Genomic DNA, 137,088 nt, shown 5'->3' with positions numbered 1-137,088 from the left:
GTGTTGGCTGATTGACAGCAATCTCGTCACAAAGTTTTCACGGGAGACCAAGCCTGAAATCTCTGGCTATTAGAAATAAGTTAACTAAACATGATCACAGTCTTCAATACTCTCTTTCTTTTCCACTCTCTCTCCCCCCCACCCTCTCTCCCCCCCCACTTCTCTCTCTCTCTCTCTCTCACACACACACACACACACACACAAATACCATGCCTGTGACCCTGCACCCACACACTAGTATGTACCCAGTGTAAACAACACACTTATGTGCCCACACACAAACACAAAAGGGCATTCACTCACGACCATATTGTGTAATATAATGCTGGCTCCCATTCAATCACATACAAACTGCTGGCTGCCTGTATTGCGTTTCACGTATTGAACCCAAGGTTAACATGGAGAGGAGCTACGCCAATCCTATGGCTTTACACACACACGTCTTTGTCAGTGTGTATGTGAAGGTGAGTAAGTGCTATATTAATGGTTAACATGAGCAAATGTAGCATCAAAATCCAAGTCAAGTCCATTTTTTTGTCTTGGCCCATGAGGAGATGAACAACCACCAGAAACTCCATCCCCCCTATTCACCTCTCTGTTCCTCCATTGCCTTTCTCCAACTCTGTATTGCTCCATTCCCTCTCTCTACCTGTCTCTTCAGTCCCACCCTCCACTTCTTCTTCTTCTCTCGTTTCTCTTTACCCATTTATTCTGCTACCATTTGCCCATGTCTTTCTGGTAAGCTGGATTTCAGCCAAATGGGGTTTGTATTGGTTCCACACACATGCAAAGACACCCACACACACATTTCATAAGTCTGAACTAACAAATGCAATCACAGACAACAGCACACACAGAGACACACACACACGTCGCCTGATCAATATTCAGGACAGGACAGATAGAAGTGTGCATTTGTTAGTGGTGTCTTCTCATCAGATGAACACACAGTATATTCTCCCTTAGCAGGACTGCAGCATGTTCACGCTTACTCACCCCATAAATAAAGCTTTACATCAAAACTGACAACCAGTTTAGGGCCTCGCATCATGAGTCTCAGCTCAGGGGGAAAGAAACCCAAAATCTAATTTGACCGCTGATATTTGTAACACACCCACCTCCCTCTTCAAAGCAACATAATTACTGAATATAATGGATGCCTAAAAGTAGTGATGGAATTTGATTACTGATTGACTAATGCAGTGTTGCTGATGGACAGTTGTGTGTGGTGAGGGAAGGGGCGGAGGTTTTCCCAGCCTCGAGTGTGAGTTTGTGTGTGTGTGTGTGTGTGTGTGGGGGGGGGGGGGGGGGAACGCGGGGGTTAGTTAATAAAGTCTTTGCCCTGTGGCTACTAAAGACAACAAAATACTATCTTAAACAGTTACTCTCTGCTCATCAAAGAGTTGCTCATCAAGGACGGTGAGCATGTGTGTGTGTGTATGTGTGTGTGTGTGTGTGTGTGTGTGCCTATATATTTGAAGGTTGGCAGTGGATCTGTTAATCATAGTTAGATGTAGCACTCTTACAGTTGTGAGAGCTACGCTAATTGGATCTGATTGGCGAGCAGCCTTATCTGCCGTAGGTAAGAGGCCATTCATTTGTGTGCGTGCATGAGAGTGAAAGGAGTAAAGAGAGGGGGAGAGAGAGAGACCCTTACCCCCAGTCCAACTGGGATCCTCTCTGTATCTTGCAGGCTAAGATAAACATTCCTTTTATTCCTTTGTCCTATGAGACAACAGAATTTCCTCAACTTATGTGTGCGTGTCCAAAACACCAATCGTTATTTGACTCATTAATTTATTCCATGTATGTATTCAATACTCAAATAACAGTGAAAGTGCTGACACACACAACAGGAATACAATGCTAAGATTGACACAAAGCTTTGTGCAAAAAACTCTACAAAACTGATATGTCTGTTAAACAACTGAAAAATCTATACTCTTTTCCAGGGGAAAAATGTTCTATGCAGAGAGAATAGAGAAAGATAAAAGGCAGTTACTATTATTACCCACACACCTTTGATTAGCTTCATCGCATCAACTTAGTATCTTTGATAGTAGTATAGTTATATATTCTATATTCATAACAAAATGTGCTATTACATAAATCTGATACGTTTTGACACGATAAACATTGACTCTAAATTAGTGTGTCTCCGACTCTCAAAACACTAATACTGATTATAATCTATACTAATCTGATATCATTATATATTTTCTGTAAAATTATGTTATGTGTTTACTGTAAAGGAGTTTAATGTAACTTCAAAGGGAATCCCAGAGTGCTTATGTAAAGCATAATGAAACTGTGGGGTTAAGTATCGATTGAACTGGAGGGTTTGAAATACAGGTCCCATCAGTGGATTCATCAAACACTTTGAGAAGCAATTTAGCTTTTAAACCGTTAATTATTTATAACTGTCGAGAAACCAAAGAACCACATAGCACTGACTGTACAAATGAGGGTGTTTACAACTGAGAAGAAAGATTGGAAGATCTAAGTTGATTTCAGTGCCCTTCAGGTTACGGTTTGTTGGGAGATCAACAATATTTCAAACGTTGCTTACTGGCAAACATTGCTTCGACCAAAAAGCTTGACAATGAACCAAAAAAGGCAACACAAATATCATGGATTTGTACTTAATTATTTTGACACTTACTGCCAAGATGTGCGCTTTAAAGTCAAGAACGATTAATGTTGTAATAAATTGGGGAAGAAGCAAACATTGATTTTTCCTCTCTAAAGTTGCACAGTGACTTGATTAATACCTGATTTCAGCACGAGGTGTGTTTCCCAGTAGGTGCCAAGCGGTAGTGTTTGTGTTCAAAGGGGAGAGAGGGATGTGTCCCTGTAGGTGTAAAGGATGTGTATGCTGCATCCCATATAACCTACCGTGGCCTCTGTTTAATGTACTTTGTACTTTGCAGCAGACATCTATCCTCCCACATTCTATGTATAGTTGCAAAACCATCAATTTAGCTGGTGTCCAATTTGAAGACTCTATTTTTTGGTTGCAGCTAAAGCAACTTTTAAAAAGGAATTGTACTAGATTGTAGGTAGATGGTAGATAGTTGCTTCCCTGGGGCGTCAAGCTCACATGCTACAGTACGTTTTCCTCTCCAGAAGTCTAGTCCCTAAAGTGGAATAAAAGATGTGTTGAATGCGAAGCTTTTTGAACGCGAGGCTGTGAACAAAACGAACACCAAATGAGCACCCAGAGATGAACACAGCAGCTCCTCTGCCACAGCCACGGACTGTACCTCAGGCTCTATTTGTTCCAACACACTCACACACGTTCCCCTCTCAACAAATTAGACTCATATTTTAAAGAGAAGCCCAGTTAAGTAGCTAAGCTGGAGGGGTTTGGATATTTGAATAGGAGGAGAAGCAAGAGGAGAAAAAAGGAGTAGGGGGAGAAACAGGAGGAGGAGATATAAAGGATTCCCTCCCAGATAAAATAGGAAACCAACACAGACCAGGCTAGCGACATGAATTCTATTCCTTTGAGATGAAAGGAGGATGACAGTGTTAGTAATTTGACACGCACTGTGTGGCCTGCATCTCCTATAAGACAGACAGTTGAGCGAGAGAGAGAGACAGAGACAGACAGAGAGAGAGAGGGGGGGGGGGGAGAGAGAGATACAGAGAATGAAGAAATAAAGGCTGCTCTTTGTTAACTGTCTCTCAGATTGTCCCCTCACTAATTCATGATGGCAATTTATCCAAGGGAACACACATTTACAGGAAACCCAGGGGGGAGGGAGGGAGGGAGGGAGGGAGGGAGGGAGGGAGGGAGGGAGGGAGGGAGGGAGGGAGGGAGGGAGGGAGGGAGGGAGGGAGGGAGGGAGGGAGGGAGGGAGGGAGGAGAGTGCATGGAGGAAGAAAGCAAGGGAAGAGAGGTAGAAAGAGAGAAAGAAAGAGGGAGCCAGGGGCTTCTGCATTCCAGGAATGAAAAATTATAAATAATGCACGACTGATAACAAAAAGAATACCGTACCATCAGTGCCAGCAACCCCCCCCCCCCCCTTCCCCCCCCCTTCCTTGTCCCTCCAGCCTCCCTCCTCGCTGCTGTTCAGCACTGTGAGCACTGAGTCCAAGGATGGAATATCGCAATATGAGTGGATACCTCCAAGCAAGCAATTTTTTGTTTTGTTTCTCATTTCAGGGACAGTGAAATGTATTGGTACTGAATGTCCAACTAAGGGGTCAACAGTACAGTGTATACTGTAACATTTGATAAAGTCAAAGTGGAGCTGCTTCATTGCCGTCCACTTTTGTGTGCTTTTCCACTAGTGAGCAAATGGCTGGGCCCAGTGGCTGGGCCACTTCCTGCATTCACCAGTGTCATATGCACCACTCTGTGGACAATTAGAAACTGGGAGCGAGACAGCTGAGATACATCATGAGTCCAAGTCCAATTAAAAAAAATATTGATGGAAGGAAATGGACAACTATCACTGGTATTCTGATGCTAACAGTTAATGGGGTCAGTGAATCTGATAAGACTGATGGAAGAATTTGTCTGAAATGCCAGTGTATGCAGTGTTTCCCACAGATTAGAAAACTATATGTGGCGGGGGGGGGGGGGGGGGGGGGGGGTTCGAAATAATTCACAAAATCAACAACAACAAACAAATAATTTCTGCATATGCAGGTAGCGACGCTGCATACAGGGTGCTAAATAACTATTTAACTGGTCGGCTCCATGACGCCGGGTAAGTAGCTAGCTCTTGAAACTTCTCACCAAAAGAACGAAGGGGAACCTTCGATTAAGACATGTCCGTCGGTACCTAGCGAAAAGTAGCCTCAACTTTCCTAGACCTTTAGCTACGGCACTAATGCTGAAGGCTCGCTGATGTAGCTGTCGGTCTCACTAGAACGGCGTATGCATTGTTGCTAACGTGTGCTGACGTAGTGACTGTGTGTGTATGTGAGAAAGACGCGTGCGTGAAAGAGACGGAGGGAGAGCAGGGAAAGGAAATGCAGCTGAACGAATACGCTGCGTGTTTTTACCTAAATAGCGATAAAAAAAATGTTTTACGAAACGCAATGTGTGGCGGCCGGTGTTGATTCTGTGGCGCACCGCCACAAATTAGTCTATGTGTGGGAAACACTGGTATGATCAAGGGCGGTTGTCCATCACATAAATTGGGAGAATTCCATTTAATCTCATAGCTATGACACATCTGTGTGCTGGTAGCTGTGATGACTGTACAATTTGAACTGTTCCAAGAATCAATGTTCATCGCATCATCTCTGCATCAGTATTACAGGCCCTCTACAGGCCTCCTACACACACACACACACTGTATTACCCACTGTGCGAATGGTACAGCAGTCGCCCTCCAGCTATATGATCCACAACACACATCAACACTTTCCTGGGAAAAATGAAGGTGGAATTACAATCAACCGCTCCACCTCCCATACATCATCCTCTCTCAGCCCAAGCCTCCTCTCAACGCCAGTCTGTCTGTGTGTGTGTGTGTGTGTGTGTGTGTGTGTGTGTGTGTGTGTGTGTGTGTGTTGTTCCCTTACCTCCATGCACAGATGCTCTCTATTAATCATAAACACTGGCGACAGATTGCCTCCTTTTTATCATCACTATCAATAATGTGGAAGCAGAGGAAAAATTAAGCACGAGCCCCAAGCATCATTCTATCATTCTCACGGAACAGACAATATATGTCTGAGACATACCGAGAAACACAAACAGTATAGGCCTACTATTTAAACGTACAGGAATGGAGATGCATAGAACTCTTCGATATCGGTGAGAAGTGGAAAACACGTAGACAGCTTGTAAAGTAGCACTAGTGCGCTATTCACTTTGAGGTCTCAGAGTAAAACCAAATTAATCATAATAGTCTACGTCTTACTCCTAGCAAGCCTTAATAAGAATGTGAAAAATATGATTTTATAAAAAGGGGGGGGGGGGCAATAAACGTCTGTGAACAGCAGTTGTTAAAAAGAGATTAACAAACTATATCGGTGTATGGAGGCAAGACTTCATTTGGTGACATTTACAAATTGCCCGATATTTTCAGATAATTTATCAGTGAATTACATTTGTTGTAATTTAGCCATGAGCTGTTTACATCAAATATTGATTAATAGGTTTGTGGAGATGTCGCAAAATTCAAGGATTTTTCAGTTTCAAAGAATTTAGCAATTTGCTTGCCTTCGCCTTAATTATGATTTATCCAAATTGAGTCTCCAATGCTTGTTATACCTATTTGGCTTACTGAATGTAAAACCTGACATATTTTGAAATTAGATTTTTATCTTGCAATGATCAGGAGAAGGCCTTCCCATCGACCCAATTCATTATCCAACAGGTTAAGTGAAAGTGAAATTACAAAACATTATTTCAGATCCACTGTTCCGTAAAGTTAGATGTGCTTGCCCTTTTGAGATCATATCAGCACTCTGTCTCACAAAAAGTGTTCTTACAGCACCGTAACCAGAAATATCTATCTAAAACGGCCCTAAATCTTAACGATGGTAGTGGCGTTCGGTGAAAGAATATGCCTTGTAGAAACTCATACACGACATTGTACAACAGCTATATACTTTAAAACAATAACATACGTTCAGACGTGACCACAGCACATGTAGATACACACACACTTCTCTCACCCTCTGACTCTCCCTCTCTCCCGCACTCTTTCTCCCTCACCAATGCATTGAATCACATCTCACTGATAAGGCGAAGCTGATATTGCGTTTCCAGTGTTCATTTAACAGGAGCACATACTAGTCTACTTTACAATCTGACATTCAAGAAACCTTCTACAAATTTGAAGAAGAAAACGCACACTAATGAATGTGGCTTTGGGCTACCTTTCCAATTTGAAGCCATCCCTGGTTAGTCAAATTCCATCGCGGTAGGAACGTGTGAATTCGGAAGACCAAGCAAATTCCTTGTTGATATAGTTCGGTTTATTCCTCCTGGACGCGACAAGTCTTCTCAGCCTTTGAGGTTGTGAAGGGTTGCTAATAAGCTTGAACGCAGTTTTTAAACCGAGTGCTTGAGGGTGGTGGGAGGGGGGGTATTGGGGGTGCATGTAAGCATGGGTCCGCTGTGTCAGTGGTGAGAAGCTGCACGGTGGCTGCCGAGAAGACGCGGCGCGTTTAGCCGCAGTTGAACCCAGCGAGACTGTTGGGCTGTTGCTGGTGCGGTTCAGTCTCGCTTTATCAGCATCTGTGGAATATACCACCGCGCGGACGGCAAAGGGGGAGTGGCACAAAGCATAGGGGCTACAGAAACAACGCTACTAGACACCTTCAACACGAGCGCTTTACATTAAAGAATTAGATGGATGTATCATCATGCAACTTTTAGGCTCTGGTTATGACGTGGCTTGTCGAGGCGGTCTCCAATAAAGCATCTCTTCCTAATGCACCATAAACTTTTATAATTATTAAGGAATATACAATAACATTGTGTTTGTCCATCCTTTTCTACAAGCAGTGTCACAGACGGCTTCACAAATCCTCATGTTGCTGTGATTTTAGAGTAGTAGATTTATCCAAAGACAAAATGAGCACAGTGGACAAAAAATTATCTCATGGATCAGAAACATCAGTGCTTCAAGGATACCTGAAGGCTGTAATTTTATATCAGCGCCATCATGTTGCCTGCTTGAAGGTAAACGTAACTGTGCCTGCAGTTTCAGCCCAACTCTTGACTCAAGCACTACAAGCTGCTGGAGGGCAAAAGGCAGGCACCTGTGGAGAGTTTGCAATGTGCTCAGTGATGTTAAGTTCACAAGTGCAATTCCCCACACCTACAAAAACTAAACTTGCTTTTTGTCAGAAAAAAAGGATGGTACACCCAAAAAGGTCAACTTGTTGTAACAAAAGTACTATGTGTGCATGTGTATTTAGTTTGAGTTGAGATAATTACCCCTTACAGAGACACTTAACTGGAGCTTGTTATAACTTTAGCTCATTAAATTGTATGAATCCTGTCTCAGTTCCTTTTCGTTTTTTCCATTGTGGTGTGCGTATGGGTGTATCAAGTCGTTTTTCGGTGTGTTTGTGTGTTATTGCAGGTGCCAATCTCTACTTTAGTCAGCGGTGAAGCCAGCTTGAGAGAGAAAGAGGTTTTAATGATAGAGTTTATTATTTCCCCAACGCAGGGCACATGTGGGGCTGCAAACAACCACGGTGACAGCTGCTCCTCTCCACTGTGCCTGTCTCTCAGCCTGTGTCCCACCCCCACCCCCCATCACCGCTCCTCTGGTCCCCCAGCCACCCACACAGCGCAGCAACACAAGCCTCACACCGACAATAAAGTCTGGCTTCAACAACAGTCCCATCTCAAAGCCAATCCATCTTTCCAGGAGCTTTATCCAGTGTTAGTAGTCAGTCCGAGGGTTAAGTATAGGAAGCTCTGGTTATGTGGCTTCTAGCTTCTGATTAAACATGCTCACTTCAAATCGGATGTATGGGATTGTAATGTGGCTCAGTCAGGTGACTGCATTTCCCCTGGGACTGATCCAGAGGAGCACTGCCTAATTGGGTTTGATTGTGGGGTTAGCCCATGAACCTATAATTAAGTAGACCAAGCATCAAAGCTGTTAAAGATGGTATTCAGTTGATTTCTATGGCAAGTGCTCTGGGACACATTGAGGCTTGCCAAACCGAGACATGGGTAAACTTCCAGCTTGCACACCGTAGAGTTGCTTGGTGTGCTTCTGGCTTCATAATAGGTCTATGCAGTCATTGATGATGGGGTGCAAGTTTCCCCATTTTGGATTTCTTTAAAATGAATGACTATAAGAAAATTATTATCTGAAAAAGATATTATTTTGAATTATGTTTGAGAATAGAAAAATATATAAATATATTGAGGAAGATAGTTTAGGAGTTAATAGAAACAAATGGCCGGAACAAACTAGGTTCCAAAACAGAAATGCAACACCACCAAGATCCATCTGGGCCTTTGCTTCAAACTGAGGAGTTAGAAGTGGGTCTACATCCAGAGTGTAGACTTTGTTTACTGCAAGCTGGGAAAAAGGACATGATGGTGGGCTTCTGTCCTGTCTGCCCAAAGCCCATGCTACCTTGTGCACAGTCACTGTGATATCAGGAAAATAAGAACACAGGGGTGTTTAAAATAGCACTCTCTCTCCTGGCAAACATTTCTTATTGTATGTCTCCTTGAAAACCAACTCGATGATTCAGATCTGAAAATGTCACAGTGGTTTGTTTTGATGGGTTCTGTCATTAAGGGGAAGGAAAGCTGGAGAGAACATAGATAATTGAACAACAATGAGTACAGTGTGCATCTCCTATGGTGTGAAACCAGCTGGACATCCTTTAGAGAATTTGCAGTTTATTTAATGTCATCTAAACTAGAATAGTAGCGCTATTTTATGTCATTTTGAAAAAGTATCTGAGCTCAATTTATTTTACCCGGTACAATGGAACCAATACGCCAATCACTTCATGTTAAACCACCTGACACTCCAAGACAATAGAACCTTTAGGATACTATTTGAGCTATCTATGTCTGAAAAGCACCCATTGATGCTGGCCTCTGTATCACATGTGTGTGTGCTGTTCAGAGCGGCCTATGGCAACAATATGTTTAGGTGGGCTCAACTATGCATGAACACACCATTAAAACACATCATTTAAACCGCCAATTTCAAGTACCAAGTCTGCACAACCTACATGTCTGAAAATGGCTGACATTTCTCTCCATGTCTTTTGTTGAATCAGCAATGCACATGTTGCAAATTGAAAATGCAAATTGAATCCCCCTCTTTAATTTGATTAAGAAGGTGCTGAGGAGGGAAACAAGTGCATGAAGGTAGACAGACATGGGAGTCATGATTGCAGCATGGGCACCCCTGGGTTCCATTCCCTCCCCTAAATGTGGCAGTTCTAAGTTAAGGTGTGTGGGGGGGGGAGGGGTGGTGTGTGTGTGTGTGTGTTTAGGTTGGTCTATTTTAAGACAGGAAAATGCAGAGAAAGGATCTGCATGCAACTGTAGTTTTCTACAGCCAGCGCGGCGCTGTCCATGGTACTGAACCTGTAAGTGTAGGCGTGTGTGTGTGTCACAGTTTCAGCACAGCAAACCTTTGTCTGGTCTGCACTGACTCACAGCCTCCCTGCACTGCAAGAGACAGCTTGCAGGAGCATTGTTCAGCTTCCCATTCAAACCGCAACGCAAACTCTGCGAAAAGGGTCTTTTCTCTAAGGGACTCTGTGTTCCAACTAAGCACAGGACCAATTGGCTGGGGATCAATCTGTCCTGTTCTGACTGTGAACGAAGGTGACGTGATGTTTCTAAGCTGGAGCTACAATCCTAGACTCCTCATGAGAGACCTGCATTCCTCACCTCCTCCATCTCCGGGTTTCTCATTTCCTCTTTTATCCCGGTCCATATTAACAACCCCCCCCTTTTCCCTGTCCTTCCCCACCCTTTCTCCCTCTCTCCCTCCCCCTCTCCCTTTCTTTCTCTCCCTCCAGGAGATGTGGCTCAAGTCGTCCCTCATTATGAGCGCTTCAGAGTCAAAGCAGACAACACTGGTACAGTCCCACTACAGAATGACCCCTGCCATCTTACCAGCATGTCCAGCTCTATGTCTCTCATAGAAATTCTCTCTTCAACAGGAGTGTCAGGGGCATGATGCTCCAGTTTATATTCTCTGACATGCATCCATGTTTTTTCTAGTGCTTGAGGTAATCTCTGATCTAACATGAATGGAAGGGTGTAACATGTACTTCTCTACACAGCTGTCACCTATCCAGACTTGTTAGATAGGTGATTTCCAAATAGCCTTGCCCACCAGGGGCAGGTAGGAACATATCAGTGGGATCAGATTTTTCTGTAGGGTATTACAGCCAACGTTCTCATAGATAACTAAATATAATAAAATAATTCCACTTTTCTATCTTTCATATCTGTATTGAATGATGTTCTAGCCAGTAAGTCAGTCAGTCGGACTGTCACTCAATGAGTTAGACTGCTACAAGTAACTCACCCAGACAACCAGTCATCCAGCCAACTAGTCACCCAAATCACCCAGCCAACCAGCCAACCATTCACCCATCTGACCAAACCAAACAAATTCTAAACAACCTCCCAGCTTGCCTGCGAAACATCGGGAGGCCAGCTAGCCAGCCAGCCAACCATCTTGCCAATCTCCAAACAAACCAGCCAGCCATTCAGCCATCCGTGCCATTCAGTCATCCACGCCAGACTGCCAGCCATCCATGCCAGTCAGCCATCCAAGTCGGCCAAGAGCTTCAGCATGGACAGAACCTGCCATTTATTGAAATCAAATGATTGAGCTCTGACCTTTCTGAGACACATACTCCATGGTCATAAATCCACATAGATTTAATTTTAAATTTCCTCTGTGCATTCACAACTAAATTATACCGGCACGGCTCCCACCCTAGCCCACCTGGCCCCGAATCCATTATTTTCCTCTTCAATTATTACTTTTTGTTTTATAGAAGGTACTTCAAGAGTTCAGAGAAATGATAGACTGTACAAGCCGCTCTGTGAAAAAGCTAGGTGTATTTTCCACGGACAATGCTGCTCATGTTGGCAGTGGCTTCAAAGAAAGTCGGGGTCTTTTAAGCTCCACACCAGCTTCAGACCTGGAACGAAGGAGAAAAGGGACACAGCAAAAATATCCACTCACCAGTCTCTGAGCCCAATAGTTGGTTCAGACTTAAAAGAAACATGGCTGTGATGAGAAATTGGTTCAAAGCGAAGGTCTGATGAAACAGTTTCATTTCAGCTCTCCTATTAGACATCCGGATTTCTATCTCCTTCAAGCCCTCTTTTAATAATGAGCAATATCGCAGAAAGGGCATGACATTCATAAATTCCATATCAAATGCACGTGTTTAAATTGTGGGGAATTTAAAAGAAAGCAATATTTTTTACCATCCCCATGACATTCAGTGGCTTGTAAAGAAAGACTGGAGGGTGGCATTGGGAGGACAAGGGTACAGGAGAGGGTACCGCTCTGAGATGGAAGACCCACAAAGGGAAAAAGATGGTGGGTTATTGATTTCTAAAGTATTTCTTTATTCCAGTACAGTTTACATGGACATGAAAGAGGAGAGGAGAACAAAAGGACAGATGAGAGCAACATCTATCAATCACACTCTACGTCTTCTGTTGACATCAGTCAGGTGTGTTGGCACTGAGAATGACTGGTTGCACGCTCGCTGTTGCACACACACACACACACACACACACACACACACACATACAGTTCAATCCCAGGACCGTGGGTTGAAAAACACCATCCCTTTAGAAGGGTGGACTATTTCCTCCCAAAAAGATCAAAGTGGGGATGTGTGTGTTTTTGGGGTCCTATGAGTGTGTACGTCTGTGTGTGTGTATGTTGAGTGCTTTTTAACATCGGTGCAAAAAGCCCTCAGATACAGTACACCGGCTTACAGCACGGGCACTTCTCCTTTTATCCCCCTTCCTCCCTACTACCTCGGCTGTGCTTACCAGTGACAGGACCCGCTTTCAAACACACCTCATTGCATTTCAAACGCCAGACTTCTACTCTCTTTGCCAAAACTTCTTAACACACACAAATACACACTCACACACACACACACAGGGACAGCTGTCAGCTGCCCAAATACTGTACATCCCCATAGTAGTGCTCTCCCAGCCCTGCCTGCTCCTTCACTCCTCCAGTCTCTAGCTGTTGAGAAAATCATATTTTATGCATGCCACAGCAGCCCACACACAGATTCATCTTATGAAAGACATGCCCATCTTCCTGCCAACGTTAATGTGTTTGGGTGTGTGCATGCCTGTGTGTTTGTTTGTGTGTGTGTGTGTCTTTGTTTGTGTGTGTGTCACTGTTTATGGGCTACATTGAGCTACACTGAACCATCTGCTACTCCATTGCCGGTATTTCTAATGCAGGGACATCTGACCACAGCAGGTCATTTCATTTGCAATGTCACAGGGATGTATGTGCTTTATGGAAATGATGCTGGCACGGTGTGTCAAGAGGAAGAAGCCGAGCAGAGCGGAGAGAGGAGAAGGCGAAAACAGACAAGCCGGGGAAAATAAGACTTGCGTTGTTTAAAGACACAATCGGTTATAAACATGGAGAGAAAACAACCTTTATATGGTACATGAAACTGGTGTGTTATACTGAGACATAACTGATGGGTGTGGAGCGTTTGGTAGGATGGATGGATGGATGGGAGGATGGATGGAGGCGGGTGATATATCTCTGGGTAGTCATAGTTGACGCTTGTTGGTATTAGTGCATGTATGTGTGTGTGTGTGTGTGTATGTGTGTGTGTTTGTGAATGGTACAGCAGGAACTTTGTCTCGGCGTCTATTCATGTCAAAGAGCAGTTATTGACAGTAGCCATGGCAGCCCAGGGATGGCAGATATCTTATTTAATCAGCATGCGCACGGCTAAATGAAGGCCCATTATCAATGACCACCCATTGACTGCTGCTTGGCTTCTCAAACAGGCAAAGTTAAAGGTCAAATACTGATAATGTGGGCCAGGCAAGAGCTCCTACTGACATTCACAGGCGTGAATGCTAATGTTGATGCGATCAGACTTGTTGATCTCATGGGGTAAGATGGGGGGGGAGCCAAAATCAGATCACAATCTGAACCAGAATCACTGAATATCTGGCTTTTAATGTACAATCTGTTTTGAAACATTACACCAAAATGTGTGTGCGTGTGTGTGTGTGCACATTACCATCAGCACAAACACAAAGTGGGGGGGTGAAGATGGGAGGATGGATGGATGGATGGTAATCCTGGTGTGTCCCTGCAGACAGCCGTTACAGTTGCAGTGTGTTTCAGATAGACTACTCAGTCCCGGAGGTAAACCATTACACTCAGAGAGAGCGGAAATAGCTCACTACAGAGACAAAGATCCTGTCATATTTTGCAAATCCATAAAAACGAGACTATACTAAACTAAAACTATGTCCCAAATACTATACTAAAGGGGAAAACACCTCCAAAGAATTTAGAAGCATCATTGCTAGCTGTTTTTGCACCACATATGCATTACGCTTGCGGTCTAAAATCTAGATGATAGCCTCTCTAGGGAAATGAAGCCAAATAAATAGTCTGGTGGCTGAGAATCAACTAAACTGCTACGAGGTAGCATTGGAGCTCATTTGGAAAGGGAAGTGCATTTTAGTCAAATTAGACCGATTGTGCAAATTGTTGCACCAGTCTATTAAAGCAGCTACCTTGGCTTTTGGAAGGTTGGAATAAAACCATTATCTTTTATTCTATGTGATGGTGCCAGATAGTGAGAAACTGATCACACATTCCACCTCGGTTTCATTTGAGGCTCGAAAATATCAAACACGTGCCAAGCCCCTGAACTTCAACCAGGGTGACCTTCAGCCTCTCACGGCCGTATCTGTGTCCTCCTCATTGATCTCGGGTTTCGGATTCGAGCTGCCAGCTTCACAAACGGATATAGCCTCTGACAAACACCCGTGCTGTCTGAAAGGGCTAATAAAGGTGTGAAGAGTGTGTCTGTAGAGTAATGACAGGCTTGGGGCTCATGCTAATAGGCTGTGAAGGCTACTAATGAGAAGAGTCACCCAGGTGGGACCCTCCTGGTCCCCTGACCCTGAGCAGAGCGACGGGAGCTGGGGCAGACCGCTCCATCGATGGGGTGTCAGCTGACCAGGTGTGAAACTGGCATTAGCGCCTCGCACACACGCACACACACACACACAAACACACGCGCATGCACAGGCTGTCAGTTTTATGAAAACGCCCACCCTCAGACATTGATACACACATACACAAACATACTCGCCATTTCAAACACAAGTGGGGAGCCACACACACACACCACTCAATCTTTGTCACTCCATTGTTTGTGCTATGGTATAATTATAATTTAACACTCTCTGATCTCAGGGTTGGGCTTTAACTTGGCCCAAGTGTGCAAAGAATAGCAGACTTTAGGTCGTAACAGCTTTTCCATCACATAGGCAGATCTTGACATATTTATTGAAGAAAATCTCAAACTTTAGTTGTTGTCGCCTTTTTAACCAGCAACTACAAACCTATCTGTGTTTAAAATGGACTGCTTTTAATAAACATGTTTTCTACTGGATCAAACTGTGACTGATTGGAGCCACGCAGTTTGAAGTGGCTTTTCAGTGTGATATAAGTGAAGCACAGTGTGTTGGATTTCAGAACCTCTCCTTTCTGCCAGACTGCCATGTTGAGTGTGTTTCACTTTCAATAGAAGGTTGTCTGATCCAGCTGAGCCCTTTTCACCAGAACATGGGAAGGTGGGAGGGGCTGTTCTGATCTGCTAGTGGCCACACAAACAAATTTGCACACACACACACACACGCACACACTCACACAGAGCGATACACCCGTCCACATAGGCGCGCGCACACACACAGGCATCCACACACACACACACACACACACACACTCAAAGACAACCTCAAATAAGAGGTACTGTCAGATCTGCCTCCCAGAGAGGAGGGCCGCAGCTGTTGACGAGTCCAGGAGATCTAGCAGACGACAAGCACACCACACCAAAGGTCCCTGACCTCTGGAGACGACCAGCCAGGGCAGCATCTCTGCCTAACAAAACAGAAATAACCCCAGGCAGCAACTTGTACTCCACGGCCTCCTTCCACGGAGCTGGGGGCACCGTGTCTCTACAGCCTACCACAAAGCCAAGCAGACCCACTTCCCTGTGGATCTCATTCTCCATTCTGCTCTGTTGCAGAGAAAGCTAGCTTGTTACACTGCATAGCTACCGACCGTACTGTACTGAGGGAAAAGCCAGCTGCTGTCTTTTAATCTGGGTTAATTTATTCAGAGCAGAACAGCGTCTCTCCAATGACCAATGGCTGGATTCAAATTGATATTTTGACCACTGTTAAAGTAGCATCAGGCTTTCTTCAAACCCAGTAGTACCAGTCATGGATGCCTAGTCCTGAATTATGCTGAACCCCTCCATACCAGACATGGTAATGTCTGGGATGATAACATCCTAATGTATGTTAATTAGATTCCTCATTAAAAAAGGGACTCGTGGGGTTTGGATTCACAATCGTTTAGGTGTAAGCCCTGTGAGGACTGATGTGTAGAGTCATTCTTTTTACAGTAGCCCCAAGTGGTTACAGACGTGGTTGGTCTTACCTGGGTGGTCTCAGCGAAAAATTCCCCCACCGGTACACAGCCATGTGCAGAATCAGCCAGGAAGAACGTCAACAACGCCGCTGTAATCACCCGAACAGGATAGTGCGAATGTAATGAGAATGGGTGTTCCATATCACACTGAGAGCTGTGATTAGACCTATCAGACCGGTTTTAATGTAGCATAACTAATTCACGGCAGCACACGCTGAAACGGGCCTCTGATCAAGCAGATTAACCGTAAATGAGCTATGAAAACAAAATCATACTTACGGAACCTAAGGTCTTTGTCTACGGACTGGAACTACATTTCAACGCAGAATGAATATTAAAAAAGCTAACATACAGCCTACATAGCCTCAGGCTAGCTTAGTCTGCTCGTATGTGTCTACACCCATCGGGAGAGTTTTAGTCAGCATTCAAACCGTGGCACAACTAAATCGCTCAATACTCTAATCCAGAGGGTATAGGCAGCATCAAAGTTAAAGAACAAACGGTATGAAACAGATTAGGCGAATAAAAAAGCGGCATGCAAGGCAGTAGCATGGAGTCAACATTGGGGGGGACGAATTACATTTTTAATGATAATTTCGGACAGCGTGCGTGGTTGCCTGTCGTAGCACATTTATATTATTTTATATCAATATATCAGGGGGGATTTTTACCAGATTTGAATATTGGGGGGGATGTGGTTCTCATTGTGTTTCATTTTTAAATGAACAGGTGGAATTGTAGTCTAAATCAGGTTGCAGTTAATAAGACCAAGCAGATTTCGGACAAATATTACGTTTTTTTTGTTTACAAACAGGAGGGAACTTTATTCGCATTGAACACAGACGTCCACTTCTGATGCCAACAACATGATTTAACGATTAAGGCTACAGACGTGAATGTTGGGAGTTTTGCATGGACAACGCTGTGAAACACCCACGTTGAACTGTGCTCCAGCTTCTCACTCTACTGGCCAAAGTCACTTAATCCATCTACTAATGAGCCCTGCTATGTTCTTCTATCATTGATCTCCTCACTGATCAATCTGTGGTGATCCATACCAGCTCAAGCAGGAATTCCAGGTGAAAACTGAGTTGAGAACAGTTGCAGAGGGATGTCTGACAACAAGGAACAACACACAGAAGAAGGTGCCTCAAGTACAGATCTAGGACATTTTCATGTTCATCTTTCCCATTGGGTAAAGTATGAACGTCAGCCGAGCCTGTAGAATATGCTTTCACACACACACCACACACACTTGGGGGTTGAGTGTCGAAGCCTGTCTTTTCGTCATCGTCTGATTGACAGGTCTCCTTTCTTCCAGGTAACAGTTTGTGTGCGTGTGTGTTTGTGTGGCAGAGTAGGCTGCCGTGCCTCCCTGTAATTGAGTTGAATAAACTCCCGTGCTCACCACTCCCGCGTCCCGGCCTCCACAGCTTTCTGCCTGGCTAGAGCCGAGGCCCATTTAATTAATTTTTAATTAGGAGGGAAAATTGCAGAGCTATCCCTCCGGGACCTTTAAGACATCTGTGCATTAGAGATAACATTCTTAAATACTTTGAGCCTCAGAATAGTGGGAGGGGGAGAAGGCGGGGGGGAGCTCAAGAGGGTAGAGCGGTTCACTTCTAGGTTTCAGGGGTGAAGTGGATGAAGGTTTGGGAGGACCAGTACCTGGGCTTGGCAGGGTGTGGGACATGGTGCAGGGTGGGAGTGGTGGGTGGGCTGGGGCTGGATAGATGAGGTGGGGGACCTCTGGGTGGGGACCGGGTCAGGGTCATAGAGGTGGGGACTGAAGCAGGGTGGTTGAGGTGGGGACTGAAACAGGGTGGTAGGGGTGGGGACTGAAGCAGGGTGGTAGGGGTGGGGACTGAAGCAGGGTGGTAGGGGTGGGGACTGAAGCAGGGTGGTAGGAGTGGGGACTGAAGCAGGGTGGTAGGGCTGGGGACTGAAGCAGGGTGGTAGGGGTGGGGACTGAAGCAGGGTGGTAGGGGTGGGGACTGAAGCAGGGTGGTAGGGGTGGGGACTGAAGCAGGGTGGTAGGGGTGGGGACTGAAGCAGGGTGGTAGGGGTGGGGACTGAAGCAGGGTGGTAGGGGTGGGGACTGAAGCAGGGTGGTAGGGGTGGGGACTGAAGCAGGGTGGTAGGGGTGGGGACTGTAGCAGGGTGGTAGGGGTGGGGATTGGGGCTGGGTTGGAAAACTGGGATGGAGTGGGGCTGGGTGGGAGAGGTGGGGACCGAGGGCTGGGGGGGAGAAGTGGAGAAGTGGGGGAACTGGGTTAGGTTTGTTAGGGAGGGTGAAGGTGGGGGTTTGGTGGAAGGCTGCTGTACAGGACGGCATCAGACACAAGCTTTGTTGCATTAAAACATGGATACATACTATTGCACATCTGTAAGTGATCATTAATTTATGTATTTAACTATTATAAGTCCATCTAATGGCAATTACACTATGCATAAGCCACCTTATCTCAGTATCTGATTGCACTATGTTGACCACTCATGCTGCTTATTCTTATTTTTATGTGTATTTTTATTTTATGTTTAAATTGTTGGATTGTTTGGTTCTTTACTTAAGTTTAGATTTGTTGATCATGCTCTGATCTGAGCATGTAGATCTCTCTAGACTCTAGAGTCAAGAGACACACACACACACCTGGACTGAGGCATACACTAAACTGATACAAACACGCACACACACACAGGATTCCTTCCATCTCATTAGCATCCCAGTCTAACCTGCTCTTGAAAAATGTGGCAGACTGTCGCAAACAAGGTTCCCCCTCAGCCAAAAACAAACCCCCTCAACCAAATTCCACACACACACACAGGTATGCACACACACACACACACACACAGGCATGCACACATAGGCATGCACACAGGCATGCACACACACACAGGCATGCACACATAGGCATGCACACAGGCATGCACACACACACAGGCATGCACACACTCACACACAATCTGCCCCTGCCCCATCCCTGACAAACACACACTTACCAGACATGATGCAGTTTCCGTTTCTCCCAGTGTTCAACGCGGCCCAGCCTTGACGGATGATGACACGTTGGTCCTGAAGCGGGGCTCACCACAGTGCACGTCCAACCGCCTGTTAAAGAATGCTTTACTGCCCTGGCACGCCGCATGTTGTCACAATGTGTTCAATATCACCTCCTATCAAAATTTACTACAGCGCTTCCAGCACTTTCCATTCATTGTGTTTTATTGCTTTGGTGACACACATTGATCCTGGCAAATAATGCTTTTTATTATTGAATATTACCCCGTGCGTCCTGTTGCTGAATTTATTTCCTGTGCTGAGCGTCAGAGTGGAGATGTATGAGCAGCAAGCTTCAGAGATCAGAGCAGATATACAGGACATGATTCTGGCCTGTTAGCCCAAGGGTTGTTATTGTACTGTACATGAGTTTAACTGTAACTGTGTGTTTGTGTGCATCCAACCACTAAACTTGACCTTCTCATCATGTTGGGTGGGGGACATACTAGTATTTTTTTTTTTAAGTTAAATGTCATCAATCTCATAAATTTCAGTACACGCACACATTCCTTTACTCTGTAGCAAAATATAAATCATATTCCTGGAATGCTATTTGCAAATGGAAGATCATTGTTTACCCACAAATTAGATTTAATCAAATGTTGCAGTATCTGCAGGGGGTTCAACCTATCATACGGCAGCATGTTTGCGTTCTCCAGTATTTCATGCTGTTGCCTCCAGTGTATTGTGTCACACTCTAGATGAGAAAATATCTGCTTATATTTTTGGGGGGCAGAAGAGTTCTCTACTATAGGAGATTGAGGCAGACTGTGGAACTGTCTAATTAGAACCCTGTCCAAGATGCTGTAGAGTGTGTGAGATACGCCCGGCTCCTGGCATTTAATCTGAAGCTGTCACATGTACTGCCTCCCCCATCCCTAACTCCATCCCCCCAGCACCACCAGAGCTGAGCGCATGGATGAGTGAGGGGACTTTTGAAGGTGGAGCGCTCTGTAATCTCCCCACCTTGTGAATCAATACTATGCTTATCATGACAAAGGAATTTGGATGGCTTTGGGCTAGTTGGGGACATTGATGAAGGATCTGAAACCGCTCTTTCCTCTCTCCCTCATATCTTAACCCGATACACGCACTGCATGAAGCTATGCTTCATAGTATCCACTCTGATGTGTGTTTCAACATCTCTTAAGTGTTGGCTTAGAGTCTCAATGTTGCACCGTCACACAGTCACTACCCACGCTAGCACCTACCGGTGTCACTTCAGTGTCAATGACAACAGTGTCAAAACACAGAGGCTGGAGGGAAGGAGGAAGCCAGGCTAATGAAGTATTTACACTGCGGTTAGCCCTGCAGCAGTGAGAGTGCTGGTGTGGAACCAGACCGGGGGTCTGTGTGTGCAGCTGAGTCTTAATGGGTGATAATGTGAGCTGGACCCACTGGGGCGGAGGGACAGGGCTTTAAATGTGCTGAGATGGATGTGTCCCTACTGCAGAGTGACAAGGAGCGGTTCAGCTGTCATCTTCCTCCCTCTCTCTCTCTTTCTGTCTGTTTCTCTCTATCCCTCTCTTTATCTGTCCTTTTAAATCGCTCTTCTTCTCTGTTTCCCCTCTTTTTCTCTCCTTCTCCTTGTATTGCTCTATCCTTCTTTCTTTTTTCTTTATTTTTTCCTTCCTTCCTTCCTTCTCTCTCTCTCTCTCTCTCTCTCTCTCTCTCTCTCTCTCTTTCTTTCTCTCTCGCTCTCTCTTGCCCTCTCTCTCAACCTCCACGACCTCCCTACACATGGAGCGGGAAATGTCATCTCAATTAGACCAATCACAGCCTTATTCTCTGTCACTTCTGGCCAAAAGGGACACACTGAGGAGTTTTGACAGCTGGATGCTAAGAGCTAAAATTGCTCCATTAAAACGTTTTGCATTTTGAATTTAAATGAAGCGCAGGCCTGCAGGCTGTCTACTCGAAAAGATACCAAGAGCAAAAAGAGACGTGTTCAACACATCTCCCTTTGGAGCATCTCCCTTCTCAGAAAAAGACTCATCCTGTGAGCATTAGTCAAAGACGCATGTGCTTTAAGTGCTGGTAACACCGACATTGATTAGACTCGACAAAGACAAGTGGCTAGCCGGCTACAGCCTCTTCATTCGCACTGGTCTCTTAATGGATAAGACTTTCATTCCTTTAAGTGTGTTGAGGAATGTCCTTATGCTGCATCAAGATAAAAGACAGAGAGCCATCTCCCAACCGCCAAAAGGTTTAGAAAATGACAAATCTATCTGGAAAAATGGGTGGCATCAAATCTATCGCTGTATTCTTTTATGGAATTATTTCATCATTCTTTAAAAACATGTTTTCTTGGTTTTCAATAGGGGAAGTTATCGGTTTATGTGAACAATGCATTGCCATCATTTTTTTCTTAGGTAAATTCCTCTCTTTTCTAGGCAGAAGGATCAGGTCGTAAGGTCATAAGGTAAGACTTTTCCATGCTGTGCCTGATAACCAGACATTAATATACAACCTATGGGTAGGTTAGTTTACAACTTGTCTTTGAATTGCAAATTTGAATTTTAATCATAAGCCTGATATTCCTGAGACGTTACCTCATTAGTCAACCATAATCTACAGAATATCATTTTTTTCTTGCTGACAGACGCCCCTCCCAGTACAACAGCCTACTGGCACCCGTACACATCACACAGGACATGTGTAAAAGTACTGACACACATGCTAACACACACACAGCACTATTAGCACCACATTGTATGACTTTGATTTCATACAGAATATGAAATAAGCTTGACCTATTATTTCCCTGATACAGAGCACAGAGAAACACTTCAAGCAGTTTAGTTCCCACCTTAACTCTCCTTTATTGCCTGCTGACTAGGCTCAAGGCTGCAAGGTCAATTACAGCGGATTAAGGATTTCCCTACCTCCTTGGCTCACTGCCCCTCCAAAATGACAACGTGATGATGTGTGTCACAGTCGTTGGTCTGGTTGACTGTGAATACGCTGAGGAAGCATTGTGAAATGTCCTTTCCTCCAAAAGCGCTTTGTCGTTTCTTGTCATTGTTGATAAAGAGAGGTTGAAAGATAAAACCAAGATTCAAGCATCCAAATGTCTTTGTCTGAATTAAGTGGCCTTTATGATATTTGGTGATGAAATAGGATCCCAACAATAGTTTCTAAGTATTTGTTCGCCATGTTAATAAACATGGCAAAGGGTGTCAAATGGTCAGATGTGCCATATTCTGTTTTGCTACATAGAATGAATAGCTTTTTCATCTGCTTGCACTTCAGTTAATGCTGTAAAAAACTGGAGCCAGTTCTTTCATACACATACCAATGTTTTTCAGAGCACAAGAAAGATTGTAAACAATAAACCCCATGAAACCATCTGTGTGGAATTGGCCTTAACGAGATGGAGCATGGTTTTAATTCAGACAATCATAAACACAAACAAATACATTTGGCCACACAAAACACACGCACACACACATATAGCCTATGTTAAGCGGTCCAGCACCCAAGAAAATAAGTTACTATAGATAAAATACTCCTACATTGAGCTACAATCAGTGTAATTGTTACAGGGCTAATTTAGTTTAATGTTACACATGCTCTGTTGATTCTAACTGATTTATGTCATTGTACCTTTATTGCACTTCATCTCCACACGGTTCATTTACTAAATTATTCTTTCCTTAAATTAACCACACATACAGGTTACGACACTCTGAATATGGCCAAGTGTACGTGACAGTACACAGAACTGTTATTGCTTTTATTGTTGCTACAATATAATTTTATATTTACTCATATACCCATCTCCTCCTTCATATTATGCAGCACAAACTGAGATAAAAAACACTTTCATCTGTAATGTTAGAAAACGTTTGTGCCCTCCCATATGCATTAAATAGGAAACATGAAATATGGACTGGTGTGTCACTAAACAAATATTATAAGAAAAAAAAATATTATAAAAAAAAATATATATATATATGTTCATACACAGTGAAAACTAATTAATCTGGCATTTGTATCTGTCACTCGCATGGCAAATACCCAAGTTCAGCTTCTAAATGTTTGAAAATAAATTATTCTTAGACTGCAGTTCAAACAAATGTCAGTTTAGACAAGAACTACTTTAATGTGCAGTGCAAAAAAATAATGTCCCAGAAAGATAGGAATTTTATATAATTTCCTGTCTGTGCTGTATCTGAATGTCTTCTGCTTACTTGCTGTGTTTTTCATTTTTATAACAGCTTGAATGGACTTTTAACTGAAAGCTTTATCAATAGCTTTGAAAATAACTGAATAAAAGGCCCCTTTTGTAGATATCCTACATTTATTTCTCAGCAAAATGTCAAATCACTTACCTCTACCTTTTTTTGACACAGTATCCAGCTGATGGTTGTTCTTTCTTCATTGATGTCCGATGAAAAAATATGGTTTTCATTTCCCCCTTTCTTTCTGTCTATCCATTGCACTCGGGGGAGTATTGGCTGAATACGTCTCCTGTGCTTGTTGAAAATGAACTTGTAGAATACTGCATGGAAGACAAGGCCTGGCTCTCAGTTAAGATACAACTGACACAAGAGTTTAGTGTTCCCAACTTTTTGTCTGAAAGTGGCCAATTCATTAGTTAGTCAAAGATGTCAGATGTACAGTAATATAATTTGAATATGCAAATTTACTGACTGTTTCGTAAAGCAGGAAATTGCCCTCTGTGTCTTCAAATGGTTCCTACTGACAGGAATGCCTGTTGTTTGTGTATAAAAACAACTGGAAGGTCTCATTTCAAGGTGTAGGAGTCTGGAAAATGTATCTGTTTTTTCTGTGTCAAATAACTTTTAAAAAAGAAGGAAAAAAATGCTCACGAGTGGCAAGGTTTAGCAAAATGTTTTGAAAAACTTGTTTCACTAGAAGAATAGATATTACCAACACAAAAGGTTGTCTCTGCCTGAAACCTGCTACTAACACCTGCTAAAACCAAGGCTGCCAAGTTAGCATTCACACATTCACTGAGACATCTGACTGACAGACAGCAGTTAGTTCCATCCTGTCATACTAGCCCACCTGCTCCTCCAACAGTATTCCCTCTTTATTTAAACTTTATTTAAACTTTATTTAAACCGTACTTATATTGGTTATTCTCAAGAGAGATAGTAATCTTATTGACCTTATTGAATCTTATTTATCTTTTTGACCTGTCCAAGATGGCAGCCATCTCTATCTCAAAGTGTCATATTAGGCATATTACTGTAGTTGAAGCTGGGAGAGCCCCTAACTGCAAACACGCTCTTTTCCTGCTGTAGCTCACTTTCATAAACACAGGTGTGAGCTAATGTGTCGATAAATTTGTCTGACAATCTGTCAATCTCTCACAGAATCTCCAAAATATCATAGAAGCTCTATTTTCTCTTCTCTTTGCAAGGTTTGTTGTTCTAATAAAATGTGCCCCGTGTCAACTTCCCTTGTGGTATGAGGTATGATTTGACACAAATAAGAGACTGGCACTCTATAAAGAGCTCTTTACCTGAGGGCCTCAGAGGTCTCTCTCTCTTTCTCACTCTCTCACTTCTGTGCTCTCTGTGAGATATGAAGGCCGCGTTACAGCTCTGTATCCCGGGGCTCAGACACAGCACAGCCTCTCCTCCTCAGTCTTCCTCCACAGGAGAGATAGAAACAACAAGCCATTTGAGAAAGTGCTCTCTAAATCAGTGCGCAGCTACGTGTGTAAGAATAATTACTATTCGGCTGTAATTCCCAAAACCCAATTTTCCCCCTGCCTTGGGTGCCTTTATATGGGCTCATTTGAATGGGAAACAAAAGCAAGTTTCCTTAAAATATGGGTTGTTGTCTTGTTTGGACACTGTTATGGCATCGTTACAGGAGGACTGTAGGTATAAAAACGTCGGCAGTCATAAACCTCTGACAGAGATGTCACATATGCAAATTAGTAAATGAGTACGCTCACACAGCATCATTATGTGCTTGTCATCGGGGGGGAGGGTCTTATTTTACTTGGTGACTTGGAAGACAATCGTAAAGCTTTCTTGTGGAGGAGTCCATACAGACACATAAGATGTTTTGCTCGTCTTCAGCGGGCTGCACTGTTGAAGCTGTCATTGTAGATGAGCGCAAATCGTCAACCCCATGCCCCCCCTCACCACAAACACACACACACACACACCATGCCAATGTGTCACTGTGGCAGCTATATTTTATTTTAACACTATGGGACCTGGTGAATTCAAAACCACAATTTCAGAAATTGATATTAAAGTTTATCTAATCGAATCTGATAAAACACAGATGACTCCTTTAAAAAAAAATGGGAAAATATTTTTTCTGGTCACTATGTGCTAAGGTTGCTATTAAGAGAGTGAGAGGGGTAGTCCTGCAAAGAGAGTGTAAAATAATCCTTAATCATGTGTTGGTTTACAGACGCATAATCAACAAATGAGATAAGCCGGGGAGAGCCTGTTTATAATTCACCACCTACAGATTTATGCAAAGTCTGCTCTGTGCTTTTCAGGGTCAGCAGAGAGAAACAGAACATGCCAATTAAAAATGATCATGTTCCATTCGGTATCTGGCTCTCTCTTTCTTTCACCCTCTTTTTCTTCTATCTATCTCTATCTCTATCTTTCTCTCGCTCCTCTTCTGCCTTCCTTCTTCTCCCTCGATTATTTCTAGCCCTGCAATCTGTGCATCCTTCCCATTCACTGTCAGCTTCTCAACCTGATAATTAGCCAGCATTAATTAGATGCACTGGCATAATTGTTAATCATTGGTTCCACTGGAAACATCCCTGGAAACGAGCAGAATAGCAAGCAAAAGAAAAAACAATAAAAGCTTGATGGCAGGAAGGGCGGGAGAGGGAAAGAGAGAGAGTTACAAAGAAAGAGTAAGAGAGAAAGAAGAGACACAGAAAGGAGAGGCAAAGAGAGAAAGAGAGATAAATAGAGAGAGAGAGAGTACAGTTATTATAATATACATCTGAATGGGTTAGAAGACAATGCAGTACATTAGGAGCAATTATGAAAACCCTCCACATTAATGGTTTTGTTCTAAAGATCACATTGTTGGGCTGGGTATACCTACTGCCCACACACTGCATCAAGTCCTTCAGTCTCCAGTATTATAAGAACACATTTCTTCACATAACATTTTCTCTTGTGGACTTAAGTTTGATTAAGGCCAAAATATATTTCTGCAACAGACAGATTTTCCAATTGGAAATGTTGGTTACACTGTACCTTAAGTTAATATTAGTTACTTACATTACATTTACATTTACATTTAGTCATTTAGCAGACGCTCTTATCCAGAGCGACTTACAGTAAGTACAGGGACATTCCCCCCGAGGCAAGTAGGGTGAAGTGCCTTGCCCAAGGACACAACGTCCTTTGGCACGGCGGGGAATCGATCCGGCAACCTTCTGATTACTAGCCCGACTCCCTCACCGCTCAGCCATCTGACTCCACACTTACTTTAACACGGTAATACATTTAGTTACAACACTAATCCTTTTATAAAGTATTAAAATCTAGCAGGTTTTACACTAATGAGAGAGTGCTATGAGGAGGTTTTCTAGGGTTGAGGTGATTTTTGTAACACGGTTTTTAACTGCCATTTTCCCACAAACACCCTTGAAGATACCCATACAAACTTTCCAAGAGACCACTGAAACATAAACAATTAGTGGCAGAGCAGGTGTAGTATTAACATTCAGAGTGATTAAACTAGTTTTACCCCCACTATGTCCCCTTGTACTCAGACATAATACCATACCTGTAATTACTTTACAGGTCCTATCAATATGTTGATTCCAAAAACATAGTTCCAACGTATTGTCCACTTTGAATGAGCACTACCTTCTATACTGCTTGAATTGAGACATCACACACAAACCATAGAACACAATCCATAGAACATGGGCAGGAAAGAAACACTCCACATGCAGTACAGAGGTCTCCTAGCTACCTACCCTGTCCAGCTCATAAGGCTGTCTAATGGCATTCAGCCTCATGTCTGCCTGGTCTAGTGGGCCCGCTTCAGCACACGGCTCCTGTGATAAAACATCAAAATAAGACACGGCCATTTCATTGTGGAACAGCTCAAAGGGGACATCAAAGAGCTGGATCTCTGCTCTCTCTCTTTTCTCTCCCCCTTCCTCTTTACGCTTATGTTCCCTCTGTTGTTCTCTCCATCATGTCCATCTCATTATCTGCCTTCTTTCCTTTTTACCCTTTCCCCATCCTTGTCCATCTCTCCCACCTCTCTCTTTCCGCATCTCCTCTCTTTTTCTCCATCTCTGTGTTTCTCTGAGTTAGCTGTAATCTGCTTTGGGTTTCCTGTCATTATCTGGAGTCGGGAGGCATCACACAGAGGTCACATGCCTCATTCTCCATTCCCTGTGTCAACCCTCTAGTAAATGTTTATGGCTTCGCAGTGAGACCCTATAGCTATTCAAATGATCTTGTCGCAGCGTTTCCCCTGGCAGGAATAAAGCCATCCTTTATGTGGAACTTTAAACAGTTGCAGTGTGCTTTACTGGGAAACAATGCCCATTTATAAGAGTCCTGCAGAGGCCAGGTCCAGAGGGGGAGGTAAAAGCTTCCACACTTGTTTGCCTTTCTCTCTCTATCTCCCTTTCACCTTTCTGTTTTCTACTGTAGCTTTCCTTCACTTTCTCATTTTTTCTCGCTCTGCTTCTTTCACCCCTCTTTCCCCCGGCCGAGAAGCTGGCATGGGACTAAGCAGAGGATAGAGGCAGGATCGAGGCTAAGGTTGAGGCAGGGTTAAGGCAGGACTGAGGCTGAGGCAGGGCTGAGGCTGAGGCAGGATTGAGGCTGAGGCGGGGTTGAGTCTGAGGGAGCGTTGAGTCTGAGGGAGGGTTGAGATTGAGTGTGAGGCAGGGCTGAGGTTGAGGGATGAGGCAGGACTGAGGCAGAGATCAGGACGAGGTTTAACGAGGGCATCAGGCCCAGTCTGAGCTTTCCTCTCTATGCAGCTCCATGAGCCTGGTAATCCTCCATCGATCCCTCCATGAGTTGTTGCTGTCAGCTTTTAGAAATAGCAGAAAGAAAAACAAAGAGCCATTCCAATTAGCCGGCAGTATAATTGGGTATTATTACAGCGTCTGGGGATGGTGGAGGAGTGGGGTGCAAGGAGCTCCACGTGTCACTGAGCACTGTCACAGCAAAGCTCCCGCAGAGGTCAGCTGTTCAACTTCCCCCTCTATCTTTCTCTCACTCTCTATTAGCCAGCCTACTGCTAGCCCGCATCTCACACCATGCCCACACACCATGCCCACACACCATGCCCTCTGTTCCAGCTCATTGTCACAGGCAGATGCCCGCTCCCCACATTCTTGACAGACTACACACACACCCACACACCCACCAACACAAAACAAACAAACAAGACATTTAGAATCCCACAATAGTGCTAATTACATAATGACAGAGAACGAGGAGAATTGGACAATTGTACAAAGCACACCAAAGAGCAACAAGAACGAAGTTCCTGCTGCATTGCCGGCTTGTTTTGGTTACCAAATGTGATCTATTTTGGCGTCAGTCGTTAAGACTACCGACTAAGGTAGCTTGACACAGTTAGAACTCATTATATCTCCCGCGTTTGTTGTGACAATTGTTTTATTCTTATTTAATTTTTCGTCCGACTTTCTCTCAGACATACCTTGATGCTGCGTGTAACCGTGGACGCTCCTGACTCCTTTGCGCGCTCCTTCAATCAGAGCTGCTGAGAAAGTACAATAGCGCTGATTTGAATAACAAAGCCTGCGGTTTATGAAAACTAACATCGACTGCTTGTCTCCTGATAATACCCAGACAGCCTGATAGTGTTACTCTTACTCATCAATTATTCATGATTTGTCTACTAAAAATATTCTGTAATGTTGGTTTTTCAGAGCTACGCACATTTAAATGTAAATTGATGTTATTATCGGAGCACTTCAAGGACTAGTCATTGTCTAGGGCAATATGTACAATAGATTGGGGAGAGAGGGCAACTCAACTTTGTGGTCAATAGATGTGCCTGACAGAATGTGTTGGTCTTACAAAACATTTATTTCTCCAAAGGAAACTTTTGAAAGCACGAGTGCTGTACTTGGGTGGAATTGGCTTCAAAACTCTTACTCTAAGGATTATTGAACCTGTAGGGAGAAACAGAAAATAAATGCCAGGTTGTAATGGAAATGTGTGCGTGTAAAGTGTTGTAGTGGGTACAACACAGGCCTAAACCCAATCCTGGATGAAAATGACAGAGAAACAGAAACAAGAGGAGCCTACAGAGAGAAAGAGCGAAGGAAAGAGACGCAGTGCTGACTGTTTGTTCCGAGGTTAAGAAGGCAGCGTAGGCGTCTCTTGGCATTGGCAGCACAAATATCAGAATATCATCTCTCCCCGTCTCCGACAGACGCGGGCTGAGGTTGGCGCCAGAAGCAGAGTGTCGTTGCCATGGTAACTGTAACTCTTAACAAACATGTTTTACTGGAGCCGCGGTGACCACAACCTGACATATCCGCCGATAAAAACGAGTGCTTCTCAGTTCTTGACACCGTAGAGGTCAAGGCAACTTTTTTTTTGGTCAGGTTTGTGTAACCTCTCTGAAATGTCATAAAATATGTATTCAAGTCAGTCAGTTGTTCTTTTCAACACACCCCTCTCAATCACACAAGTATCCTACCCTGTAGACACATGTGCTGTGAAGACAGTGACCTGTCTGTAGCAGACTAGGCATTAAAGTGCATTTGTATGAGCTGCTGTCCATTTAGCAGCTGTATGCTGCTGCTGTCTTGTAGGATAATTCATTAATTCCTCCGTTCATTAGCAAGGGTTGCCAGATAGAGTAAGGGGGTGTTTCAAGGAGCATGGCTACTGAGGATGCTGGGATCTACTGTCTCTGGAGGGTGGAGAGGATGGGCAGCCACCACCTGCCATGGGGAGCCCAGCCCTTTACTGGTGCCCATGAAAAGACAGAGGCAGCTCTCCACAGACCCATCAAACTATACCAACAGCTGCTCAGCTGGCCTCTACCGCAGTGCCCTCTTACACACGCACAAACACACACACAACTGGCACAGACAGGCCAAGTCAAACACACACACACACATCTCCCATCATGAAGCTGCACTATGGTACTGCTGAGACCATCTCTGTCCCCTCACTGTCCCCCAGGTGACAAATATTTACTGTGCTGTCCTGATTTATTCTGGGTTAATTAGCGAATGTTAAATAGCTATCATAGCCTTAGTTCACACACGCATGCAAGCACAGCCGCACGCACACACACTCACACACTAAGTCACCAGAAAATCATCCAGCTGTCTGTAAGACAACCCTACTCCAGGGTCAGAGTGTCTTCTCCTACCCCAGTGTTCATTATAGACATGTGAAGACTTAATTAGAAGAGTAAAATGCACGTTGTCCAGGGACACACATCACTGCTGCTTCATAAGTCTGATCTGGCTTCCTCTACCTGTTTCAGAGCCTGCGTTAGTACATCGTTTGGTTTTCTTTTGATGGTGTTGGGTGGTAGTACATTATAGTAAAACTCATGAAACATCCTCTATAGACATGATTCATTAGGCAAAAGGTGGGTGACAGGGAAAGCAACACATTTCACACATATGTCCTTGATGAGTAATTGACACTTGCAGTGCTCAAGTACTATAGGAACAAGTCAGCTGTGGAGCATTGAAGAGTTGGTAGCATAATTATTATGTAACACTGCCTTCACAACTGATGGTGCTAGTTGGTGTGTCAGAAGATAGGTAGGGTTCTCTTCAAATTTAACAAGCTCTCAGACAGGGCTGAGGAGACCAGTCTGCAATTTATTTTCGTAGTCCTTCCCATAGTCCTTCAATGGAGAGGGCTTGGGAGATAGGCCTTCAGATTGAGATCTTCAAAAAAACAGAAAGTCCGGCAGACGACGAGGAACGAGGCTGAAAGAGGGAGATGTTAAGATAGAGAGATAAACGGGTATGACAAAACAACTGGACTCCCTGCTCTGAAAAGGAAGAAGAGGATTCACATAAAGACAGGAGAGAAATGAAGGTGTGAGCCAGTGGAGGACATTAAGCTTAGAAAAGTGCCCAGGTGAACAAAAAGGCGGAAAGAAAGAAGAAATCAATAAATCCATAGAGGTTCAAGCCAAAAAGAGAAACTCTGACATTTGTCACATACGTTATTGGCCTTTCAGAAAGAATTGTGACCCTGGCTGACATTGGCAACAGTGTTTGTCACATATCATTCAACCTCAATGCACTGTGGATATCATCTAACTTCTCTTTAATGAAGGCAAGAACTCTATTCAAGCTTCATATTATACAGTAACCAAGAACTTTATAAACAACTACTGTGGATCTGCAATGTTTCAATTCAGAGTTGCAGATGGAATAAAATAAACATCCACCATCCTTTTATAAGATCTGAATGACTTGATTAGAATGTGGAGCTTCTCTGAAGGTCGAGCCACAGCAGAATGCTCTTTACAGAGTGAGATCTTTGTCTGGATGAACCCTTAGAGACTCTTACGTGGCCATTTGGTTTGAGACAATCGGCTGGGTTTGACAAGCTCAAGTTTGACAAGCTCAAGGTCTGATTTGAGCAAAGCTCAGTCTACCGTCCATACAGACAGCAAGCTAAGATTTCCACACAATAAATACAGCCTTCTTTTTAAGACTGAATATCTGCTGCAATTTAAAGGCCTTTCTCACACCACGGATCCAAGCTCAAAACCCCCCAAAATGGCGAATGTACAGTATTAACCCTGAATACTGACCCTAACTATTCCCCTTAACCTAACCCCTAAAAACAAAAAACCCTACTGCATCACTGTACTCATGTCACTTTCAGTATCACAGTAACTCCCTGATTGGGTGTTCTCTGAGGTGCTATAAATGAGATGGTGATTGGCTTAATAAGGGAGCAGATTGAACAAGGCCGTGTGTTTATCTAACGGGAGACTCACGTCCCGTTGGCCTCTGAAGCGAAGGGCTGGCCACTGAAAGCTATTTGTTGCCCGCTGCAGACATTGATGGGGCCCAGGGGGGCTGCTGCGGTTGGGTTATTGGTCTGGTGGGCTGGGGGGGGTTGTGTAGGGATAGGGTTGCAAACTGGCTTCAGTTGCCTCTCCTACATGCTGCAGAAACACACACATATACAAACACACACACACACAGACACACACTCACACTTGCAGACACACTCTAAACACTAAACACACACACCAGACTTTGCATGTGATTAGCTGCTCCAAATCACTTGCAAATTACATTTGCGCACAACCACAAGACCTTAGGGAGGGATCATGGTGCTTCTTCAGCCACACAACACAACCACATCACTCACAGCTTAGCCTCCCCTCCTCCTCCACCTCCTCCTCCTCCTCCTCCTCCTTCTCCTCGCATCCTCACAAACTCCTCTGCCCAATTGGTTTTCATCATATCTGCAGATTTTTATGCAAGTATATTAGTGAGGTTCACTGCAGTAAAAACAGGGGCAGTGGAGTGGGTTGTGTCTTAATAGTGTAAATGAGTGTCCTTGCCTTTTGGGATGTACTCATAATCCTGATATGTAAAGGATTTGCCACCTAGAAATTAACTTGTTTTATTTCCCTTTGGTCAAAGGGAAAGATCTAGAGAAATAAAGAAAGAAAGAAAGAAAGAAAGAAAGGAAGGAATAAGATCACAAATCACTTAGACCTCCCCTGGTTAACTAATCTATATTCTCTCTGTCCTGTGGGAGGGGTCAAACTGACAGAACCTGTCAATCAACCAGGGAGTGTTCCAGTTGCCCCTATGATGTGTAACAGCTTCATTCCGCTCCCCAGAGATAAGGCTTTCCTGAGACTGTACTGGGGAATCCTTCGCTTTCATTTAGCCTCTAAAGACCACAAATTAAACCCAAAGTTTAATTAATCTGGAATGAAACGTGGACGTAGAGCAGTGGAACCCTCCGTAAGCCTCAGCTTCATTAAAAATAAGTCATTAAGAGTATTCTCTCTGCTATCATTTCATGCGTGGCACGGGGTGTGCTTTGAAATGCCAGCCGGCACAGAAACATCCAGAATTTCTCTATGTATAGTTGGTCTCATGATGTGTTGGTCTTGCACGTCATGGCATAGTTCTTCCGCCCCAACCTCAATACTAAGATATATAGTACATAGAGGGTCTTGTAGAACATCATCTATGGTTGCAATTTAGTTTTGGCTGACAGAGAATGCATCCTGGACTGTTCCCATGAATATGCATTGGAGCGTTCCATGTCAAACACGTGCATCAAGGTCAGAGAGAACAACGTAAGGGATCCCAATCAGTCTTCTTCTTCCACAGTAGCAATACTTGGCAATAATATTGACACCTTAAACAACCGACAAATTCATTGAGGGGTAGAAAAGGAATCCATCTCCAATGATTTTCCCATCAGTACAAAAAAGTGGAATGTGGGCATTAATAATTCAGGTGGTTTCTGAGCCGATTGATCTGGGGAAATGGTGCGGTCTTGACGGATCTGAGGGCGGGGGAATTACCGTGGTGCTCAGGAGAGGATCCATCCACTGGAACAGAATCCTCAGTCCCGCGTCTGTAAACAAGCGGCCACACGCGTCACACACACATCCCACCCACATGTACACATGCATACTGTCTTTGCAAAGGTCAAAACCTGCACAGGAGATCTATCACCCCCCAATCCACACACACAGACACACTAAAATTCTATCCATTCTTTCCACAAATCTACAGTCCCAGGGTGGCTAATTGTGTTGAGGTGCTTTATGCCAAACACACAAAACACTTGTTGGAACCAGATCATTCATTAAGCCATTGATCATTCAGTAAACATTACTTATATGGTCCCTGGAAAGAGGCTTTGGAAGAAGTTGACAGAAATATTGAGTCCCTTCCAGGTGTGACACCAACAACAAAACAATGCCTAGGAGCCAGAGGAAATGATGCCAGAATGAAAACCATGCAAATCTGAAATATGCAAATACACTTGTGAGACTTATTTAAACTTTTTTAATGTCAAAGCTAATTGGTCGCTGGAGAGAAGATGCTGAGACAGAAGTTTTACTTCCTGAGTCAACATCCACATGAACACGCACACATTCTCACATACACAAGCATTCAAATTCGATAGGGCACAGAAGAGTTGTACATGCATGCATGCACACACACACACACACACACACATAGACACACACACACACACACACACACAAAACACACACACACAGGCATACTCACACACTTTCCAAACCCACCTGTCTCTTTCTCTGACTAAAACATCATACTGTTCCACATGAACTCCAGCACGACACATTAGACATCATTTTGTTCTTCATCTCCATTATCCTTTCTCCTCGTATCTCTTCTGTTCTCCCTGCTGTTAAAAGCCAGCATTAGCTCAAAAAAGCAGCACTGGTTTGTCCTTTTCACAAAGCGTTTCTATCTCTCACCTGCTATTAACTGTGAAGCTCTGTCAGGCTCAGTCACATTCACATTCAGACAGGGAATGTATGTATACTCTGCACAGCCCATTAGAGCCCAAGGGAGAGCACCCATCTGTCCCCCACTGGACTGAAAGGACTCTTACACACTGAGATACACAGACGGGCACACACTCAACAGACACTGTTGTTAGATGTGCACACTGATCTTTGCAGACACACACATCCACAGACATACACACACACACTCACTGGTTTGCATGGTCACGCACGCACGCACACACCGCCACACCCCCACACCCCCACACACTTATCCAAAATACACAGAGGGGTGCACCAACATTTGTTTATTCATCCTCATTCAGCTTAGCATTTTATCCAGCCCAGAATGGTGAAATCCAATCTGAGAAAAAAAATTATTAAAACTCCAAAGCAGAGACCAAACCCAAACTGTACATCAGCAGGTAATGAGGTGAGTAGGGAGCGGATCACACACCTGTTTACTGTAAACACCACAGTATGGGTTTAATCACCCGTGGTACCACTGGGCCCCTCCTGTACTTTGCAGTCACAATGGACGGACTGCGGCACATTGAACACACAGATGTTGTGCTGCTGAAAGCCTGGGTTTCTGAGGGGAGGTGGAGCCCCGCAGATGGTCCAGGATGCACCTGCCATTCACACTGACTGCAAACTGCTACAACTAGAAACACATGCACACGTGCACAAACACACAGTAACACACACACACCCACACAGTAACACACAAACACATGCACGGACACACAGTGACACATGCACACACAGTAACACACACTTGTGTAAAGCACAGGGGCCCTGAGATAAATAAAAAAAACACAGTGTATTTATCCAAACAGAAGAAGAGAGAACGACACCTCTATTTCACACAATTTTCGCTCGATAGTCGGCTGTAAACTGGTTTTCTTTTTCTCCATCTGGGATAAAGAGAAGGCTATTACTTTTTTTTCTTCATTTTTACAAGCCGACCAGGCTCGGTGGGGCCTTTCGGCTGCTGTAGTTACAACTTTATTTGCCACCTCCATAAAGATGACTTATTAGGAATGATCGCAAGGTCGGCCCTGGACGTCAATAGGAGATTAAAAGGAAAGCACGGTGGAAAAGACAGACTTCATTAAAACTGATAGGGGTATGCCATCACCCATTAATACGGAAAGAGACACAACCTGGTTGGTTGGCGTTTAGGACCAGTATTGACATTGTGACTTGATTTGCAGTGAGGAGTTTTACGTAAGGCAGCGAGGGTATACATTGTGGTCGACGTCCAATACATTCCAGATGGGGGTGGACATCAGGAGCATGTGGGAGGAGCGTGTGGGAGGGGCGTGTGGGAGGGGCGTGTGGGAGGGGCGTGTGGGAGGGGCGTGTGGGAGGGGCGTGTGGGAGGAGCGTGTGGGAGGGGCGTGTTGGAGGGGCGTGTTGGAGGGGCATGTGGGAGGGGCGTGTGGGAGGGGCGTGTGGGAGGGGCGTGTTGGAGGGGCGTGTTGGAGGGGCGTGTTGGAGGAGCGTGTGGGAGGGGCGTGTTGGAGGGGCGTGTTGGAGGGGCGTGTGGGAGGGGCGTGTGGGAGGGGCGTGTTGGAGGGGCGTGTGGGAGGGGCGTGTGGGAGGGGCGTGTGGGAAGAGCGTGTTGGAGGAGCGTGTTGGAGGAGCGTGTTGGAGGAGCGTGTTGGAGGAGCGTGTTGGAGGGGCGTGTTGGAGGAGCGTGTGGGAGGGGCGTGTTGGAGGGGCGTGTGGGAGGGGCGTGTTGGAGGGGCGTGTTGGAGGAGTGTGTTCGAGGAGCGTGTTGGAGGAGCGTGTTGGAGGAGCGTGTTGGAGGGGCGTGTTGGAGGAGCGTGTGGGAGGGGCGTGTTGGAGGGGCGTGTGGGAGGGGCGTGTGGGAGGGGCGTGTGGGAGGGGCGTGTGGGAGGGGCGTGTTGGAGGGGCGTGTGGGAGGGGCGTGTGGGAGGGGCGTGTGGGAGGGGCGTGTTGGAGGGGCGTGTGGGAGGAGCGTGTGGGAGGGGCGTGTGGGAGGGGCGTGTGGGAGGGGCGTGTTGGAGGGGCGTGTGGGAGGGGCGTGTGGGAGGGGCGTGTTGGAGGGGCGTGTGGGAGGAGCGAGATCCGTATTGTTTTCGTGGTGCAATGGTTGGGGAACGTAACTTTGGAACTCTCTTTGAAACATGACAAAGAAAGAAAATGTGCACCTGCCGACCTCATTCAAGCGGCACACATTTTGACTGTGTTGTGAATATGTTCCAAAATCTTCTGGGACGCTAATATCTCCCATTTGTCAACTGCCCAAATGTCCAATTTCCAGCCTAATGTTAAAAAGCACAAGTGATCTGATAGAACATGATGTTCTGTTTCTACTACTACAAGTGTACAGACAGAGAGAGAGAGAGAGAGAGAGAGAGAGAGAGAGAGAGAGAGAGAGAGAGAGAGAGAGAGAGAGAGAGAGAGAGAGAGAGAGAGTAAGAGGGCTCTGGAAGGTGAGAGGGCTCATTAAAGAAGGAAGCCCGGGGACGGGGACAACAACAAGATGCCACTTCACATGGAATAGTGTATGCTAGCCTGCAGCTGAGACCTCTTCTCCTCTCCTCTTCTTTTCTCCTTCTCTTCCCCACCTCTCTCCTCCTTTCTCCTCCTCCTCCTCTCTGCTCCTCCTCTCTTCTCCACCTCTCTCCTTCTCCTTTCTCCCTCTCTCCTTCTCCTTTCTCCTCCTCCTCTCTGCTCCTCCTTTCTTCTCCTCCCCTCTTCTTCTCCATACAGAGGTAATACACAGCCACAGAGAGAGTCAAGGCCAGCAGCTTTTACACATGCATCACTCCCTGTACCAGTTAAACAACGACCTGAGGTTGTGCAGCATTATCATAGAAATCAGACCGGCCTGAGCACAAGCAAAGCCATAGTGTGTTACTGTAAGTGCAGATATGTGAATCTAAAATAATTTGCTCCATTCATTCACTTGACGCTTTCACTATCTGGTAACAGCTGTTAGTATCCTAACTAGTTGATCCCAAATGTTTCTACTTTGAACAATGTAATGGTAATGACGTTCTGACTTAAAGACATACGATTGGTTGTCCTGTGTCAATGTTTGTTTCTCCTCCACTGGCTTGCTGTATTCGTACCAGAAATCATCTTAGTGTCCAGATGCCATTGGTCATTCTGCATGTCACTCATCATCATCCTGATGTCTCCCAGAAGAGAATCCACCACATTCAAAAACCCTTCAGTTCTACTACTCCAAAGTTTAACCTGTTGTTTTGTCTGTGACTGTGCTGTTTGGTCAATATTTACCTCAGTGTCATCACCTTGACACAGCATATTGATTAACCATTAGTTTGTTACCTTTCAGTTTCAGGAGAAAAGGTGTAAAGAAACAAAAAGTCTGTGATTCACCGGTTCATCTGTTTCATGTCAAATACTATTGTCACCACAACAGTTCAGACCATAAATGGTGAAGAATCTCAGTCTTCCAACCCACACTGGTGCTGTGAAGATGTGTTTACTTTCCTTTAAGTAAAGCCACACTGTCTCCATAAATAATCTTCACTTGTGTAAGTAGCTGTGTCTTTTCAACTTTTTCAACTCAAAGTTAGCGAGGCCTTCGAAGACATAAACGAATGTTCTGAAGTTTCCGCCACATTTCTGATACAACCCTTAGGCTAAAATGCACAATGCTACATCACAAAAGCTCCTTTCACTGCAGGAATTTCTCTCCCGACTGGAGAAAAAAATATCCACTCCCTTTTCGATCGAAGACCAGCAAAAGTAAAGTGCATCTGAACCACCATAGCCACAAGGCTGAACTCTCCTGGTTCCCCCCAGATCTCTTTAACCCATGATTACGGACCTAACCAATCTTAAACATCACCCACCATCAGTTTGATTGTGTGAGAGCAGAGAGCTATGTACTGGAAGGGAGAACAATGTTAGGTCAAACTCAACCAAGCAGCCCTTCGTTTGGAGCTGGCTAATTGGCCCTGATGAGGCTATGCCCACCCTGACGGTGTAATGAGCTGACGGAGCGGCAAACGGGCGGGGCGCCAACTCGGTGCTCACACGCTCGCTTTAGTTAATGGGCGGGATTAAAGGAGAGATCCGTGAGATTACCATACATTTACGGGTAATCCCAGAGATTGAAATGACACGGAGGGGGAAATGGTGTGTGAGTGTGAATGGCTTGATGTCGTTGTCACTTTGCTGTTATTAAGTCTTTGAAGGTCACTCGTTTGCTTGGTTTACGGTTGTATGAAACATAATACCATGTGAAAAGGTTAAAACATTTTGATGTAGACCATGCTCTAAATAGAGTTCCTAAGGGTGAATACAAAATAAGGGTGTTTTTATCTTCTACCAGCAGCAGCATATATCTACCCCCCCCCCCCCCCACACACACACACACAATCTTGCTTATCCACTCCATCTGATTGGTTACCACGTGGTTGACCGCCTGTCCTCCCAACAGAGCTCCAGCCGTGAGTGTGATTCCAGGTAGTACAGGGTACTTCATCTTCATCTGTCTGAGTCCTCTCTTCTCATCTCTCCTTCACCCCCCCCCTCCTCTCTCTATCTCTATCTCCTTCTCTCTCTATCTCTCTCTCTCTCTCTCTCTATCTCCCTCTCTCTCTATCTCTCTCTCTCTCTTTCACTCTCATTTAATCTCTTCTTTTCTCAGCACCAGGGTACCACTGCTCTCCTCCCTTAATGTTACATCCCCCAATCTCCCTCTCTACCCTCCCTCCTTCCTTCTCTCCTGTCCATCGAAGAACCTGTTTGATAACTCCTGTCCATCTAAGAACCTGTCTGATAACTCCTGTCCATCTAAGAACCTGTCTGATAACTCCTGTCCATCTAAGAACCTGTCTGATAACTCCTGTCCATCTAAGAACCTGTCTGATAACTCCTGTCCATCTAAGAACCTGTCTGATAACTCTGCCGACTGCCTTTTCCCAATGAACACGTGACCCTGTGTCCCCTGTCCGTCCCCTACCTATCAGAGACAATCTCTCCAACGCCTCCACCTCCGCTCCAACCTCACGTCCCTCTCCTCCTCCCCTTCTCTCCACCGCCATGCATTTTGCTATCCCTCTCTCCATCTCTCTGAGCCTTCCAGGCTATCTAACCCTCTGTCTGTCCGTCCTAGGATGGGACTGAGGGACAGGTGGACAGATGAAGCATCAGAGCAGATAAGCAATCCCCACAGGACACCGTGTCTCAACAAGTAGATAGAGATCTCCCCCAAATCTAAAGACAGTACTCTTTTGTCGCCACGGCTGGCTGCATTCTACTCTGACGCAATATTGTCTTAAGTGAGGCACTGAAAACGATGTTATCAGAGTGTGTGTGTGTGTGTGTGTCCATCCTTTCACCTGACTGCACCAAACACCTGTATTGCAGTGTGTTCTTCGCCGTCGAACGTTTGCGCGTCCCTGTGTGTTTGTGTGTATGTTTGGTCCCCCACACAAGGTAAGGTCAGGGTGGAGGTCATTGGGAGGGGACCACACACACCTCCTGCCAGCACCAGATTGATCCTCACAGGCACACTCCCCGGAACACATGGTTAATTTAGCAGCCATTAGAGGTGGCATCTTGATAAATAGAGTGGCCAAAGCATAAAAACCCCTACACATACACCGTTATGGTCCATCTACTGGAGAGGGACAAGGAGAGAAAAATACATGTTAGTGGTGTAGATAAGGTGTGGTAGTCTGTCAAATGGATACGATACAAACTGATTAGGGATAGATAGCTATACATTTGGTCTTCTATTATGGAGAAATAAACATAAAATACAAAGCATTTTGTGATGCTTTTCAAATGCATTGTCTATTTAGACTCCCACTTTCTTCAATTTCCTTATTTATTTTGTGACAAACATCAGAATACAGGATTTCTGTCCACACATCCTCAGACTCCTTTGGTAGAATACTTTTTTTTCCTTTTGTTGAATGTTTACCAACAAGAAACTCCTCGACAGTAGAGCACTGAATCATTTACCTAAGGACCATACCATCAGTAGTTATGTAGTACCATGCCATATTATTCAAGACTTAAAGAAATGCTCTTGCTCATTTGAAAAGGTTCTGTTAGAAGACTCTGGTGGTTCCCCTGAAAGAAGTGTAAAAAAGAATGCCTGTCAAACAGATCACATTATCATAGCACCATATTTTTGATGTATACTGTACCTGTGCGCCACTGCACTCTTTATGCAAAAAATTCCATCGCTTGCTTACACCATCTTTTAAATGTATCTATCAATATTAGCCACACCACAGAGAAGATGCAAGCATTGATTTTGTGGGGCTGACCTACATAGAGTAAAAGTGGGTGGTTTCACACACCCTGCAGTATTTGATCACTGTCACATGTGGCAGCCAGGTATGTTATCTCTATAAGGGAAAACACACAGAGAACCCTTTCACAGAGACTCTCCCATTCAGACTGTCCCATGGAGACACACTGTCCCAAAGCACACAGGACATGATTATCCACCCGTCCTGAAACAAATTAGTGTTTGTACATGTGCATGTGTGTACATTTGTATGTCACGTGCATTTGCATGTGTGACCGAGCGCTCATCAGATACAGGGAGTCCTTCAAGAAACAAGCGTGTGGTTGTAGATTACTTCCCTCCCGTTGGGACTTTGGCTTGTGTAGCCCGGGTGGAAAGTATCATCACAGACAATGGATTCTAGAGAGAGAAGACCTAGTCTGGTCCTGGCCCACATTCCCTCCTCCTACACAGTCAACAGAGACAATAATGGCACTGAGTGATAACGATTGTATTGTGTATCAAATATACCCTCAGTCCAACCCTTCCGGGGTTTCACCACAAAATGCCTTTCAAGAACCAAAATGTGACCTTATTCAGGGGAGAGAAGAGAACTCGAAACAAATACGCATTCATAATCTGAAAACAATACAATGCAGATGTCCACTGTTGCAAGCCATGCTATTGGCTGTAATCCACCCCACATGCAAATAGGGCTTGATTATAGTCTTTACCAAGTATGGGCATGTTTCCATCTCATCCAGAAACGGGGCACTGAAGCCGTGCCATTACCTGCAGCACTCAGAGACGAGTCCTGAAGGTCAGGACTGATGAGATGGAGAGATAGGCCAGTTATAGAGAGCTGCCATTATCCATGATTCTCTGCACCAAATGATTCACAATCCCGGGAGAGAAGGGGAAAAGAGGGGAAAGAGGAGGGGAGGAGAGAAGAGGGGTTGAGAGACCAGGATGCGGGGGCAGTCAGGAAAGGAGAAAGTGAATTGCTAAAAATACTATAGAGGAGAGGAGAGAGATATTGCATGTTTCTATTTTTTGTTGTTTGAATGACACAGACAAATCTTGATAGCTTGTTGACAAAACTCCCCTGCCTACAAACTGATGGAGCTGACACCACTGTCTGCATGCTGTCTCTCCTAGTTGACGAGGTAGTTAGCGATGATTTTAGTGTCTCTGGGAGAATCCAGGACAGAACACTGCCCCCGCCAGTTAGAGAGCTGACACTCGCCACTATGCTGTCAGGTGACACATAGTCACACAGACTTATAGAACACAGGACTCTTTGAAAATTGCCTCTGACAAGGGGAAAGGAAGTATATTTGACCATCCTCCCTGTTCACAGTACAGATCCACAACTCTCCAGCAGTTTGAGTTTGACTCATTTCTCAGACAGTGAAGCCAGGCAAACTCTGTAAGGAGCCAATTATCTAGAAATATCAAGCCCCTCATTAGGAAGTTTAGGCTGAACAGTCTTCAGTCACACAAATATGTGCACACACGCACGCACGCACACACACACGCACACACACACTACAAAAGGTGTCTAGGTAGGGCACCGATAAAATGTAGGTCTATGGAAAATCATCTAATGGGACATGCAAATAGGGTATAAGGGATCTATAAACACACACACACTCACACACACACACACACACACACACACACACACAGACAAGGCTATGGAGTGGCACATGTGCATTATTACGGTTTCTTTTGTGAGGATCTTAGGCAGAACTGGAATGAACAGTGACAAAGACAGGATTTGGGGGATATGCAAATAGACAACAACAGCAGCAGCCTCCTCAGGCCAGCACAGAGCAGCCCGACTCACCTGTAATGTATTCTGTTCATTTCCTACACTCCCAGCCTCCAAAAGAATTGCTTAGGAATTCTGAAATGCACAACAGCTCGACAGAAATCAATCATAAATTAGACCTGGGTGAAGAAACTCAAAAGAAATATTTGCGTTGTGTGGGCGTGTGTTTGTGTCAGGTAGCTACATCAAGAGAGGCACCTTAGAGTTGGCTGCTTTCAACTCATGCCCCCCATAGTTTACACTGAAATAACCCCCACTGCCAACACTGTCTGTGTGTGTGTTTCTACTAAAGAAGAAGTTCATGAAAGTCCACCAAGTCTAAACTATATGCATTTGTGTGAATCCAGGTATGTATTTGTTTATGTGTGTGCATTCACGAGTGTCTGTGTGTGTTCTTTGCTTGTGCACAATTGCCTGAAAGATAGCTCACGTATATGTGTGTCTCAAAGCCCTAAGGAGTAAATTAGGAGAGAATAGGATCCATGAAGTGGTGGTGGTGGTTTACCTATGGGTGGGTTGTGGCCTAGTACCGGGCACCATTCTGGGCCTCATTGAGGAGAACCTCTGGGTGCCCCAGGGTGGTCCCGTGTGGTATGGATGGCCTGGGGGTGATTGAGAGAGAAGCAAAGAGAGAGAGAGAGGAAAATGAGAGAGAAACCTTCGAGAAAAGTATATGACCGCTCTCACATTGCAATTATACCTTTGAGTTCTCTCAGTAGCTGGAGACCTAGCAAAGAGAGGAGAAGAGCTATCAGTGATTCAGGGTTGACCCCTCATACTTCTATAGCTCTACCTTGCTGAACCTTGGTCGTTCTTCCATGAGATTCCTCAAGTTTTACCAGATGAGAGTGAGAGAGACAAGAGAAGCAGCAGAGAAGGCAAAAGAGAAAAAGAGATGGAGAAAAGCAAGAAAAAGAAGGCAAGACCTGACCAACACCCCACAGTCATGTCAGAGTCCCCCCTTGAACCTGTCTCTGATGTCTCCTTGCCTACCCCAACCCCTGCCCAAACCCTCACCCTAAGCCTTCCAGCCAGCCTATCAGCTCAGCCTCAGGAAGGAGGATGAAGGTTATCCAGAGCAGTCATGAGTCATGACATGTGATTGGACATTTGGGTCCCGTCCAGTAAGTAATCCTCAGAGGGCAACACACCCACAACCAGCCTGCCTGTGGATGTGCATCACATTGGGATTTAAATTCCAAACCACATCGTTCTATCTCCCTCCATCTCTGTCTGTCTCCTTTCATCATGCCCCCCATGGTTTCTTCCATCACTTCTCCAGATGGGGTTGTGTGTTGTGTTTCTTCCACACCTGTTAGAACACTGACCTGATCTGAGGCCAAGGTGTCTCTTAGAACCATGGACACCTGGTTAATGAACGTCACCAGTGAAATGTAAGGTAAATATTGAAAGACCTAAATCGACCCTCATTATTTGTTGAATGTTCTCCTGCGCGAGAAACAATTTTTTTGCTGTGCCCCACTCACAATAAAAACAGTCAGTCAACAGAAGGTTAGCTTTGATGCCAGTTAAATCACATGTATTTATCATAAACCAATCTCTCACTGGTTTTCACAGCATTTCTATAAAAAGGATGATGCGCTGAGATCTAGGGACTTACTTCTGTCATAACCAATATGGGGTGCTGCTCAAGCTGCCATAGTGCTACCTGGGAGAGAAAACTGATTAGTACACATCTGTGGCACGGCCGAGAGAGATTGATCTTGTATCAGAGCTCGGTATTACTGGGATCCCTGTCTTCCCTTGATGACATAGAGTCAGACAAGCTTTGATTACAGTTTCTTCTTCAATGCTGTGGCACAGAGAGAGGGATAGAAAGAGAGAGGGAAGAGGGCAGGACTGGGATCATTAGAGAGAGGCTACAGAGCAAGAGGGGAGAGAGGGAGGAGTAGGAGAAGAGGGGAGCCAGGGGCTTTAGTAGAGGGGAGAGGGAGGAGTAGGAGAAGAGGGGAGACAAAGGCTTTAGTCGAGAGGAGAGAGGGAGGTAACAGGGGAGAAGAGCAGAGAGCCAAAAGGCTGACATGAGAGAACTGTGTATTTGTAGCTGCGTGACAGTTCTTCTACCTGATTGTGAATTCTCATTGGGTGTTCGTAGAACAGCTTGGACGGGTTCATGCGTGGTGCCAAAGTGGCTCACAACCAACTTTATTGCTTTCCGACTCAGAACAAGCATTTCGAGCAATAATAATGATTATCATTATCTTCTCTGGGAGTTTCTAGTCACAAATTGGCTCTAAAATTGCAACCCCCATCCCTCTCTGTGTGTGGGTGTGGGTGTGGGGGGATTCTAAGTTTCCATGCTGAAGATAAAAGGTTGAAATAGGGGAAAGTTGGGTGCGGATTTGCTACTTTCAAAACTCTTCAGTATCTCCAGAAACGACCTCACCTCGCATCATTACATCCAAGAGAACAGAAAGAGAGAAAGATTGAGAGAGAGAAAGAGAGAGAGAGAGACAGAGAGGAAAGAAAGGGGAGCAGAGATGAGGAGAACTGTGGTCTCCCCCAAGGTACTTAGCGGCTGAAAGGGCTGACTGACACAGAATCCAACTTCTTTCACAAAGTCAGCATTGACTAGGGCTACAGTATGGTGATGCATGGTTCCCATATCGGATTGCCAGCTCTCTTCCATCCCCCGTACAGCAGGTCAGCTAGACTATGTCTGCTCATCAATGTGGTATTGAAAGGGAGCCCGCTAAGACCTGTTCCAGAGAGAGATAGAGAGTAAGTGAGGGAGTGAGAGAGAAAGAGAGAGCAATCGAGAGTGAGAGAGAGAGGGAGAGAGAGAGAGAGAGAGAGAGAGAGAGAGGGGCTAAGCCAGGTCAGCTGTCCACCTCCCTTCCCTCCCTGTGCCCACGCCAGAATCGGCAAAGTCCAGGTGTGACTTTATCTCTGCATTAAACAGCACATCAATTTTGTAGCATGTTTTATGTCACCGTCACAGGGGTGTTAGTATGCAATGCCAGTTTGGGGTTTGGGTATTGATATGGGAACAGTAGGGTCACAGAAAACTGAGTTCCAGGGAAACACCAGCCGGCATCATGGAATCTACAGCTCCCTGCGGCATGATGAGGTTTACAATACGGTCTCAGAGGACGCAGGCTGAGCCAACTCTGTGGAAGTCACGGTAAACATATACACCTAGTTCCAGCAATAGCATAAACACATTATGTTACATGTAACACTTGAAAAACTCCACAAGCTCTTATGGAAAAGAAAAGTATAATTCGGACTTTGGTGTAATCGTCCGGCGGTAAAAAAGGTCAAAAGTGGGGAGTGGGAGTGAGCCAAGCCAGGCGACTAATATGGTATGGTTGTCCCCGTAGGTGAATATTCTTCATGTTTTTAGATCGAAACGATATCTGACCTGAGGGGCAAAGCCAACAGGAAACAGATTATCCACCAAACACCACAGAGGCAGCCTGGGTAGGGGGTGGGGAGAGAGGGGTGGAGGGAAGGAGGAAGAGAGAGATGGATGTAGGGGCAAGCGGAGGCGTAGAGGTACAGAAGGGTGGGGGGAGGAAAAAGGATGCTGAAAGCTGGAGAGGGGAAGTGTGAATCCTGCAGGTTATTGGATTTTGTGACCCAGCCTGTGGGGAAAGGGAGAATGGATGAGCCACAGAGGAGTAGAGAGGAGAGGACGGGAGAGAGAGGACGGGAGAGAGACACGGAAAGAGCAAGAGAACGGGAACTAGGGAAAGGGAGGATGAGCAGGGTGGAAAGCAGGATGAAGGAGGATGAGAGGAGACAGGAAGAGAGGACAAGAAGAGGAGGAGAGGAGAGGCAGAGGAATATCAATGATCGGCTGGAGACACGTATGGATTTCTACTCTGTCTCCTGGAGATCCAAACTTCTGACCAGCACGGCACGGCACAGGATCGACTGGGGCATAAAAAGTCCCCTCTGATCTTCTCTTAAAGAACACAACACTTAGACCTTTTAGGGTCCCTCTCTGTATTCAAATACAGTCCTTGTCTCTGTATTGACTTCATGAGAAACCTTGGCTTTTTCATGCTCCTATTCATGAATGTGAAACGTGATAGCCGAACAGATCACACCAGAATGCAATGAATATTTCATCGTCATAAAAAAAAGGAAATCAAAGACTTGAGATGAAACTAATAACAAAGGAGAAACTTATGAATAACTGTTGAGATTACAAAATGTTTACTTTTGCCTTTGTAACTATTTGCATAATTTTAGCTATGGTATGATGACAAAGTGATGATGATATTTGTGCTGACTGCTAATACCCTCAGCAGTAACAAAGCAGTATCTAATTGATTCTCTGGCCCAGCCTCTGTTTGTGTGTCTGTATATGTATGTGTGTGTGTGTCTGTTTGAGAGAAGTTGTATGTACGTGTGCATTTGTAAGATAAGAGATAGTGTATGTGTGTGTACAGTACATGCATGTGTGCATGTGTGTGAGCAGGTATGTCAAAAAAGAAACATCTACCCCACAATAGCATTTAGAAGGACATGGAGTAAATATTTGAAGATGATTCAAAAGCAAAGGTTCATGTCCCTACATAATGCAACCGAGTAGAATACAACCTACGAGACTCGGATGCTGTGGGAGCCCTGTTGGAGGACTGGCTGTGATGGGAGATGATGTGTGAATCAATGCAGCTGGTTGTAATGGCTGAGCTCCAGCGTGTTAGCCCAGTAGGAGGGCGTCTCCCCTGGCCTGTAGGCCACTGGCACCACAGCTACCGTGGGCTTCATGTGGGTTACAGCACTCAAGAGGGGCTCAGAGCAGCTCTCCTTGTGAGGCTGTGTCGCTGTGTGTTAGAGAGGGCGTGTGTTTGTGTGTATGTGTGTTTGTGTGTGTGTGTTGGGTCCGAGGCAGTTTGCATGCAAGGTCGAGGGTATGCGCTTTCGCATGTGCACGTGCACGTGCTTGAGTGCCTGTGTGAGTGCATACAGGATGTGTGTGTGTGTGTATGTGTGAGTGTGTTGACATACGGGTGTGATGTGCAGCAGAGCATGGTGATAGGGACGGGTAGGTGTGAATGTGGATCGTGTCACTGTGTCCTTGCATCGGAACACGGGTGTTTGATGCTAACACAATACGAGGTGAGAAGAGACTTGATTGCCACTCCTGTACACCACACCTGAATGTTCTGTCCTACATTCATAGATACACACATCCCATCTTCAACATATTTGTGATATGACCTTTTTTCCAATCTCATTCTGCACTGACCACTATGAAGGAATAATTGAAGGTCTTCTCAGTGTGGTCTGTGTTGTCTGCATGAATGTGAATTCGATCGTCTCTAAGTCAATGCCTTTACCCCTACTTCTTTTAAAAATAAATCAAATGGGCCTGTTGACTTGTTAATATTTAGTTGGACCTTGGTCAGCGTGTGGTGGATCTCAGGAGGCATGGCAGTGTGTATGGAGGGGAGGAGAGGAGAGGAGGAAGCAGGGGAGAGACCTTCGACAGGTTCTGTATTCAGGGTAGAGCTCTGCCCTAATCCACGGCGTCTCTCTGGCCCTTTCCCCCTGTGTGTGCATTGCCCTTACGAAGACAAACAACAGATATCCTTCAGTCTCCTCAAACTCACCTCAATCCACTAATTATCTCTCATCTACGGACCAGCAGGTGTACACACACGCTCGCTCCATGTATCTCTATTCCTCTGGGTACACATATTTTCATACAGATACAGTTCAGCCTACATCTTGAGTCTTCCCAGACAATAACATTCTATAAAGAAACATGTTGACACTGTATAAGAACAGTAAAAACGCCCATGCAAACAGCTTTCCAGGACCTACAAAGCTCAGGCAGGTGTTGTTTGCGTTGGGGTGCTTTTCCGTTAAGCCTAACAACTTAACAGTCAGTGGGTTTAAGCAAAGGTGCTCGGCATTTTCAATTCCCTGCATAAACACTCAATATATGCTAAGCCTCTGTCTCCTTGTGCGCATAATGTCGGCCGGCTCTTGCCCCCCCACCCTGCTCGCTCCCAGCTCCCCTGTGGACCTGAACACAGCATCCCCTCCCTCGTGACTGCCTCCCCCTCCCCTCCCCTCCCTGATACCTGAAAGGAAAGGGAGATCCATACGTCGATACACTCCTCAAACGTTGTGTCTTGACTTGACGCATTTTTGTCTGCTTGCCTCTGCAACTTTGCCTCGTCGGCAACAAGAGGGGTGTTTACCTCTTCTGTGACCACAATGGAGCAGTCGTCATACCTGACAGCCCTTAAACATCTGTGATAGCATGTCCTGAGAGGCCTCTATTACTGTAAAATAACCACTATAATTATAAAAATGTCTCAATATTTTCTAAAAGGATTTTATCTTTACTAGTGAAATTAGAGAAGAGAGACAGTTGATCAATATCATAAGCTTATTCTGCCCAGCAGAAAATTCAGAGCATTGTGATTGGTTATTGAATAATTTGTTGAATTGGTTTGTGCTAAGCAACCTCTTTGGTCAACCTTCAGTGAGACCTGGAGACCTGTGACTGTGGAGAGGAGCCGTAAAAAGACATCAAGGTTAGGTGATACAATGTTGAGCTTTACCAGACATGGAAGTGTTTTCATGAAATGCTACAGAAATTAATGGAATTACAGATGGATTGCTATAGGGACAAATACTGTAGGGTCGATCCCACATCCAAGGCGAAGGATCTTTACAAACCCAGCCATCAATTTTATCTTTCTATATGTACTGTATGTATGTCAGTATGTTTATATTTCCATTGCCGTCTTGCCTGCCTACCTACCTATTACCTTACTTACCCACTTACAGTAACTTCCTACAAACCTACCTACCTACCTACAGCTGGTGGTGGGCTGGGGTCAGTGTGTCATGTGTGCTCATGCACAAAGCTCTGAGGAGAGGAGGAAGGGGAAAAGAGAGAGTGGGAGGAGGAAAAAGAGAGACGAAGGGATGGGGCTTTGTCAGACTTTGAGACTGATGTTTCTCTGGGAGTTCTGCTGGGCTCTGAGAACTCTATCAGACCCAAACCCTCAGGAGAGCCATACACACTCACACAAGAACCTTTTGGGCTAATTAATTTGAATTGGCACACCGACACACACACACACAAACATAGTTTTCGTACCAATGTTAGAGACTAATGGTAGTTGTGTGAGAAAAATTAAAGGGCAACAATAACTCCAGGAAATATGTACATTTTTGGTGTTCTCTTAGGTATCTCTAGAATATGGACAATTTACCACACACAGTTCACAGCTGTAGTTAAAAGACCTGTCGACACATGTTGGAAAAATGTGTATATTCCTGCTTGTGAAGAGTGTGTAAAGTTCCCTAAAGCCATTCCTACACAGAACAGAGTCGGCGCTGTGTGTCACAGATCAATTCTGTGCAAACGGTTCAGAGATACAGACATGATGTCACCATGACATCACCGTGACATCACCGTGACATCACCGTGAGCGAGACAGCCCCGGTGTTAGAAGCCAGCAAAAATAGGACTTTCAAATCAGAGGCTGATATTTTGCATTTCAAACACACTCTGTATCCTCGGTCGTCACCTATCGGCACATTACGATAAACAGGGGCGCCAAACTTTCAAGTGTGCTATTGATATTCATATTATTTAGATGATATTCTCTCTCATCAGACATCGGGAGCAGTGGGCCTCGATGATTACGTGTGGGGAGCCTAGACAGATCGCCATATCAAGGGAACAACACAGGAATGGGGACTTCAAATAACAAGAGAATGTTCTCCTTCATTCTGGCTAAAACTCGGTACAGTTTGAAGCCTCTCAAGGTTTCTCTCTAACACTTTCTCTCTCTTGCTCTCCCTTTCTCTCTCACTGTAATGCTTGATGCCTAACTTACCTTAGGTTGTCTCTTTTTACACTTTAGCCCGAGGCTTTGTACCATTAGAACAAAAGAAACAAAACAATGTTCTTCTGATAGACATCCAAGAGAAAGTGCAATGACGATGTTAAGTGCAATCACATTCTGTGGGGCTTACATCTCTTCTTGAAAACAGAGGATCTTACAATGAGTCAGGGATTTATTGATCACTGGAGGAGAAATTATTGCCACCTAATACAAATATGACAACATATACATTACCTAAATGACTAATCTCAATACAATGACTTCTCTCAATAAAAAGACTCAGGATCTCAATAAGATGACTATGGATCTCAATATAATGACTAATGATCTCAATATCAGACTTATCTCACCACCGTTGAGATACTAATTCATTATAATCGGATACTAAGTCACATTATTAATGACATAACATCCTAATATAATGACTTCTTCTATCAACATAATGACTTAGGATCTCAATTTGACTGAATTATTAACTCAATAATACAATGACTTATGTCGATGTAATTACTTATTATCTCAATATACTGACTCATCTATGATAAAATGATGTTATCCCAATTAAGAACATAGTGTTGCAATATGGTGACTTATTATCTCAATGTGAACATAGTCATTTAAAAGCAAATGCATGTAATAATATGGTGTACCATAACACCTGGAAAATATCAACTACTCTGAACCAATTTAAAAAGTTATACACTTTAACAATAAATTAAAATAAACTTAATTGCCCCTCACATTAGTAAACAAGATGGAGCAAATGGACTAATCCACAGTGTTTGTTCCAGCAGGGTGCGTACAGAACCACAGGCAACGCTCTGCCTCATCTTGTTTCTGCCTCTCACTGCTCAACAAAGGCAAATAACCCACCCACCCACTCGCACGCACACACACACACGCAAACACACACACACAGGCACAGACACACACACACACGCACACAGGCACACACAGGCACGCACACACACACAAGCTGACAGACAGCCCCCCATGTCAGCCCTCACACCAGCCCTGACTGCTGCTCTCTAACTTACTCTGAAGACAGAAGACAAGTAGGCTTTTGAGAAATAATGACAAATAATGTTTTTCAATCACAGAACAATCCAAACCCTGCTTCGGCCATTTCAGCCCCCTTGATAGTGTCGTGTGTGATTCACATTAGCCCTAACACCTTGAGTCATTTCGATACTGTTCTCATATAATTTCACAAGACTCAATAGATCTGATTCACCTCGCAAATCAAGACACCGATTACTTATTTCAACATTGAACAGATAAATCAACATTTAGGGTTCCCTGCCGTTGGAGAATCATATTTATCCTCAGTGATGAAGCGTGAGGGTCACAGCAGCCATATTGGAGGAGCAAATAAGGATGATCTGTGATTTTTGCTAGCATGTTTGCATTGTTCTGGTCTCCGCCAAGATTTGCTGACAGATGGAGGCGGTGATACATCTAACAGACTCATCCTCACTCTCCGTTATCTAAGTATCTCTTTCTCGCTGACACCACCGCACAATTCACTCTCTCCATCATCACACTCATTTGTTTCAGTTTTCCTAATCTCACCCCATCATCAGACAAGCTGAGACGGGTCCTTAATTTCTCTTTCTGATTAATTAATTAGATGCTTTACCAGGCAGAGGAGAAAGTCTGATGTACCATGGAGAAATTAGGATTAGAGTTCTGAGGGTTTAACTGCAGTATAACCAACCATGCTAGCTGATGACAGCTAAGTGTTTTCCACAAATAGCCAGGGTAGGCTACTATGACTAACCAGTTAGCAGGCCCTACTTTATTAAGTTGCTCTATAAAATGCCTATAATAGCTGTAAACAACTTTTTATAATGTACTTTGATCATGTGTGATAGCCTAATCCTCCTTATGTTTTAGCGTACATCTTGTTCAGACATTACAGTAAGTACCAAATCCCTCGGAGAATACAAGTTGTTATTGTTTTGCCTACCTGCAAATGTTTCATAATAATTGGCTGCTTTCGAATCTCAGTGGAGCTCAGGAATTCCAAGTAGGCCCGTATGAATTCAAAAAGATACTGAACCAAAACAAGACGCAATGTAAAAATGACTATATTTATTTGTTGCACGTCCATCTTACGTAACATTGATAGATTAGTTTTTGACTCAGGGAAAAAAATAAGAAAATCTAAGCTGTCACTAAGTGAATATCATATTTTCCCTGAAGTAATCCTATGTCTGGAATCATTCAGACACTAACAGCAACTCCCTCAAGACAGACATCAGAACGTTGCACACAGAGGCAGATCAGTGGAAGAATCTCAGGGGAAGATTTTCCATCTCTATCCATTTCAATCTCAAAAACATCACACACACACACACACTCACATTTGTTCACACAAAGCACATACAAGCAAGACACCAATTCAATCTATGCACATAGATCCACCTATTTACACTGCATAATCGGTGAAAAGGAACTCAGACACCACAATTACATGTATTATTACCATAAAAACAAGTCCAGAGTATATTCACAAAGCAGAGATCTAATGTGTCAGAAACCTTGATCGTCGAGAGTGTCTGATTTTCATTTGATAGAAATGTTTTATTCCTCAGTCTTTCCTCTGGTTCTGCTTGCCTCCATTCTCATGACTTTTTCAGTCATCATTATTTAACACACACACTCAGAAACATACAATGTCCCCTTGTCTTGCTCTTTTTCCTTTCTGTTTCTTTCACTGTCTTTCTCTCAGTATCAGGGGTTCCTTCTCCACCTGGTAGATATGATGATAATTGGCCATTTTGTGCTCAGACAGCTGCTAACAAAACCATATATTCAGCTGGGATGCCCAGCACTAACCTCTCCAACAGGTTTCCACGAATAGACAGTCATACTACACATCATACACACCCACACATATTCTGTTGTGTCGTTTTGACTTGAAATGTGTGGAACAAGCTATTCTCTCCCCTATTCCATACTGTGACACACAACACAACATGCAATTACAGTATGACGAAAACGTCATACAAGTAAATGATAACCATTCATTTGAAAAGCGTTGGCCCTCTTACTGTGTGCAGTTTGACAGCAGGACCAGAGCAGACACACACCATCTACGGTAGCCATTTAATGACCTCTAATCTTACGTCTCAGTTCCAAGTCAGAACATTTTGGTCCACTGAATAATGGATGACATAGTTCTGTTTGACTTGTAGCTTTTAATTTAAACCAAGACATTTTCAACTTGTTTAAGACGATGAGAGATTCTTCAAGATTGAGGACAGTCCAAATTTGAGACTAAACTCTGAAACATTTATATTTCTATTGTATAATCACAAAAAAAATTGCTAAATTTCCGGTTGGAAACTAAAATGTAAAAATATAAATAGCAGAATTGAGTCAGGTAAGTGATAAGGCTCGTCTTTTGAAATGACCTGAGATGAGGTGGGCCACATGGTATCAGGGCCATCCATGCCTGAAGCGCTTTAATCACACCTTACTTTAATGGTCGCCTTTCTCCTCCATCTAATTCTCTCTTTCTCAGCCAATTACTTTATCCTTTGGCAATATTTTTTCTGAAGGTGTGTGTAGATGTGGAACTCGTTGTACTGTCTCCAATTGATTAACAGCACATTCAAACTCAGTCTCGGAGCAGGGAACAAAAGACAGAGTTTGCTTCGGCAGTACAGGATCCAAGCTTCTGTAGCTGCCCTCCATCACTTGCGCAGGTTTTAAAGCATGTTGCCACTATGTAGTTAGTTGGGTTTAACCACAATGCTTTGGTTAGTGGTGGGATTAAGAACTCCCCCGCCCCAAATAAATCAAATTGAAGACTACATTGATATTCAATTCATGACTTGCAAAAACACATAAATAAAAGCCTGAGCATTCCATTTTTAATTCGCAAATTGAGTTCTGATTCACTGGTTTGACTCATATCCACCACAAGCCAGGATTTAACTCTGCATTATTCTGACAAATTAAACAAAAGGCCATTTTTAAAATGTGTTTTTCTGTCTCATGCCTGGTCATTAGAATACATTCAGGCGGGGGATTCAGTCGTGTTTTCTATACTAATTTTACGATCTTTCATTCGTACTCTGAAAGAATTACAGTGCCACCATGTGGTGTAGCCATCTCACTGCACTCAGGCGCGACGAGTAAAGTCAGAACGACTGTCATTCAATAGACTTACTTACTGTAAAGTGATATACTTTTCATTAAATAAGTGATTCTTCAGTTTCAACGTTATCATTGAAGTTTATCAAGGGGAAAATAAGGTATATTACATGTTATTCATTCACCAACTTTCTTTCATCCATCGCGACTTTTACAAAAGTATCCTACAGACGAAAATATGGGATCAGAAGTGCAAAGTTCAAAACCTCTTATTTAAATTAGCCTATTTTCTGTTCTCTTCTGGATGATAAAAGAGTTTGGTAGAAAATACTAAGACTAAGATTTAATTGTCCTTAGTCTATCCATACCTTGCTTAAAATCAAACAACGAAGTGGCATAAATCTAGTGAGGTGTTTTCTGTTACCAAAGACAATGAGTCTCTAGTTCACTGATCCATGACAGTGGTTCCAGTTAGTGCCTGTAGGTGGCACTGCCCACCAAGGAGTCTTTCATGAAAGTACTTTTTTTTTATCTGTTGCATCTACCAAGGAAGCCAGTGCCATGATGTAAAATATGCTAATGTGTGTTTGTGTGTGCGTATGTGTGTGTGTGTATGTGTTTTCCTGCTGTGTGTGTTGTTTTGGTATTTGGTCTCTGTGGACCTTGGATAGGGTCAGCTGATCTGACCTCCATGCTACCTTCTGCCTCTGATTATTAGGCTGCTCTTCACAAACTAATCTAATCTCTACGAGCTAGGCTAGCCGGCTCTCAGAAGGAATGGGATGCTAATTTGATTGCACGCTAACTTGTTTAACCTACAAAGACAGAGGACAGGGTATTCCTGGGACGCTGAGACAGTGGAAGACGCCTGTCTGTCCCCCTCCCTTCCTGCAATTGGAGTGGGGATGGAGTTTTGGTGAGATGGGGGGGGGGGGGGGGGGGACAGGGATGGTTCAGTCTCTATTCCGGCATTTTATCCTTCTCTATCTGGGGCAAGGGAGGGGGTTACAGAGAAGGATTGTGGGAGTGTGTGTGTGCATGCGCCTGCCCTGACTATCCTGTGTTTAATTGATTGGTGTAATAACCCAGTGCCCCATGCTCAAAACCCCTACAGATTCCAATGGAAACAGCCCGGACAGGACAGGACAGGGCAAGGGACAATGAACAGAACTAATAAGGTGTCACAGGTCATCATTTATCAGTCTGGTGTAAACAGATTTCGCTACTGTCTGCAAACATACCTCTGGGCGACTGATTGCATAGGGGTAAGCAGGCTACTTATCATGATTAATGTGTATTTATACGACACAACCCCCCACACACACATACACACACATCTATGTGCTAATGATAGGACGGCAGAGGATATCTGCCTTCAAACTCTGCAAGCCAAAGAACGTCACTCTATCCCACTTATCCACACCCAGCCCTATCACATCCTTCATTCATGTATGCCTTCATCTCTCCGTCCTCTCATCCCTCTGACCCTGTCCAACCCAATTTGTTACCAGTCCGGAGGCTTTGCTCTCAAAAGTAGCGGAAATGCAGAGGAGAGGAAATGATGTTTTTTGTGCCAACTAGTCTTCTTTGTATCTGCTGGCCCACGGACAAGGCCCTATCCAGGGCCCAGATTAACAGATACAGGCTGTGCACAATAGACATATACAAGAACAACACAGTACTGGGATAGACTTATGATGCACTTCAACAGACACACACACACACACACAGACATGCACAAATAATTGACATCCCTGTCTGTCATAGGGCAGGACAAAAACCCTAATTGCTCTCCAGATTGCTGTAGAGAGCCATACATACACACCTGAGGTTAATTAACTAATTGATTCCAAGTTGAGACCAACAGGCACTCGGGTCGTCTGTTCTGTAAAATATTTCTTTGCAGAGTGTCCTTTCTATTATAATTCCTAAAAAATATGTTGTTTCCTCTCCAACACTGACACAGGAAGTAGAACTCTGGTCATCTTCCGCTCCACTTGTTTATTGTAGCCAGACTTCCTGTTTTCAGATTTGTCCAGATAGTGCTGAGAGTTCTCCCTTTTCTCTGTCTCTGTATTGCTCTCTCTCTCTCTCTCTCTCTGTTGGTCTCTCTCTTGCTCTTTATCCCTCCCCCACCAATTAATCTCTCCTTCTTTCTTTCTTATTTTGTCTGACAAAATTATAGATAACTAACACTAGCTTCTTTCAACCCACCATGGGCACATTCATACACTACCCTTTTAAACATTCCACCTACTCGAATGCCCTCTACTGTGTGGGTACATGGTGTGTGTGTGTGTGTGTGTGTTTGTACACGTTGTGTCCACAAAATGTGCAAAAACTGATACTCCTCTCACAGACTTCACGAAGGTTGATAACAGATAGCCTCCTTCGCGTTTGTGTGTGTGTGATGGTGCCGTGAGCGGACCGGCCGGAGGAAGAATGCAGATCAGTGCCTAGGGAATGCCAGGAATGTCAGTGTAATTTTATCTAATCCTCCTTAGCCGCTGGAGGCAACTACCTGTACGTATTTCATAACTACAGAGGGACAGTGTGTGTGTGTGTGTGTGTGTGTGTGTGTGTGTGTGTGTGTGTGTGTGTGTGTGTGTGTGTGTGTGTGTGTGTGTGTGTGTGTGTGTGTGTGTGTGTGTGTGTGTGTGTGTGTGTGCGTGTGTGTGCATGTGTGGGTCAGAAAGAGAAGAACAATACCCTGCACTGCTCTACAGCATCAGCAGTAAAGAAATAAAAACTCCCCCCAAAACTGTAACTTCTCCAGACACATACTTTAGTTCAGCCACAATGTTAACCGATGCAGCAATAATAACCAACACAAAGTATAACAGAACGGTTGAACTTTTCACTGTTTTCCTTTGACTAGCCATTTGAATACAGTTCCCAGGCTTTAGTAGTCCATTCATGTGATATCAAAACATATGTGCCCCCTCCTCTCTTGCCTGTTTTTACTCACAGTCTTACACAAAGACTGGTGAAATAATTACAACAGCCAGTGTAAGCTCTGATACTATTTGTCTTCTGTAATCTTTTTCAAATTCACCAGTAGGGACTTGTCACAGGAAGGAGAGGAAGAAGTCAATTGTTCTGAAATGAGTGACATCATTTCAGAATATTCCCCACAAATAGTGATCAAAACAACCCATGGTATAATGCAGGTTTATTCAGGGTAATGTGCTAGCGATAGAAGCCTATTGTGACAAGGTTACGGTAGAAATCATGTTATTTTAGAGTGTATATCCAGTTCAATTTTCTTTCAACTGAATGGAATTCAAAAAAACGCATGTTGATGTTGGCACAGCCTCAGTCGGAGAATGCTGTCGACCTCGCTCTCCAGCACATTCATCTGGAGTGTCTGTGTTTGGACTGGTATGAGCTGAGCTCGGTGGGTCAGGATGTCTTTAGTGACGGGAGGGGACGGCAGGAAAACAGGCCAGGCCATTGAGGAAGTGAGTAACCAAGGGTGAGAGTAGCAGAGAGGGTAGGGAAGGAGAGGAGAAAGGCAAAACTGAACATTAACCCAAGAATTTTAAATTAAATATTCGCCATAATTCATTGAGCTATACCACCCTATGGAGATTGACAGACACCCAACCCACAGCCCATAGCAGTATGGTCCCAAGTCAGAGTCCCTCATAGTAAACATCTTATCTGTCCACCCACAGAGATCATCCAACCACTCCACAGCAGAGGATGCGTGTGAACGAGAGGTCACCTGGAGATGGAGAGATGGAGCCGTACGTCACATGGCTGTCCCTGTGAGTTATGGAGGAAACGCCGTCCACAAATCACACTGTGTCGCTGCAGATAGGAGTGCCTGCAGGACTCCTCCACACAGCCGGGCTGTGGTCTCCGAGCACCCCTCCACAGGCTGCGAGGGAAGCGTGGACACACTGATGTATTTACATACATTCAGACGGGTTTCCTGGCATTGTCAGTCTGAGAGCGTTGATGTCAGATCCACTCCTTCCTGTGTAAGAAGGGAGAACGCCATGCGATGACAATGGGCTCAAAACAGGACAAAGAGGAAATGTTTAAATTTAGGCCTCTCTGACCATCTCCTCTTTCACAGCTATGGACTCTGAAGCTGTTTAGTTTTTGTGAATTCCTCTGGTTTCCCCTCTGCGCTCCCTCTTCCATTGTGTCCTTTCAATGGAAGGATTTTCACATTGAAGCAAATCCTGAGAGAGGTTAGGCTATTGAGACCACAGTTCACTCAATCCCTTCTGTACTCCTGGGACAGTCTAAAAACGGACTTAATATAAAAACTTTGAATTGACCTTTATACTTTATTAGAAACCTGCACGTTTTGAATGGAAGCTGCCAATAACCTTTAGAGAAAAGTAATTTGCATGTGTGTGTTTGTGTGTGTATGAGTCCGTGCGTGTGTACGTTCAGACTGTGCCCGTGTGTGTGTGTGTGTGTTTGCTCTGGCTGCGCTCCGTCTGCGTGCGAGCTTTTATCACATAGCTGAGTGTCGGCGTCTGCGCGAGCTCACAGGGCAAGAGTTCATCAGTCCAGTTCGAAGAAAAAAATCTTGGACATTTTCTGGGTTCGAAAAGGAATTCTTACTTAGTTCAGAGACGAAGCCAGCGTGATAAAGGGCAAGCCTGTGAAGCCACCGCATAATTTCAGCATTACTCATGGATATCAAAAGTTTACCCGACGGAATAACGTCAGGACACGTTCTGTGAACTTTTATTAACTTTCACGAATACGTTCTAATCATAATCTTTAGGTAAGTGAATACCAATCGTCGTACCTTTCACAAAGTAATTTAACTTACTTTAAGACACGGGAAGTTAGGGGGCACTATTACTTGCCAGCATAACTTTTTTTGTGTGACAGACAGTAGAGACGATACCTTCTATTCCTATCAAAAGGCATTGCCCTGCAGTTAGTAAAGTACAAAGTAATTGTCACAATTAATTGTCCGTTCGTCGTTCAAACATGATAAATATCGCTTTGTGGATGGCAAATATATAATGAATTGAAGTTACCACACTTGTTTGTACAATCTATGAGTTATAACCGTACACATGTACTTGTTCAGATGGCACGAGGCCATTATTTATACAGCTACATGTCATAGGAAATAACAGTTGTGACAACATGTAGCCAAGCTGTGGCTGGATAAAATAGGTTAAAAGTGTTCCTCGCCTCAAGGTCAAACCGGAATTGTGTGGGAAATATGACAGCCTATCACCTGAGTCCTCTGAAGCATAGACCTAATACATAATTCAAAACTGTCTCTAGGGCTGAATGGCAGAAAGTCATTCACTGCAATATTCCAGAGAATGAGACAAATAACCATTGCATGGCATAGCCTACAGTGCCAACTACAAAGTATTTGACTGAAAACATCCTACTTTGAATCTTTAATTGCTCTTTTTAGTCCAGGTGACTCAATGTGTGTAGAACATCCTAAGAATAGAGCTCAGATAAGAATGTGGTCCTAAATATAATCTATATTGTGTGGCAATGTGACAGTTCAAATGAAGAGTAGACCAGGCTATCTTAATATCTCAGTGGAAGAAGACTGAGCTATGATGAAGTTCCTGCCCAGGCCCAAAAATACCCAGCCCACTCTGTACAGCTGTTTCCATGGTGACATAGGACCAGATTTTTTTTGAGGGAAGGGGGGTTATAATTACTCTGTCTGATATGGCCCGAGGGGGTGGGGTGGGGGGGCGGAGATTTGCTGTGCTGTATGGTGGGTGTTTAAATATGCTGACTCACATGCAAATGGGGGACGTTCAAATTTGGAGCTCTGCATGAAGTGAAAACTTATTATCCACTGATATAAATTCATCCCACATCATCTCAGCTTAGCAGCCTTTCTCCTCAGTTATTCTTGTTAGGGTTGGAATGCATGTAGGCTTTTGTGGGACTGTCTAATGAGAACACAAATCTCAAACAGCCTAGACCTGCAATATAGTTGCATGATTTAGTTTGATCATTATATTTTGTATTTTTCCTCCAGGTGTTGGTGTGTGTGAGGGTGTGGGTGTGTGTGTGTGCGCCTGTGTGTGTGTATGAGAGAGAGACAGGATGACACTACTATCGGTTGATAGCTGACGCCCTAGGATGTGACAAGATGGAAAATTCAGTTAGCCCCGCCCCTGAGTGCAGCCAAGACCCAAACGGGTTCATCAACCGAGTGTTCAATGTGTCGCTGGACGTGGAGAATGAAACCAGTAGCGTGTGTATCCAGGAAGCCATGCCAGTCCTGGGGTCAAGCCTGGGGCTTGTGTCAGGGTCCGGCCCAGAGGAGGGACAGGACCCTGGGCAGGGAGAGACCCAGGGTCCCCCTCCCCAGAGCCCCAGCAAGGACCGACCTGAGGTGAGTCGCAGGCCCCGGGCCACGGGGGGCATCTGGAAGATCCTGACCCGTCGCAGAGCAACCTCGGAGCTGGATCGTAGGCCCCACTCCATGATCCTACCAGGGGAAGCCTCCATCCCCAAACTGTCGTTCGCCGACAAGGTCCGCTCCTTCAAGAAGCTCAAGTCGCCTGCTGTGTTCCGGGGCAAGACGGGTAAACTGTCCAGCGCCAAGTTTAGCAGCGTTGCCTTTGCGGATGAAGAGACTTTCTGCCGCGACCTGGGGGCTCCCCTGCAGCCCAGCAGGGGGACTCTCCGCCACCGCGCCAAGAGACACTCATACGCTGGACACACAGCTGATTTTGACTGTTCGTTCGAGGACATTGACTTGTCGCTTGGCCCAATTGACCCCCACCCCCAGTCTGCTCCTGCAGTCGGCGATGTCCCAGTGAGCCAAAATGGCTGTAAGACCTTAGAGAGGGTTTCCTACACCAAGAGAAGCCCCAACTGTAACAATTCGGCTGGGGTGGAGGAGGCAAGCTCGAAGGGGGGAAGTCCCAGGGTGCACTTGGGGGGCCGGAGGACCAGGGGCCCAGACGTGTGGAGCTATCTGAGGAGGATCTCCATCTTGGGAAAAGCCAACCCGGCCTACTCAGAAAGGAGCTTTGACTCAGAGCTCCACACCCTGGACAAGACCCTGGACTCAGAATACGGGTCAGTGGACTTCGAGTCAGTCCGAGACTTCCAGCCCACGGCCATGCCCAAGCACTCCGACAGCAAGGGCGGCCATTTTGGGGGCCTGTTCAAGTTCTTCAACAGTGTGGCCGAGACGGCCAGGAAGTGGAGGACGTCGTCCCGCTCCTTCTCTCCTCCAGAGGGGGGGGAGTGCACGCCGCTCGGCTCCCCCCGTACAGCGCAGCGCGCGGGGGACCACGTCCACAGCGTGTCCCTCACCCTCCGCCGGGAGGCACGGCTGGAGCCCCCACCCTCACCCACCCCCACGCCGTCCTCCCCCGTCACGCCTCACCCCCCTCGCACGCCACGCTTAAGCTCCTATAACGCCGTCGCACCCCCACCTGTGATTGATGGACGATCGCCGTTGGTGGTGCTTAAGGCCTGGAGGGTGTGCCCTGATTCGCAGAGTGTCAATGGCCTTCAGGGGGCCAGTATTGAAAATACTGACACGTGTACAGATAGACATACGGATAGACCGTCATCCAGACAGTCAGACAGACAGAGTAACCACAGGTCGACAATAACAGTAGAAAATCACATCCCTCTCCCCAGTTGTGAAAGAGAGGAGGAAGGAGAGAGTCAGACAAGTCGAGACCCCCTGGAGCATGTCTCTCCAGAGGGAGAGGGAGAAGGAGCAGGAGGGGGGGAAGAGAGAATCCGAGAAAAACAGAGAGGAGGAAAGGAGGAGAGAGGAGGAGAGGGACACTCAGGAAATGACCTGGATTCCAAGGATGTTGCACCTGCCTGTGATCAGACACAGGTTCCTAACGGCCAATCAGAGGAAGTGGAAGGAGAGAGCATACCCAATAGAGACCCTTCACCGGATTGCTTACAGGAAGTATTCAAAGTGAGTATGTACAGTATATGATGATGAAAGTGAAATATTCTAGCTTCATTAAAATGCATCATTTTGAAAAATAATTAATAGAGGACATTTGTTCCTTGTATAACACACCCATGCCTTTCATTGTCATTCTCATAAACAACCAGAATATCATGTAACTTCAGCCTATAATCAGCCATGTCTCATGTTTCATATTAATCATAACCATTATTTTGCTTTTCTGAAAACATCAGCAGCCATCTTAACCACACATCCTTCAGTGTGTATCCATTAGCAGACAGGCTTGTGTTTGAGGGAGTTAGTGCCCCCTCTGTTGGTCAGTAGAAGTACAGACGCCAGAGGCCACTCATCCCGTTCCTGGCCACAATACTTTGTCCTTCCCCCAGCCATGACCCCTAGCACACAACAGGAAACTGTCTCTCACTCCATGCTACCAGGGTGTGTATGTGCGCGTGTGTGTGTGTGTGTTTGAGGGTGCGAGAGACAACGAAAGAGTATTGGACTGTATGTGTGCATGTCTGTGTGTGAGAGAGAAAGAGAGTGTGTGTGCACACATGAGTGTGTGCGTGTATGTCTGTGTTTGTCAGTTGGTGGGGGGGGGCCCTGTCACACAGCCCCCCCTCCCTGCTCTTCGCCCTCATGGAGAGAGAGGGAGATTAGTCATTTTCCCTCCAGTCTCTCACATCAACAAGTTACAACACGTCAGCCTTTCCAAATCCCAATAACATTCTGCATTGACATTTCAATGTTGAGTTCTATGACCGGAGTCAGTTACACACACACTAGCACACACACACACACACACACACACCCAAAAGATTTTCTCAGGTGTGGACCATCGTCATTCAAATCAAGGGGATTTAGATAAATACTCATTAACATTAGTCAGGGAAAAGTGCCCCCCAGTTTCTCTCTCCACCAATCAGACGGTGTTAAAAGGCTGATCCTAGCTGTCTCCAGGGCGTCTGTGATGATCCCAGTAAACAACCGTTAGAGGTGTGGTGCGAGGGCGTGCTTTCTACCTACTGGAATGCCATACTGAGCACTGCACCTTGTGTATGGTATTATTTCAACATCCGCCCCCCTTCACACGCTCGGCGTCTGTGTGACTGTAGGTAGCTGGTGGTCCGAAAACCACCAACCTACCCCTGGCTCGCTCCAGCTCAGGAAAGAGCCCCGCCCCCCCCAAGCCCCCCTGCCCTCGCTCCCGCCCGCGGCCGGCCTCGGCCCTCCTGGACCTGCGCAGCCCCATCCCAGAGGGCCGGGTGTTTCCCCAGCATGCCGAGTGGGGCTCGCTGTGTCGGCGCAGACGCAGGCCCCATCCCAGCATGCATCTCTCCCCAGGGCTGAGGCGGGCGGTCGCTCGGCCCTGCTCGGTCATAGAAGCCGGCGTTACTATGGATACACGGTCCGCGCAGCGGCACAGAGTAAGATGTTAAACACAGACACACAAAACACGGTTTCCCTCAGAGCAGAGAGTTTGCCCAGCATTCATACCTGTACTGCACCTACACACATACAGCAATCTGCCTGCTCGCTCTCTCTTTTTGTTGTTCTTTCTCTCTTTCTCTCTTTCTCTTTCAGTCTCTCTCTCTGTCTCTCATTGTCTGTGCAGTAAGGAGCTCTGTTATCTCTCTGTTTCCCTCGCTCTCTTTCACTTTCTCTTTCAATCAATTTCTCTCTATTTTTACACTGTCTCTTTCAGGTCTTTCTCTCTCTCGCTCGCTCTGTCTGTCTCTCGCTCTCTCAGCCCAATTTTCTACCTCATCGCTCCCATGAGCTCTGTCTCTCATTGCCCTAACTCATCCTCAGTTCACATCACCTGGAGATAGGCTGACTGGAATGAATTATGTGTGTACACCACCCGTGCAGAGAAGACCTGTGTGTACGTGTATGTGTGTAAGTGTGTATGCCTCATGACCGGGTGTAAGTGGATTTGAAATTGTTTGTGTGTGCCTGTGTGTTTGCTTACATCTGTATGCGTGTGTGTTTATGGTTGGTGACATGCACCGCAGTTTGTTTGTATACTACTGCATGGGTGTGTGTGTGTGTCCTAACTGTCCAGTTCTTCCCAGGCTCTGTCTCGCCCCCCGGGGGTGTCCCCGTTAGAACCCCCCCTCAGGGTGTCCCTCCAGAGGTGCCGCTCTCTCCCCCTGCCCCCCAGCACCCTCACGGCCCTGGCCCTGCTCCTGCCACATACAGGTACTGGAGCTACAACCCTCTGCTCACACTAAACACACGGTCACACTCTGTCCTCTAGTCCCACTGAATCACACACGTCAGATATGGTCACACTCTGTCATGTAGGCACACTATGTCACACCGTTACTGTGTATTCTCACACTGTGTCATGAAGTCATACTGGCACACTTTGCCATAGAGTCACAATGTGTCACACTATGTCATACAGTATAGTCACAATGTATCCCACTGTCTTAGTGACTCTATGTCACACTGTGTCATGTAGCCACACAGTATTTCATGCTCCCATGTCGTCATACTATGTCACGCTATTTCATGTTGTCAGATACTGTAGTCACACAGCTGTGTGTGTGTGTGTGTGTCAGACATGGGTGAGTCATCGTCAGTGCGTTTGCGGACGGGAGACTCTGGTTCCTGCAGGAGGAGACTGTTGAGGCCTGGCTCGGAGCCTCTACAGGTCAACATAGTGAGTCAACACACACACACACACACACACTTTCTACCTCTAACCCTTAGTCTGCATCTATCTACAACATATCAACTTTCCAACACACATGTACACATGCTGCAGACACACACACGACGTGCTTAAACACACACATATGACGTGCTTAAACACACACACATGACGTGCTTAAACACACACTGAGACTCACCTGTACGTGTTCAGGTGAGTCCTGCTCACCTTGTTTACTGTTAGACCTTCACACTAACTAACAGTGACAGCTTTCACTTCTACTGGCTATTTTCTACTTTTAATGAGAGAACATTTGCCTGGGTATTGCGTTGGAAGGGAATCTGTTTTGGGACCAAAATCAACGATCTTTGAGAAAGTGCTTTGATGAGTAACGGGAGCCCCAGAGGGATTCCAACAGGAGGGAAGGACTTGGTTCTTTTCTCTTCTCAACTTTCTGCCATAGTTTAGCTGGAGGGTGAGGTCTCTCTGTCTCTCTCCCACTCTCTCTCTCTGTCTCTCTCCCCCTCTCTCTCTCTCCCCCCCCTCTCTCTCTCTCTCTCTCTCTCTCTCTCTCTCTCTCTCTCTCTCTCTCTCTCTCTCTCTCTCTCTCTCTCTCTCGCTCTGTCTCTTCCAGCTCTGCCATCCCAGTTAGAGCAATGTTTGTAAGGAGCTCCCCACGTTGTTGCCATGACGCTCGGCAGTTCCTGTTTGTTGCTGTGCCTTCTATCTTTAGAGAGCCTTTTTAAGTGTGAGTTAAATGGAGAGGGTGTGTGGGTGAGAAAGAGAGGAGGTTGGGCGGGGATGGCTTTGTTGTATGTTCAATTGTGGTGTTGATTTGGCCCTATAGGGGCAAATAATAGGAACATGAAGAGTTTTGTGTGAGTGTGTTTGCATTTGTTGTGTATGCATGTGGGAATTTCTCTGTCTGTATGTGTGTGTATTTGTCTGCACGTGTGTGTAGCCCCTTACAGTAGCTCCTGTTGCTCTAGTGAGCTTGCTGATTCTGACAGGCCCTGTAGAGAACACAGAGGACGTTCCTACATCAAAGTCTCATACTCACATCTGATCCAGCTGGGAGTCGTCGTGCTCATACAGTATTACAGGACTTTGGGACTCGTTCTAACATGAGGAGATAAGGAACGCTACTAGGATCAGCTTCCATGGCTGGTGTGTGTGTGTGTGGATCCAGCCGAGAGGGTGTGTGTGTGTGTGTGTGCATGCATGTGTGTGTGTGTGTGTGTGTGTGGATGGCTGTGGTAGCGTACTCCTGCTACTGAAGCCCTGGGCCTGGAGAGTAAGGGAAGGGCAGGAGAGGGAGAGGGGAATGGGGGGGGAGGAACAAGTGAAAAAGAAGGAGAGAGGGGGGGGCAAGGGGGGTAGAGAGAGGGAGAGGAAGAGATGGAGAGAAACAGAGAGGATAGAGAGGTCTTCCTCACTGCAGTGGATTAACCACTAATGCTGACACATTTATTTTCCCTTTTCAATTCAATGGATTTCTCCTCCAGTCATTCCTGTGTGTCTCACTCTCATTTTCTGCGCTCTCCCCCTGTCCTCCTATCTAGCAGCTCTAATACATAATAGACTACAGGGCTGCTTTTGACAGAGAAGATGAGAGGCCAGTATGTTTCGGTAGCCAAAAACCTTTCTGTCAGCTTGTCACTATGTCTTTCTGGTATGCCTGCCTGCCTGCCTGCCTTCCTCTCTCCCTGTCTGCCTTTCTATCTTCCTTCCTTCCTGCCCCCCCCCCCATATATCTTCCTTCCTGCCTCCCTCTCTGCCTGCCTGTATGACTTTGTCCTTCCTCTCTCTCACTTTGCCGGCCTACCTGTGGCCTTAACCGGAATGGGTTTCTGCTCAGATAGTGTTTGAGATACTGTCTGAGAGTTTAGTTCAACGTGAGTTGGTCAGGGCTAATCACATTACGCAGCGCCTCTTCTTACGAACAGATGAGTCAGCAGCCCTGCAAGAGCAGGGCTCAGAGATGAGAGAGGACTCCTAGAAGTGGAACACACACACACACAGACATTCTGGATAGACACATAGCGGATACACACACACACGCACACACACACCCCTTGCATCTCTGCTCAGGCAAGATAATTTAATCACACAGTGCACAGCTGTGTAGGTGATGCCCACTTCGTGAACCCAGACGTCACATACTTATCCTAGCACACTTCGTACACTTCGTACACTTCTGCATGCTATCTTCACACACTTCCCATACACACTCTACATGCACTTGGCCATCAGAACAAGACGGACGGCTGGATCAACTGGGCTCTTGTAGGTGTCACACACACGCACACAGACACACCATACACACACGCGCGCGGACAACCTTCAAATGCATCGAAGGATTCCTCCGTTGTAAAGCGTGAGTCACTGCCCTGCCAATGGCATTGCTTCCAGCTGGCTGAGAGGCATAGCTGGTAGTATCTCTGTCTAACAGATTGTGTGTGAGCGGTCCATAACTCTCCATCTACCGGAAGCCTACGCTTCAGATTAGTGACAGAGAGAGACCGCAAGGATTTGTCTGAATGCGTGTGCTTCACTATAAAACCACTTCATGGAGAACTATGACTCTTAGCTTAGCAGCCCTCTCCTTTTGTGTCCCTGAAGTGAGGTGTATCTGGTGGGTTTCTGGGGCTTGGCCCTCCTCCATGACATCCTGTAGCCCGATGCTAACGGGAGGATGTTGTGGAGGATCTGGTGGGCTGGAATAAATGGTTGGACTTGGTGGATGTGAGCAGGTGGGTGCGTCAGATCTCACAGCGCTGTCTGTCTCTCAGGTGTGTGTGTGTGTGTGTGTGTGTGTGTGGAGGCTCAGGGCTTTTTCTCCTCTTATGTAACAGCTGAGAGGGTTTTCCTTTGAAAGATGTTTTCTGTTTTTTTCAGATGTCTGCTCGACTTGCTGAGACTAGAGGCTCACTGCAGTATGTTAATACTCTGACTCACTGGTGTATCCTGTTTTAACTCATTGTACAGTACTCGGTGTGCTATGCTGAATAGATGCGTGTGTGTGTTTGTGAGATAACTGCACATTGTGTTCCGTGGCCCATGGGCCACCTGGAGTCCGATCTACTACACACACACACACACACACACACACACCCACACACTCCCTGTCCTGTCACGGTGCCATCTATGCCACGGGAGTAGAGTATGTACTAGAGTAGTGTGTTGACCTACAAGTAGTGTCAGACCATCTAACTTGCTGCTGATGCAGCTTATAATAGCTTCCAGTCCACCAAGATGTCTCTTGAGGTTAGGACTTCTTTTGGGAGTGCAGACCTGGCACGAGGTCAACCGAGAAAGAGCATCGCACGACAACGCTCTGTTGCCCGGACAACAACCACCTAGTCTAAACAATACACAATCCCCAGGGCCCTCGGCCCCCCTGTGAAAGTGATCCAGCGCCGAAGCGTGCGTGCATGGGAGTGTCGTCCCCTGCCAAAGAGAAGCCCTCCCATGGGTCGACGTGTGTGAGAGCCAGGGTGTACTTTTTGTGGCAGCTGCCAGGTCCTGTGTGTGTTATTTATCTGACCTCCCTGCTACTCCCCCTCCACCCCCCCCCTCCGCCTCCCCCCTCCGCCTCCCCCCTCTGCTCTGCATCACACCGTCACCCGGAGTTCTCTCCATCACGCGTTACGCAACCTCTCCCTCTCCATCTCTCCTCCTATCACTTCGTCTCTCTCTCTCTCTCTCTCTCTCTCTCTCTGTCTCTGACTCTCTCTCTCTCTCTGTCTCTCTCTCTCTCTCTCTCTCTCTCTGACTCTCTCTCTCATGCGTCAGACCTCCGTCCTCATTCTACCTCTACCCCCCACTCTCAGGTTTTCCTCCTCCTTTCTGTCCCTCACTCCGCGGGTCCATGCCGCTTGCCCCCCCTTCTGTCCACATCCCCCTCTCCTCCCTCCTTCCTCCCAGCGCATGTGAAGACACCTGCCAGCTGGGTCACACTGGTCAAGAGAGGGGGTCACGTGTGTGGCAGTGCATGAGGTACGAGGTGCATGTTCCACTGTATGTGCATCACAGGAAGCTCCTCAGCGAGCTGTTTCAGATGAAGCTCAGAGTCAGAATCTAGCACTGAAAGTTTGGCGTCTGAACCTGGGCCTCAGATGTTTGAACATTACGGTGCATTGAACTAGACTCTGAATGATTCTCCTCCCCCTTGCTGATACCATGCATGTGGCAGTCACTCTGCCCCCAAAATGGTTTTGTCTTACTGACAGACCATCAACTGACAGACCGTCAAAAACCATGTTGTTTTGTGAAACAGCTGACTGTATCACTAAAACAAATGCTGACATCTTTATCAGGATTCCAGGTGTTGGCACAATCCTATATCATCTTGCTGATGCTCTAAAAACTGACTGGACATCTATGCAGAAATCTAGAGAAATCAGCTCTGACTGGTTCTAACTGAAGTCGTTTCCCAAGACCAGAACCACAAGCCTTTTCTTCAGGGAGATCATAACTTTCCCCCCCACTCAGGAGAAAGCGGATTCAAAAATCCAGTTATTTAACTGAATTTAAATAGGAAATTATTTAGCTGTATAGGGGTATAAAGTTATAACGATGACAAGTCAGTTACAATATGTTTCTGCTGTTCTCGCATCGAGCCATTTTAGTTTTCTTTTGTTCAGTCCAATTTGATTCCTGTCTTCATAAAGACAAGTCATTCTTTCTCTTTCTTTCCCTATCTGTCTACATGGCAGATATATGGTTCTCCATTGTGTTGGCTCAGTGGGGTGCTTGGCTCTGAAACAGGCTCTCTGGGCCCAGCCATCTCCCTTCTCTCTCTCTCTCTCTTTTTATCTCTCTCTCTCTCTTCCACAATACCTCCACAAAAGAGCGAAGACCACTGATATTTCTGAAGACAGAATTCATTTTGGAGTGCGTCTGATGGGACTGGGGAGATTGAGCAGCTGTCTGACACAGGTGAAACGGAGTGAAGACGGCAGCGGAGCTCGCAAAGCTCTGGGGCTTTTGTTCTCCCTCCTCCGGCTCCCTCGCCTTATCGCCTTGTCTCACTGACTCTCACTACTGGGACAAAGGAGATAAGAGAAGGAGATGATGAATGAGTGTTGAGACTCAGCCTGGGACAGTCTCTATAGACTCCTGTCTGGTGTCCTACTCCACAGATTCCCCTCGGCGGATTCCCTTAATCTATGACCTTAATCTCCACATACTCTCTGTCTTGACCCACTGTGTCTAATCTGCTCTCTTCTCTCTCTTCCAGACTTCTCCTTTTTGTACATTTGTCGGGTCTCTCTGGTCAGTGCCACCTGGGCGTGTTTGGGGTCTTTCTGTTTCTGGTCTCTTTCCCTTGTATATCACTGGGATTTCTATTTGGTCACTTTTTGTCTTTGTGGTCTTTGGCATTTTGGTCTCTCTCCATAAATTTATCACTGAGCTCTCTGGTTACTTTTGCGAGAGCCATTCAGTGTCTTTAATACTATAGTTTCTCTCTGTTCTTCTTTAGTCTCTGGTCTCCCTGACCCACTAACTGACCCTCAGATCTCCCTGTTAAACGAACAACCAGCTGAAAGCGTGAACAATGGTGACCGGGTTGCGTTCAGGAAATGTCTGCCGTTTTATTTTTAGGCGTCACCGTGGCCAGGAGGCCCAGAAGGAAGCAGGAAGCCCAGCGTGGTTGTCGTGGAGACGGGAGGGGAACAAAATGGTCGGCCAGCTTGGAGGGGAAATGGGTGTGGCGGGCTCTCCCTCCCCATTAGCCAGGCATGCGCCGCAAATAGACCCGCTCCCTAACAAGCAGCCTGTTAGATATGCAAAGTTGTCTCCAGGAGAGAAACGACTGTACTTCTGAGGATGAGTTGGAGAATGGCTGCCGGCCAGGCCACACTTGGAATCAATGACTGACCTCCAGGTTAAATCCACAGCTGGAGATGAAGGTCATAAACTGAGGTCTACTTATAAAGCGATAGACAATAAGCCTGTAGACACACTGGCTTCAGCTAACAATAGACCTTTAATTTTAGCCAACAGGAGACTTTGCTGAAAAGTCTGCCAGGTAATTTCCTAGTTATTTTAGGGTCTTTGTATGTGTTTGACTCTTAAGTATGCACCATCTTTACATAGAGTATATTTCAGGGCTAATGGGACAGATAGTTAGGAAAATATCAATGTTAAAACCAAAGGGATGAATTGGCCTTTATGTATTTATCATATTCATATGACCTCACATGCCACAGATTGAGGGAGGTGGAGAGACCACTCTTCCTAATATGGTCATTATTACTGAGGCCAGGCAAAACAATGAATTATGTCATCACCAGCCATGCCACACATGGATGTTTCCTATCAGCGCTGCAGAGTACTCTGACTAACACAGTCCCTAGGGCTGATCCAAGTTCAGGTCACAATGCTCCTGCCTTAACCCAAAGCATGATAGCAGTTTCAGGACCTAAAGAATCCTATATTGGAATTACAAAGGGCTGTGTCCCTGATTAGAGAGATTAGATACAGATTCCTGATCATAACTGTTAAATAGGATGACACATAGTCGTCACAATACAGTTCATTGTATGTGACTTATGCAGCTGTGTAGGTTCAAACTGTAGGTTAAAAGTCAGAGCCAGTTGTATAACAAGTGGAGGATATACATGAAATTGGTTAATGAAGGAATTATGTCAAGCAAATTTAAAGTTATTTGGAAGAAACTGTAAAAAAGAGATGAGCTGAGATTTAAATTCCTTTGCAGCTTGCTTCAATACATTTGGCTGCAAACTTGGCCTATCCAGCCTAGAACACCATTAGCTCCTCTGTTATTAACCCAGTTAGTCTCACTGCCCTGTTCATATCACACTAATCCTCATCCAGGAACCAAAACATTGTTTGTAGGGCAATGCTGATCAGGCCATTGTTGTCCTCGACAAGGTTTGTGGTGATGCTGCGCCACAATGCTCTCTCTCACACACAAGGTCATTAAAAGTATGTATTTACTATGACATCTACAAGAACGATTCTGTTCTGACTGCAGAGTGCTTGGAGGGAACACTGTAGACATATTGACATCCCCGTCTGCTGTGTATGTATGAACGGATTAGCATGCGTGTGGGCTCATATGGGTAGGGTGATGCGGGTGTGTGTGTGTGTTAAGATTTAGACTTTCAGATGTGACCTTTGTTGTCTAAATGTCAGAGAACGCTGTGGAGAGGAGTCTACAGAGGCAGGGTGAGCAGGCTTATGTAACCACACTTCACACGCACACACACACACACATAGGAAAGAAAAAAGACTGTTTGATGAACGACAGAATATCTCAGAAAGAGTCACAACTCTGTTCTCTCCATTGAAGGTTTATGGTTGGATAACAGTGAAGTATGTGTGTAGGAGCTGGCCGTGTAAAATCATTATGTTATCTGACAGTATGAAAATGATCATGCAGATTAGTCTATTTCTAGAGTTTTCCATTAAAGAGGATTCTGGAATCTGTTGCTGTGTCCCACAGTTCTCCAGCCTGAGTGTGAAATCTGAAAGCCTTCAGGGGTACTAAGATTTTATTTTTCTGCATGAATTCATTCATGTCCAATCTTGTGCTGCCCTTAATATCTGCCAACATTGGGAAGCGCGGGCACGGGAGGGAAAAAGTCACAACGGGAACGCGCTCAAGCGTTTTACGTTGTTTTCCCCTAAGCTGTCAACACGGTTCAAACTGGTGGACCAGAATAGCATTTTGTTTGCCAATGTTAGACGATCATAAAATATAATTTGGTTGTTGAACCCCATTGGGCCATACGTTCAGATCGATATCACTGAGAATTTGGCAGGCATTTGGCAGGCTGTGGGGGACAGGTGCCAACAACATTATGCAAGCGAGTGGTCATTCAGGGTAAATTATATATAATTGTGAGGTGTATTATCCTTCACCACAATGACAATTATTAATTAATGAGGGTGGCGGAATATTTTTAGCATTGGAAAATTCAGTTCTACTTTTTGCCTTTCTGTTTGAATAATATTATATTATAGAGGCATATCGTGCCCCCTGCCCCTCCTTCGTAACTGGTGAAGGCTAGTTGCTGATCAGTATTCCAACAAGACCGCCTCTTTTCAGCTTCTTAACCGCTCATCTCACCGGTGTCTGAACCGGGAAAGCAGGCTCAACAGCCCGCACACAGCCCCTCCGTGTATGCGCTCAGTATCTGCTGGATCTACATCAGACGGTCGGTGTAGTGAGGGAGAAACGGAAAACACCAGCGGGTGTTGAGTCGAGGAGAATAATCGGTGCAGACAGATGATGATGATGGTGAGGATGATGCATCGGTTCGCAAACCCCTAATGATAAGCTGCGACAACGCGTAGTGTGAGGAGGCGTGGAGGCAGTTTTTTTTTCTGTTATTTCTTCTCATTCTGTAATGGTGGATGTCTGGCCCGTTACGCTGAGTACAGATTGAAAGCTGAATCCCCCGCAAGCAAGTCTCTGTGATCATCTGTGAGCGTCCTGCTGCACTGCACCATGGCCTTGGACGTCCAGACGTTCGTGGTGTTCATAGTTATCGCGGTTCTGGTGCTCGTTAACGTTCTGTTGATGTTCATCCTCGGTACTCGTTGATGGATCCGCGCTCGGGGCCCGCTTCGCCTGTGTGTAGGCTACGCAGCGGTAACAGAGGACTGGAAAGAGAACGAGCGCGCGTTCATTGAGTGGGGACACCCAGCACTCCAACATGGCTACACATTGAAATGAATGACGTTGGTACAACATATGATTTATCTATTCCCCGATTCCTCCGTGATGTCTTGTCCTCTTACCGTCTGTGGCAGCTGCTGGTGGTGTATTGGTGGTCATTAGCTGTGTGGTTGCAGATGTAATGTTCCTAACCCTTGTGTTTATTCGGATATCGTATCCCCCCTCCTCTCAAGAGCCTGTTACCCCTCTATCTCTGCCTCATCCCTCCATGTTGAATATGTATTCCTACATCATTGTGCTTTTGGCGTTTGTCTTGGAATCATTTCACCCCGAAAAAAAATGCTTCTCAGGATTATGTAAATTGGATAGATATGTCGGAGCACGCTCAGATTAAAATTCTCACAATTCTGCTGAGTCAGAATATTATTTGTGTTCGATGGATAATAGAAATCATTACAAATCCTCAGATTTACATCTATTACCCCTTTGAATGGTATCCAATATACTCTGCAATGACATAGTCTCCATATTAGGATCATGTTATGATTAGTAAAATATGATCAGTAAATGCTGATGGTGCGTTGGGGACATTTCTGTATTTAGTTAGTTTGTGAACAAACACATTGTATGATCACCAGGATTGATAACACAGAACATGTTCCACCAATAGCATTTGAAAAAGCCTGATGAAGAGGAGGGCCTCCGAACTCCACAACACATCACCATGGTTTCCCCCATTTTAAATGACATCACAGTACAACTCCCCCATTTTACAGTCCACAATACTCCTGAGTTTACCTCATTATGCATGCAACATTGTATTCCTGTGCAAGCAGGTCACAAAACACATACATAATAGATTACTGTATATATGCATGTGCTATATTTGCAAATAGCACAATTATAAAACTTATGTTGTGGACAAAATTATATATAAATCGAGACCTTTAAATAGAGACCGGAAACTTACACTTTGCATTCATACATATGAGATTAGGGACCTTACAGGATGGAGTGCAGGTGCTGTGAATCTTTAATGAAAGTTAGAAATAGATATGAAAAAATCTTCTCCTGAGCCATCTGTGTGGTCCGCTGTTCTGATAGAGCCTGGGACACAGTGTGTGTGTGTCATTGCTGGCATCCATACTAAGTAAGTGAGTGTTTGCACATTCTGTAGGTGGCTCAGTCACATGCAGTAGCATGTGGGACCATGGCAGTGTGTGTGTGTGTGTGTGTGTGTGTGTGTGTGGTAAACCAGGTAGAGAAAGGCCCCCCCAGTAGGAACCTCCCACTGGGATCATAAAAACATCAATACAGTCTGTGTGTATAGTGAGTGCGTGTAGCGTTATGTGTGTAAAAAGACACGTGTGGGAGCGTACATAACACACACATCAGCCATGTGCATCGGTGCATGTTGTTTGTGAGATCTCGCACTGTACATGTTTGTAAATGTGTGTGTCATCTCTATGGGGTCACATATTGTATCAGCATGTGTGTGTCTAATGCATGGGGTTGAAACAGTGTGTGTGTTTGTGTGTCTTCTATGGTTAGCCTTTGAAGCTGAGCCCTGCATGCCTCCCTGGTGTTCACACATTTGGAATAATTCCCAATGGCAGCTGCTTCCTAATAGAGTAATGTTAAATGCTGTGTAGTCCAAAGTGCCAGTGTGTGTAGATCGTGAGTGAATGTATGTGTGTGAGTGAGGAGGTGTTAGTGGTGTGTGTGTGTTTGTGTGTAAATCTCACTGGTTTGAAGCAGAGCATCTTTGATTGGCTCTCAGTCTCAGGGCATAAGTGTATTACATAACCCGGTTGGCAGACACAGGGAGGACCGAGCGCGAGACTCAGTGCGACGGAGAGAGAGAGAGAGAGAGAGAGTGAGAGAAAGAGAGAGTGAGAGAGAGAGAGAGAGAGAGAGAGAGAGAGAGAGAGAGAGAGAGAGAGAGAGAGAGAGAGAGAGAGAGAGAGAGAGAAAGAGAGAGGAGCCTCTATCTGGGATATAACACCTTACCGCTCAGCATCTTTGCTCTTCCTCTGACAGAAGACCAGCACACACCTGCTTCCAAAGGGATTTTTTTTTTACCATGCTCGCGTAGTTCGGTCTCTCCATGCATACGCTCTCTGAACAGTTGAATGCCACAAACATGGTAAGCCCTGTGTGTGTCGGTGTGTGTCGGTGTGTGTCGGCATGTGTGCACGGCTCAGCTGAGGGTTGAGATGAAGCTGTTGGAATGCAGCGAGGCTGCCAGTGCAGTGAATGCTGATGTGTTGTGTTGCAGGGACAGAGGAGATGGAGATAGGTAGAAACAGCCGGAAAAAAATAAGGGGGGGGGGGGGGGGTCGGAGATTTGGTGTCTTAGAATCTTAGGTTATTACCATCTATCTCTGTGACGGAGTCCGCAACAGCGGCAACACCGGCACAATTGTTTCATCCTGCGGGCTCTTTCCCTGCATGATATTTGCATTGACCTACATACAAGTCCAGGCTTTTTTTCCAAACCAATGATCATTAATGTTGTAGCAGCCAGGTAATAAAATCCTCATTATGCTAGGTCATAGAGTAGAGGGATGTGGAGGAGAGTGGGGGGAGGAATGGAGGGAGGGTGGGGGTGGTGTTGTGATGGTATCCGTCCGTCCCCCCCCCGCCCGGGTATGTGTTGCGAGTATTTCCTTTGATCAAGGGGGTGTCAGCCGTCACCGAGTGGGGATTGTGTGTGCGTGTGTGTGTGTGTGAGGGGGGGGGGAAGCGATTGATTATGTAACTCTTTTAATGTATTCCGACATGGAACGGGATAGGCTGCCTCTCATTGCGGTGTGTTGGAGGGGGCAGAAGTGGATCTCATTAGCCGGCGAGAGGAGAGTGGGGGCTGAGGTATGAAACGATTTGGGGAGAAACATTAGCCGTGAATGGATACCCCCCCCCCCTCCTCCTTTATCACAGAAGTGTGATGGAGTGAAGAGAGGGAGAGAGAGAAAGGAAGAAAGTAACCCAGCGAATGGGATTGAATGTATAGTGTATTGCGGTAGGGTTGCCTAGGGAGCGGGGTGTAGGTAGGGTAGAGGGGAATGAGGTTGACCCAAGTAGAGGAGCTGATCTGGGGGGACCTTCTCTAGTCCCCTGGGTGGTTGAGGTGATAGTGGTACCTGTCAATTCTGAAGTCTTGGAAGGCCTCATTATAACTACGTAGGTTCAAAGACCAGATAGGAATCGTCTTGTTCCTGTCATCCCTCTAAGCCTGGTACGGACCATGTTCAACAATTACACCCTAGGGAAGATCATTCTGAGGGATCTGAATCCAAATTCCTGCTCGCCTCAAAAATCAGGCTTAGCAGTTTCCTTTTCATCTGTCCTGTTTCCATGGCAGCATGACACACACACACACACACACACACATGAGAGTACTTGGTCGTATCTGGTGTGGTCACAGAGGACTACAGGAAATGAAGTTGTCTCAGCCCCGCACCACAGTGCCTGATTTGCCAGTAATGAACCAATCACTCACATCCTGACCTGGCAGCTTCTGGCTCTCCAGGAAGAGCAGGGAGGAACCAGAGCCACAGATATCACACCCAAGGACCAGGCTGGGGTTCGGACTAGAACTAAACCCAGGACCAGCATTAGAACTAACTGTTTTGAAGGACAACCAATCCGGAATCATCAAAGGTCTCCCTAGTGTCATGCTTTCTAGTCATTATTCCATTCATATGACTTATCAAGGCTCAACAGTCACTGTCAGTCTGGGGTTCAAACAGGCTGATGGCCCCCCCGCCCCCTCCTCTGCCTGGGAGTCCAGACAGGAGTTGAAGTGTCCAGTTATCTTGTTGATACTGGCGAAGCATCTTCATCTGTTGTCATGACAACCTCAGCTCAGTCCTGTCCTCTTCCAGGCTCAGCGGTCCCTCCCATAGTCACTCCTGACTCCCGATTGGCTTATATCCCCCCGCTATCCCAGCAAGCCATGGCAGAGAAAGGATTGTTGGCCGGTTTAAGGGGGGATGTGGACGCGGAGTGTGAGAGCTTATATCCTTGTGGGGGCCGGGATTAGGTACAGACACACTGTGTTCTCTCTCTTTCTTTCCCTTTCTCTCTCTCTCTCTCTCTCTCTCTCTCTCTCTCTCTCTCTCTCTCTCTCTCTCTCTCTTTCTCTCTTTCTTTCCCTTTCCCTTTCTCTCTCCCTCTCTCCATCTTTCTATCTCCCTTTCTCTCTGTCTCACCCCCTGACTATCTCCATTTCCTAGCACACAAACCCGTATCTTAGGTACACAAATTGTGTAGGTATTTAGGAACACACATAAGCTTACAAACATCATACAGGCAGAGATAGACTCTAATCACCATGAAGGCATTTGAAAGCCATTAACACATCCTCACACAGTATTTGAGTTTGCCTCATGCACATAGACCCTGAAAGTTCCAACCAGCAAACAGATCCTCAGTCCTCTTTTGAATGCTTCAGTAGGAAGGACTCTTCTCCCTGAGCTGCAGCTGCTAGGGATCCTACTGCCAACCATCCACACTGACCTTTCTGTGTGTGTGTGTGTGTGTGTGTGTGTGTGTGTGTGTGTGTGTGTGTGTGTGTGTAGGGACCTGCATGCATGTGTCTGTATGCCTTACTGAATGTTTGTGCATGTGTTTACCTTTGTACTGATGAATTCACACAAGTGTGTGTGTGTGTGTGTGTGTGTGTGCACACGCCAGTCTCAAGGTGACGTAACTCAACCCCAGTGTGTCGGATGGAGGATGTTAAATGGATGACGACAGGTCACGGGGGCTGTGGTGTGTTTGCTCTCTTCCATCCCTGTTCTTTTAATGAGACTGACTTTACCCCCCTCACACACACACACACACTTGCGCAGGAACACAGATCACAAGACCTCGGCACCAACATGCACGCACTCCCTCGCTCTTTAGCATTCACGCTGACATTCACGGGCGAGAGAGATGAAGGAGGAGGTAGAGAGAGAGACAAAGACGCCAGATAATAATCTCTCATTTGTTTGCTCCTTGACACCTGCATTAGATCAACTCAGCTGTAATCATTTTAATTTCCTAACCTGCCAGTTAGGACCTTCAAGGAATCTGTGTTGTCGTGCTGTGCTTCTAATGGACTTGGCTTCCTGTTGTGTGTCCACTGTTCCAGCCTCGTGTTGTGTTCGTGCCTACGGTGTTTGCTGTTTTTGCATAATAGAGTTACCTTTGGTGCATTGTTGCTCTATTATAGATGCTAAGCTGCTAATGGACGCTAGCTTTGTGTATGAATGTGCGTGCGTGCATTATCATTCATTTATCTGTGAGAGAGTTTTTTACTGTGAGATCCACATGTCCAGGACAGAATCATTTGAGTAATTACTATCCTAATGAGCTCAACTACAGCCATGTCTCTTAACATGGATACATGCACATTACTGTGTCAGTGCTGGTTAGTAACGTCGTGTACCACACATTCTTCATTCTACATCCCTGCAAAAGTCTCTCATGACGTTTGCAAGGGATGTAACCTCAATGTTAATTACCTAATGAGCTGGAACATGGAGCTTAATGCAGTTAAGTCATCCTACGGGTGGATATAAATGTGGGAAAGTGAGAGCGTGTGTAAGTGTGTGTGCACGAGCATCGCAAGTGTGTGATTAACGTTTGTCACAGCTGGGAAGGTAATGATAGTGATGTTATGTGTTGGATGTAGTTAACTTGATGACACGACACTTATTGATTGAAAGATTTAGACGCGATTGTAGAACTTACCAACTTGATATCATTATCTGTGTTTCTCCTCTCTCTCCTCCCCTCTCTCCCTCTCTTCTCTCTTTCCCTCCCTCCATCTTCTTTCTCTATCTCCTCTCCCCCCATCTCCATCTCTCACATCCCCCTGTCCTCAGTTGATAAGCGGAGGTTCGATTGTCAGCGCTGAGGCGGTATGGGACCATGTGACCATGGCGGACCGCGAGTTGGCGTTTAAGGCCGGAGACGTCATCAAGGTGCTGGACGCGTCCAACAAGGACTGGTGGTGGGGCCAGATCGACGAGGAAGAGGGCTGGTTCCCCGCCAGCTTCGTACGGGTGAGTAACACATCTCACACACACAAACGATGGGAACACACCACAGTTAACACTGACACACACTGACCAAGGCCTTGTAGCTGTACCTAAATCCAGGCAAAAATCCAAGGGGGCTTTTGCAGTTGTAGAGTTGCAGCTCCCACTCTCTAGAACTGGCTTCTGTTAGTTATATAAAACAGAGTCTGCGGACGGTTTTAATAAGCAGTTAAAACTCACTTGTTTTTTAACGACTTTGTTTTGTAACGTGTGTTTTGCCTTCTGTGCAGTTTGTAACTTTTAATTAACTATTTTATCTATGCAGATATGACTAAAAAGATCCAGTATTTAAAACGTTTTTCATTGTACAGCACCTTGTCATTTTAGTTTTGAAATGCATTTTATAAATAAAGTTGACTTACTTACTTACAAACATTGTCACATGTAATCATATTAATGCATACATTGCATAACACATTTCCCTTTCAAAGTAACACATCATTTTAACACACACACACATGCTCCTCATGGGTAACAACAAACACTTTGTTGTCGCACACACAAGACATCTCACGCACAACTGTGTCTTACGAACACACTAGTGAAGCTAACAAACACCCACAGATGGGTGAACTAGGATCCTATCCCTGAGCGGCCATAGGTCCCCTCTGCCTCTGGTACTGATAGGGACCATCTAACATGTCCTACAGACCTTATCACTCCTAGATACTGTCGGCAGGCTGCTTCAGTCTCCTCGGATACACTGTCTGATGTTATGTTATGCTCGTAAAACGGGGCTTGACAATGATGTAGTAATGAATACACTTAGCTTTTATCCAAAGTAATACACGGGGAGATTTCAACCTGTAACCTCTGGATCTGCAGTGGGATGCTCTGCCACTGAGCTACACTTGTCACCTTTAAGACAAGTTAGAGGAGAAGATATTTCTTGAAAGGCTTTCCACACACAGCAGTGTCAGGATGCTTAAAGGCTCTGTTAATGGCCCTTCTGGTTATTTAATCTTCTCTGGTGATTGTTGCCCTGCTTGTTTGCAGAGCCTTGCTTTAACTCCTTCCACGTCAACCATACTGCTCTTGACCCCATGATTAAAAGGACCAATAGCCAGCAAGAAAGTTGTTTTCCTCAAAATAAATTACACACACATATGCACGCACACACACATACTCACACACAAAGGTGCCAAATCCCCTGAGTCCCCCATGCCCCACCCCACTCCTCCATGCCAACCAGAGCGCCCCAGAGGACCGACAGGCTGCCAGTCAACCAAAAGTGTGTTTCTGTCATTCTCTCCCCCCAAGGTGGAAGCCCACCCTCCTCCACCCCAAACAAAACAGGTTTTCTATATCAACCCCATAGCAACTCCACGGTGCCAAAACACCACGTCAAAGGTGCGTCCGCCCCCCCACCCCCAGCCTCATCACTCCAACCCATCCAGTCCCCCCCCAGTCTCCTCTCCACCCGCTCAGTCTGTCTACGCAATGTGCTCCCCCCCCTTCCTACCATCACCTCTGACAACACCACACGCATACACTCATTATTACATTTGTCATGACCTCCATGACCCCCCCCCCACCCCCCCCCCCCCCACACATCATCCTCCAGGTCAGACCAATACGAGTCAAAAGTAAAGTCAGACACACCAGATCCAGATTTCAATTTGATAGACTGATCGTCTCCTGAGTGTAATTACGATTCATGGGGATAACATAACCATTCTGAGGGATAGACACATTTTTTATACAAAATGTAACTCCCCTGTGGGCTTCTCAGTACCTACTTTCTTTCTACCGTAATCTTCTTTTACTATTGACTCTAATTCGTGTGTAGTGTGTAGTGTGTAGGGGGCTAGAAAGGCTCCTCGTCAGCGACAGAGCTTTCCCACCCGCCTCTCTGCTTGTCTGTGAAGCCACATCTCATCTTGTGTTTGGCATTCTACCCGCCGGCTCTTTGATGTTCTCCTGGCAAACTGTGTGTCATCAGGTGTCGGCAGTGCTGGGCATCGGAACAACGCTCGCTTGGCCCTAGTCTGAGAGAGAGCAGGGGATGAGGGCGTGTGTGAGTGAGTGAGAGTGAGTGAGTGAAATTGTGAATGTGTGTGTGTACAAGCCTCTCTGAGCACAGCTTGGACAGGATTTGGACATTCTCCCTTGGCATCTGTCCCTGGCAGTGCCCTCTGAACACTGGGTAGCTGGTTGGCAGTGTGTCCCTTACCTACTCCCTGGATCAAAGAACATTGTGTGTGTGTGTGTGAGTGTGTGTGTGTGTGTGTTCGGGTAGGGGGGGGGGGGGGGTTTGAAAATATATTAAAAAGGATAGTACAGAGTTTACTGTGGACCACTGACACTTTGACATCTATTACTTCAGTTGTTTTTGTGTGCAATATAAATCAAAATGTGAGTGTCAATTACCTCAGGTCAGGTATGTGTGGTTTTGTGGCTTTATGTGTGTTTCCCTCACTCATATGTGTGTGTGGTCTCTGTGTGTGTGGTCTCTGTGTGTGTGGTCTCTGTGTGTGTGTGTGTGCATTGCTCTCCTCAGCTGTGGGTCAACCAGGAGGATGGAGGAGTGGAGCCAGCCGAGGGGACCAGTGAGGTTCAGAATGGCCACCTGGACCCAACCAATGACTGCCTGTGTCTGGGCTCGCCCTTGCAAAACCGAGACCAGATGAGGGCCAATGTCATCAACGAGATTATGAGCACTGAGAGGCACTACATCAAACACCTGAAGGACATCTGCGAAGTATGGAACACACACACACACATACTCTCACACACACTTTGTCTTACTAACATACTGTCTTATACACACTCTTCAATCATGATCTTGAGCACAGAGGGCCACTACATCAAACACTTGAAGGACAGAAGAGTACAGGACACACCACCACCTCACACACACACACACACACACACACACACACATTGTCTTCCCCTCACTGTGCTGGGCCTTCTCTCTCAGGGCTACCTGCGCCAGTGTAGGAAGAGGGTGGACATGTTCAATGATGACCAGCTCAAAGTGATCTTTGGGAACATTGAGGACATCTACCGCTTCCAGATGGGCTTTGTGAGAGACCTGGAGAAACAGTACAACACAGAGGATCCCCACCTCTCTGAGATAGGACCCTGCTTCCTAGAACACGTGAGTCACAACACGAGAACCCTGACATACAGAACCCTGTTCCCCACCTCTCTGAGATAGGACCCTGCTTCCTAGAAAACGTGTCACAACACCACAACGGGACGTATAGAACCCTGTTTTCTAAAACAAGTTAGGTCAACCAAACCATTATTTTAGTTAGTTATGGGCCCCTGTTTCCTTGAACACGTTTTGTACAGTAGGTCAAACCATGTGACCTAGGACATAGGTCCTATACATTGTATTATAGAGCATGTAAGCTATTTAGAACCCTTTGATGTAAAACACGTCAGGTATCTAGAACCCTGTGTCGTAGAACACATGACGTATTTATAAACCTGATTCTAGGAACGCAAGGTTTTTAGAACCCGGTATCCTAGAGCATGTGAGCTATTTCGAACCCTGATTCCAGCAGCATGTGAGATACACTGAGAACACGTGCAGAGCAGCAGCATCACAGCTACATTGTTAGACAGTAGATTGTTAGAACCCCACTTTCTAGAACAATGGCAACTCTTCCCAACTCGGAAATAGGGATGAATCATGCTGTGGAGATCGATGTGAGGGAGTGTAGAGAAAATGTTTTGTGTTGTTTTGTTTAAATGAAGAATGTCTCCTCAATTTGTGTTCTGCTCCATGATTTTTAAATGGTTGAATGACTTCAACCCTGAATCACAAAGCTTATATTTGGCAGTGAAAGAAATGCCATGACAAATGCCTTGACCTACTTCTAAAAGAGGCTGAATCTCATTTCATATCCTCTTCACTGTTTCGGGTTTTCCTGCCTGTGTGTCTGTCTGCCTGTCTGCCTGTCTGCCTGTCTGCCTGTCTGTACTGTTCCAAACTCCCACGTGTGTGTCTTACAGCAAGACGGCTTCTGGATCTACTCGGAGTACTGCAACAACCACCTGGACGCCTGCATGGAGCTGAGCAAGCTGATGAGAGACGGCAGGTACCAGCACTTCTTCGAGGCGTGCCGTCTCCTCCAGCAGATGATCGACATCGCCATCGACGGCTTCCTGCTCACGCCCGTCCAGAAGATCTGCAAGTACCCTCTGCAGCTGGCCGAGCTGCTCAAATACACAGCACAAGAGCACAGGTAGGAGACATGCGCACACACACACACACACACACACACACAACCATCCAAGGTTTTTCATCTCTTGTTAGTCAGTGTGTTTGTCTAATCAAGCTCCAGGTCATTCACAAATCACACTTTCACAGCAAGAGAGGGATAGATGCCAGCTTTCTGTGCCAGTTTGTCTGTGTGTGGCTGTGAGGTATCGACTGGCTGCCAGCTATAGAATCCTGCCTTCACACACACACACACACCAACACACACATACATCATCTGCTCTCGTCAGGCCCCCACCTCAGGACAGTACACCGGGCCTGTCCTAGCCTGACAACGTTTACAGGCTCAGTTAACTTATAAACAGTTAGTTTTACCTCTAAATTTCATTGAATCCAGATAATTGCTCTATCTCAGGCGATGCTGTGGCAGCTGATGTTCTGGTGTGTTTTACAGTGTAGCAGATTTACTGGCTCTTTGATGTAACATTCGCTCATTTCCCGGTAATAACTCATGTCCTGTCTCTATAGTGACTATCGCTATGTGGCGGCAGCTCTGGCGGTGATGCGGAACGTCACTCAGCAGATCAATGAGAGGAAGAGGAGGCTGGAGAACATAGACAAGATTGCCCAATGGCAGGCCTCTGTTCTGGACTGGGAGGTACTACCAGTGGCCCTAAAGGAAACTTGTGTAGCCCCACCCCCAGCCCCACCCCTCTAGTAGGGTGGGGCTACTCAAGTTTGGACTAGTTGGAATTACGCTGTATGGAAATCAAAAGGGACAGTTCACACAAATTTCAATAATAATGCTAGCATTTGGATTATGGAGACATGTTGTTGGCATTGTTAGCACTGCAAATGAAATTAGAAACAATTAGTCGTCGCTCGAACACACATAAGAATATACGAAATAAAATGCAGTTTTAGTTGTTATACTGAGTTGAAATGTTTCCGTCATCTGTGTGTGTGCTTGGGTGTGTGTCTGTGTGCTTGTGTATTTGTGTGTGTGTGTGTGTCCAGGGTGAGGACATCCTAGACCGGAGCTCCGAGCTGATCTATACCGGGGAGATGTCATGGATCTACCAGCCGTATGGACGCAGCCAGCAGAGAGTCTTCTTCCTCTTCGACCACCAGCTGGTCCTCTGCAAGAAGGTGCACAATCCCCCTCTCTCTCTCTCTCTCTCTCTCTCTCTCTCTCTCTCTCTCTCTCTCTCTCTCTCTCTCTCTCTCTCTCTGTATATATCTCTCTCTCTCTCTGTATATCTATCTCTCTCTCTCTCTATCTCTTGATATCTCTCGCTCTCTTTCTGTCCTTCTCTTGCCTCTGTCAGTTTGTTTCGGGTTGCCTCTCTTTCTCTCTCTTCCTCTTTCCCTCACACACTCTCTCCCTCTTTCTCTCACTGCATTTCTAACTCAGTCCCACTCACTATATATATCTCTGTCTCTGTCTTTCTCTTTCTCTCACATGATTTTCCCTTTCACAATCCTCTTCTCCGCTCTAAAATATCTCCTCTTTCAAGTGGTGCTTTCAAAAAAAAAACAAGCTTGCATGCTGACGTTCCCTGATTTAAAAAGGGCCCCCTAGGTGAGAAATGTTCCGTGCTGGTGAGAAGTGCTTTTGAGTGTCTAGTCTCTCCTGGGATGTGAAGCCCATACATACTGAATGGTCAGACATTCCCTGTTGATCCCAGAGTGCCTAGCTGAACACACACGAGCTGTCACACAAGAACATTGTGCTATTGTACAAGCTCCTGATTGGCTGTAAAATGGAGATTACCACAGGGTTCTACACTTGTTATCACACACACACACATACTCACTATGTGGGCATTTACTGTACATTTAGTCTCTCACATACACATATATGCACATATAAGAATAAATGTATATGTACAAATAAATATAGTCATAAATGTTTGGATACTCTTCCCCCTTTCTCCACCCCCCTCTCCTTTGCATGCACACACACACACACACACGCCATCCCCCTCCATACATACTTGTCCTTGCTGTCTCCCTCACCATCTTGTAAGTGTGTGTGCATGCTCGGGTGTGTGTATGTGTGTGTGCGTGCCTGCGTATGAGTGGTACTATGTGTTGAGCCTTGCTTCACCATGGCATGCCTGCTCTCTTATGGGGGAAGTGGCTGCAGGACACACTTCAGTACAGCCCCCCCCCCCTATTCCCCCTCTAAAACCCCCACCCTAACATAACATGTGTAATGCCAGCCCTCAGGGCGTGTTAGTAGCGTGTTGCGTGTTGTCTTCCTCCTTTCCTCCTCACATCTCCGCCTTTTCGGCACAGAGACAGCGATCTCATCTGGGCACGCTCATTAGTAGTTTGTTGGGATTCTCACCGTTCCTCTCTAATTGTCATTAAAAGCGGAGGAGAGCTTAGTTCCAGGGTTCTGCTCCCTGACTGCAGTCTTAACAGTCGACGTCAACATTGGGGCGGCGCTGTGTGGGCGGCCTTGTGGTTGAGCGTTTACCCAGAGAACGAGGCTGAGGGCTCAGTCCCCCTGAGGACCGCACCAGTGACTGGATGGACGAGACTCCAGGGTTCTATTTTTGGCTCTCAGCTTTTGGTTGCGTAGGAGTTGGAGCGGGGCCCAAGGCTTTACAACAACACTGTCCTGTCAGGGGGTCTACCTGTGCGTCAAGCTATCTCTGGGGACTAATAGACCCCAAACAAGAATATCCTTTTTGTCTGGGATTTTTTTCTAATGTGCTGGTGCCTTCCCTGTGCAATGAACTGTCAACACACACTGTTGCATCTAAATCCAGTTATTTGTGTACCGTTGGTGATGCTTCGTTATTGATTTCATGGTTTTTGTGCCTGAAAAAAGACTATATTCAAGCCAAGCTGTCACTTGTGATTCTGTTATGTGTGGCCTCAATCCTCGGTTCCAATCTTTTTTGATTTCATAATTGAAATTCTTATCAGGGCAAACATTTGAATTTAATTTACCTGGTACTGCAGGCCGAGTAAAACAAAATACCACAGTACTTGAATCTACAATTGAAAATACAATTTGAATCTGGTCTGGGTTTATAATGGACTAGTTAGAGCATCTCCGATGCCATAGCTTTGATCCAGTATGTTAATGTGATGAACACAGAAACACTGTCCGTTCAGGAAACATTCTGGTCATGTAGTGAAAGTCTATGAATATGAAGAAGTTAATCATCATCATTGTAATGTGTTCTGTTGCGTGTGGAGGATGGCATGTTTGTGGGGTGGGCAGGGGTGGGGAGGGAGGGGAGGAAGGGGAGGAAGGGAGGGAGGGAGGGGAGGGTGTGCTGTCTGTTGGGCAGCAGATGGAGAAGGGTTGCATAAGCCAGTCTCCATCAGCACAATAAGGAGTGGAAGATGCCCGCAAGCTGACACCTCCTGAAGATTTAACACACACACACACACTCTCTAAGAGCACCCACTCTCATTCTCATTTCTCTCCCTCTTTCTTTCCCTTGCTCACTCCAGGACCTGATTCGCCGGGATATCCTGTACTATAAGGGCCGCATCGACATGGACCGCTACGAAGTGAGGGACGCCACAGACGGGCGTGACGACGACTTCAACGTGAGCGTGAAGAACGCCTTTAAGCTGTGCAACAAGGACAGCGAGGAGATCCACATCTTTCTGGCTAAGAAGCTGGAGGAGAAGATCCGCTGGCTCAGGGCCTTCCACGAGGAGAGAAAGATGGTGCAGGAGGACGAGAAAATCGGTTAGACACAGACACACACATAGACACACACACGTGTCATCTCTGGTACATCTTGGTTTGTCCCAAAGGCACTGACACACACACACTCTCTATTGTATTCTTCTCAGTCATAAATAACATGAGTTGTGAATGTCATTCCACCTTGCTGACTAAAGGGCTAGCGGGCAACACAACAACCCAGTCCTGGACACACCAGCAACTGCATCCAATTGCAATCTGACTCTAAAGTATAGTGTGTGTGTGTGTGTCCTCAGGTTTTGAGATCTCTGAGTACCAGAAGCGTCAGGCAGCTCTGACGGTCAGAAAGGTGACCAAACAGAAAGGTGAGGCAACACGGAGATATCAGGTGATTTTCCTTTTCTTCTCCTCTCTGAGCCGTCTGTCTTTTCATTGCTGTTCATTCATAGTGCACACACACACACACACATCAATATGTGTCTTGTCACTTCTGTAGAAGGTTTACATCATTTGGGACATTTGTAATTGTGGAGATGCCTCTGTTTTAACTGAAAAACGACAACCTCTTAAAAGTAAATCATTGGATCAGTTTATTCTTAGCTACCTGTCAACCCAGCTTCCCCTTTTAGTTAACTTTATGTGACGTTAGCAAGGAAAATAGCCTACATTAGGAACGTTACAGTGCTACAAAATGAACTAGCATAAGAACTGAGGTATCGAAACAAATTACAAGCGTCTCCAGTTCTGTTTACATGAAGCAAATTGTGACATATACACGTAATACTGTACACCACAGAACAGTCTGTAATTCCAACCACATTTGAACATCAACGAAAAGACAGAGGGCTGTTTGCATGGAGGTTGATACTGTCAGCTATGAAGACTCACAACAGATGTTTTTGGATGTTTCCCCATTTTTGACATGTTGATGTTGTTTAGACCGTTATGGTACACACAGAGCATGAGGCCCATCGTAACAGCGACTAACCTAACAACTCTGTTGTTCTAATGTCGGGATGGGCCCATTTTTGGGAGTTGTTTGTCCGTGCTCTGTGTCTGTGTGTATATGTTTTAAAGTGCTGTATGTGTATATACCTGGCACAAGGTGAAGTACTTTCTTGAATTTCAGATTCATTTATAGATATCATCTTGAGAAAGAGGGCCATGTTGTATGGACATGGTTTGAAAATGATTAAGGTATATTCATTAGAGTTTTATAAAGCGTTAATGCAACAAGATGCCATGGCAACTGCTAAACAATGTGAGCTATACTGTAGAAATTATCAAAGGAATTGGGGCATCTGCCTACAATTAATTCTGCTTCTATTTAAAACACAGGATATTAGCAGTATTTTTACATTTAGAGAAATAAATACATTTTCTCAAAATAAACACAATAAAATGTATTTATGGCTAAACAAAATCCACACTCTAAGATGCCATGGCAGCTTTTCAATTTATTTTCCCATCTTCTACTATTGATTATCTGTAGTTGCTATTGGCAATAGTGTAGTTGTGATGCTAGAGTTTACTAGTTCAATGCAAAGCAGCTTTTTGGTAGATTTTTGATCCCTCTCCGTGTTCCGTAGTGAGTAGGCTGCTAATCAATCTGACCTCCGGTCCACAAAGCCAGAATAACAATAACTCTCTGTTATGAAAAATGCTTGCTTTCATATCTGTACGGAATGAGTGTTATCTCTGGTGGTCTTCTTTGTCGGACTTGGAGGTTTGTTTGAATAGCATTTTGGACTCCCTTGTGTCATTCTAGAGTTGTACACCCCCACCATATCCATTGTCTAGCATCATCCTATGATCTAGATTCTAGAATCATGTATCTTGTGGTCTTGTATGCAAGAAGGATCATGCAGTCAAAGATTCAGTATTGCAATGTGTATGTGACAGTGAGGAAGGGGAGGGGGGATGCATGGATATATGTTGTGGTGTTGTTTCTAATTAGGTACCTTTACTGACGACCTTTTCTCTTTGCTATCCACTCTGTTCCCCTCTGCTTTGTGCCTTGCATCTCCCTCCTTGATGCCCCTCTACAACGGCCCCCCCACACCTGCCCGCCCCCCCCCCCCTCTGCACTTGCCCACCAGGTGTAAACAGGAGCGCACCCCCCTCATACCCGCCCCCCCAGGACCCCCTGGGCCCCGGCCAGTATGAGGTACCGGAGGACTTGGCACAAGCAGAGGCTTTTGAATTCAGTCAATCCAAAAGAGGCCAGGGTCCATTCTGGCAGAATTTTAGTAGATTAGCACCATTTAAGAAATAGAGCCTCACAGACTCTCCAGAAGAACTGGCTCTTTTTTTCCTTCCTAGAAGCACTAAAATGTCGAACAGATTACGTTCCGTCAAAAAAAGAAGAAGAAATGAAATAGACTTTAAAGGAATGGAAGTAACGGCCAATATTGTCATGGGTGATTTGATTTGACTGATGCCCCAAGGACTGAAGACTTGGATTATAATTCTCTCTTACCTGTATGTTAATGTTCTTAGTTACCATGCTACTTCTGGTGAGACCACCGTCACCTAGCTCCACCCCTGGAAACGGCACCGAACAACCAACCAAGCAGTCTGAATGTCCTGTCGGCATTGCTTGTTTTTTTTTCTTATCATTATCAAGTAAATGTTTACCACTGTTTTTCCCTTGCCAGAGCTGACTTCTCCAAGTTGGATAGTGCATGTAGATGAAAGCTGTTGAGTTGAAGGGTAGGTGAGTGTTGGCCATGTGTGTGAGTGTGTCTTGAGCAAGACTTGACGTCTGACAGGCTTGTTCTGTAGCTTATATCAAGCCCTTGCTGTCAGAATCACCATTGTTTCATCAAAGTCCAAACTTTTTACATGAACACTGTGTCTTTCTCTTTCTTTCGCTAACCATCCTCTCTCTGTTCTTCCCCCAATCCTTTCTTTCTCTCACCTCCCTAGTCCTTTGGTCTCCCTCCCTTTTCTCTCCTAAGCATAGCCCTCTCTGCCCTCCAGCCCACTCTACTTTAGTGTTCTCTGTCTTCTCCCTCCCTCCCTCTCTCCATCCCCCCATCCCTCCCTCTAACTCTTTTGCCTGTCTCAGTGTGTGTGCTTTTCTTTCTTTCGCATGAGGAGCGTCATTCACTTGGAAGTCTGCCATTGGTTGTGATATGACGGGTCAGGGAGCCAATCAATAATGGGCACCGTCAAATAGAACATTCACATCATTGGCATCCACATAGCAGACAGGATTTTACAGGGTATTCACATTCACTTGAGGGCCTCTGCGTGTTCCACTGTAGAGGAACTCTCGAGTCAGTAAAAACATGTATTTGATATACCTCCCCCTTTTACCTGAGAACTACCCTTTTCCCCAGGGCTTATTTCTCATTGGCTGTTTAAACAGAGAGCAGCCTATGGGGAGTTTCGGACGTGCTCGGATTTTAGTCATGCTATAAGCATAATCATCATATTCATGTGATGGATATTTACAGGAAAATACCAAAAAGCACAGCCCACAAGTCAACCTTCTGATGAGTGTTGCACATTAATTTTTAAAGCATGCGAGAGGCAGGATCCTGCACCAACATGACTGTGATATTAGGCTTCCATGAAGAGTAGATGGTATCTGCTAAGCATACCACAGAGACCAGGTGAATCCATGTCACAACATGTCAGAGAGTAGCAACATACCAAAACATGTCCTCTCCCTCACCCCAACCCAGATTCCCTTTTTTTTAGCAGGTATCAAGAGTTTCTTTTATTATTTTGACGGAAACCCAACGGAATTCTAACTGTGCATGGGTCTTTGTGTAAATTATTATTGATTATTTTTCAGAGTACTCTGAAAATCTTAAAGAGATCAGTCAGGAATAGGGGAGTATGATGGCGGAGCCCCGCTAGAATGAGGTGTCCGTCCCAGTGGTGGAGAAAGCACCATCATATCTGCAGGTGTCTACACACACATACTGTACATTGATGCGGGGTGTATTCTTTCCACAGTTGAAATGTCCATCTTGTTCATCTATTTAAAAATAATCATTGTTTGACCGACAGATACAGAAGTATTTTGTAATGATATCACCATCATTGTTATCATCATTTGATCGATCTACAGTATGACAACTTTGTGCGATGTGATATATCATTATATATTTACAGTACTCACTACAGAGTGATATATAAAACAAATATATAGTTCTATGTCATATTTGTTTGCCTTCTTATAGGCACTATTTTATTGGAAAAAAAGAACAGATTTTTTTTTCTTTGTAATGGTGTGTAATTTATGTTGTTTTATTTCAAGTAAAGACCAGTTGAAACACAGGTGATGTGGTTTTGAGTGTCTTCTAAAAGTGGCACCGACGTGGTTCTTGTTGTGTATGATAACCCGTTGAGCCTGGCACAGCATGGCACAGGCTGGCACTGTGCTTGTCTTTCAACAGGAACAGATAAGTGTAGCTTTGGCTTCCAGGCTTCGATAACCTCAGGTCCAGCTCAGTTGTTGTCCTCAATATACACACATACACACCTACATACCCCCCCCCCCCTTGCCCCTGTTACACTGCAGAGAACAGAGATGCTATCCAACAGTGCCTTCCAGCATTCCACTAGTGATTATCTATTCAATTTCACAGTCAGATATGAATTAGTCATGTCTTTCCCCCTCAGTGTGACGCGTTGCTCTCTTTCTCCGTCTCTCTGGGAACACAGCACTCTGGGGAGCCCGACAGGCACTCACACCAGAGGAGACCCAGAGAGAGACAGAGAGAGAGAATACTGTGACTAACTGGATCTCTGACCCACCCATGCGCTGCAGTTGAACATAAACACGCATTTGATTTGGTTTATTTTTGGAATGATTTCCACTCATTCAAACTGAGGCAAACGTGTACATTTAAATACAATGTAGTTAGATGTACTTTGTCTCCCAGATGACATGACGCTGACAGAATTACTCGAGTGTAAAAATAGTTTGTAGCCTATAAAAGGCCTGCCGGCACTTTTTCTTCTTTTTGTTGAGGTGATCATTAATCATGTGACACAGTGAGCTCGCTAAAAGGAACAATGTAACTAAATGAACAAAATGTATAAACGACAGATATCATCTTTGAACATTGGTGGTTACGTTGGAGACTAGCGTCGTTTCCGCTCAGAGAGTTAAAGTAAATTATGCTCATATCATAAGCTCCTCTCTTAGATACCAGTGCGGGAAAAAAATGTTTTTGAAGTTAGTTCAGAACGAAACCTTGAACATACAACGTAAGGATAGCTGATTTGTGGTTGAAAAAAAATGCCATAACTGTGCTTTTAATGAAACAACAGCCCACTTTGCCATATTACTTCTGGTTATTTGTGGAAAGTGCCGCTCCTCCTACGTATTCAAGGTAAAACGGGTACTTTTTCTATGGCAACAGGAAGGCAAACAACTGAGGGTGGTGGTGTAAGGCTTCTGTACGTGTTTGCATAGATTTATTGTTGCAGCAGAATAACTAAACTAATGAGCAACGCTCTTACAGGGAGCTATATATAAAATGGACATAATCTCAATCAGTCCTTTACAGTATCGTGTCAGTAAAGCACATTATCACACAGTAACGGATTATTTATCTTGCAATGCTTTGGAACTGTTTATTTATTTTCCCAATTAGAGACAGTATTTATGAGATTCAGTATTCTGTACATTATGCTGATATTATCATGTGTGTATTAGACTACATTATAAGACATAACCCTTATCTGTTTTGATGTACACTTTTGTGTGTATTTAGTACCCCTAATTTAACTCACAACAAACCCCTCAGCCTCTATACTACTGTCCCATTGTTAGCTCTGCTTCATAGTGTTAGTGGTTGTCAAACCAAGGAAATGCTGAAGTGTGTTGTTCAGGCTGGTTGAGAATGTGAAGCCTTTTTCTTTCAGTCTTTTGCATCTAGGGATCACCTTCACCAGTATCCACCTGCACATAGTGCCAGGGTCCACCTCCACGCTGTGCAATTTGCTGGACATATTCTGGGATCAGATCAGTGTCTAAAGTAAGTAATAGCACAGCATTTAGCTCTTGTAAACACTGACACATATCCAGTATGACATTATTTAGATGATATATTAGGTGATAAGGTTAGGAAACATAGTCTTCTTCCTTAGTTGTTTAAGCGTTTCTCCTTTGTTTATTCGAACAGCTAGGGTACAGTGGATTCACCCAAAACATTTGAAGTGGATTCCAGGTCAAAAATTCAATCCAGAAAGAGGCCTCTCTTTTGGATGGTTATTTAGTTCCATTATGTTTAACCATTTATCTGGGGGGGGGGTTCTAGTTGTAACACCACAGAGCAACGTCTCACTATTTTACCCGTGTCTTTGAAACATCAACAGTATATGGACAGTAGTGGCATTTTTTTTATTGTTGGCCTAGGGGTCAATCATTATTTTATTTTTGGTCACAGAAGTAAAGAAAAATGCCTATTCAAATCCAGAAACTGTGAATGCGGGCGTGGAATTGTACGTACTGTTGAAACAGTAATATGTTTAGATGTAATCAGAAACACTGGGAATATGTTGTTATTTGATGTAAAATTATAATTAATCTTATCTATTATAACTGTACTTTTGTTTGAAAATAAAAATCCTCTATCTACTGAACTGTGTCCCATGCAGTGTTGTGATGTCAGCTGGGACACACAGGACTTCCTGTTTTGTGACATCATATCCTGTGTTTTTGTGTATATCCTTTGTTTTAATGTTCCCTCACAGCTGCAAGGGGGAGTGGGACTACTTTCAGATTCTCTACTGCAGCTTTCCTTCCTTTGAGAAATTACTGGTCTGACATGACTAGATTGGTTCAAACTCAAGAGCAGCAGATGGGTGCACCTAACCGGTCATGTTAGAGTAAAAGTTCACAATTCAAACAGGGCTGATGGTGTCAGCTATGCATGAGACAAAAGTCATTCTCTGGATTCAAACGTTGTAACTCTTTGAAATGTAATGTACCCCAAAACACTAGCATGGTGCTACTCGCTGTTCGATTCAAGCAAACAAACTGTGTTCTCCAAGTGGCTATAATGAATAACTGATGAGTCGGATGTACATATGTATCCCCAGCAAGCCATATTAAAGTGTATTTATCCGTTAGTACATCATGTTTTCATATCCACGGGGGCGAGTCTGTTTCAAGTCAGTGAGATCTAAGACACACACAGACACGGGAGAAAGGGAAATGAAGAAATGAAGGGGGAGTGGGGGAGAGAGAGACAGAAAGAGGGAAAACAAGCACTGTAGAAAGGTATGCACTGTAAAACGATAGGACCTGGATTGGAGTGCAACCTCATCGAGATTTCTCGTTTTCCACCCATGTTTGAACAGCTCACAGCTTTTTTTCTGCAAAAGCTGTTTTTATGCATTCAGTCTCTCATTATATCAATTACGTCCATTGTTCTGTTGTTCAAAACTGGTTTAAGAGAGTGAGTTCAATCAAGATATTGTACCTGGTGGTTGCTAGACAGGTTAAACCTTTTGTCTGTGGATTGGTATAATCAGTACCACCTATTGGCAACCTGCTTGAGACTGTTGAGGTAAAATCACACCCCAGTTGAGGTAAACGCACATCCTGATTGTAATAGCCGAGCCATTACAGTGATTAGTGATAAAGTACCTACTTTGGGGAATGTTGGCATGATCACACGGGTGTAAACATTAAGCCCAAAGAATGTACAGTGCTAGGCCTCCACCTCGTGGTGGCTCATGGTAATGCAGATGGAGACAATATATCTTTGTATAAGTATTATTAAGTGGTATTTTAACTCCAACTCAGTCCTTCTGTAATAGAAGACAGTGCTGAATAGAAAGAGGGTGTATCTATAAACTGTTTTATATTTAATATATTTATGCCTTATAAAAAACACCTACATCTAATGACAAACACACTCAACCATAATATTCAATAAAGACATATTTAAACATGTCAGTTGGAACATCTGAATTCTGTACAAAATAAGATGTTTTACTACAAGAAGAGGCACACATTAGTTCAAGTCTTCTATCCTCTGTTCCTTCGGATTCTCCTCCTGATTTAGCATGTCACAATCCTCCTCAGTAAGGCTACATTTCTTTCATCTTTGCATCATTATAAAGGAAATGACCCAGTCAAAATGTTGGAACCAATACAGCCTTATGTGCAATTTTTACAACGAAAAAGGGTTGGAGAGTAGGAGAGTAGGAGGCTATTTGAGCTTTTTGTGACAATTGCGGTACATATCTCTGAATATCATTACTAGACAGAGACTAGAAGTCAGGTGACATGGTTGAGGTAGTTCCTCAAGATATGAGGAATGTCCATGCTTTCGATAGCAGCTGCTTTGTTGACCATGGGAAGGAATCTTCGGATGGCCAATCTCGTCTGGGACATCAGGGTTTTAGGACAGACTGGAAAGGAAAAGGAGAGATTTATTTGTATGATTTATTTAAACAAATTGCTAAAACGTTTAAACAATGTGCTGACATCTACTTACATGTAATAGTATGGACCGATATTAATGTCCCAATATGTTCCTTGGCTCTAGCCTCCAAAAAACATTTATTATCTTGGATTATATGCTGTACTTACTATTCACAGTCGTACCCATAACAATGATCATGGGTCAACAAAATCAAATCACTTGCAACTGTGTAATATTAAATAGCAGTCTGTGTGTGTGTTTGTGTGTGTGTGTGCAGGTTTTTGCATTTGTGTTAAGGCAGTTCCTGTGATAATCCCCCCCCCCCCGCCCCTCCCACATCCACCATCAAGGAGACCTCTCTAGGCAGGAGGAGAACCAATGAGAGATGGGCAGTCCTCTCGGTATGCCTCTAACGTCAAAGCAAGCCTCACCTCTCTCCTTCAGCAGCAGCACCAGCGCTTCGTTCTGCATGGTGGTCTTGTCTACGATCAGTGTGGGCAGGTACATGTCCGCCCCAAAGTCAATCAGCAGCTGTGTGTACTCCAGACCGCAGCCGTAGCGCAGGCACATCTCCAGCACCGTCTTGGGCTGCTTGACCCTGGCCAGCATCTTCTCCTCGGTGCAGTTGTAGTTGGGGTTGGCTCCATGGAGGAGCAGCAGCTTGAAGCAGTCCAGGTGGCCGTACACGGCCGAGATGTACAGGGGTCCTCGGCACGCCGTAGCGTTGGTAGCCCACTCGGGGATTTTGGGCCGGACGTCCACCTCGGCTCCGAATAGGAGGAGCTCCCGGAGGATGTCCACGTCCCCCTCGCGGGCGGCGGTCAGCACCGGGGAGCAGTTGTTGTACTGGCTGCCGTTAGGGTCGGCGCCTGCTTTCAGCAGCGCTACCACACAGTCCAGGTGTTTACCACTGACAGCTGTGAAGAGAGGGGTCTGGGCCTTTACGTCCAAGCTGTCCACCTGTGAGTACATAAACACGCACCCCCAGATCGACACAGACACATTTAGACACCCACAGAGATACAGATAAGCTGAGACAAACACAGATAAGGTGAGACAAAGCATCCATCTTTAGCTCGGTGGGGTAATCTTAACCAGGCTGATTACAAATCGAGGTTGTAGGTTGCACTATCTCATCTCAATTTGTCCCACCCTCTGGCTACATAAATCCACATTCTCCAATCAACAGACAACATCAGCGAGCTTAAACCCCGGGAGCGCGCGCAGCCAGCCAATCCTCTATCTTACCTCCGCCCCGTGCTCCAATAGGAGCTCCAGAGAGCGCAGGTGTCCGTGCGCGGCAGCCGTGCGCAGGGGGGTGACTGGGACCCCCCAGCCACTGCGGGAGTTGATGCACCTGCGGTAGCTGTCCTGGGAGAGGAGCTCAGACAGCTGGGCCACGTCATCAGCGCTGACCGCCTGGTTGAGGGATTGGCACTGCTCCCTCTCCTCCTCGTCGCCCTCCTTGGGCTGGAGCAGGGAGAAGATCTTGGAGATGTCCATCAAACTCATGTTGACTGGGCTTTCCTCCTGTACCATGCTTGAGATAGGGAACTGGTACAGTCCAATCAGACTGCCTTCACCTGCGGTTTGAGACAGAAAATATCAATGAGAACAGGTTGGCAGGTAAGGTTAGGATTTATGCTATCCATGATGATATGCGACATGCCTTACATGCGTGGTTCAGTTTGAGTGGTACACATGCTAAATACAATCATTGCAAACATACTGAGATGATTCAGGAAGTATTGAAATGTTTACTGCTCTGCACAGCAATGCATCATGTCTGTGGTCTTTCATTTTTGTGACAACTGATCAAATCGAGTACAGCCTACATAATACCAAATATAGGGAAATCCAGCATGTGAGGTGAACGATAATAGACTATATCTTTAAAATCGTCCACCGTCACATAATGCTGTATTTAAAACTAAAGACATTTAACTGTAGCTACCAACACTGAGACAAAGACAGAGAGACACACAGCAAGGAAGATTAACAAAGATTTCCACTTACCTCACTTCATGGGTCAGCAACCAGCGATGTTTATGCTAAATTTGCTGAACAGTATGCTTGTAGTAAACACATTCATAACTGGTCAGTCACGTGGAGGAATGGCAGAGATTGTGAGGAGTGTGTATGTCGCTGTAAGACTGAAGTTCTGTTCTCTGTTTGTGTGTGTGCCACTGTCTGACACAGCAGAGCAGAGAGGGACTGGGAGCCCTGGTAGGGGGGGAGGGTGGGGGGGCTAATTTTAGGCCACAGATGGACCTGGCCAAACTTCCATTCTTGGAGAGTTGAGGGAGGCTAGGGGGCTATAATTAGAAAGGTGATAGACTTGTGACACTGTCTCGTTGGTGCCTGATAGGTGGGTAGTGATGCATTCTCCTGTGTCCTTAAGAATAGTATAACTGGATGGTATATTATCCTCCTATACTCCTCAACTGATCCATATTCTGGATTCCTAGTTGTTTCAATTAAGTTGGAAAGTGAAAGTTAATATCTTTAGTCTACATGTTTCATATTAAAAGCACGTCATCACCCTGCCTCTCCAGTTCACACTAGGCAGCCATCTTACAGGCTGGCTGCTACAGCTGTCTCAAAGGCTGAGGCAGAAAATCAGCTGTTCTCCCCCACCATGCTGTATCATGTGCCCTGTATCCCATTGTAGGTTCAAGGGACTGCCACACTGCATTCTTTACTCTGATGCCATGAGGTTACACATTCCTGGAATTTAGGGTAATTGAACTCGAGGCACAATCAAATTCCTCCCCAGGACCACAGAAAAAAAGAGGTGGTTTGATCTGTTATTTTTCATTTAGTAGGCCAATAAAAAATCTTCAGAAACAGTGATTTGAGCAGCATACATTTATTTTACTTCATTTTACAAATGAACACAAGATTACGCCTGCCATTCCATATTCACATATTTAGCCTTCCACTCGCTAGGTGGTGGTATTTAATTGTTTGCCTTAAATCACTGTGGACATGACATGTTTGTAGGCTGGCACGCTAAAGTTATTAATGCTTTTCACACGAGTTAATAGTTATTTTGAATCACGTAACTCATACAACGATGCACGTCCAAGGTTTGTCTTGATATTAGTCTTGTCCTTATTTAATGCTGGTATGCTTAGTCTACAGGTCAGGTTAGCCATTGCATTAGATTAGCTAGCTAGCTAGCTAGCAAGCAAGCACTAGCTAAAGTTGTCATCGACGTTGTTATTACTACACACACAGACAGTAACGCAGTTGCTACACAGTTGCATGATAGCAAGTATGCTAACTTTGTGAGCTAATTTTAGCACAATATATAAGTAAAACAATAAACGGCACATTGTGGTATCTTATTGACAGACATTAAGATAGGACGATAAATAACACATCAAACACGAAGGATTTGCTATTAACTATGCTATCTCTAGCGCTAACTATTAGAAGCTGCAGTGTTTGGCTGGTAAATAAAGTATAGACAGTTCCTTGACTCTGACCAGCTAAAACAATGCACTTTAGATATAGCGTTAATTTTCTGCCAAACATGCACCTTTTGAACGTCGATTTGGAGCCAGTAGGGGAGAGCAAAGCTCTGAAAACCTATTGCTGCAGGATGGTCTCGGTGGTCCACAGGCACAAGCACCCAGCTGCCTCAAGACATCCGGAGAAGAAAAAGAGCAGGAGAGACAGAAGTGATACTAGACATAGAGAGCTGAGGCTGGAGAGAGAGGAGTCTTGCCTTCCAGAGCTTACAGTAGGAAAGAGGAGAGATGTGAACTCCCAACTCCCTCTGTTAGACCCTGTCGACCGACCAGTCCCCATGCAGCTCATCTCAGTGCTCAAACTGAAGAGCTTTGCTGAAGAAATGAGACGGGTAAGAAAGGGACGGATGACCATTAACCCTCAGATGGTTCACACTCAACTTTCTAATAGGGTCATTGCTGCTCTGTATCGAATCAAAACAAACATGGACACTAATGGATTCTTGTTTGTGCGCTGGTGTTAAACAGGCAGCAGACATAGAGATACACGACCCTTCAGTATGTGGTGAGTGTGTGGAGCAGCAGGCTAGTCTGGCACTAGACACGTTCATACAGCGGAAGAGGACTCTACTGGATTCTCTCACACTCGAGGACAGACTCCAGACTCACCTCTGCAACAGAGTAAGCCTTCAACACATTTAAATACACTTTTCCTTTGAAATAACCCTCTTGTACATGGATGTTAAGGCCAGATGTTTCCTGGGTTTCAGGACACTGTGTGCCTCTTGGGAGAGCTCTTACGGAATCTGCCAAAGCTCTCTGACGCACCCCAAACAATCTGGGAGGAACTGCAAGCCAAGGAGAGAGGCTTATTGCCATCAGGGGTAACCCAGGCAACACCACAGGAACAATTAGACCCTCCAACTGTGTAAAAACACAACATTCCCAATGTAGTAAAAAAAAAACAGTTATTTATTTTTGTATTAAAGATTCACATACAACACTATTAAAACCAAACACGCCTAATTTCTTCTTTAGTTGGTCATTTACGTCATGTTCCCAGTACACACTGAAACAAAGTTATGGGTTTGAGCATAAACCCACCTTTTATATTATCGCAAAACAGTCTTCATGTTTCAACCATGGAATTTTTTTTGCGTGCATTGCAAATTAAATACAAAGAAAAATACAGTACAAGGCAACTTTCTAAGGCAGGTAAAACAACAGCAATATTATTTTAATATTCAACATTTTATTTCATAGGTTTATTTTTTATGTTATTTTTTGTTTTGTTTCTATTATTGCATTTACATTATTGGGGATGACTAATGAGTCTACTAGGATTATGACAATGACATTTCAACACACTGAAGCACTGGTCAAAACAAGGAGGGGAATAACATGAACACAAGACATGGCTGCCCTGCAGTGTGGATGGATCAATAAGGACCGAGGACCATTTCACTCATACCAAGTCCACATTCGAAACATACAGGGTGAAGCGCAACACATACACAAGGGCCCTTTTCATACACTTATAAAATGCAATCTCTCCAGCCTTACTTTGATCTTTTTTTTTTTCTTTTTTACTAATGTGGTTTGACTATTTGACTACCACCTCATAAGATTACCTCAGTTGAAAGTGGCTGGAAGAGGATGCATGTTTACAGCATTGAGACCAGGCCGAGCACAGTGCGCAGTACCCAGGGACATCCTACACGGCCGGGGCTGGGGTCTACTCATCAGGCTTCCTCTTGGGCTTCTTGGGGTTGCGGGAGCGGCTCTTGGCCTTGCACAGGGGGCAGATGGGAGCGTTGCGGTGAATCTGCTGATGGCAGGACAGGCATGCCTGAAGACGGGCAGAGAGAGAGGGAACAGAAACATTGTTAATTCCAGACACAGTTGCGTTGGTTACACTGGTTGTGAAGGGTTAGCGTGTATGCATTGTTTGACCTGCTTGAACATATAAGAATGTATGTCAGTATCATCGTGGATGAGGAGAGGTTAAAACCCCACCCTCATGAAAAGGTAACTGTCTGAAGTTGGTGAGTATGTGCATGCAGACGTACCTTCATGGGTGGTGGCTGTTGTCTGAAGGTGGCCGTCTGGCGGGCGTCTTGTTTCCTAGAGACCTGGAGTTGTTGGGCTGCAGCCGCCGCCGCTGCAAGGGACTCTGGGATAGCAGGTTCGTGAGGCTCCTTCTGCCACTCAGCCTTCTGCTTCTCAAAGTAACTAATGAAACCGGAGACAGAGAGACCAGGTTGGCCCTGCTTCTTATAGTAACTGAACGAGATGAAAGAGAATAGATATGCACATCATAGTTATGAGGTTCATAACTGCAACATAGGCAAATCGTTAAATCCCCCTGAGGTTACTTCTAATGCGGTACTTCTGTGGCCTACATGTGTATTCACTGTGTGTGTAAAAAAAAGACATGGGTTCACGTGTATAGAGGCGAGCCGTGTGCATGCGTGTGTACTGACTCCAGTGAGAGTTTCTCCTCCTCCTCGTTGAGGTTGGGCAGTCGGTGCAGACCCAGGGTCATCCTCAGGGCGTCCACGTGCTCCTTCAGGGGCTTGTACTCGTCATGCAGCCGCCGCGTAGTCTCCAGAAGCTTGTTGAGGTCATTCTCTGACTGCTTGATGGTGCTCTCCATCTGGCGAGAGGGGGTTACAGAATGATATAAAGCTCTACAGATAGAAGTGCTACACTGAAGTAACGGAGGGGAATCCCAGCTCCCCGCTCCACAGCACCCTTATTCTACATTTGAAACAGGAATGACAGACAGCAGTTGGAGATCCTTGGAGGGCAACACAACTGGCTGAGCAGAACAAGGAGCCAGCTGCTACATACCACATTGATGTCAGCGTGTATGAGGCGTAGCTCCTCCACGTGGGCCATCTTCTCCTGCAGCAGGAGGTCCATCTCCTGCTTGTACTCCTTCAGATGTTTCTCCTCCGATTCCAAAGACTCAAACTCACTCTTCAGACGAGACTTGATCTTCTGCATCTGGAGGGTCTTGTTCCTGGAGACCAGAGGGGGGTTGGCAATGGAGTCACATACATACATATATATATATATATATATATATATATATATACACACATACATATATATATATAAAAAACTATGAAAGTTCACGGATTGATTTTGTTTGTCAGTATACCTCTTGATTTTACTTTACCTACAATTAACCTAATATATTAAGGTCATATTTGGGTTTAACGTTTCTATTTTTCCACGGCAAGTGAAGCCATTGCACAGCTGTGTGTGTGGCAGCAGATGCTGCTTTATTTATAAACCATTGAAAGTATGAATCACAGCCCTTCATTCTGCGTGTTTAACCCACATTTGGCAACGTTGTCCAGATATTATTATTATTATAACCTTTATTTAACCAGGAGAGATATTAACCTGCTAATATACAATAGCTGGCTGGCTAACCAGCTTGTCTGTCAAGGCACAGACATCTGGCATTAGCTGATGAAAACATCTGTATAGGCGATTATGCACAGATAATTCATGCCTGCTGCTTAGTGTAATATGCACAAAGAACATCGTATGGCTGACTGAATGGCAAGCTAATTTGCCAGGTCTTTTGAGACAATAGAACAGCGACCCCGCTTATAGCCCTGCGGCTATATCGCCACATAGCCAGCTAGCTCAATAACAAAGCCAAGAAGCTAACCTTAATGCGGGTGGAAGTGCCTGCTACAAACTAGCTGGCTAAGCTAGCCACTTGCTCTTTTCGAGAGCTACCTACCGCAACTAAAGCATCCAGCTACCAAACTCACCAGATGTGTTTTTTATAAATGAGTGTTTCTTACCGTATTTCCAAGATATTTTCTAGTTTGCACATTATTTCTTGTTCGTCCGCCATGTTTTTTTTTACAACAATAGACAAATTATTAGCTGTAGTCGAAAGGCCACAGTATCTAATAAAACACAATACCGTGACACACAGCACGCACGCGCAGGGAGAAGCTGTGGCTACGTGTACTGTGATAAACTGACTGTAGATAATACGTTACACTTACACACCGATGTTTTATCCCTGTAAATAATTTCTAACTGTAAAAAATAAAAGTTTGTAGTACAAGCAAGTACAACCATGAATGTGTTTATCCCCGGAAGATTACATGTCTCATTAGGTTGCTCGTCGGCATCACTTTTTTTTCTTTTTTTTCTAAGGATCCAAGTCTAATTGATCACTTAGCTGCCATTAAACTACCTAAATGTTTTATCGATATTCACCAGTCACAGTGAATGAAGCGATACAGGCTAGAATACAAAAAAACTAAAACATTTTTTATTGTTTAGCATCCTTCTTGCAGCAAGGATTTAGGGTCAAGTGTGAGGCCTAATCAGCGGTAGATTCCGGAGCTGCCTCGGGATTAGCTCAGAGAGAGAGAGAGTGAGAGCTCTGCGAATAATACAATGGTTCGTTATAATTCTCACTAATCCCAGTAAAAATCACAAGCACTTTCATATGACTCGGTGGAGAGAAGGCTATTGCGGACGGACCTCTGTAGAAGAAATAACCAATAAAATACAAACAAATGTCGACTGTGAGTATTGATTATTTTAACACTTTAATCTGGTTTAAATTGTAGTTTGTGGCTAGAACTGGGATTTTAAACTGTAGGGTAGGCTATCCTATTTAGCTTTCTGTGCTAACTGGTCTTGGATTTGTGCATAGTCACCCAACCTTTAGGATTTTGGGGCAAGACTCCTTTACAGTAGTAAGATGTTGGTTGATTTGACTTTGCAGTAAGAAATAATTCTGGATTTAACATAGATCTGCCATTGTTAGACTGTTTGACTACAGAGGTTTGGATTGTAACATTGTATGCAGCTTGCATTGTAATTAGACAGACTGATAGATTGACAATAATGAATGCAATAAAAGTGCCATAAAAGGAGCCTAGGTTGGGTTTCATGCGACATTGAGAAAACTGTTGCGTGATGGTTGGATATCTTCAATATGTTCATGACTACAGTATGAACCTGCACATCCAGTCTAGTTGAAAAAACCCCATTGTACTTTATTTAACATGAAGTCTGTTTTGGCATGTTTTGTGACACATTGTTTATAAACTTACAATACAGTACATAGTCTCAACCACTTCTCAGAAAGTGAAGGCCTACATTCCCTGGCTTTGCCTGATCTGTGCAGTTTCATAACATGTATATCCCTGTTGGTGAGCCAGGCTGCATAGTCATCATCCATATAGGCCCTAGACAAACCTTTCACAGGTGCTGGCTGGGTGACTTGTCGAAGGCCTACTCTAAAGGATGGTGAATACGGGTTTTTCAAACAATCCTGATAGCATTCTGGTGAGACTGTGGTGTTCTTTGTTAAGAATAGGATCCCCTGTTTAGAGTTGATCTTACCTAATCACCTTACCGGTCGCTTCGTGTTTTGATTGTAGTCCCCTCCAACCTCTTGTGATTGGATGATCCAGATGATTGAACAAAAAAATGTAAGAAACGTGCGTATTTATTGGCCTTTTACCTCCAATAAAACCAAATATTCATGTTTTATCAGGATGCTTTGTTTGGGCTCAACTTCAAGCAGACTGTGTGTTTGTGATTAGCTTGGGGAGTGTGCCGATTCTGTGTCCCGGGACGTGTGTCCATGTCCAGTGTTTGCTCCTACAGCTAAATGTTCGAGTCACCACCATGGACGCTGAGCTGGAGTTTGCCATCCTACCCAGCACCACCGGAAAGCAGCTCTTTGACCAGGTGAGGGAGTCCTCAAGGACCCATAGACAGACAGATAGATGGCGTAGGACAGAGTCATCCTCATGTTCTGTCATGCCAGTAAAGTCTGTTGATTTGACATAGAGAGAGAGGTTGACCACTTATGTTGCTGTTGCTGTCCTTGATGTGGACTAGATTGTGAAGACGATCGGGCTGAGGGAGACCTGGTTCTTTGGCCTACAGTACCAGGACAGTAAAGGCTTCTCCACTTGGCTCAAACTCAACAAGAGGGTGAATACAGCACAATGGGGATACAGTCCCATTCATATTCATAATATTTACTGAAACACATGTCATGGAGAGGTCCTTCGGTCTGACTTGATTTACTTTGCCTGATTTTAAACCACAAAGAATCAATGGAACTGTACTATTGATGGTTGACCGTGATTGTAATGGTAGCTCGTACGACTAAGTGTCCCTGTCCCTGTGGGTCTGCTGGTGGTTGCCAGGTTACGGCCCAGGACGTAAGGAGAGAGAGCCCTCTTCTGATCAAGTTCAGAGCCAAGTTCTACCCTGAGGACGTTGCAGAGGAGCTAATCCAGGAGGCCACGCAGCGACTCTTCTTCCTTCAGGTCAAACCAGACACACACAGTCTCTCTCTCTCTCTCTCTCTCTCTCTCTCTCTCTCTCTCTCTCTCTCTCTCTCTCTCTCTCTCTCTCTCTCTCTCTCTCTCTCTCTCACACACAGTCTTTGAAGCCACTTCCCCTGCTGTTCCAGGTGAAGGAGGGCATCCTGAACGATGACATCTACTGTCCCCCCGAGACGGCAGTGCTGCTGGCCTCCTACGCCGTCCAGACCAAGCATGGAGACTACCGGAAGGACTACCACGTCTCTGGATACCTCACCCGAGACAAGCTGCTACCACAGAGGTGTGTGTGTAGGGAGGGGGGAGGGTTACACTGGAGGGGAGACTTTATCCTGTTTAATATATAATGCATGACATCTATTTTTCTGTGACAAACCAGAGTTCTGGAGCAGCACAAGCTGAACAAGGACGAATGGGAGGAGAGGATCCAGGTGTGGCACCAGGAGCACAAGGGAGTGCTGAGGTAGCTCAGCAACACACACACACACACACACGGTAGCGTGTCGTCTCCTGGCGGCGACTCGGTCTCCATGTCCTGTGTTGTTGCTCCAGGGAGGACGCCATGGTGGAGTACCTGAAGATAGCTCAGGACCTGGAGATGTATGGGGTGAACTATTTCAGCATCAAGAACAAGAAAGGCTCAGAGCTGTGGCTGGGAGTGGACGCCCTGGGCCTCAACATCTACGAGAAGACCGACAAGTACTGGATGGACTGCCACTGACACAGTTTAGCTCAAAACATGACCACGTGTTTCTAACCCCTGTCGACCTCGTTCTTCCCCAGGATGACCCCCAAGATTGGCTTCCCTTGGAGTGAGATCCGGAACATCTCCTTTAACGACAAGAAGTTTGTCATTAAGCCCATCGACAAGAAAGCCCCGGTATTCAAACAATCTGTTGAAGGGCAGTGTAGCTTAGCATATTTAAAATGTTACTTTTACAAAATACTCAGTCTCCTAATCTGTGTCTACTGTCAATTCTCTACAGCAATCATTCATCTATAATCTCCTACTGTGTCTGTATAAATTCACCATAAAACATTCAGGATGATCTTGGATGCTTACCATTTCGATGTTTCCAGAAAGAGAACTCTGTGCCCTGTTTATGAGCGCCATTCTCTGTCCCTCAGGACTTTGTGTTCTACGCTCCTCGTCTGCGGATCAACAAGCGCATCCTGGCGCTGTGTATGGGGAACCACGACCTGTACATGAGGAGGAGGAAGCCCGACACTATAGAGGTGCAGCAGATGAAGGCCCAGGCCCGCGAGGAGAAGAACAAGAGACAGATGGAGAGGTGAGATTGGTGGTTGTGGGGGAGGAGGAGAAACATAGAGAGACTGGACACCAGCCCATTCTTAGTTGAGAGACATTCTGTCAAACTCAGTCCAAAGTTTAATTTCACCGCCCCCGTAAATTCGGTAAACTCTGAACCAGGAGAGAACTAGTCAGGTGTTTGCGCTGACTGTAATGCTTGGTGGCAGAGCCCTGCTGGACAGTGAAAAGAAAAAGCGGGAGAATGCTGAGAAGGAGACGGAGAAGATCGCCATGGAGACCATGGAGCTGATGCAGAGACTGAGAGTGATCGAGGAGCAGACCAAGAGAGCCCAGGACGGTCCGAACCACAAATATGATTCTATCAGCTTTCTTTGTTTGTATTAAACAAGGATGTTTTTGTTTCTATGTATCTCGCTAAGTTTGCATTGTGTCCTCATATGAATGTACCGGATGTGCGTGTGCTTACACATGGGCATCTCTGTCTGTATGATATGTGTGTTCATGTGTCGGCGTGTGTCTGTGTGTGTGTGTGTGTCAGAGCTGGAGGAGCAGACCCGCCGGGCCCTGGAGCTGGAGAGGGAGAGGACGTTTGCCCAGGAGGAGGCTGAGAGGCTGGAGAAGGACCGTCGGGCCGCAGAGGACGCCAAGGCTTCCCTCCTGCAGCAGTCAGAGAGCCAGGTCAAGAACCAGGAGAACCTGGTACACGCTCACATTACACCACGTCATATGATGAACACGCACACACATGGGCACGCACACGCAGACATGCTCAGAATGCACACGCTCAGGCACACGCAAGTATGCATGCACGGGCACACGCACACGCACAAATGCACTTACGACAGGCTTTTCTAAAGCCTTTATGTATCTGTGTGGATATATGTGTGTGCACGCCTGTATGTGTGTGTGTGTGTAGGCCACTGAGCTGGCCGAGCTGACCTCTAAGATCTCCCGCCTGGAAGATGCCAAGAAGAAGAAGGAGGATGAGGCAAAGAAATGGCAGAAAAGGGTGAGAGAACGGGAGAGAACAGTGCAGGTGATCTGACATCACCGGCTTAGTGGCAGTGTGAATGACCTGGCAGTTGTGGTGTGTATTCATTGCAGGCCGTATTTACTGCCTATGTGTGTTTGTGTCTGTGCATGCATGCAGGTACTGGATATGCTGCTGCCTGTGTGAGTGTGTTTGCACCTGTGCCCAGCTTGCCCAATCCAACTGCAGCCTTTCACTGTGAGCGCTGTGTGTGTGTGTGTTGGCAGGCAGTCATGGTGGAGGTAGATCTGGAGCGGACCAAAGAGGAGCTGAAGACTAAAGTGATCGGCGTCCACATCCAGGACTCCCACGTGCACGAGCACGACGAGACGGACGAGAGCAGCGCCGAGGCCAGCGCCGAGCTGACCGCGCCGGGGACGCTGCGAGACCGCAGCGAGGAGGAGCGGGTGACGGAGGCCCAGAAGAACGAGAGGCTACAGAAGAGGCTGAAGGTCAGAGGCTGCTGGATCTGTGTGATCCGCTTTCCTGCCGACGTCACTGTCCCACAGTCACAGGCACTATTTGATGAAGTTGACTTCATATATGGAACTGAATGTACTTTTTGGAGCACGGAGGTCGTACGGAGGAAGAAGTCTGGTCTGCATGTTCTGATGGATACATGACGGTGCCTGTCTTTCTCTGTATGTGCCTTCGTCCGTCCGTCCGTGTGTCTGTCTGCTCCTACAGGCCCTGAGCTCAGAGCTTTCCAGCACCCGGGACGAGAGCAAGAAGACGCCCAACGACCTGATCCACGCCGAGAACGTGAAGGCAGGCCGCGACAAATACAAGACCCTGCGCAAGATCCGCCAAGGCAACACCAAACAGCGTATCGACGAGTTTGAGTCCATGTGAGAGGTACAGAAGGAGAGAGAGAGAGGAAGAGAGAGTGTGAGAGAGAGAGAGAGAGAGAGAGAGAGAGAGAGAGAGAGAGAGCTATGTGTAGAGACCAACGTGTCATTAGATTGTGTTCTGTCTTTGTAAACTGATGAGGCAGGCACAGTCTTAGTAATGTCACAGGCTGAATTATAATATAACGACACTTGTATATTCTATTCAATTACACATGTATTTCCCACTATGTCACAAGTGAATAACTTACTGACCTACTGATCTTAGTGAAGCATTTATATGAAGTGGGATTAGCGAGAGGCAACCTGGGCTTTGTTTGTGTCCTGAAAATAGATATCCACTGACTAACAACATGCCTTCACTGTATACTGTAATGAATACTGTACATCTTTGTTGTGTGCAATGTCTCATGAGCAATCAAACCATCAGTCCCTGGAAGTAAGTCAAGTCTTTGGTGTGGACTTGGATTTGCAGTTTGTGTTTTTGAAATCTAGAAATTGACAATGATTGCAAATAGCGTAGAACATGTTATTGTACCTTCATTTATTAGCAAGTCTGGAAAAAGAAGAGTCATAGGATTGCTAATCACATTATTCTTGATTGAGGCTTTGTTAAAATAATGTCCAAAATGTAGGTACTGTATAATCCTTTAGTATGTGCTGTTGCTTTGCTCAAGTTTAAATAAATTAAATATTATTCACCAACCCTTTCAAATTAATAGGCCTAGGTCCTGCCCAGTTGCCTATAAGATCATAACATGAAAGTGAATTCATCGTCTGCTGTCCACTTGGTTTTATTCAAGTTGCATTGAACATTGGTGTGTTTGTGTGCGTTTTCAAAATGAATACCAATAGTTGACCTTTCTGCTGTAATTTGCTTTGAAACAACTGGGAATTCATTACTTTTCAGTTCGGTGTAGTATACCTGTGATCTAAAATGAGAAACTCAACATACCAAAGGGAATATCCAATTAACTATTATTGAGGAGTAACAAGCCTGACTCAATAAAAATTGGGAACCAGATTTTATGTCATGTGATAGCTGCACATTAGATCCAGTCAATATGAAGGAGAATGAAATCTCAAGTCCCAGGTAAATGTCAACTTTCTCCTTCCTGGAAGTGAGAGCGTCCAGTTATTCCATCCTGCATATGAGGTTACAGTAAATCCACAATGCGTCAGCTACTCAGTGTTTTTTCGCTACTTTATGGCATACAGTTTTCCTGGTCCTATGAGCTTGCTGTTGTGGACTCCCCTGCAGCTGGCATGGCTGTGTCCTGCAGGAGAAGGGTCAGACTTGGAAAGATCCAGGACACACATGAATGCACAAGCCCACGTTCTGTACCCACCCGTCTCGTCTGACACGGCGACCGCTATTTCGATTCGACCCATATCTGTCAAATGTCAGAACACTTTGTGAAGGAGCATGCCTCTGTGTCCTCCGTACGGATGTTCACGCTCCTACCTCCGAATCTGCTCCCAAACACATTGGCCTCCCTCTGAGACACAGGTCAGGATGCAGGCTGGATGCTGGATGGATCTACTGGTACATTCTGGTCACACACCAGCCTTGCCTCAGCACGAGCTGGTGGGAGAGAGAGGTGATATAAAGGACATCTATGTGTGTGTACTTGTGTGTCTGAGTGAGCAAATTGTACCTATGGCTGGCATTCATCGAGGTGTTGTCATTGCCATTGGCCCCATTCCTGAGCTGGAAGGTGGCCATGGCAGGTCTTCTATTCACGTCCTGGAGCAACATACCTGTCTCCCCTAGCCCCGCCCTGCAGATGGAGGGGGTGTGTCCACACAGCAGGGTCACCTCCCCCGCTACAGAGAAAGAGAAGAGGAAGAAAAAGACATAGCTTAAGTCTTTTCACACTAAGCATTGAACCCTGGGGCAAATCAAAAGGGGATCTGTGAATTTCTGTGTGTGCCCTCTCCTCTCCCTCCATACCCGGGTGAGCCGATGGTGGCCGGCCCCTCCCTGTGCTATAGTAGCCGCAGCGCAGCAGCCGAGCGTACGCCGAGCGGAAGTCTCTGTTGAGCGCGGCGTAGAGGATGGGGTTGAGGGCGGAGTTGGTGTAGCCCAGCCACAGCACCACGGGATAGGCTACGGGCGGGGGCTCCGCCTGCTCTCGCACCCCCATGACGGTGAACAGGGTGAAGTAGGGCACCCAGCACACCACAAACGCCCCAATCACCGCCGCCAAAGTCACCGTGGCCTTGTGCTCGCGCAGCGCCACCGCCGTCACCGTGGAGACCACTGTGGTGGCGGCGGCGGGGCCGTTGAAGTTGGGCCGCATGGAGATGATGCGTTTGGCCTGCGCCCGTGCGATGCGCAGGATGCGGTGGTAGGTCCAGCACATGACCAGCAGGGGGAGGTAGAAGGTGAGCAGGGAGTCCACTATGACGTAAGATGGGTTCAGCCTGAAAAGGCACTTCCTCTCTGGGTCGTCGGGGCCGAAATTCTGCACGGTGCCGTTGGATGTGTTCCAGCCCAGCTGGATGGGCAGGAACGACACTGCCAGCGACACCGCCCACACTGACGCCATCACTACGGCGACACGCCTTGGCAGCACCAGCGAGGGGTACCTGAGGGGCGCCGTCACGGCCAGGTAGCGGTCAACACTGATGGCCAACAGGTTGAGGATGGAGGCGGTGCACAGCATGACATCCATGGAGATGTAGAGGTTGCAGAAGGTGGGCCCCAGCGGCCAATCGTTGGAGAGCTGGAGGAGGGCGGAGAAAGGCAGGACCAGCATGCCGAGCAGCAAGTCAGTCACGGCCAGGGAGACAATGAAACAGTTTGTGAGGCAGCGGAGACGTCGCGTGGCACACACCGCCAGACACACCAGGACGTTGCCAAATATGGTCAGCAGGATGAGGAGGGACAGGAAAACACCCAGAATGATGACAGACAGCTGCATCCTCAAAGGTTCCTGGAGAAGGACCAATCATACACCACTCTCTAATCAGCTTTTGTCTCTGTTTCCCCGTCCCAGCCCTATGCTCCAATTACCTCATGGGGCATTATGAAATGTCTTTGTTTTGGAAAACGAATTGGTTCCAAGAGAACATAGGAACCCTGATACTGACCAACTAGAAGCAAAGATACAACGTTTTACCCCTTGTTCCTTGGTTCTCTGTCTTATCTTGTTTCTGTCCCGATATGTCTCGTGTATGTGCTTATCAGCAGTCAGCACACATTAGGGATTCTCGGACAGTGGGAGTGGTCTGAGGCTGGAGACTGGTCAGTGTGTTCCACTGGTAATGCAGAACATTGCCCTCTGGTGGTGGGTGGCTTACAGTGCTCCATGTCACTGATGATGGTCCATTGAGATCCTAACCCCACCTGCTGGACACAAAGAGAAACTAACTGTTTAATCAGTCAAATGCAGAGCTGTGTAGAAATACTACTCTAGGACACTATTGGTTCCTTTTGCTGTTAGATATCAGAAATATGGAGTGAGACTGATTAACCGACGTGTGTTTGTAAACCAAATGTGTGCTCTCAGAATGTGCGTCCGTGGGCAACTGAGTGTTTGTTTTTCCAAAGAATCCTATTCTTAAATGGATTTGGGATTTGGGACAGCTCTGGAAAGTTCTAATCATTCACCCACCAGATCAAATCTTGCCACAGACAGCACAGGAGAGAACGAGAGAGAGGGAGACGGAGGGAGATATAAAAAGAGAGACAGGGAGAGATGGAGGGAAGGAGTGACAGTCTTTCTTTATAGAACTAATTGACAGCTCTAGCTTTTAGAGAACTAAATGAAAAAGGAGCTATGGAGAGCCTGCTGAATGCAGGAAAGCAGAACGACAGGATTGGAATAATTAAGATTCATTAAACAAACAAAGAATACAAATGTACTCGGAAAACACTGGAGAAAAAAACGGCAAAACCAACAAGCGACATGCAGGGAAGGAACACCAAAACGGACAAACATATGAGTGATTGTGAATAACACTCAGGTCTCGTGTTGTTGAAAGCTAGGAATCAGGGGAGAGGGAGAGATGGACATGCCCACACATGGAGATAGAGAGGGAAAACACCAAACAAGCAAGAAAACACTAGGAAACCATTCAGAAACACAACAAAACACAAGGAAACACTATGAATCACTGAGAAACCCAAGGAAACACCAGGAAATCCAACGAGAAAATGCTGCAAGGATACTGGGGCATGGCTGTGGCCTTGAGAAATGGAGACACAATGAATTGCTGTGTACGAATGTGAGGGAAAGATCAAAAGTCAAAAACCAATTGTGAATATTGTAGAGGTCACATTCTAAGACACTCCCCAAAACTGTAGTCTCAGGTGTCCAGCTCTGAACACAGATTAGACTGCTGGATAAAGACTAATCTCTTTTTTTTTCCTACCACAGGTGTGTAGTCCAGACTTCTTGCCTGCTGGTGCATTAAACCTCATCCAGTTCAAATACTGATATCACCCTTTTACACACACAAACACACGCACACACATGCTCTCCTCCTCTCTCCCCCTTTCTCTCACACACACGTGTTGTCCTGCTACTAGTTTCTGCATTCTGACATTCCATCCCTTCAACCCTTTGGCACACTCACTTCTATTCCCTCTCCTCTCACAAACTCTCACACACACTCAGTCCTGCAGTAACCGTGAGAGGCACGGGCAGACTTTACGTGGTCAACCCAGATATAGACATGCACTCTCATGGTAAAGTATTGCTCTGCCAAGAAACCTCCATTAAACCGTGGGAGTTTAGTCTGACCACAGCTTGTGGGGATCTTGAGAATAAACAGTGGGAGTGGGAGCTTTTGGATATCCCGGAGAGACAGAGAGAGGCAGAGAGAGAGAGAGAGAGAGAGAGAGAGAGAGACAGACAGAGGGGGAAAGAGAGAGAGAGAGAGAGACAGAGAGAGAGAGATAGAGAGATAGAGAGAGAAAGAGAGGCAGGGATACATAAACACAGATTTCACAGATATACACACCAACACATACACTGTTCGTACTGTTACAAACACTGATACTAACGCACATGCTCACACACATGGATGTTGACAAGACATAAAATATTATATAATTAGAAACATTTGTCTTCAGGGAAATGAAACTTCAGAGAATTTCCTGAACTCACTGAAAACAATGTTTGTGGAGATTTCTGACCTTGAAGTGGTTGTATACATGTAGTCGTTTGGGGGGATAGGATTAAAGAATGGATGGTTAAGTGTGGAATGGGGCGGGCGAGTGTGCACTCTGGGACAGACAGCTTCACATGAAGGAGAAGTGAACGCCATGAGACAACCTCAGGGGGATGGGGGTCAGTGGGTCAATGTGTCTCCTCACTTGTGGCCTTGTTTGCTAATCCCTTTTCCTTTTAGCACTGCAGAGAAATGGAGGGGGAGGGGGAGTTCCCTATATGTTTAGTGTTTTGCACCTCCCTGCCACAGTAAGTTCTGTGTTTGTATGACATACATGGCGAATAAACCGAATTCTAATTCTGATTCTGAGTTAAAGAATGATCTGCCTCGCGTGTCAGGCATCAGACAAGACCAGGGGAGGGGCTGATATTTTGAACAATGCCATGGCAAGCAGAGTAATGAGCTTGATTCAGACGCCTTCTTTGAGTGATGAGACAATCTTCCTGCGCCATGTCTAGACCGCATGCTGATTGCACGAGCAGCTCAGCATAACAAGCACACCCTGTGTGATCTTACTAAGCAGATGTGGCGTTAACAGGAATATAATAAATGGGAACAGGTGGAAAAGTTGAAAGCATTTCTGGGACATGCAGGCTTTTTGGTAGTTCTGTAGTTAGATTTCACCCTCCATCTGTAGCTTGCTTTAGAAAGCGGAACAAATATCACGTGCGTGTATGAGTGTGTTTGTGTGTTGTGTGTGAGTAAGATACATAGGGTGACAACAATAATGTATCTTATGTGCCCTTTGTGTGTGTGTGTGTGTATGTGTGTATGTGTGTGAGAGAGATGACATGTGTCCTTTATGTGTGTGTATACATGTGCCTGCAAGTCCTGAGGGGATGATGGGTTGCTTAGTAACTGTCCTGTATTTTACCGTAGCAGGCAGGCTGTGGAATCATAATTGAGCATGAAGGATTTCCAGAACTAGACAGATTCCCAGACAGACAGCCAGACAGACAGGCAGACAGACAGACAGACGGGAGATTTGGCATGCATGGCTACTTGGCATAACATTCTAACACACACACACACTCACACTCACTCCCAGATGCCCTGGTGCTGGCCATAACAGAAGTGCCCTGGTTCTGCCACTCAAGGTGAGGACACACCTGTCCTTAGTGCACATGAAGCACTCTCCGCCCTTAGTAACAAGCTCTCTATATTTCTCTTTCTCCCTCACTCCCTCTCTTTATGTTTGTCTCTTTGTCTCTCGGTCAACTGGCTCATTAGACTTATTTTAAATTGAAGCGTCACTTGTGCACTAAGATTGAGCAGATGTCTGAATGTTTATGCAGTACCCAATAGAAGATAATTCACTGAGCCTTATACTTTACGTCTCCCACTCTATCTCTCCATCCCTCCTTATCACTCTCAATTCAATTCAATATGATTTAATGGCATATATGTTTTGATTTAGCACTGTTACAAGTTCACAAGTTCACAGTAAATGGAACACAATTGTGAGCACGAGAGAGAACACATCACCATTCATTTTCTCTCTCTCTCTTTTTATTTCACCCACGCAACCATAATAGTCACTTGTGAAATAAATACACCGAGAATAAATGTCATCAGTGGAGTGTAGAGAACAGAAAGATACAAAGCATGCAAACAGAAACAGGAAGTGGTCAGGTCAGACAGCTATCTGACCTATCACAAGCTGGGGGTGCTTTTCACCCCTCCCAAATTAAATTCCCCTCAGTTTGACTGTCTGAGACTAACCACATCTTCCATGCGCTCTTAGACAAACTGTGAGTTTGTGTGTGTGTGGGGAGTGAGTTTGTGTGTAGCATTCGTTTGTGCTACATGGATGAATGTAGATAATAGCTTAGCCACAGCTTCACCCCCTCACTTAAGTGCAAATTAATGTTTGTGTGACTGCACATCCTGTATTTGCTTCTATGTTAATGGGAGAACTGCCATTTTGTCACAGTCAGACAGGTGTCACTGTCAAGAAGAAGCTATTTCCCCACAAGCTTGTTCTGCTTTTACATGAATGAAATCATGTTGCACACAAAATCATTTCCTCATTCCCAGATACCCTCCAGATGACCTCCCTGTGATTGTGCCCAGTTCACCTTGTCACTTCACAGCCCTTGAGGCCAGCCTGACAGTGGAGTGAACAACATTTTGCCATTTAGGAACAAATGACTTGCTCACAGCACAAGTCTGTGTGACACAAAGTGAAATAGCTTTGAACTCAAACCATAACATTCTCTTCAATCAACTATTGATGTATGTCTGGCCAATATGATCTGGTAGTGTTTATCAATAGTTCAACATTACATAAGCAGCCTTGAGTCACTTATTAGCAGAGCTACACATATCTGACCTAAAAGAGGTTTGAAAATCGAATTACATTTACATTTAGCAGACGTTCTTATCCAGAGCGACTTACAGTAAGTACAGGGACACTCTACCTGAGGCAAGTAGGGTAGAGTGCCTTGACTAAGGACACAACATCATTTTGCACGGCCGAGAATCAAACCGGCAACCTTCTGATTAATAGCCCGATTAGCTAACCGCTTAGCCACCTGACCCCCTAATTACTTTTAGGTTCTGTAAGAAGAGCCCTATACTCACCTTCATGCAACAGACGTCCTGGTGTGTGTGTTTCCGCTCTGTGTCCCGCTGCACTGTTCTGCTCTCCTTCCCTCTTCCCCACTCTGCACTGTGCGACGTCCCTCGCTCTACCACTGGCGCAATGTGTGTGTGTGTGTGAGCTTGCGTTTGTGCCTGTGAGTACGGGTGTATGTTTGTGTGTGTGTCTGTGTGCGTGTGCATGCCTATGTGTAAGTTTGGATTGTTAGTTCCTGTTCTTGTTTTTCATCCGTCATTACTTTCATTCTCCTCCTGTTTCCCTGAGGCAATTTAATCCCTTCATCATTTAAATGTGCTCCCCCAAGCTTTGTCTCCCTTGTGCATTTCTATCTCTCTCTTTATTTTAGGCTTGACACCAGTCCCACCAACCGTAACCACAGAGGAACCTGCACAGTGTATGTGTGTTCCAGGTACTTTATGCACCCACACGCCCCTGAGGTAATCATAGTTAACTGTACAATATATTGTATCAATATATATTAATATATGAGCTTTGTAAAGCTCTCTCTTGGAAGTCGCTTTGGATAAAAGCGTCTGCTAAATGCATAAATGTAATTGTAATGCATAATCCATCGGACGTAAAGTTGAGTGCGACTCTTTCCCGCAGCAGCACCATTAGGGTTGTGCTGATGGGGGTGGGGGTGAGGCAGTATGTGCTGATGGGGGTGAGGCAGTATGTGCTGATGGGGGTGGGGGTGAGGCAGTATGTGCTGATGGGGGTGGGGGTGAGGCAGTATGTGCTGATGGGGGTTGGGGTGAGGCAGTATGTGCTGATGGGGGTGGGGGTGAGGCAGTATGTTCTGATGGGGGTGGGGGTGAGGCAGTATGTGCTGATGGGGGTGGGGGTGAGGCAGTATGTGCTGATGGGGGTGGGGGTGAGGCAGTATGTGCTGATGGGGGTTGGGGTGAGGCAGTATGTGCTGATGGGGGTGGGGGTGAGGCAGTATGTGCTGATGGGGGTGGGGGTGAGACAGTATGTGCTGATGGGGGTGGGGGTGAGGCAGTATGTGCTGATGGGGGTGAGGCAGTATGTGCTGATGGGGGTGGGGGTGAGGCAGTATGTGCTGATGGGGGTGAGGCAGTATGTGCTGATGGGGGTGGGGGTGAGGCAGTATGTGCTGATGGGGGTGGGGGTGAGGCGGCATGTGCTGATGGGGGTGAGGCAGTATGTGCTGATGGGGGTGGGGGTGAGGCAGTATGTGCTGATGGGGGTGGTGGTGAGGCAGTATGTGCTGATGGGGGTGGGGGTAAGGCAGTATGTGCTGATGGGGGTGGTGGTGAGGCAGTATGTGCTGATGGGGGTGGTGATGAGGCAGCATGTGCTGATGGGGGTGAGGCAGTATGTGCTGATGGGGGTGGGGGTGAGGCAGTATGTGCTGATGGGGGTGGGGGTGCGGCAGTATGTGCTGATGGGGGTGGGGGTGCGGCAGTATGTGCTGATGGGGTGGGGGTGAGGCAGTATGCTTGTTAGGGTTGGAGGGGTTGTGGACCACTTCCTGGATCCGGTTTGGTTTGTCTCTCACTATCTCTCTCTCTCCCTCTTTGTTTTTCTGTCACTGTCTATCTTTACTCAAGATCTTTATCTGTCCTTCTGTTGTCTCTATCACACCACAACCTGCCAGTCTGCCTGTCTGCCTGCCTGCCTGCCTGCCTGCCTGTCTGTCTGTCTGTCTGTCTGTCTGTCTGTCTGTCTCTCTGTCTGCCGTATGTCTGCCTGTCTGTCTGCATGTCTGCCTTTCTTATGTTTCCTTATATTCCTTGTCTTCAATTTGTATTGTAAAATCAATACCTCATCACTGAGAAAGCCCTATCCAACTATTCCTCCCTTTTCCTTTTTTGAGGTCCACCTCTCATCTTCCATCCCTGATTATCTTCTATTTTCATGCTTGTGTGTGTGTGCGTCATACCACTTTTGCTTCTTCTTGCCCCCCCCTCTCTTTCCCGCTCCTTATCCTCCACTGTTCTGCTCTTGTCATCCGTGACTGTCTCACTGTCTCCATCCCCCTTTCACTCTCCCTCCCTCTATCTTTCTATTCTTTGGGAACTTCTGCTGATGACCCAATAGCCCGCTTCACAAAAGCCTGCCCCCTCGTACAAGCTCTCCCAGGCACTCCACCTTCTCTTCTCCTTGGGAGTCATATGGCACCAGTTGAGCAAGTTGATAAGTTATCAGTTGTGTAAGCACACACACACACACACATGTGGTTTCTACCCCCCCACACCACGTCAACACTCACTGTGTTTCTCCAACCCTAACCCTAATGCATATGTATTCCATGCGACTCTGTCTGTCACTTTGAGAGACGTACGCTACCATCTGGGACAACGCTTGTTTCCACAGCAACGCTGATGTCATAGTCCCTGCAGAGCGTGAAGATGCGGGCAACAGAACCTGTCCCCAGCCCTAGAAACTGCAGGCACGGTTCAGGGGTCACCTGACTTGCGTTGAGTGGTCCTTCACACTTCATTAAAGAGGGATAAATATGGGAGATGCTGGTGACCAGAGTATCTCCATGCTCATCAGAAACATTTGGATGAGTCTCTGAAACCGTAGGTAGTCCCCCTCCACAACCTCACAACGGACATTCTACTGCCCTCTAGTGGATGATGTAGTCATTCAATAGTGTCTCACTTGATGATGGGATGTGGCCCACTGTCAATGCATTTTTTCATTCCAGGTCAATATATTGGTGGGACATCATAGCTGGATGTCCTATAATAGTTTCACTGCTTTATCAGATTGACTGTTTGGTCGTATTTCTTGATGGGTCACTGTTCTCTCCACTCTCTCTGACAAGCCCCAAGGCCAATGCCAACTCCCTAGATAACAGGAGACATAAAACTGGCCACAAATTAGGGATGGGTGAGTCTAAAACTGGGCCTTATTGAGCTTTAGTCATGGCTGTAACTTTGGATCTACAATCTTTTCAAACAGTTGTAAACACTAAATGATGGTGGGGTATTGAGGATGTCAGGGTTGTTCGTTGAAGCTGCTTTCGCTAACTCGGGTCATGAGGTTACGTAGGTCTACGGCTGTGCTGCTCTGAACAGAGTCGCACCTCTTCCCCTTCGCACAGTGAAGAGAGGAAGAGAGAAGAGACAGAAGAGGAAGGAAGGAGAGGGGGAGGAGCTTTCTGTTCTCACACCGAATAAAAGAAAACAGCAACACAGACAGGAGAGGCAGACACCCTAAGAAATCAAGTAGAGTAAGAGAGAGAGATCAGAAAGAACATCAGAAAACCATCATGGCTCCTTGGATGCGTGCAACTAAGGAGAGATATGGCATAGGTAAGTCTGCGTGTGTAGGCCGCGCCTTGTGTGTGTGTGAGTGTGTGTATCAGAGAAACACTACGCTGCTGAGTGTGATGGTCCCTCCATGTTGTATCCACTTCCTCCCTCACAGGATGTGGGCAGGTGTCAGCAAACACGCTCCACTATCAGGGCTCTTGCAGAAAGGAAAATGATTGAATAAATCCCACTGTGAAACGATTCTCTATTATCTAAGATTCACACAACCACTGCTGGTCTCTCCGGCAACATTCAGAAGTGTTTCTGTCTTTATAGATAAACCATAGATATACAACTCGTCATTTCAATCTTTATAGAATTTTTTACAAAGTGTGGAAATGGTGCCACAGCTGAAGCAATGTTCCAAATCAGAACTTGCTTTATCGTGAAACTGACATGAAAGCAGTTGTGCTGTTGTTCAGTTTATGTGCTGTGTTATCGTGTTAGATTGCAAACACAGGAAGTAGCCGAGTAAGGAAGTAACAGTGGCAGTTATTTTTGTGTACAGCAGGCGGGAAGGGTATAGCAAATCCATAAGATAAGATGCTGGTCTGCACAAAACATTAAATATCACCCCGAAAATCGAATACAAATTGAAAATGTCTGTTACATTTATAAATGGCCTAAATAACTTGTCTTCATTGCATGGATGCTGAAACAGTAGAACTGAAACTCTCCTCATGCCTCAGTTGTTGCCTTCCCTTCTTGTCCATTCCTAAAAGTCCTCTTTCTGTGTCTGCCCCAGTGAAGTGGAACTTCATCGGCCATGGGAAAAAGCAGCTGTCCCTGGAGATTGGGGACACGGTCTATGTCCAGGAGTCCTGTGACGGTGAGGGAGGACTGCAGACTAGGGGCTGGGTGCTTAAATACTGGAGCCTAGAGGCTGGGACTGGGTGATGTGGGTTGGGACTGATGGCCAGGCATTAGATTGGACTGGGCTGTACGACACTGGGACAGTACAGTGTAAACAGCTGATCTTTCATCTCTGCTTTCAGGCTGGTACAAGGGCTACTTAATCAGGAACAAGGCCAAGCAGGTAGGCCTTTCCCCTCATCCTTCCAGCACGTTACTTCTTTTTATCCACCTCCAATTCAATCTTTCTCTCGCTCTTTCCTCTCTCTTCTCAGGGAGCCTTCCCTGCTAGCTATGTGCAGCTGAAGGAGGTCAAGGTTGAAAAGAGAGGGTGAGTTTGATGAATGTGTAAAGTGGAGTAATGATCCTTATGTTATGAATTTGAACATATTCATTTTCATGAACAACAACCATGATGAAGTCTTGTTGCTCTGATTGGTTGTATCTATCCAATTGCGTCCACAGGATTTTTGGTCTGCACCTGTTGATAACCCTAAATCAATAATGAACTGGAAGGTTCCAGACTAACACACATTTTCAAGTTGGTCTGACGATGACAGGCTATGTAGTCTGTAGTGTTCAACACTGACTGTGTGTGTGTGTGTGTGTGTGGTGCCACAGGGATCAGGAGGTGGTCGTATCATCAGAAATGCCCCTGGTAAAGGAAGTGACCACAACTCTCAGAGAATGGGGAAGCATCTGGAAACAGCTCTATGTGGTACATCACTATGTGTGTCTGTGTGCGTCACATGTGCTTTTGTATGTATTATACAGTGTTGTGGATGTCTGTCAATTTGTGTATGTGTCTTTGTATGTGTGCGTTTGACTTTTCTTTCTCTCGACATTTCTGGATATGTGTGTAACTGTGCATCTCTCTCCCTAGGCCAATAAGAAGGCTCGTGTGACGCAGGTCCAGAGGCTGATGTGGGATCTGATGGAATGGCGCTCCCAGCTGCTGTCAGGAACGTTGCCTAGCGACGAGTTCAAGGAGCTCAAGCAGAAGGTCACATCCAAAATTGACTATGGCAACAAGTACGGTGACAGAAATAGCAGCTAGCGTGATCACCCATTCCACATAGTGACCTGAGATAGACTGGGGTCATTCAGATAAAGCGATCCTATCTTCACAGCTGTACCTCTGTTTGTGTCTTTCTCCTCTCCCCTTCTCTCCTCTCCCCTTCTCTCCCCTTCTCTCCTCTCCCCTTCTCTCATCTCCCCTCTTCTCTTCTCTTCACCTCACAACTCATTCACACCCCACACCTCACCCCCCCATTCCCCTCTCCACATCTGCTCAAATCCCTTTCCCCTCTCCTCACTTCTCATCTCCTCGGCTTAACCCCACCACTCCTCCTCTCGTTACTTCCTCTCCTCTCCTATAACACATCTAATCTCCTCTTTTGGTGTCCTCATCTCCCCCTGCCCTTGTCCCAGGATCCTGGAGTTGGACCTGGTGGTGAGGGATGTGGACGGGAACATCTTGGACCCAGAGAAGGCCAGCGTCATCAGTCTGTTCCGAGCACACGAGGACGCCACCATAAAGATCAACGAGCGAATCAAAGAGGAGCAGGTGAGTCCGATAGAGGTCAAGGAGAAGCTGAGAGAGTCTGGGTGAGGTCTTCATGACTCGTGTGGGAGGGAAGTGAGAGAGTTAGAGAGGTGAGAGGAGGACAGAGGGGGAGGATGAGGGAAATGAGATGGCTAGAGAAAATGGGGTCAGACAAGGAGAGGGATGGGGGGATTTGGAGAAAGGCACAGAGAGATATAGAGTGGTTATGAAGAAAGATGTGCAATAAAGGAGGTGACAGTGAGATTTAGAGGTAAAGAAGGGAAAATATGAGCTTGAATCCACCTTCCATATAAAAATATTGATGTATTTGTATCTTCCTTGCTTCTTTCTTTCTCTCTTCTTATCTTGATCTCTCTCTCTTTCCTTCAGTCCAATGTCCAGGCAGACCACTCTGGAATCTCAGCACGGATCCAGTCCTCCCCGACCCACAGCCTCTACGTGTTTGTCCGGAACTTTGTCTGCCGGATCGGAGAAGACTCCGAGCTCTTCATGTCTCTTTACGACCCGCACAAACAAGCCATCATCAGGTCTCACTCTATACACATCCCCCCCTTCTTGATATCTCAGTGCCCCCCCCTCCCCCCCTGGCTGCCCTGTCCTCTCCTCACGCCCGTCCTCTCTTACCTCTGAGTGATGAACACAGAGGCGCGGATCACAGATCGGCCTGATGGCCAGACTGACAGCTGCCAGCGCTGCAGCTTACACCTGTCCATCACTGTCACATCGGCTGATCCAGGCTACGGGAGGCCGCATGGCATCACATTAAGACACGGATCCTCCGTCAAAGCCTACTAAAGATGGAGAGGGGTGGGGGTGGGGTTTGGGAAGGTGACCAGATAGTACCTCCCTGAGTACCCCTGTCTGGACGGAATCATCTGTTCTGTTTGCAAGAACAAAGTTTGGGTTTTGCACATTGATGGATGATCATGTAATCCTTGCTTGAGTCCCTGCAAGTGTGTATTGTGATGTTGTCTGTGTGTGTGTGTCCACAGTGAGAATTACCTGGTGCGCTGGGGCAGCAAGGGCTTCCCCAAGGAGATAGACATGCTCAACAACCTGAAGGTGGTCTTTACCGTAAGTCACCCCTTGAGGGCGCCGTCTGCCATCATTTTCACATCAGTAAGTACATGGTTAAGTCATATGGCCTGATTCAACTTTTCTATTTTTTTTCTCTCCTTCCTTATACCTTTCCCCTTCCTTTATTTCCCATACCTTTCTTCTTCCCCCTTTCCCTGTGTCTCTCCTTTCCTCTCCTCCTTCCCTCCATCTCCTTGTCTCTGTGGTGGTTAGGATCTGGGGAACAAGGATCTTAACCGTGAGAAGATTTACTTGATCTGTCAGATCGTCAGGGTGGGCCGAATGGAGCTGAAGGAGACCCACACCAAGAAGTGCACCCAGGGGCTGCGGAGGCCCTTTGGGGTGGCAGGTACTCACCTGGCTGTTGTCCCCCACTCTGTCTCTGTGTGTCTGTGTGTTTGTCTGTGTGTCTGTTGGTTTGTTTGTCTGTCTGTTTTTTGGCTGCCCTCTCTGTCTGTGGCTCTCTCTGTGTTTCTGTGTGACTGTCTGTTTATTACAATTATGGGATTATCTCTCAGCGTTGACTCTCATCCCAGTGATGAAACACAAAAACCAGGGTCCTCTCTTCTTTCATCCTGTCTGCAGTGATGGACATCAGTGACATCATCAAAGGGAAAGTAGAGTGTGATGAAGAGAAGCAGTACTTCATCCCGTTCTTCCCGTGAGTCCCCCCTTCCCCCTGTCTTCCTCTCCTCTCTCCCTCCTCCCCCCTTCCCCCTGTCTTCCTCTCTCCCTCCTCCCCCCCTTCCCCCTGTCTTCCTCTCTCCCTCCTCCCCCCCTTCCCCCTGTCTTCCTCTCCTCTCTCACTCCTCCCCCCCTTCCCCCTGTCTTCCTCTCCTCTCTTCCTCCTCCCCCCCTTCCCCCCTGTCTTCCTCTCCTCTCTCCCTCCTCCCCCCCTTCCCCCCTGTCTTCCTCTCTCCCTCCTCCCCCCCTTCCCCCTGTCTTCCTCTCCTCTCTCCCTCCTCCCCCCCTTCCCCCTGTCTTCCTCTCCTCTCTTCCTCCTCCCCCCCTTCCCCCCTGTCTTCCTCTCCTCTCTCCCTCCTCCCCCCCCTTCCCCCCTGTCTTCCTCTCTCCCTCCTCCCCCCCTTCCCCCTGTCTTCCTCTCCTCTCTCCCTCCTCCCCCCCTTCCCCCTGTCTTCCTCTCCTCTCTTCCTCCTCCCCCCCTTCCCCCCTGTCTTCCTCTCCTCTCTCCCTCCTCCCCCCCTTCCCCTGTCTTCCTCTCCTCTCTCCCTCCTCCCCCCCTTCCGCCCTGTCTTCCTCTCCTCTCTCCCTCCTCCCCCCCTTCCCCCTGTCTTCCTCTCCTCTCTCCCTCCTCCCCCCCTTCCCCCTGTCTTCCTCTCTCCCTCCTCCTCCCACTCCCCCCTGTCTTCCTCTCCTCTCTCCCTCCTCCCCCACTCCCCTCTGTCTTCCTCTCTCCCTCTTCCCCCCACTCCCCTCTGTCTTCCTCTCTCCCTCCTCCCCCCACTCCCCTCTGTCTTCCTCTCTCCCTCCTCCCCCCACTCCCCTCTGTCTTCCTCTCTCCCTCCTCCCCCCACTCCCCCCTGTCTTCCTCTCTCCCTCCTCCTCCTTTCGTCTAGCATCCACCTGTCATGACGGTGTAAGGTGTGAAATGCATGTTTGTAAGGGAATACAAGTGTGTCTGATGCATGCTTTAAAGTAAGACGTGCATGTTACCGTATTCATGGCAAACATGACGCAACGTGAAATCGTTTTTTGTGTGTTCTGATTATGTGTGTGTCCGTCTAGGATCGTGAACGAGAACGATTTCCTCCACACCCTGCTCAACAAGGTGACGGCGTTACGGGGAGACAGCGGAGGGCAAGGTGCACCATCACACAGCACACACCCCGCCCATCACACACTCCTCCCAGTGTATGACCCATGAGGCCACATATATTCCCTGTGACTGTACCTACTGGCCCCAATGTCCTAAACACTGTTCCGTTCCCTGTACTGACACCCCCTCCACCATCACCACCCTCCCCAGGCCTGTGGGTCACAATGAAGGCCCTTGTGGGAGATGTGATCCAGATCCGTAAGGAGTACCCCCATCTGGTGGACCGCAGCACGGCCGTGGCCCGCAAGCTGGGCTTCCCGGAGATCATCATGCCAGGAGACATCAGGAACGACATCTACCTCACCCTGCAGGCCGGCGACTTCGACAAGTACAACAAGACCACGCAGAAGAACATGGAGGTCATCATGATGGTGTGCGACCAGGACGGCAAGGTGGTGCCGGTAAGCGTGGCATCTGTGCTGGTTGTGTGTCTGATTTGGGTTGGATTGACATGATCATGCAATTTTTTTGACTTTTCAGAGAGCCAATAACAACTTCTGGTGAAATTATTTTGGCAACACTGAGGCAAACCTCCTCCCTCTCTACTTATTTATTTTCTTGTACATTGTTCCAGAACTCCATCTGCCTAGGAGCGGGGGATAAGGCCGTGAATGAGTACAGATCAGTGATCTACTATCAGATCAAACAGCCCAAATGGATGGAGACTTTCAAGGTCTGTCTGTTTGCTTGTCTGTCTGTCTGTTTGCTTGTCTGTCTGTCTGTTTGCTTGTCTGCATGTCTCTGGGAGTGCGTGTCGTTTTTAACGATGAGCCCTCGTCCTCCATCCTCTAGGTGGCGATACCTCTGGAGGAGATGCAGAGGATCCACCTGCGCTTCATGTTCCGCCACCGTTCTTCTCAAGAGTGTGAGTGCCATCGCTACTCTGGCTTCCTTAAGCCAAACCTTCACTTGAAATGCCCAACACAACCTCAGAGTTAAGGCTGAGGGCTTGGGCTGAGACACTGCCTCAAATATGTGACACTGTCCAGTCAAAAGGAGACGCTGTCGACTTTGTTTTTTTCGTATATTACAAAAGTTAAAGTGTTGAAGAAACCACTCAATATAATAAACTTTTTGTTTAGGATCACTAAATACTCACAATTTGTTTACCTAAGCTTCAAATTGAGTTGTGGGCTTGTCAAGCGTGATGTGATTTGATTTGCATCACGGTGCAGCCGTAGGCCTATGTGGGCTGTGTTTGTCACAAGTACGATCCCATCCCCCTCCTAATCAAGTAGTGAATCGGCAGATTTGGTCTCGAGTCAATACCGTTAAATATAATGTTTCACAAGTAGTTGTGTCAACTTTCAAGCATGCCTTCTGCGTGTTCGCTGTATATTTTTAGTTATAGGCTACGTTCGTTTTAGCCTACATCCACGGACTAAATAGAATGCATAGGCTAATCTTGTGCATTGTACAAAGGATGAACTGTTCTTTGTTTGACCTGGTAAACCGTGAATAGATGACATCTTTCAGGCTGTTTTCGGAAGATGCGATTTTCACCAAACAACTTAACACATAACTTGAACCATAATCGGGCCAGGTACAGTGCAATGTAGTCGTGCATAAATACTGCGTAATAAAACACACAGATCTAGGATCAAGTGCGCATATTGTTTTATTTTTCTTCATTGCGGCCCGCGCTCGCTTCTAATGAATGACCCAAAACAACCACACCTTGAAGTCCTGAAAAGGTCTGAAACTTTGAAACCGATTATCTGGGCTCGAGCTTTCAAGGTTAACAAACACTCAGATACGCTTATCTTCTTCCACTAGTTTCATATTTCTATGTATGACTAATGAAATGTGTGACAAATTACCTTGATGACAACGTCCCCTTTTGACTGGACCGTGTCACAATTGATCCTTGATTCACTGTCCTTCTTCACTATTCTTCTCTCCATACCCATATTGGTCTCACTGGCACTCTCACTCTCTCTATAGCTAAGGATAAGAGTGAGAAGAACTTTGCCATGGCGTTTGTGCGTCTGATGAAGGATGACGGGACAGTTCTGCAGGATGGGCTCCATGACCTGGTGGTATTCAAGGTCTGACCAACATAACCAATACACTCCAGAAGTGAATCGGATATGAATCACTTTTCAATGAACCAATATTTACATATTCATTACATAAACTGGATTGTATCTGATTTACTGGCACATCCCCTGACAGAATGCGTGAGCTTCACTGGATATCAGAACCTGCATAGAAGTAAGGTGACTCTGAATTGATTCACTGCCATATAAGCAGAGGACTGAATCAGAGAAGATAGACTGGCTAAGGAAGTGATTTAGCACAGATTCATACCAAACGAGAGGTTTTTAAATCCCTATTGATTATGTGACCGGCATCATTTAGACTGATGACTCCTGATTCTCTCCCAAACTAAACTCTGGTGTCCACTCCTGCTCACTCCTCGTCTCTCCCTGTCTCTCTCCCTTATTCTTTCACCCTCTCCCCTCCCTCTCCCCCCATCCCTCCCTCCCTCTCCCTCTTTTTCCTTCTCTCTCCCTCTCCCTGTCTCCCTCTCTCCCCCTCTCCCTGTCTCCCTCCCTCCCCCTCTCCCTGTCTCCTTATCTCCCCCTCTCCCTGTCTCCTTCTCTCTCCCTTTCCCCTCTCTCCCTTTCCCTCTCTCTGTCCATCTCTCTGTCTTCAGGGGGATAGTAAGCGGATGGAGGATGTGAGCTCCTACCTCTCCCTGCCCTCCACCCGTCTCCACGGAGACCCCCACAAGGGGGGCACGCTGAGTCGCAGCTCCAGCAGTGTGGGAGGCCTGTCCATCAGCTCCAGAGACAGCTTCATCATCTCCACGCTGGTCTGCTCCACCAAACTCACCCAGAACGGTATGTGTGTCTGTGGAGAGGTTTGCGTGCATGTATGTTTGTGTGTGCATTGAACAGAATTTGAGCTTGCGTTTCTTTGTCCCTGACACACATACAGTCGTGCATACACACACACACACACACACACACACACACACACACACGCTGGATGCCAAGGACCTGTGACACAGCAGTGTTGTAGCAGCTGTTGTGGAGGCAGCCAGTCCATCACTGTAATGAACGTCCTCCCGCTGTATTAATCACCTGTGCAGCTATTAAACACACACACAGGGAGTGTGTGATGATCTGTACTTGGTCAGGACATGTGGCAGATGGAGAGGTTAACTCAATGAGAAAGGCACCAGTTATCTGCCTGACAGGACACCAGCGGACACACACACACACACACACACACACACACACACATACACACACAATTAGAAACGCTTTTTCTACCAAACCATCCAGGAATAGTGGACAGTTGACAGTACACATTGACAGATAATAGGATGTTTGCATTACATGATTAATCAGAAGCAGATGAACAGTGTAAATGATCCCTATGACAACCCCCCCCCCCACCCCAGTGGGTTTGCTGGGGCTTCTGAAGTGGAGGACCCGCCCTGAGCTCCTCAAGGAGAACCTGGAGAAACTCAAGATCATTGATGGGGAGGAGGTAGTCAAGGTCAGTGTGTCTCTGTTGTGTGTGTGTGTGTGTGTGTGTGTACCTGTATGTGTGTGTCAGAGAATGAGATACATCACATTTACATGTTCTTTATTTAGCAGACCTCTTCACACAAGTACAGCAGAACTTTTTGCATATTTTTTATGGGATATTAGTGAAGTCAAAGAATGGTCTGCATTTGAAAAGGCACAGTGCAAAATGACAGTGCAACCAAAACTGCTTAAAACTATTTTGTGAGTGCACAAGTGGTAATACACTGCTTTGGGTTCCCTTAGGTCAAGCTAAATATAGTTAGTCTAGACAAGGTGTGTCTACAGACCTTGACAGAAAGACAGTAGTGATGGAGACTTGAAATTGAGTGTGTGTGTGTGTGTGCAGTTTCTCCAGGACACTCTGGATGCTCTGTTCAACATCATGATGGAACACTCCCAGACAGACGACTACGACATCCTCGTCTTTGATGCCCTGGTGAGTGAGTGTGTGAGTGTGTGAGTGTGTGAGTGAGTGTGTGTGTCTGTGTGTGCTTTCCTAGTATATCTGTCTCTGTGTGTCTCTTTTAGAGTATACTAACTGTTGTGATAAAACTGTAGTCATTGTCAAAATGCATTTTTTAACTGTCAATACAATCTCTGAGACAGAATATTTGGTTTGATTGAGTCATGTTGAGTTTAAGTCATGTCGAGTCATGTGAGAGGTTCTGACTAACCGTCATAAAAATGTGAACCTCAAGCCGTCCCATTGGTCGATCACGTTGTAACTGTTTGACCTCTTCTCTCCAGATCTACATCATCGGTCTGATTGCCGACAGGAAGTTCCAGCATTTCAACACTGTGCTGGAAGCCTATATCAAACAGCATTTCAGTGCCACCTTAGCTTACAAGTAGGTCACTTCCTGTTAGGGGTGGGCGGATCGATCTAAAGTATTGATAGTATCAATATCAACGTTGGTATCAGTATTGATCGATACTCACGTGATGAGATTGATACTGACATTTCTCTTCTCTACATTCAGTACACAACTCCCTTATAGTTTTGTGCAAACACCGCTCCACTCATTGTGCTCCAGCCCTCTCCTCCCCCTCCTCCCCTGCTATGCTGTGAGTTGTTGCCGCTGTCGTGTCGAGGCACTATTTGCATCCCCTGGCCGCAGGAGCACACTTAGGGAAGCACTTCGACTTCACCTCTTAAATGGAACAAATAGCGACGTAAAAGACTCAACAGGGTTTTCCATAGTAACAAGGGACTCATGTATCTACATAAATACATTTAATTGTGGAGATGTCTGCTCTTTTCTAGCAAAGGTTTTTTCAAAACTTTTTATTTACTTGATATAATGTGTACTCCCTCCCCTAACATGCAAAGGGTCTGTCAATGAACACAGAAGTTACAGAGGGGATACACATTATATCAGGCTGTTTTTTCCACCTGATATAATGTGTACCCCTCTGTAACTTCTGTGGATCGGTATCGGGAAAAGTATCGGTATTGGCAATACTGGCCCTGTATTTACTTGGTATCAATACCAAATGTTGCAGTATCGCACACCCCCTACTTCCTGTGTCTGAATTCTACTTCCTGATTTCTTCATGGTTTTCATTGAGTTTTCTCGTCAGCTCGACGTCAACCCTAAAGAGTGTATGTAGATTGTTGCAATGATAGAGACCAGCACCAGGGTCATTGTGATAGCTGGGAGCCTGTGGTGTATCCCGGGAGAAATGAAGGGATAATGAGAGAGAGAAAATTAGAAAGAGTTATTTACTGTATATTAAGCTGTGGTACTAGTCTCTCTCTGTGTCTCTCTGTGTCCTCTCTGTGTCTCTCTGTGTCTCTCTGTGTCTCTCTGTGTCTCTCTCTCTCTCTCTCTCTCTCTCTCTCTCTCTGTCTCTCTCTCTCTCTCTCTCTCTCTCTCTCTCTCTCTCTCTCTCTCTCTCTCTCTCTCTCTCTCTCTCTCTCTCTCTCTCTCTCTCTCTCTCTCGCTCTCTCTCTCTCTCTCCATTTCCACCCATTTCTCCTTATCCCTGCTCTCCCTCTCTAGTTCATAGATATAGTATGAGAAAAGTCTCTCACACATCTATCAGCTTTAATCTATATCAGACATACTTTTATGGAAACGTACAATTAAACTCATTTTTTAATGTAAATCCCGACAGCACACTGCACTTTACAGCAGACAGAGTCTGAGCACAGGCCGGCTAATGTCCCACAGATTACCTTTTACTTTGTGACAGCCAGAGTCCTGTCGCTTCAGTGCAGTTTAAAAAGGGACTTTTATTGTTTTAAGAGGATTCCATTGCTCTAATCCAGTTAGGGAGGAGAACAGAACATGTTCGGGGGTTCTGGCTCCATTTTCAGCTTCTAACCCTCCAAGTTGTGAGCTTAGGCCGCCGGGCGTGTGTGTGTGTGTGTGTGTGTGTAGTATACAGTATACAGTGCATACTGCAAGATTATCTCCTCATTGTCTCTCTCAGGAAGTTGATGGCGGTGTTGAAGCGCTACCTGGATGTGTCCAGCAGGGGGGAGCAGTGTGAACCCATCCTCCGCACCCTCAAAGCCCTGGAGTACATCTTCAAGTTCATCGTTCGCTCGCGCATGCTCTACTCCCAGTGAGTGTGTGTGTGTTCACGTGTGTGTCCTCCTCCCTCCTCCCACTCTCCAGTCTCCACCTCTGTGTTCCATGGCCCGCACTAACGCAAAACACACACACACCTACCCCTCCCCCCACACACACACACACACACACACACATACACAGAAGGCCGATTTCAGCGTATTACCTGGGTAATTGCATTTGACAGCTTGCTCTGAAAGGGGCTGATTGCAGCACTAAAGTTGCTAATAAGCATTGATGATGAAGTGCAGCCCTCTAAGTGGGGGGCAGTGAGGAAGAGAGGCGCTGGAGGAGCAGGCGGGCTGAGGAACCGGGAGATCCGCACGCCGCCAATCACCCGGAGACAGACGCTGTGCTTCATACGATAACTGTAAACATCGTCAATAATGATGAGGCGTCAATTGATGCCGGCTGCCAGTCAGCTCAATGAGCTTCAGACCGTCGAGGGAGGGACTCAGCGCCTGTGTGGGACTGTGTGTGTGTCTTCTTTTCAGTAGAGGTATATGTGTGTTTGATTTGAGAGTGTGTGTGCGTGTACTGTATGTGTGTGTTGGCGTTTTATACACTCATGGGTCGATCTTCCGATGCATTGTGTGTGTGTAGGAGGCATGTGTGTGCCTCAGGAAGGGGTCTCTCGAACGCCTAACAAACCCATGTGTGCATTTCCCGCCGCATCATCACTCAGACTCTGGGACTGACTGTCCTGGTGGCTGTGTTCCCTAAGGGGGGGCTTTGGCAGGGGTGGAGGTGGGGGGACCAAAGGAGGATGGATTAGCCCAGTTCTCTTCGCCACAGAGCAGCGCACCACTGCAGAGGACCCCAGACGGAGTGGCTCAGCATCGTCAAGTTTGCAACAAACCCTCTAACCCTCCCTTATGAGAATATACTAGCATCAACAGATCATCTATCCATCGATGCAGCTATCTCTACAGCATCTATCTGTTTTCATATCTATCCGTCTGGGTCTGTTCTATTTCTTCTTTATTTATTTGTCCTTGGGGAGGGAGGGAGGGAGGGAGGGAGGAAAGAAGGAAGGAGGGAGGGAGAGAGGGAGAGAGGAAGGGAGAGAGTGAGAAAGAGGGAGAGAAGGAACTGTGATTTCATCTTGGTATTAGAGTTGGTGTTGAGTTAAGCAGTGTTTAACTCTCAGGTCCTCAGATCTCCTCTCTGAAGGTTTGGAACTGGGATTAAAGCCTATGTACCACTCACCCTCCACTCCACACACTGCTTTTGGGAAGGCTTGTGTAAGGACATATGGGACAGTATAGGTGTGTGTGTGTGTTTAGTAGCATTGATAGTGTGTGCATGCACCATCACTACTGACATTGAGTCGTCAATATGTATACATGTTTTAGAAGACATACCAAACAAACACACAAGTTTGTATTGCTATTTTTGTAGTGACTGTCAATTTAGTCTCACTCAAAATCTTCTGGTCCTCGCAAGAATAGCCAAACAAGTCCACACACATACATACACACAAACACACACACCACACACAGGGGGATTAGGCAGGACTATTCTTCTGTAATCAGAACTGTACTCCCAGAACTGTGTGGTAATACCCCTGTGTGTGTCACACTGTAATCCCCCCCACCCCATTTCAAATACCCTGTGTGCCACACTCTAATCCCTCCCCCCAGCACTCACAGACACTATTCTAATTAACATCCGGTCCTCATACCCTATATGAAGTGAGGGAGAAATGAGAGAGAGAGGAAATGGAATTTGGAGGGTGTAGAAAGATCACAAGGAGAAGTTTTCAAAGATAAATTGAAGAGTAAAAAAGGAGAAGAGTATGTTTAGGATGCAGTATTGACTGGCGTTTAAGGTTTTCCTTAAATTGCTGTGGATTGACTTTGTGGGTGTGGGAGCTGTAACTGTGTTTACCAGGTTAAACATTAACATCAACAGAGAAAGATTCAGTCTTTTTTTATCATAATTACGATTTTCTTTGTTCTCCTCTTTCATCCTCTCCTCCTCCGTCAGGTTGTACGAGGGGAAAGAGCAGGCGGAGTTTGAGCTGTCTCTACGGCAACTGTTTGAGTCTATCAACAACCTAATGAAGACGAACTACACCACCACCCTGCTGCTCCGGGTATACACACACACACACACACGCACACAAACATTATCCACACGTGTCTGCTCTTCTATTTAGTCGATCGCACTTTCCCTCACTTGAGAAGTTTCAAATCATTGAGTCACCCTCTCCCTCACTAATACAATCATTTGAAACATATCAAATTATGACTTCTGTGTTCTCATTTCCATAGATGTGTGTGTGTGTTTTTGTGTGTCTGCGTTCATGTGTGTGTGTTTGTTTAGGTGGCAGCTCTGAAGTACCTCCCTACAGTGTTGCAAGACGTTGAGACTGTCTTTGATGCCAAGCTCCTTAGGTGGGATAACACACTCACCTCCCACACACACACACACACACACACACACACACACACACACACACACACACACACACACGCACACACACACACAGCAGTCCATCTCCTCTCACACAGCTCAGGAGCGGAGGAACACCCAGCACCTATAATTGAGATCCGACCCCTCTTCCATTTCCATTCGGACTCCACTCTACCACCCGGCACAAGACACCTGCCCTGTCAAACCCTAAACCATCCTAATCTTCTCTCTATTACCTGTCTGTCAGATCCCTCTCTCTGCCCTTCAGGGGTCTCGACCACAGTACCATCTGTCTGCCCTGTATGACTCAGCCTTTTAACCTCTCCTCTCTGCAAGACAGGAGAAACAAGCCTGAAACAAGAGTAACAACGACTTTTAGATTTATCTTTGGCCCCCTCCTGCCAAGGTAGCAAACCTATTTCACAGCTTGTTTCAACTAATAGGGCATTGGCTCCCACCGCTAGCACCCCCCTCCTGGTAAACAATCAGGTATTTCAGTGGCATGGCCACAGCACACCTTCAAACAACCCTCAGTTTTACTTGAGTTACCTATCCATCATTCTGACACACACACTTTTACACACACACACACACGCGCGCACACACACACACACACACACACACACACACACACACACACACACACACACACACACACACACACACACACACAGACACAAAAGTGGTTGGGGGAGATTATTTGGTTGAGTTCCAGACAGTGTTCTTGTATTTCCCAGCCTGAAACCGTCTTTGACCTGTACGTCCGTGTGTGTGTGTGTGTTTAGGTAGTCAACACCTGTCAGATCTGTTCCCTAGAGTGGCCAGGTATCAACACCGTGTCAGAGAGGTGTATGAGACACCTGCCTACCTGTCTCACACGCAACCCCTGTCTCACACACGCACACCTCCCTCACTCACACAAACTCAGAATGTATTTCTCTCTTTTTTGTGCTCTCTGTCAGTCTCTCTCTCCAAAGACACACTCACACACTTAAACAAATTATTTTTTTACAAACTGTCAGCAAAGCAACAGACACCGTTGTTACCTCAGACACCGTTGACTAAACAGTTCTACCCAGTTCCAATTACTCTCTAACTCACTCTCGCTGAAGTACTCGCGGAGGTACGTTTGAAATCTTTTTCAGGGCCGTCATTAATATTTTGGTCGCAATCTACCACTAAGCCCTCAAATGTCCCTTTGTGGAAGCCTCTCTAAAAAGACGAATCAACCTAACCCTGGATTTGATGTGTGGGCGCTTGGGCTTCCAGACACAAGTAATACCATGACATTTTGGGTTTTAATTACCCTGCACTCAGTTAATTAGAGAGACTGATTAGCTATCAATTAGCTGGCTGGTGCGATGGGTGCCATCCCTATGCTGGAGGACATACAGAGACACGCACACACATGCAGCAATAATATGATTCAATTTGTGAGTGAAAGATGCTGTTGTTCATCAGCTTAATGACTGTGCTACATCAGCTGTATTCATCAGATTGAACAAAGTGGACACACACACATGCTCTTGGTATAAGGGCCAGGTTTTTTAATTATTCAGATATTGGATTGCTGGCAGAGGGTGACACCATCTTGTGTCTTCATTAAGGGGGTGTGGGGGGTAGGGCTCATCTGCTTTCGCAAGACATGTTCTGCTCTGTTCTGTTTGGTTCTATTCAGTTCTCTTCTCTTATCCCTTACCTCTGCTCTCCTCGCCAGGTCAGAAAGGTGATAGCTATCTTGATGTTTGCTATCAAATTACTTTTTAATGAGGTGATTCTCAGGCTTGTGTCTCCAGTCTCTTCTAGACGTCCTTATTGAATGAATGATGTAGGAGCTCTATTACTCTGGCGGAACTTTACAACACAGCAGTTTTTACATCAAGGACATTTTGCAAACTCGTATTAAAAATTAAATTATTTTTATCCGTTTCCAAGCCATGAGATCTTTTGCTTAATGTTCCAATTTCATTCTCCACTACCTTCCTTCTTGACTCATTCTACTCTTTTCTCCCTTCCCCTTTTCTATGGCAGTTTTTATCTCTCTTGTTTGCACTCTTCCCGTTCATTGATCTGTCTGTCTCCCCCCTCTCCGTTCTCCCTCCAGCCAGCTGCTGGTATGACTTCTACACCTGTATCCCTCCGGACTCTCTGCAGAAGCAGAAGGTGGCCTCCATGACTGAGATCGTCAGCAGCAAACTCTTCCAGAGGCAAGGTAAGCCTCGCAGCCAATCAGAGCACTGTGGCCACTAACCTGAACTGGTAACATACAGAACCCCCAGTACGACGACCAGACCGCCCTAGTGGCACTGGGTACCACACATTTTCCCATGCCTTTCCGAATGTTTTTCTTCAGAACACAGCATTGTTGACACCCTCTCTCCCACACACACACACACACACACACACACACACACACACACACACACACACGCAGCCATAAACCATTACGAGTATCTAATTGGCCTGCATTGCTCTGATAAGTGTGCCCATTCGCCTGATGCAGTCACATGGTGTGATGAATGGCGAGGTCCTAATGGCTGCTCGCTAGCTCACTAATTGGAGGTTGATAAGTGCCCTGCTACTGCTGCGCCCGTCCCCCTTCCCTTCTCGCACTCGTCGCAGGCAGAAAGCCAATCGAGAGACAGATTGGCATGGCCGCCATCGGCATCTAAGCGCCTTCATTTGTTTCTGACCTAACATCTAAAAGAATGTGTCAGAGCGAGGGATTCTTGCAGTTGGCTGTCAGACTCGCGCTCACAAACTCACACGTTGACACACAGACGCATTTCGGGCCCATCTTTGTCTCTGGATGACATATGCTGGTGAATGGTGCTTGTGTGTCAGTGTGAG

At 45.9% G+C, this 137,088-nt stretch overlaps 7 protein-coding genes across 23 annotated transcripts; 4 read left to right on the top strand and 3 right to left on the bottom strand.

Moving 5' to 3' along the window:
* Positions 1–59,063: 59,063 nt before the first annotated feature.
* LOC124464866 lies at positions 59,064–92,213 on the top strand. 6 transcript variants are annotated; one of them, XM_047016954.1, is made up of 16 exons: positions 59,064–59,504; positions 60,750–62,669; positions 63,782–64,093; positions 64,742–64,868; positions 65,234–65,334; positions 79,855–80,034; positions 81,331–81,420; positions 82,571–82,771; positions 82,991–83,170; positions 84,034–84,266; positions 84,770–84,899; positions 85,259–85,390; positions 87,719–87,962; positions 88,217–88,285; positions 89,050–89,117; positions 90,020–90,107. In XM_047016954.1, exons 2-16 carry the CDS (start codon positions 60,864–60,866, stop codon positions 90,023–90,025), a joined length of 3,879 nt encoding a protein of 1,292 aa, XP_046872910.1. In that variant the 5' UTR covers positions 59,064–59,504; positions 60,750–60,863; the 3' UTR covers positions 90,026–90,107. The 6 variants fall into 6 exon arrangements, with proteins under 6 accessions (XP_046872910.1, XP_046872965.1, XP_046872751.1 ...); XM_047016795.1 differs by lacking the exon at positions 89,050–89,117 and having other exon boundaries at positions 59,065–59,504; positions 90,020–92,213; XM_047016971.1 differs by lacking the exon at positions 89,050–89,117 and having other exon boundaries at positions 59,069–59,504; positions 88,217–88,308.
* A 3,609-nt stretch (positions 92,214–95,822) lies between these two features.
* Positions 95,823–98,509, bottom strand: LOC124466506 (ankyrin repeat and SOCS box protein 12-like). Of its 2 annotated transcripts, none has more exons than XM_047018413.1 (4): positions 98,339–98,509; positions 97,571–97,905; positions 96,754–97,282; positions 95,823–96,308 (listed from the first exon to the last, which is right to left on the bottom strand). In XM_047018413.1, the coding sequence occupies exons 2-4, from the start codon at positions 97,859–97,861 to the stop codon at positions 96,175–96,177; spliced, it is 954 nt and encodes a 317-aa protein (XP_046874369.1). In that variant the 5' UTR covers positions 97,862–97,905; positions 98,339–98,509; the 3' UTR covers positions 95,823–96,174. The 2 variants fall into 2 exon arrangements, with proteins under 2 accessions (XP_046874369.1, XP_046874376.1); XM_047018420.1 differs by lacking the exon at positions 98,339–98,509 and adding an exon at positions 98,052–98,095.
* Positions 98,510–99,289: 780 nt separating this feature from the next.
* On the top strand, positions 99,290–100,812 carry LOC124466549 (uncharacterized protein C8orf48-like). 4 transcript variants are annotated; one of them, XM_047018504.1, is made up of 4 exons: positions 99,290–99,411; positions 100,114–100,190; positions 100,327–100,479; positions 100,569–100,812. In XM_047018504.1, the coding sequence occupies exons 1-4, from the start codon at positions 99,399–99,401 to the stop codon at positions 100,728–100,730; spliced, it is 405 nt and encodes a 134-aa protein (XP_046874460.1). In that variant the 5' UTR covers positions 99,290–99,398; the 3' UTR covers positions 100,731–100,812. The 4 variants fall into 4 exon arrangements, with proteins under 4 accessions (XP_046874460.1, XP_046874458.1, XP_046874459.1 ...); XM_047018502.1 differs by having other exon boundaries at positions 99,929–100,190; XM_047018503.1 differs by having other exon boundaries at positions 99,892–100,190.
* On the bottom strand, positions 100,748–103,931 carry zc4h2 (zinc finger, C4H2 domain containing). Of its 2 annotated transcripts, none has more exons than XM_047018474.1 (5): positions 103,626–103,931; positions 102,652–102,823; positions 102,282–102,454; positions 101,868–102,081; positions 100,748–101,647 (listed from the first exon to the last, which is right to left on the bottom strand). In XM_047018474.1, exons 1-5 carry the CDS (start codon positions 103,676–103,678, stop codon positions 101,534–101,536), a joined length of 726 nt encoding a protein of 241 aa, XP_046874430.1. In that variant the 5' UTR covers positions 103,679–103,931; the 3' UTR covers positions 100,748–101,533. The 2 variants fall into 2 exon arrangements, with proteins under 2 accessions (XP_046874430.1, XP_046874438.1); XM_047018482.1 differs by having other exon boundaries at positions 101,868–102,030; positions 103,626–103,927.
* A 1,305-nt stretch (positions 103,932–105,236) lies between these two features.
* Positions 105,237–110,004, top strand: LOC124466738 (moesin-like). Its single transcript, XM_047018556.1, has 14 exons — positions 105,237–105,281; positions 105,460–105,543; positions 105,697–105,792; positions 106,011–106,133; positions 106,280–106,431; positions 106,528–106,611; positions 106,701–106,847; positions 106,932–107,028; positions 107,277–107,440; positions 107,628–107,758; positions 107,960–108,099; positions 108,338–108,430; positions 108,679–108,903; positions 109,139–110,004. Exons 1-14 carry the CDS (start codon positions 105,255–105,257, stop codon positions 109,301–109,303), a joined length of 1,728 nt encoding a protein of 575 aa, XP_046874512.1. The 5' UTR covers positions 105,237–105,254; the 3' UTR covers positions 109,304–110,004.
* On the bottom strand, positions 109,861–117,415 carry hrh2a (histamine receptor H2a). 7 transcript variants are annotated; one of them, XM_047018382.1, is made up of 5 exons: positions 117,064–117,415; positions 111,254–112,651; positions 111,061–111,126; positions 110,765–110,884; positions 109,861–110,595 (listed from the first exon to the last, which is right to left on the bottom strand). In XM_047018382.1, exons 2-4 carry the CDS (start codon positions 112,224–112,226, stop codon positions 110,811–110,813), a joined length of 1,113 nt encoding a protein of 370 aa, XP_046874338.1. In that variant the 5' UTR covers positions 112,227–112,651; positions 117,064–117,415; the 3' UTR covers positions 109,861–110,595; positions 110,765–110,810. The 7 variants fall into 7 exon arrangements, 5 of the variants coding, with proteins under 5 accessions (XP_046874338.1, XP_046874329.1, XP_046874307.1 ...); XM_047018373.1 differs by having other exon boundaries at positions 109,861–110,576; XR_006955943.1 differs by having other exon boundaries at positions 109,865–110,576; positions 110,649–110,884; positions 110,958–111,126; positions 117,064–117,414.
* A 2,769-nt stretch (positions 117,416–120,184) lies between these two features.
* Positions 120,185–136,470, top strand: LOC124466309 (dedicator of cytokinesis protein 2). Its single transcript, XM_047018141.1, has 24 exons — positions 120,185–120,369; positions 121,115–121,198; positions 121,365–121,405; positions 121,497–121,552; positions 121,843–121,939; positions 122,105–122,253; positions 122,653–122,788; positions 123,158–123,315; positions 123,781–123,862; positions 124,079–124,214; positions 124,451–124,526; positions 125,612–125,688; positions 125,853–126,103; positions 126,277–126,375; positions 126,495–126,567; positions 127,647–127,750; positions 128,362–128,548; positions 129,115–129,212; positions 129,591–129,680; positions 129,992–130,092; positions 131,681–131,815; positions 133,810–133,918; positions 134,149–134,219; positions 136,343–136,470. Exons 1-24 carry the CDS (start codon positions 120,327–120,329, stop codon positions 136,356–136,358), a joined length of 2,469 nt encoding a protein of 822 aa, XP_046874097.1. The 5' UTR covers positions 120,185–120,326; the 3' UTR covers positions 136,359–136,470.
* The last annotated feature ends 618 nt before the right edge of the window (positions 136,471–137,088 follow it).

The sequence above is a fragment of the Hypomesus transpacificus genome, chromosome 1 (assembly GCF_021917145.1).
Source record: "Hypomesus transpacificus isolate Combined female chromosome 1, fHypTra1, whole genome shotgun sequence".
Lineage (NCBI taxonomy): Eukaryota > Metazoa > Chordata > Actinopteri > Osmeriformes > Osmeridae > Hypomesus > Hypomesus transpacificus.
The sequence above is the reverse complement of the archived record's forward strand: the minus strand, read 5'-3'. Positions and strand labels throughout refer to the sequence as shown.

Bases quoted from the DNA above. Each gene is read 5' to 3' on its own strand.
- LOC124466309 (XM_047018141.1), top strand. From the start codon at position 120,327: ATGGCTCCTTGGATGCGTGCAACTAAGGAGAGATATGGCATAG. The intron at 121,199-121,364 runs GTGAGGGAGGAC...CTCTGCTTTCAG, and splicing joins TGTCCAGGAGTCCTGTGACG to GCTGGTACAAGGGCTACTTA. The intron at 126,104-126,276 runs GTAAGCGTGGCA...ACATTGTTCCAG, and splicing joins AGGACGGCAAGGTGGTGCCG to AACTCCATCTGCCTAGGAGC.
- hrh2a (XM_047018351.1), bottom strand. From the start codon at position 112,226: ATGCAGCTGTCTGTCATCATTCTGGGTGTTTTCCTGTCCCTCCTCATC. The intron at 111,127-111,253 runs GTATGGAGGGAG...CTTTCTCTGTAG, and splicing joins GCCACCATCGGCTCACCCGG to CGGGGGAGGTGACCCTGCTG.
- LOC124466549 (XM_047018496.1), top strand. From the start codon at position 99,825: ATGCACTTTAGATATAGCGTTAATTTTCTGCCAAACATGCACCTTTTG. The intron at 100,191-100,326 runs GTAAGAAAGGGA...GGTGTTAAACAG, and splicing joins TTGCTGAAGAAATGAGACGG to GCAGCAGACATAGAGATACA. The intron at 100,480-100,568 runs GTAAGCCTTCAA...CCTGGGTTTCAG, and splicing joins AGACTCACCTCTGCAACAGA to GACACTGTGTGCCTCTTGGG.
- LOC124466738 (XM_047018556.1), top strand. From the start codon at position 105,255: ATGATCCAGATGATTGAACAAAAAAAT. The intron at 105,544-105,696 runs GTGAGGGAGTCC...GATGTGGACTAG, and splicing joins GAAAGCAGCTCTTTGACCAG to ATTGTGAAGACGATCGGGCT. The intron at 108,100-108,337 runs GTCAAGAACCAG...GTGTGTGTGTAG, and splicing joins TGCAGCAGTCAGAGAGCCAG to GCCACTGAGCTGGCCGAGCT.
- LOC124466506 (XM_047018413.1), bottom strand. From the start codon at position 97,861: ATGGTACAGGAGGAAAGCCCAGTCAACATGAGTTTGATGGACATCTCC. The intron at 97,283-97,570 runs GTAAGATAGAGG...ATGTACTCACAG, and splicing joins TATTGGAGCACGGGGCGGAG to GTGGACAGCTTGGACGTAAA. The intron at 96,309-96,753 runs GTGAGGCTTGCT...TTTCCTTTCCAG, and splicing joins GCTGCTGCTGAAGGAGAGAG to TCTGTCCTAAAACCCTGATG.
- zc4h2 (XM_047018474.1), bottom strand. From the start codon at position 103,678: ATGGCGGACGAACAAGAAATAATGTGCAAACTAGAAAATATCTTGGAA. The intron at 102,824-103,625 runs GTAAGAAACACT...TCTGGTCTCCAG, and splicing joins GAAAATATCTTGGAAATACG to GAACAAGACCCTCCAGATGC. The intron at 102,455-102,651 runs GTATGTAGCAGC...CCCTCTCGCCAG, and splicing joins TACACGCTGACATCAATGTG to ATGGAGAGCACCATCAAGCA.
- LOC124464866 (XM_047016795.1), top strand. From the start codon at position 60,864: ATGGAAAATTCAGTTAGCCCCGCCCCTGAGTGCAGCCAAGACCCAAAC. The intron at 81,421-82,570 runs GTGCGTCCGCCC...TGCTCTCCTCAG, and splicing joins GCCAAAACACCACGTCAAAG to CTGTGGGTCAACCAGGAGGA. The intron at 84,267-84,769 runs GTAGGAGACATG...CTGTCTCTATAG, and splicing joins TACACAGCACAAGAGCACAG to TGACTATCGCTATGTGGCGG.